Source organism: Passer montanus, unplaced genomic scaffold (assembly GCF_014805655.1).
Source record: "Passer montanus isolate IOZ18808 unplaced genomic scaffold, ASM1480565v1 scaffold36, whole genome shotgun sequence".
In the NCBI taxonomy this organism is placed as follows: domain Eukaryota; kingdom Metazoa; phylum Chordata; class Aves; order Passeriformes; family Passeridae; genus Passer; species Passer montanus.
In genome coordinates, this window is record NW_024368374.1 from 1,146,687 (window position 1) to 1,290,865 (window position 144,179).

Genomic DNA, 144,179 nt, shown 5'->3' on the forward strand with positions numbered 1-144,179 from the left:
TAGTTCTGTACCTCTTCTTGCTAGGAGATAGCCTTGTTGATGAGGCTTTTCCAGGGTTTTCACACCACACTCCATTGCTTGTTGGAGACATGCCTGAAATGTCCTGATTTGCTACTGACTGCTTCATTAGACTGGTCTAAAAACTTACTAGAGTAAGTTTTGCTTCAGAGTAAAATACCACCTGGACTTTTTACTTTTTTTTTTTCTTTTTGCTATTTGTTGGCATAACTGGTACCTTGAGAGTGCCACAAACATAGGTAAAGAGGTGTGAGGTATAGGCTTGCGGGCATGAAAGTACACAGACCAAATTCTCATTACAGTAATGTTACCCTCCTCCCAGTCCATTAATATGTAGTTTAAGGTTTGACACAACTGGAAATTAAACATTATTGGGTAAAAGAAAACAGGCTTTCATTAACGCCTCAACTGTACCCATTGTTTGGTGATAGGATAGGTAAGGTCTTTCTGTATTAACCCTTCAGAATCCATTATAAAAGCATAATCCACAATGTTTAATAATAGCTGAAATAGCAGCAACAATAATATGTTGGGGTTTATTTTTGTAGAGAGGAACCCTTTCAATTATTTTTTATCATTGTGTTATTGATCTGCCTTTCTTTTTGTTTAAAACCTGACAAAGCCTTGGGGACCAGTGTCTGCAACACTGATGGAGAGCTGCAAATACTGTTTCTGTGTATGGAGGTCTTTTTTTTCCTGGTATTTTTGAAAGATAGGCTCTTGATCACACTAGCAGGGATCTATTGATTTATACCTTAGGCTCAGCTCCTGAGGACAAGTCATGCTACATTCTGTAGGCTGTATAAAAAAATGCTATTGTATTCCCCCATGTGTTGATAAATTCTGTGAAAAAGGATACATATTGTTAAGAGAACTTCAGTGATAATACTTGTAAAATCTTAGCATGTAGATGAAGCATGACTTTCGTGCCACATATAGCCCCACCAGTGATCCTGCAGTTATCCAATGCACATTACTGTCCGCACACTCACACACTGTGCCAGTCTATCAATCTCTCCTCTTTGCTTTTAAAGCTCTGAAATTCAGGGTGAAAGGTTCCACAAAAAAGCAGCTACCTTATTCTAGTACTGTGGGGAGACTTAGAAAGAGTCTTTCGATAGCTCACTCATATTCATGATGTTGACCAATGGCTTCTGAATTTTCCTTCCATGATGAAACAGCTAATATTCTGCTAATATTTTTGGTGAAATACTGGAATACCTGGAAACATTATCTGCTGAGTGTCAGTGCTGAGGTGTTCATCAAGTACATACTTGTCTTAAAAACGGGATGGTCAGCAGAGAGTTTCTTCATTCATGTCAGAGTAAAAGTTATGTCTGTGTTACTTCATCTTGAGTAATGTAACTTTCATTACGTGTTGTGAGTACCTGAAAAGTGTAGTGCCTACAAAAGCATTTCCCACTTAAATAAAAAAAAGGGTGAGTATAAAAACTTCACACTGCTTTTTTTTCTTTTAGTTTTGTGGCTAAATCACAACATTGCACAAATTGCATTCTGTTTAATTTTAAGTAGAATGTTTTAAATTCAGTCGGAGTAAAATGAAAGGTTCTGAAAATTTCTTTTCAGAAAAAAAAAATTATATGCTGAAAATGAAGGTATTTCCCTTTTCCAAATATCTCCATTTTACAAGTTCAACTTAACATTTTACATTGCAGTTTTAATTTCAAAATGGAAAAATACACTCAAGTATCTTAGTTTTTCTAAATTCAACATATTCACTTGAGCAATACTTATGTAGTTTAAATTTGCTTATAACTTCATTTTTCATCTTAATTTTTTTGCCTTACAGGGTTTGCTCAGTCATAATTTGTACTTGCAAGTTTCTCTGGAGATATGAAAGTGCTATTGGCAAAACCCAGTTATCCTGTTCATATAGATAGCATGATTTCTTATTTGACTTATTCTGATGAAATTGTTCCCTTGCTGAAAGCATCTAAGCCAAGATGGCAGACAGCATTCCTTATTTCCTTCTTAGGAAAATTGAGAAAGTTTCACCCATTTCATCATCCTGTCTGATGAACAACAATTAATTGGAAAACTATTTAGGTGCAAGAGATGTTATGTGCAAGATTCATTTAACTTTTACATTAATTGTTGGCAGTTTGCCATTCTTATCAGTTCTTTATTTGAATTTGCCCTTGCATCCTTATGCATTTTTTTTTACTATAGGTTTCTTACATGAAAGACAGTTTTGTTTTCATTTTTTTATAATTAATTCTCATAAAAAATAAATTGTCAAGATGTAATGCTTCACTGATGTTATCCTTCAACTTAATTATAAGATGATCAGAGGCTGATTTCACAAGCTTTTTGAATTTGAGCTATATTTTCAGATATTTTCCAACTACCACTGAAAAAACTCTTGTCTAACCTTTTAAAAATAAAGACAGTCAAAAAACAGGAAGTAACACCTTTAGATCTAGACGCTGGAAATTGCTTACCCTCATGTGTATGGGTGCATCTAATTCCTCTGCAAGATTTTTTGTTGTCTGTAACCAAAATTCTCCTGCCCATTTTTAGATGTGACTATGTTAAGCATAGTATGTTTGGCAGGAGTGGGTACAACACACATAACCAGGGAGTCAGCTGCAATATCCATTTGCAAAGCTGGCTCAGGGAAATGAGACTGTAAGTGTAGGAGCAACGAATTTCTTCAGTTAAGAGAAATGAATCTGTGCCTGATTTGTGTTCCCCGTGCCTCTTGTTACAAATATGAATTATTTTTCTAGAATTTCTTTTTGTTCTTGTTGCATGAGGCAAACACTAATATTTACCTTAGAGATGTTGTTTCCAAACATTGTCTTTTGTTTTGGTATGCCTAAATGGCCTTACCGTGTATTATTCAACATTTTTTTTTTCCTCTGTTACCCCGGAGTTCACCATGTGTGGTATATTTAAAGAGCTTCACATGAAACTGAGCGCTCTGGCTTCAGATAAAGCTAGTGACAGGTGATAACCATTCCAATCTTAAGAATTAGGACCACTTTCTGCAGTTCCCCTCCTGAGCAATCATTCTGAGGATCACCATCTCCATGCTTTCTAGGGTACTTGTTATAAATTCAGTTTGATGTACCAGTACACTTTAATCTGTACTATCTCACTCCTGTCAACTGTTCTGGAGAGAGAGTACACCCTCAAATCTTTCTTTACTTGTGTTTGATTTGCAGATCTGATCACCATAATAAAAAAAATAATTATTTTTAGGGAATGGGATCCACTTGTTACAGCTTAGTCGCATTACTGGCAACTGCATTTTAGCAGCTAGTGAACAAGTTTTCTAAAAATGCATGCTTCACTTCCCTAAAGTGACTAAAAGGTAGTAGATGCTTGTGAACACCTCCAGGGGGAGATCCTGTCTGCTGGAGTTTCACATGCCTGTTTTAACAATACATGTCAAAACAAACAATTTGTTTTCAAATGTGGTTGGTGTCTTGCAATTAAAGACGTGAGCCATGCCATATCCTATTACTAAGGCTACACGGAGTGTCCTTCTGTGCTTGACTGTACTGACATGCAGGTTTCATTAAGGATTGTGGCTCATTAGGCGGTTGGGACTAGACTGCTCTTATCGGACTGCATGTGAATCTGGAGACAATTTTCTTTTCACTGTCAAAGCACCTTTGGACTAGGGACTCTTTTCTTAAGACCTTTGAGAGTGTTTACAAAAGCTTGCAAATATCTGTCTTTTACTTTTTTTCCACAGAAGCACGCCTGTTCTCATTACAAATATTCTTTCATACTTTACCGTTTCAAGGACTCCTTGTATTTTTTTCCTGCCATTTTGGGCTGGCATGATGATCACAGACTTAATCACATCAAAAACAAACTCATAACCTTTTATCACTTGCAATGTTTTCCACGTTCATTAGTCCCTGGAATCTGCATGCTTGATTGTTTAATTTGAAATCTGTTACTCTGTTTTTCTCCTAATCTTTCCAGAGATATATTCTCTGTTTTTTTTTTTTCTCCTCTAGATCAAAACATGAGCTTTCTGACTCTTAGAACATTCTGTGAGATTAGAATCAAAAGACAGTAAATGAACTAAGGTAAGCTTTTCCCTAAAAATATCTACCAGAAACCTTTTTTGATATATATAATAAAACGTAATTATTGAGTTGTCTAAATACTTCAGTATTGTTTTCTTTTTACTTTTCTAAAAGACTTACATAGTTCTTTTTAGCTATAGTTCAGTAAAAACTTGTGACCTCTTTTTCTCTTTAATGACCACTGAGTGTACTCACTTAGTGGCCGTTCTAGTGACTGTATGATCTTAGAACAATGAGTTGGATTCATTCTTGATTGACCTTTATTAAATTTGAACTTTTCTTTATTCCTTGAAAGAGAATGTCAAACTTCTAGAATTGTTTTGGTCTCTCCTACCTCTAATAAATGCAGTATTGCCATAATGTTAGAGTTTTGCATGAATAGTTTTAAAGTATACTTTTACATCTGCATCTTTTATTCATTAACCAAAATCCACTTTCAGTTCATTTAAGATAATTATAATCGATAGCTAGGACCTTTTGTGGAACCAGATAGTCAAAACAGTAGCTTCCCCCGCCCCAAATTCAGCCATGTCTCACTATCCAAAGCACTGAGAGCACGTACATGTACCCATATGGATGAAGGAACTTTGCTAGTTACTATTTTTAAAGAAATGTACCTCTGTGAGTGATGCAACTTCAGAGAAGCAGATAGGCAAGGCTGTAAGCAAGGATCAGATGCATTTTGAACAAATCCTGAGAATGCAGCTTGAAGAAAAGGTAAGATTAAAAGCTTTTGAGAAAAATTCTGATTGAAAGTAGCACTAACAACTGTGTCCAAAAGCAATGTTTAATACATTTTAAATTTCTTTGTTTCTTGCTAATTTCCTACTTTGTTATGAAAAACAGAATTCTGAACATTTTCACAAAAAACCATGATTATCAAAGAAAAATATGACTCTATTACCAGTTTCTCTTTGAGATAGAAATCATAGTTACATCTTCTTGTTTAGGTAGAAGGCAGACACAAATATATGTGTACATATGTGCATATCTCTAGCCTTCTAATGCTGATTTTTAAAATGTAAATATAAACATAAATAAATAAACATCAGAAAACTTAGTCTGAATGGAGTGATCTGTATTACCTAAGTCTCTGTGCTTTTTATTTACCGATTACACATTACTTATTCACTCTCTGTTTCTTACTCCATTACAAAATCAGTGTGTCAAAACATTGGTTATTGGTTTGTGCTGTTGCAAAAGAATATGCCAGCTAAAAAACACAGACAGGAGATGTGAATTATGACAACTTATTTTCTTATACAATCTTTTTCCATAATAAACATAAGTAAGCACAGCATTTGGTCTTCATTTGGAATTTTATTTATTACTTATTATTAAGGAGTTGTGGCCTTTGAGTTGGTTTTCATATTAGTTTCTGTATAAGTTTGTGCAGATATTATTTTTATTGTTTTAAAGGAGATGGAAATTGGATTGCTGTTTCAATAAATAGCTGAATACACATTTAGCTTCTGAAGCATTAATTGTCTATTTGTTTAAATATGTATTAGGCCTTTTATGAAATGTATATTACTTACTGGACTGCTAGTTCAAAACATAGCTCTTGAATAACATGCAATTCTGCAATTCTAAAAAGTTTTTGTAATATCAGTAGTCTTTTTCATTTAACACTGCTATTTGGAAGTTTCTGTACTAAACAAAGTCCAGTGTACATTAATATAATGAAATACCTATTAATAGCAAAATGAGGCAGTATTTTATTGATGAAGAAAGACAAAAGTTTGCCATCTAGGTTTCTCTGTTGGCATCTGAATATTGCAAAACTCAGATTTATATCCTTCCTGTTTTTCCCATGGGGTTGCTTTACTGCATTAAAACCTCATAGTAAAAATCCACCTGCTGAGTAGGCTCTTTTCATCTTTCTTAGTTCTGGAGATCTCAGGCTGTTCAGCTGGGATGTTTCCCTTAGGAGGACAGGAACAGTAAAATGGTTCTCCCCTCCTGTTTGTTATCTTCCAGCAGACAGTTCTAGTAAAGTTGCAGAGATATATATTTAATGTTTTGTAATAGAGGACTTGAGATTTATTGTGGTATGCTTGAACAGTTACTCTGACTTGTAGTCACTCTCCACTCTCCAGCCTTTTGTATGCTGAGGGCGTGTTGTTTTCTTCTTACTTTCTTTGCAGATCTTTGTTTGGGATGCTAAAAGTTAACCTAGGGCTTTGAAAAGTGACAACTTGGCCCTGTGCAAATAAGGGTTTTCCTTGCTTTTCTCTAAAAATATAAACATTTTACTGTTAAGCTGAAGGTTTGCACCTCTACTTTCAGCCTAGAGATTCTTAAAGATGTGTTGCTGAAGCCCAGTCAGAAAAGTAAAGCCCAGCGTATAAAAGAAGAACGTGCAATGAGACCTTCAAGTTGGAATGTTGCTTCAGCACAGTCACTAAAGTTTGTGTGGATGGTGCCAGCACCCTTCTCTTCACTCTTCTGCTCACTGATGAAAGACAGTGCCATCCTCCCATGGGTACTGTATGTAGTATGCAAGAACGTGGCCGGAGCTTCCTTTAGCTGGCTTTGCATTTTTGTAAAAATAAATGTGATCTGTGATTCTGCACAGACCTAGAACTGCGGGGCCTTAGGTCCAGTGAAAATTGGATGAATGAAATTTAAATAGATGCAATTTCTGCAAAGATATATTAATATATGATATTGTTGGTATAAAAATATTTTTATTGACTTTCCACTGGGAATTTTTCCTTTTTTTCCTGAATGAGATACTTCTCTACAATTTTATTTTGCATGACAGCATTTCTGCAGAAAACTGAAACTTATGGGATTGCAGTCTTCATAGATCTTTGCATTCAGGCTTCAACAATGATATTCAGCATTTTCAGAGATAAGTAGCACTGACTGGTGTTCACATGGATACCATTGCTTCTGATGGGAGAATATCATTGACAATTGTGTGTGGTTGATTTGCAAAAGCTGTCATTAGTAACAGCATCTTATTTTTCTGTCCCAAATCTGCTAACAAACATCCTGCTTGTGGAATTTAAGATATGAATAGTGCTGGCTTGTGAGGGAAGGATCTGGATCTTGCTGTACACACGTATACACTTCCCTACTTGTCTCTGCCAATACACCACAATCTTGATTAGTGATACAGCCTAATATTCCAATCCTTCACATCTCCTGGGTCCAGATTTCCACCCATGCAGAACTGTGCCATATTTGGAGGTTCAGTGGGGTGTGATAAACAACTCATTTGAGACTAAAAGCAGTTTTTGAATTTGGATCTCCTGAGGTAAAAGGCTAGTTCACTTATAATTTATGTTATCTAGCTCATTCATGACAAAGATTTTCTGCACCAGAAACACCTTGACAGGTGTTAGTACAAGACACTATAGTTACAATTAATGCAACAGCTTTATTAAATTTGACATTGACAAGTGTATTAATAATCCTTGGACTGGCATAAGAAAATCACTCAGCTATAATTTGAAAGTTTGCTTATACATGTGCATATTTGTGCTTGGTGTACCACACCTAAAGCCCTTTTTCCTTGTCTAATGCCTTCTGTCACATCAGTATTATAAAGCAGATGTTTATTATAAATTATACCTCTTTAACATACGAGTATGTAAGGATGCAAAGTGGGTTTATGACTTTTCAAGATTGTGCCTAACAAAATAAACTACATATTAACATCAATCCTACAGATTCATTTACAAATAAGATTACCTGAAGTGCAGTATTGCATAACTGAATACTAAAATTCTTAGAGAAAGAAAGTGTTTACCAACAATTGAAGTATCGAAAATATGAAGTCTAAAAGAGACAAAAGACTGCAAAGAAAAAAAAAGTAGTCTCTTTCACTTAGGGAGTGAAAGATTTCTGCATGGTTTATTTTCTTAATATTTTTTCCACTCTCTGTTGTTTGAATTTCTTCCTATTCTGAAAAAAAAGACGAAAAATAATATTTTTTCAAAAATTGTTGAGTTTGTATGACATGATAATTTGAAAATTAAAAAAACTCTAAATAATTGTAATTAATCGATAAATCTCTTAATTGCACTTTAACCCTTGCTTAGTTGATGGCTTTGAGTCCAGCTATACCAGTAGTGCATAAAATTTTAACCCCTTTTCTTTTATCTAGAATTAGTGTTTGTGGGTACATTAACATGCATGAAAATAAATAGAATTGTTTAGAATTGTTTTGAATGAGTCAGAAGGAAATGGAGACAAACTAGGAAAAAGAATGCTCAGAGTAATTTTGAAAATAAAGAAACCTCTGAAGATGCATTTAAAAATGGTTTGTTTTTCCTTTAGCATAAAGCAAAATTCCTCAAGTTCATACATTTTGAAATTTATTTTTTATGAGGACACTAACAGATGTACCACACAGAACAAGCTTGTAGTGCTGGTGAGTTAGGTGATCTTTTAGTCTAAAATTAAGGGGAAAAGATAACATGCTTCTGACCCACTTTGTGCAGATGAATTGAGACATTTAAGATATTTTTGAGATTCTGTTTGACTTTTTATATTTTTTATATTTTAAACTTTAATATTTTTACTTAGCTTTTGAATTTTAGGTTACATCACATACTAGGAACTCCAGCATTATTTGTTCTCTTAGTCCTTTTTCCTCTTTTTCTCTCTTGGTCTTGTTTTATTTTTTGTCTGGGATTTATATGACAAATTGCAGATATCTCCAGTGAGGGTGTGCAATGTAGATGTTCATGTCTGAACTCCTATGGCTCACCCTAAAGAAAGACAGTACTGAAGTACAGCTTATCTCATTCTAATGCAAACATTTAAAATGGGTCAGAAGAAACACTTTAAAAATGGCTGTTCCTCCCTCCTGACTGCAAAAGGTGACAAGGGGGAACAACAGAAAGGGACGTGTGTAATAGCAGGAGTCTAGAAGTAATATAGGCATCTAAAAGGAAGAGTTATGAAACACATTTTCTTATCTACTCTCTTATATAGTATTAATTTTCATGAGTGATGCTGATGTAAGCTCAATCTCTGCCAGAGGGAAGGCTGCTCCTTGCAAGTCTCACTCTGCTGTCCAGTGGTTGGATTTTTAGAGGAGTCACTGCATCTCCCTTTTATTGGGGTGCAGGAAGAAATATCAGTATTGCCCAGTGATGAAGGAAAAGAGCAAATACAGCTCATTACATATTTTTCATCCAGTTTATGATAGAACAAATGTATTTCAACTAAACAAATTTTGATGAAAATTGTTTATTTTTTGGCTTTGGCTCTCCACTTAGAAAGAAATAATTTTTACATTCTAACCACTTTTGTACTAAAACTCAAGTAAGTTTGGAGCAATAAGGGAGAGTAAAACTGAGCTAGGATTTCTTTTAATTTTTAAATCAATTTTCCTTACACTACTTTTATATTTTTCTTATCAAAATGGTTACAAGCCAACACTTAAAAAATTTTTCTTACCATTTAAAGACAATACTGTGGTTAGGTTGGAGGTCTAAGCAATGTTATTTCTGACAGTACCTTTCCATGTCTTCATAAGCTAGATTTCTTTTCCATCCTAGCAAAAGTGATCTTCTGATTTATTATTTAAGACTATTTCTAACCAGTCCTCTCTTGGAGCTTAGCTTGTGGCTGTACTTTTTTCGATCAGAATTCCCAGTGTACAACACTTGTTCATGAAATGTTCAAAGTTGGTTATGCCTTCTGTTTTCATTTAGGAATGCAAACAGCACTGTTTTATTTGGGATGAAGGTGGGACCCTGTGAAAATACCCCAGTGGAACCAGATAATCAAAACAATAGCAGTCACCAGCAGGACATTTGAAACACATACCAGTGTGGAGATATTTTCTCACGTTTTGTGTTTCTAAGGGAATGGGATCTTATGACAGAGAAGAAAAGTTTAGAGAAAGGAGGAAAGAAACAGGCTAGTAAGGAAGGAAAAGGACAAGTTTTCAGTCGCCAGATAACAAACTAAAGTCTGAATGGGTTATTTTTAAGCTGAATGTTACCGAGTGTTGGGAGGAGAGGAGGGAATAGTTTTAATCAAAGTGACCTTGCAGCTGTGAATGTTAAAAACGTCACTGTGGGAAAACCTATTTTTTATGCTTAATGTTGTCTAACCTCTCCCTGTTTTGAGAAGTAGAAAGTAGAATTCCTGCAGAGAGAACATACTCTCACAGCTATGACTGCAGCTTTTGTTATAGTGAGGTGCAGAGTGCTCCTCATCCACCTCTGCTGTGCTCCAGGACAAGCTGACTCTAGCTGAGCCAGTGTGTCCCTGTGTGTCTCTGCTGCCTGGAGCTGTCAGAGAGGTAATGAAATAAATCTGCTCTTTGTGTTTCAGCTGGGGTTTGATGGTTGCCTTTGGTTACCCGTGTTTGTCGATACACACACCTTCCAAGAGCTGGAGGCTCTTAGCAAGGGATATGCCTTGTCTGATTCCAGTTGAGCTCAAGAAAACCAGTATGCCAAATTTGTTGCAGATAAAGAAGGTTGAATCAAATATGTCTGAAACATCAATATGTTCCTCTAGTTGATTTTCTCTTCCCCAAAGCAGTGTAAAATTAGATTAATTGATCAAGTCAAATAATCTAATGGTATGCAGAGGAGTAGAATAGTTGGCCTTGGCTTAAAAGCACAGATGAAAACAATAGTTTCCAGCAAATACTGACTTTTTGCCTCTTTCTTTGGTCTCTTTTGCGCTTGAGAGGCCTGTGGGTTCTATTGTCATTCCACTGTCTAACCACTCACTAGTTGCACTGGTGGCAATATATTTTTGTAGGTCAGTGATCCTCTACATGTGTTTTACTGCACTAAACCTGAGGGATTACATTTGTTCTTTTGTTCTTTTTTTTTTTTTTCCCCCTAGCTGCTATTATCTTTCTTAGATTATCCCTGTGCTTCTTATCAGCACAAAACTTGGGCACTTGGGCATTCTTCCTCATGGTATACCCTGATGACGGCAATAGATGCAAAGATTTCAAATGTCAAACTCTTCATTATTAAAACACTTGAAAAGCCTCATTAGTAATAAACAAAACAGAAACACCTACATCCATTTTACTTATCTGTGTCATCAGTGACAGTTCAGAAAGACAAACATGTTTCCTCTCTACTACTGGCATCATTCAAATCATAAAGCTTGAAGGAAAACAAATGCAAATAAATACATGAAACCTACTGAAAAATATTTAATTATGGCTTTAGCCTAACATGCCAGCTGAATTTGAGCCAGCAGCATGCCCTGGAGGCCAAGAATGCCAGCGGCATCCTAGATGGTATCAGAAATAGTGCAGCCAGCCGGACCAGGACAGTGATTGTCCCCCTGTACTTGGCAGTGGCGAGTCCACACCTTGAGTCCCATGTTCAGTTTTTGGCTCCCCACTGCAAAAAAGGCATCCAGGAGCTGGAGTGAGTCCAGAGAAGGGCAATGCAGCTGGGAAAGGGTCTGGAACATGAGTCCTGTAAGGAGCAGCTGAGGGAGCTGAGGGTGTTTAGCCTGGAGAAAAGGGGAGGCCTTTTTGCTCTCTACAAATATCTGAAAAGAGGTTGTAGCCAGGTGGGAGTAGATCTCTTCTCCTGGGTAAAAAGTGAGAGGACCAGAGGAAATGGACACAAGTTGCTCCAGAGGAGGTTTAGACTGGATATTAAGAAAACATTTTTTCAGTGAAAGGGATGTCAAGTACTGGAACAGACTTCCCAGGAAGATGGTTACATCAAGAATCCCTGAAGATGTTTGAAGGATATGTAGATGTGCCACTTAGGGACATGATTTAGTGGTGGACTTGACAATATTAGGTTAATGGTTGAAACTGAAGATCTTAAAGGTCTTCTCCAGTCTAAAAATTTCTATGATTCTGTGATTCTATGTCTTGCAATATTATTCAGTATTAAGTAATGCCAGGAAATATTTGGCAACACCCTATTTTATTTTCAATGACTTCCAGTGCTCCTTGAAATCTGAAGCAAAATATCTGTATTATTTCCATAGGAGCTAAGATAAATAATCTTTCAAGAGCATTTCAAAAGAAGGAAGATTTAATTAATCCTTTTTGATCTAAAACCAGAAAACAATTTGTCTAAAACTGAGTCACTGAGGAGTACACATATGAAACCCTCGCAGATCATCTTCTGTGTAGTGCATGTGCAAAAACTACTTCTAGGTTATTAAAACCTTTAATTACTCTGGTTGTGTTTTTGTTTTGGTGTTTTTTTTTTTTTTCAGCAAAGTGCTACCTACAAGCTATTGGGTAAACAGTTGTCTGCAACATGTGAAAAATACAGCTGGTAAACAATAAATACAATGGCACAGATATCTGTATTATGAGATGAAAGAAAGTACTGTGAGCGCAGAACTGCTACCACACTCCCCACAGTCTCATTCTCACTTGTTTCTCTAGAATACATGTGTGGTTGGCTGGCAAGTCACTTGATTGCAATGTGGGAAGTGTCTAAGTTCAAAGTTAGTATTGCATCTCTATTTTCCCTTTGGAGATTTTTTTCTTCCTTACCAGTCTTTTTCTTGTTTCTACTTTTTATTTTTTGACATGAAACGTTATAGCTCTTTATTTCAAATAAACTTTTTCATTTCACATTTTGCTGTACATTTTTCCCCCAGAGGATTAGAAGATGGCTGAAATAACTTGAAAATAAAGCCAAATATTAAGCTGAATTTTTGTTGTTGGTTTCTCAACTGAATTAAAAAAAACCAAAACAACAAAACATCCATGGTTCACACAATTCTACTTGAAAGGCTTTTGTAGTGATTGTAAAGACGCATATGAATAAGCATATAGCACATAACTCATGCAGCAAACATTTAACTTCCCAGATGAAATGCCAATAGCATTCGGGTTAATGCAGCTCATTGTGCCTGTGTGCTGTCAAGGTCTTCAGAGATCTTGTGTCATGCTTTTCATTTGCTCCACCTGGGCTCATGACTTACTTTCCAGTTATTCTGTCATTTGCATCACTCTTTTTTTTATTCTGCATAGCTGCTAGTAAGTGAAACCACTTGTGCCTCTGAGGAGACACATTTATTCTTTTATTGAAATGCGTCCCATTTTATGTTTTAGCACTAGAAATATGACATGGTTTCTGTTTATTTTTATGTTAATGTTTTAGGTGCAAGTGTTTTATTATTTATTTTGTTGCCTCTTGAGCTCTACATGCTAATAGCAAATCAGTTCTTTCTCATAGCTTTCTTTTATTCAGATGTTTATTCAGGGTTTCTATTGCAATGGAATAGTTAGAGGATGCTTAATTTTTTTTACACTGCGTAGTTTAAGTGCAAATTCTTCAAAGTGAATGTTTCTACTACAGTAGTAAAGTCTGATTGTGAGATGTGTTTGGAAAATTAATTCTTGCACCTGCATTTGCTATAGGTAACCCCAGTCTGATGTATCAGCTTAGCTAATGGAGAGCACGCTGAGGAATGAAAATAGGCTGAAGAAGGTATGGGACAAAATAGATTAGAAAATGCAGCATTTTGTTGAGTCTGACTGTACTCAAAGGAAATGTGTGTTCTGTCCATCTGTAAAGCTAATCAAGTAAGATGACACAGCATTAGTTTTATACAGGAATATTATAATTACAATAGCATCAACAGCAACAACATCATCATCAGCAATAATAATAATAATAATAATAATAATAATAATAATAATAATAATAATGGATGTAATTAAATTCTTTGCAAAGCCTATGCTGGACAAAAAAAAATCACAGATTTAAACTGACTACATTTATTTGCAATATTTTCTTTCACATTCTCCTCTATGTTTAATATCACATAACCTCAATTCTTTTAGTGGGATGTTGCTACTGCTGCTTTATTTTGGGCTTTTCAAAGGATTTGTTATTGAAAATTAATTTCAGAAAGGAAATGCAGCTCCTTTCTAGCTATAAAAACTACCTTTATGAAATTAAGCAACAAATAAGAATAAACTTTTGACTAAACATATAATAAAAAGTCTGTTCCTCTTATATTAACATCTTATATTTTACTTTTAATGTTGTCTGCCTTTCTAACTTGGTTTTAATCTGCTTTTCAGGGTTGTTCTCAGTAACATCACTGTGTTAGAACTTGTGAAGACAGCTATGACAAAACCCTGATAACTGGTCTCTTTTCATACTTGACAACTGGTACTGATTCCTGATGCATCTTCTACTAGGACAGTAGAGTCCATTGACTTCAGCTCAGCTCAGTTAGGCTGAGCTGCTAGTGGCCAGTCATATCAGCCACTGATTCATTGTTACTCTGTACAATAAATTTCTTTTCAGATGCAGCTTAGGTTAGATCATCCAAATGTATCCTAGACTGGATGTGTTGGCTAAAGTCCTTTGGAGCACTCACAGAAACCCTCTGGATGGGAATGCACTTACAGGTATATCAGGGGGTTGGTGCCTTTGCACTGTGGAAGGTTTCAATGTTTAATTTGTATCGTTGCTTAGTTGACTCATAGTGAGTCTGAGAATCCTTAACTATTTATCCTTACAGCATCTCTGAGAGCTAGGGAATTGCTTTTCTCACTGTTTTACAGCTAGAGAGCCAAAATCTGCTGCTAACCAGCTTTCCCAAGGTCACATCAGAAATCTGCAGTGCAGAAGGAAGCTGGCTACAGCCCTAACCTCTACCAGTGTGATCCTCCCTCTACCAGATACAAAGCAAGAACAAACTAAAACCTAAGCCTCAGAGGGAGATTTTCAGGATGTTTGGCAGAATGTTATATTTCTAACTATTTATATTAGTTAAAGTTTTTCCTTTACACTTAACCTAGATGTTCTCTGCTGCAGCATAAGCCCTTTAGTTCTGTCCTCATTGACTAAGGAGAATTATTTGTCCCTATCCTCTTTATAGTAATTCAGTGTATTTGTAGTATTTGTAGACATGTCATGCCTCCCTTCAGTGTTCTTTTGTTTAGTCTGAACATGCCCAGTTCACTTAACCTTTTCCCACAGATCTTATTTTATCTTTTTTGTTGCTCTCCTCTGAACTCTTTCCAATTTGTCTGCCTTTTTGAAAATGTTGTGCCCAAAACTAAACGCAGTAACCCAACAGAGGCTTAATCAGTGTCAAAAAAACTGCAATCCCCAGCAATCCCTAGGAACAATAAATCAGGTAAGGAAGGCAAGAGACTGGCATGCCTGGTTAGGGAACTGCAGGTCAAACTAAAGGAAAAGAACAAATGCACAGGCAGTGGAAACAAGGACAGGTAACCTGGAAAGAAGAAGACTAGAGAGATGCAATTTGGTTGGGTAGGGATGGGGTGAGGAAGTCCAAGGTGAAGCTGGAACTGAACCTGGCAAAGGAAAGAAGAAAAACTATAAGGGTTTCAACAGTATGTGAGCCCAAAAGGGAAGGTCAAAGAAGGTCTACTGCCCCTGATAAACAGTGTTAGTGAACAGGTAATAACAGATGAGGAGAAGGCTGCAGAACTCAACTGGGGGAGCACAGGCCCTCCCACTGTAAGTAAAGATCATGTTCATGGCCATGTAGAGAACCTGAATAAGTTTATGGAACCCAATGAAATGCATTCCAGGGCTCTGAAGGAAATGGCTGATGTAGTTGCCAACCTTCATCCCATGATATTTAAAAAGTCATGGTAGTCAGGGGAAGTCCCAGGTGACTGGAAAAATTGAAACATTATACCTATCTTTAAAAAGGATTGAAATGAGGACTCTAGGAACTACTGACCTGTCAGCTTCCCAGCTGTCCCTGGGAAGACCATGGGACAGATCCTCCTAGAGGCTTTGCTGAGGCACATGGAGGACAGGGAGGTGATTCAGGATAGTCAGCCGGCAGGTCAAGTCCTGCCTGACCAACTCAGTGACCTTCTGAGATTGGGAGACTGCATCAGTGGACAAGGGAAGGTGGCTACAGGTGTAATTTATCTGGTCTTCTGTAAGCCTTTGGCAGAATCCCTGACAATATCCTTCTCTCTAAATTGGAGAGAGATTGGTTCAATGGGTGGACTATTAGATGGAAAGTTGTTACCCAGAATGGTTAACCAGAGCCACATCGTCTACTACGGTTACATACAGGGGATAGCAGTCAACAACTCAGAGTCCCAATGGCACCAGTGACAAGTGGTGTCTCTCAGGGACCAGTGCTATTAAATAACTTCAGTAATGACATAGATGAAGGGATCAAGTACACCCTCAACAAATTTTCAGATGACACCTAGCTGAGCACTGAAATTGACACACCTGAAGGACAGAATTCCATCCAGAGGGACCTGGACAAGCTCAAGAACAGTGCCAAAAGGAATCTCCAGTGTTAGCACAGGCTGGGGGATGCACAGATTGAGAGCAGCCCCACTAAGAAGGACTTGGAGGTCCTGGTGGATGAGAGGCTGGACGTGATGCAGCCATGAGCACTCACAGCTCGAAACAGAAAGCCAAATGTGTCCTGGGCTGCATCCAAAGCAGTGTGAGCAGCAGGGTGAGGGAAAGGCTTGTGACCCTCTGCTCTGCTCTGGTGAGACCCCACCTGGAACACTGCATTCAGCTCTGGGGTCCTCAGCACAGGACCTGCTAGACTGAGTCCAATAGAGGGCCACCAAGTTGATTTGAAGGCTGGAGTACCTCTCCTATGAGGAAAGGCTGGGAGAATTTTGTTTGCTCAGCCTGGAAAAGAGAAGACTTCTGTATGATCTGTTTGTGGCTTTCAGTACCTGAAGGGAGCCTACAAGAAAGATGGAGAGAGAATATTTACAATAGTATGTAGTGATAGGACAAGGGAGAAAAGTTTTTACTGAGAAAGAGGTGGTGAGGCACTAGAACAGTGCAGAGAACTTGTGGGTGCACCATGCCTAGCAGTGTTCAAAGCCAGTCTGGATGGTACAATGAGCAACTTGGTCAAGTGAAAAGTGTCCCAGCCCATGACAGAGGGGATTGGAATTGGATGATCTTTGAGGTTCCTTCCAACCAAAGCCATTCTATCTTTATATAACTATATAAAACCCCAAAATAATTACCTTGCTTGTTTTACATGTGATATGTCTATTATCACAATTCAATATAAAACTTGTCTTTGTTTAAAATGTGCTATTTTGATTGTGTTTAGTCTTTAATTTACAACAAAGTCAATACTTTTCATGTAGCATTATTCTTGCTAACATGCTATTCTTTTCCATACACACTGACTTGGTAAATATACTTCACTTATCCTTATTACTGTTACTTACTCTGATTCAGATTAGTCCTTGACTAATCTGAATCAGAGTAAGTCTTGTAAATTAAGGTGGGCAGTGTCCATTGAGATTTGAGTGGACTACAAGGCACCTGAGAGTGGATGGAAAAGAGAAATTTGGTGGAATTTGTTGAATTACTGCTGTTATACTAGCATATTACTGAGTTGTGGTCTCTGCTTTTAAATCCATACTCATGTTCTTCTTTCAAATGCCCCTGCTAAAGAGCTAACAATTCCTTGATTTTCCTAAACAAGACCCATGACTGTAAGAAGCTTTGACAAAAATGTCTTTGTCTTTTTTTTCTTCTTGACCAGTAGCAGCCTTTCTGCCAAGAAATGCAGGGATAAGAAAGAAACATCAAAACAATGTTCTTTTAGATTGGGGAATTTTGGTGTGAATCTCTCAAGGGTCACTGATACCAGCCTACAGTGGACTTGTCTTTATTGAACCACATTTAATTTATTTTCAACAAAGGTAATCTCTTAAACACATCGGGGTCATTTATGGTAAATATGCCATTCCATGTCTATTTTACATATATATAATAGTTATAAAATCTTTGCCCAGTTTTAATTACTTTGGTAGCTTAATTTGTGTCATATGCTTGTCTTTTAACCTGTGGTTAGTCATTACACAGCTGCCAGTTCTCTGTCTTCTAAACATTTGTGTTTTTCTATGATGTGCCACTCCAGAATAGTTCAGTCTTGAAAGCTGCTGCATGAATTACTAGTTCCCCCTGGTGACAGCTGGTATACAGTGATTTACATTTCTCAGAATTAACCCAGACTTTAATTTATTTTCTCAAAATATTGAAGATTAATATTTCAGTTATTAACCTAAATATGAAAGGACAGTCTGCATAATGCTGAATGTAAATATCTTGAACCCATATCAGCTATTATGGAAAAAAGTCCTAGTTAGATATCAGAAAACTAAGCTTCATGAGAGCTGCTGAGACGATGTAAACCAAACATCTTTGAGTGACATATTTGCCTCCATTGTTCACAAAAGGCCACAGCCTCAGCCAGTTTCTAATCACACTGTACTTCAACATGAGGCACTGTAACTCACAGTAGAGGGAGAAGGCAGTTTGTTAAGAACTATAAATCAAAACACTCTGTATCACACTACAGTTGATTTGGCATTCTTTTATTCAAGGCTGCTAACTGACACGAGTCTAGCTGGGCCCTCATGAAAAGAGAATGTGTAACTGTGTTAATTATATTCCAGTTATTGCCTACTGACCTTTAACATCGTGTGAAAAACAGAGAAGTAATGTTTCCTTCATCTTCAGTTAAAGTTTGCTTTGCCATCACAATGTCTCCAGTAATTACCTTGTGTTTTAGTGTTTTGGAAACTCAGCAGACAGTGTGGCGTATTTGTAGAGTTGGATCCAGTGCTAAGGAAGAGCAGCTAGAACATTTGCAGAGATCTAGGTGATAAGGAGCACATAAGGCTGATTTAGATAGCATTTTGAGTAATTTATGATGTAAGAAAAGAAGGCCCATAACAGGGTGTTGGCATGGGCCCCCTTCATTGGCATGGCCGAAGTTTTGCTCCTAGTCCAGTTTATTCCTTTTTGTCTTTATCACCGGATTCAGTAGAAAGCACAGACACCTTTAGCTGCCTGGACTGACCAAGGCTATTGAAAGTAGTATATCACTGCATATAGTCTTGCCCAACAACAGTGTATAGTGTTGGAGTTTCTCAATGCTGCAGCACAGTCCAGGACTTATCTGGAGAAAATTCCATGTGAGATGCTGTGTCTGTTTCTTCTGTGCATAATTTACTGGGGAACTGAAACTATGGACCTGTTTAACTCTCCTAACATCAGAGTTTCTAGTCCAGCAACTAAATCAGTTGCAGTGTTTGCAGTGCTCTGCATTGCAGGCAGGCCTTATGATTTACAAAATTTACAATGTTTTATTCAAAGACATAGCTTTTATAACGGTTGTCAAGAATGTTGTCAAAGATTACAATTACAATTACTCCTTGGTATAATAAAAACTTTTTTTTTTTTCCTTTCTTATTTCTTTGGAAGATGTATAAACCTTTCAAAATGTTGCTAATTCATTAACAGTGAAAATTCTAGAGCTGCTCTGGCTGGCCAAGGTAATACATTAGTGACTTTTCCAGCACTGCTCTGTGGCAGTGATATTTCTTGGGTAGCAGTGTGGTGAGCTGCTGGCAGCAGGAGAGCAGCAACAGGAAGGGAGGACTTACACTGTCTCACTTGTAGCCCACTTTTTTTAAAAATCAGGATTGCCTGGAACAAAGTTCCCTGTTTCACCCAGCTGATAATTTTAAGTGCTAAGTTCCCACTATATTTTTAAGAAAATTATATTTTTATCCTAGTATTTTGGTGTCTATTCAAAGTATCAGAACAAATTCCAAGTTCTCTAATTAAAAAGACAGATATACATCAAACACCCAAGGTAATTTTTAAAGATGACAGATTTTGTTTATGTAGTCTAGTCAACCATTCTAGTCTTTAAATATTGCTGTTAGGTAGAAAGAAAGAATACAAATTTTAATTTCCGTTGGACTTTGAAAAGATAATAAAAGAAACTTCTTCAGTAACTGCAGCATTTTATGCCATAAAATTTCATTAAATATAATTAAACCTGTTATGTTTAAAAATTCTGTGCCCAACTTCAGAGACCTTTGCTCTCTCATTCTTCCTCCATTGATGTTTCTTCCTCTTATTTCTTGCTTAATATCTAGGGCACAATGTCCCAAAATTTACTACTCAGTGTTTGCATCAGGAACACAGTACTTGCTTACAGTATGATTTCTCAGTATAATACTTACTGACCTGCATATCAAATAGTTGCTACAAAACCAGTGGAGTAAAAATACTTTGATGAAATTATTCTATCCTTTTTTGTTGTAATACAATTAGATTATTTAAGGATCCTTCAGAGGAAATTGCTTTCCAGCCTGCTTAAATCCAAGAAATTATTCCTTCCTAATAAAGGTGTGAATATTCGCAAAATAATGAAGCTATTTTTCCTGAAATTTAGATTTAAAAAATAAGAAAAAGAAAATATTTTTCACTGGAAATGATTTGTGTTTTGAAAAACTCTACAGACCCTGTAGTCCTACTTTTTTTCTGAGCTCAATACTGGTTATTTATGTTTGTGTTACTCAGTGTAGTTGTCATCCAAGCTTGTGTTGCCTGTGTAATAAGTATTAGAGAAATGTGAAAAAAAGTCCAATCTCTCTGATTTCCTCCTAATGTAGAAAAGTCCAGTTTTCCACTTGAACTTGAAAAACTACAGAAAAATAGTGTTTGCTTCTCCAGCAACTCCAAGACATGAAACTTCCTGTGGCCTTAACCCAGAGGCGCTTGACTTTCATTGCAGGGTGCTACTCTTCCTGTTGAGGCTGCTTCTATTTTTTTGTCAGTCACTGTTTAAAACTTAATCACTCTTCCTCTTTAAGACAGTTACCCTAGTGCAAAAATAACCAGTCATTCCAAGTCTTAAAAAAAACCATTTTGTTTCTTGAACTATATTTAATGTCTTCCATTGTTCCATCCCTTCGCTTCCCCACATCCACCTCCTCCAGCTTTCCCCAATACATGAATCACTTTCATGTAAATTATCACTGCTGTTTGTCACTCAGCCTAACCCTGAGAGAATATTACTCCTATTAGAAATGTATGCATTTTACAAAGCTATTTGGGAAGAATGTGATAAATAAAAGAAAATAGATGTTTTTACCATAACCTCTCTGCAGAATTCTCCATTGCAGGATATATGGCAAAACACATTACAATCAATAGATTTTTTCAGTCTAGTTATTCATTGCAAGTGACAGGTATTATTATTATTATTATTATTATTATTATTATTATTGTTATTGTTATTGTTATTATCATTGTTGTTATTACTATTAATGTTATTAGGAAAAACAGTTTTAATGTTTTTCTATGCAATTTAAGTAACAAAGCAAAAGTGTCTTGTTTCTTGTCACAGAATAAATCTCCTTTTTGTTGTACTGTTTTACTGTTATACATTATAAATATACCATAAACAGCTTTTAAGGTCAAGCAGAAAGGAAGATTTTCTTTTCCAAACATCTGTCAGCAACCACATGGAAGAGAAGACAATACCAGCATAATTTAGTATGCTTTTGCTTGGTGAAAAATGTTCCTTGGACGCTATGTCAGGACACATACTTTAACTAAAACTTTTTCCAAGTGCTTTATCTTAACACTGTATGGCTTTGCTTCTCTTACACTAATATTTTTCATTTTCCTTATTGTATGAGGCTACAAATATGTCAGAAAAGGATCATAAATGTTATTTATTCTTCTGGCATCCAGGCCTCATTGAGATAAGAGTGAGCAGTTGCCACTCTGCAGATGGCAAGAAAACTGGTTCCAGGTTTTTGTGTACCTGGATGTCATTGATGGCTGTGCTGGAACACAACAAGCTAGTGAGGAAGCATTAGGTTTGGCAGGCAGACTGTGGTTGACACGTGTCCTTTTCTGTCAGGGGCTGCCACAGGGCAGTAATAACCACACGTATCCAAGGGACTAGAAAATTATTTTCAGTTCCCTCCTCCCATCCCCCACTTTGTATTTAGCATAAACATACAATGAAGCTGTTGGTTCTGTTGTGTCAGAAAAAGAAAAATTATTGAAGAATATTAAATCTGAACTGATTCAGTATAAATGCTCTTGGATCCTTCAGCAAAATATGCCTAAGCTGTGCTGGAATTATCTCCTTGGTTAGGAAATACATGCAAATATAATATATAAAATCATAAAATCCTATTCATTGAAAAACAATGTATCTGAAAGGAAGCAAATTTCTGCAAAGAAAGTAGGATTTAAGCTCAATAGGAAAACTCTGACACTAACTACAATCTGCATATCTGCAAATCCATAACCCTGTCACCTGGCCAACACAATGAGGAACCCAGGAACCCAGTGAAAACTGAAAGCATTGTGAAACTGAAATCCTGTCAGATAACATCAAGGTCTGTAAAGGCACAACACACGTAAAGTGGGACCTCTTCTCAGTTCAGTGGTGAAAGACAACATAGGTAGATTTCAGTGCACAAAGTCCACTTACTGGGTAAGTTATGCCTTTTCCAACTTCATTGGAAGATATGAGATATATGGCTTCTTCCAATTAGCCTTTTAAAAGAATTCTTTCTCTTCTGATAAGAATTTTATAGTTAGATTACCATATCTGCATAAGCCTGCTTAATTGCATTTGTAAAAGCAAACAACTCCAAAGGGGAATTTGGAGCCTTTTAGGGTAGGTCAGAGGAGTTACTTCTGAAGGCCTTTTTTTATCTTTAACTGGGAAGAAACCTGGCTAAAGACTTAAATGTTTACATTCTGTATGTTAAAATGCATGAATCCCAACCCTGGTGTCTCTTGCACGCTGAAACCATCATAGCTGAAATACTGTTGCTTATAATTTTATTGTAAATAGGGCATATAAAAAGATTTTGTGGGATCTACAGAAGCCACTTCTGTTGTCTGCTTATACAGCAGGTTGCATATATAGCAGTGTGGTTATATTGCCAATTTTTTTTTTATTGGAAAATAATTATATTATTATATTGCTTCATATTTCTGCTTGTCTTCTGAAAGAAAATAGTGGATTGTGGTGCCAAAGGAACCTTCTACTGATGCAGAAAATTGTGAGATATCACCACCATGCAAATGGTAGGTCAGGACAAGCTCAAATTAATAAATAAGAAATCGCTTGTGAGGTAAAGAAGACTTGTATTTTTCTGTAGAGACATGCTGGTGTATTATCTCTCCATAAAAAATTGGACTTTCCTGGAACTGATTACAACAAATACATTTATTCTATAACAAAAAAGAAGTGATGAGAAAACTACATTTTCAGAGCTGAATGAGAACTCTATGCAGACAACTTGCAATAGAAGCACACAGTATGCACAGTAATTTAGAGAACTGGTTCTGATATTTAACTGACTTTACACCTTCTAGAGAGTGTCAGCTTTATCCCCTTTTTTCAGTCATGGGGCTGCTGGCTATAGCTTTATAGCAAGGTCTGATTATCTAGAGTTGCTATATATCTAATAAAGAAAAGAAGTTCAGGATTTTTTAGCAATGTGTCTTCAATCTGAAGTGATTTCAGAATCTTGTTTTGCTGTAAATAAAAGCTTGTGTGAAAGTAAGTAGTTTTAAATTATTTTGCTTTTAAAATTTATAGGATATGGGGGGAAATTTATGCCATGGGAGAGAATTTTCTGAATCGTCTGCAGCTCAATGCCTGTGGATTTCACTTGAACCATACAAGAGTCAGCTGCAGACTAAATCTGTTGCTAGACTTGGCTTCTCCTGCAAATATTGTTTGTGTGAATAAGGAAGTGTTCAGGGAACCAGTCTGGTCCAGATTTCACTTGTTCTTGATTTTTGGTGCTTGACCAAAATGTCTACACCACCAATTTCTTATTTAGTGGTTATTTAGTGGTCCTTTATTTTCACATTTTTTCTATTTTGATGTAAAGATCCACTACAGAATATTCAGTTCTCTAAAAGTTCATATTTCTTTCTGGAAATCATCTGCTCATTGTTGAGTAGCTAGATAGGTAGGATGGATTTGTGTTTACACAAAAATAAGCTGAATGTATTTATGAATGTACAACTCAATAGCAACTTGTCAACTAGACCATGGCACTAAGTGACACATCCAGTCTCTCCTTAAACATCTCCAGAGACTGTGACTCTACCATCTCCCAGGGCAACCCATTCTAATATGTAATCACTCTTTCTGTGAAGAAAATCTTCCTAATGTCCAGCCTAGACCAGCCCTGGTGCAGTTCGGGGCTGTGTCCTCTCCTGTCACTACTTGCTTGTGAGAAGAGACTGACCCCTGTGTGGCTACAATCTCCTTTCAGGCAGTTGTAGAGAGAGAGATAAGAGAAACAATGGAGAAAATGAGCCTCATTTTCTCCAGGCTAAACAACCCCAGCTCCCTCAGCTGCTCCTTACAGGACTCCCTCTCTAGACCCTTTACCAGCTTCATGTCCCTTCTCTTGACTTGCTCCAGCAACTCAATGTCCTTCCTGAATTGAGGGTCCAGAACTGACCACAAGACTTGAGCGGCAGCATCATCAGTGCTGAGAACAGGGGACAGTCACTGCCCTGCTTCTGTGGCCACACTATTGCTGACACAGGCCAGGATGCCATTGGCCTTCTTGGCCACCTGGGCACACTGCTGGTTCATGTCCAGCTGAGTGTTGACCAGCACCCTCAGGTCCTTTTCTGCTGGGCAGCATTCCAGCCACTTTTCTGTATGTTTTGTGACTTTGTTAAGTTCCAGTTCCTTCCTAAAGCACAGCAAAAAGTAAGTAGTTGAACATCAGCATTTTTCATAAAAACTTATTTTTTAGGCTTGTCAACAGTTTATATTGAGTTCTGTACTGTTATTTAGTTTCCTAGCCTTCTACATAAGATTGGAAGCAACGAAAAGCACAAGTTCTGATACTTTTTTTTTTATTATGGTATGTAAGAAGTGCTTTTTAAAGCAAACTCATCTTTTATTTATCTCACCAAAAAAATAGCCAGATTTCTGAAGAGTTCAGCAGTGAATATGCTGAGCTTTGGGAAAAAATATGTACATCTTGCAGCTCTGGACAAAAAGTTACAATAAGAGTCACCCACTCACTTCAAAATATGGCCAATAATATGTTGTAGTAGACATTTAATCAGTTTGGTTAGATCAGTGTCTGTTGTAATGTATTAGTTTTGCCACTGAATTCACCTGGTTGAGGATTGTACTTTGATTGGTACTGTTTTACTATACTTGAATTTAAAAAAATCCTTGTTTAATACTTGATGATGAAGAAATATTTAGTCAGTGAGATACTGAGGTTTTTCTTCCAGCACACTGATTACAGATCTTTAGTAGAGGTGGTGGGTAAATGCCCCACAGTCTTTCATGCAGCAGACACACATGCTCTTAACTTGTTTTGATGTCATCCTCTTTGGAGGAAGTTCCTGGAAAAACATTGATGCAAAAGATATGTTAAAAATCAATGACAAAATGTCACTGAGAATCGAACTCGTGTAAAGATTCTTAGAGTGGTGGAATATAAAGTGAAAGAGATGCTGTCACTCTGCTTTTATCTCTTTGATCCCATGTTCAAGACTAGTATAGGTCTGCAGCAGTGCTTAAATTATAGCACAAGAGCAGCTATTGACCATAGCACTATTGTGAACCTAATACCATTTACTGGATTTAGCTTTTACTGATTTTGAACAGTGACAAGATTTCTGTAAAGATAGATCTAGTAAAGGTTTCATTTGTATTTTTCAGAAAATTCCCCTAATTCTCAAAACAACACCAATAACGACAACTGCAACAATAACAGCAACAATAACAACAACAAAACCAATCAACCCACCAACTAACCACACAAATTAAAATAAAATCTCACCCATAAATGTTGAAGAGTATATACAGGAGTTTGTAATAGACATGACAGAAAAGGGGAAAATTTATTTACATTTTCAATTTATTTCCATAACATGAGTGGAAATAGCAAAGATGAGTGATAGTAATTCACCTTCTGATGCATGGAGATATTACTAGTATTATACTGCCTGCAAATGTGGATTTTAAAATAAAATATTCTGTTTTAAAAATGTATGGATTTTATTTTTCCCAAAACTCATTAAAAAGAAAAGAGACTAATTGTAGAATACATAGATTGGCCTTTCCAAAGAGCTACTTTGGTCTCTGTTCTGTGATGATAAATTATGTCTATGGTTTGGTTTCTAGGTCAGCTTCAAGTCAGTGGTAACACTTGAGTATTAACATGATTCTGTATCTTAAGTTCAGGAGAAACAAGCTGTCAACTTTTCATTTACAGGTTTCATTCCTTAAGTGAAATTAACTCGAAGTGAACATATCATGGTGAAATGGTCTTGCCAAGGCATAATGAAGCATCAGAATAACACATACTGGAGCCAGGTTTTGCCTTATGCAGTACTGGAATCTTAAGCCATGGGGGGAACCCAGAAAAATTTTGGACTTCTTTTCCTAACCTATTTGAAATGAAGTTTCCAGCTAAGGATTTGTGAGTTAAAATGAGTGAAGAGGCATGAATTATTTCCTGCCACATTTTTCTGTTACTTGTTTATAATCAAATCGTGATTTTATGAACTTCAAATTGCACTGAATAAGCAGTGTAAAAGAATAAGTCTCTTCCCATTCATAAGTACAGCTTTCCAAATTGGGGGTATATGTCTGCTGGTAGTGCATAGTGGGGGTAAGTTGGTGACTTGTTTTTTATGTATAAAATATCTTTTATGTATAAAATGTAAACATAAAAATTGAGTGACTAAGCATGTGTTAGCTATGAGACATGGATGATCCTTGAAAAATATATGTTTGGCTAATTTTCTGCTCTGTACTGAGTTTGCTTTTCCTACTTTCTGTGCTTTACATTGTTAGATTATAAAATTCAGTGATACTGATAAAGACTAGAACAGTGTGGTCTTGACTGAGGCAATGAAAACTTAAAGGCTTGTCTTATATCTCAAGTGTTTCCTCCTTTTGATTCAATTTAACATGGGAAAAGACACATGGCTTGAGCATACTTACCTTTAAAAATAGATATTTTTTCTATATAGCATCAAAAGAAATAGTAGCATGGACTGCATTCTACACAGAGATGTGTATGTATTCCAGTCTGCAGTTCATACAAGTGTACTGTAAAAAGCACAGCTGAAAATCACCAGTCACTTAAAATGTCATAGTCTAGAGTATGCCTGAGTTGTGCTGTCAGTATGGGAAATGAATTCAAATAATAGGTGCCATTACTGTAGCATGAAACTATTAGTTAAAGTTCACGGTGCTTGACTAGATCACTTAAACCTTTATTAGGAAAAAAAATGAAATTTTGAATGTTCTTCTTTTCTTCCTTAATTTGAGCAGGGGCTCAAAGTTTAACCAAAAGCATCTGGAAATAAGTTCCAGTGCTGTGCTCCTGGTTCAAGTTTGAAAGAACAGAAGGCAAAACTCCCTGAGCATGGTGCTAACTAGTATCGCGGGGGTGTCAAACTTGATTTGAGGTAGATTGACGTGTCATTATTCCTCACATTCCCGCTTCCTTTTTAATGATCTGCACCTGAGCTCTAGTGTGTATTTTGTGACACTTATTAGCAATCTACAGGTCTGAGAGAACTGTTGTTTATCCATCTCTCACCTGTTAAAATGTTAACAAGACGAGACGTGCCACAGTGTCTGGTGCCAGCTGAAGGTCATGGATGGAGTGAAGAAGCCTCTGACATCTGTCTCTCGCAGTGGGCTTTGCACTGTGCTTCACTGAGAACAGCAGGCTGAGCGATTTCTCACCATTAATATCAATGGTCCTGAATGCTGGCTACCGGCACGCATTCCTTGGCTCCAGGAGTGGAAGTGTGCAGCTATTAACACACCTCATTCACATCTGAATTAAGAATGTTGAAACAGTTCCACATGGCAGACAAACCAAAGAAGTCATTAGGCTTATTCTTGTCCACATGCGCTCCAGTGCCTGATGGCAACTGCCCCCCATTCTTTCAAATCAAGACTGAGACTCAAGGCTCCTGAGTATCAATCAACATGGACCAATCTTCTCTTGCTCTTATTTTTCTGCTTCAGTACAACTAGGTCTCATTGAGTAAATAATTTATTTTTATTTCCATGCTGCAAGATACTCATTATTTTCTAGTATTAATGGCATTTGCATTTTGGAAAATGGTCATACCATTTCAATTAGAAGGTTTTTAGGATGGAATAAATTATGCTCGTGTAAAACAGTTTTAAATCATAGAATCAGATTTTGTGTTTAAAGGAACCTTAAAGATAATCTAGTCCTGAATCTGCTGCCATAGGCAGACATGAATCTGTCCACTCCCCTTCTCTTCCTTTTCTTCTCTCTTATTTCACTTCTTGTTCTTCCTTTATTTTAATATTTTCTTTGTAGTGGCTTCCTTTTCTGTGTTTTTATTTTGCCTTTTTTTGTTGTTTGTTTGGTTGGTTTGGGTTTTTTGGTTGTTGTTTTTTCTTTATTTTTTTTCCTTTTTTCTGATAGTAACATTTTCTTTCTTCTGAAAATCATTCAGACATTTTAGTGCATGCTGGGCTGTCACAGACACTAACAGCTTGTTGAAAAACCCTTCCATTTCTTGTGGAGCACATGAAACGATGCTGTTCAGCAGAGACAGTGGAAACAAGGTGTGCAGTCCTTTCAGTTTTTATTTATGGCAATGGGGAGTGTATTGCTGGAGGTACTAAGAACAGATTTACTTTTTGAAAGAATCAAATTTGTCTCAATTGTCTCTGGATGGAAACCCATCTATCCCAATAGCCATGGAAACAGCTCTTCTGATCCCCTGCTACTTTGTGTTCTGAAATATTCGTCAGTTTCATGAATGGTTAAACAACTTCATTCTTAATCTCATTAGTAGAAGGCTCTCATGCAACACCCACTGAAAACAGCTGAATGGCATTCCCGAATTCGAGTAGATTTTAGTTCTGACACTAACAAATGTCCCACTGGCTTAGCCTTTCAAAAGGCAGACAAATGAAAAATAACTTTAAGCACTTCTATCAAAAATAAATATAACTTTTTTTCAGAGATCTGATTCTCAGAGGTTCCCATTGATGTAGGCTATAGCAGGCTTTGGAATATGACATATTTTTATAGGGTTGTTTATTTTAAAGCCAACTTCAAAACATTGGGGGTTTTTTGGGTGTTTTTTTGTTTGTTTGTTTTTGGTTTTGTTTGTTTTTGTTTTAGGGGCTCATGGCTATTTAGAACAAACTCCCAATATCTTGCAAGTTACAGCTGCAGTCCTAAGTACAGTAGTGGGCAATAAATAGGAAAGATAAAGTATTCTGTAGCTGGGTTAGAGCAGAACAACAGAAATAGACTGCTGCATTCTTTCAAAACAAACAAAAAACATAATTGGAAAAAATCATTTATATATTCTCTTACATTAGATGGGGCCACTGAGTGAAACATTCACTGATGAATTACTCCTCTAATCTGTGGAGGGAAACCAGCCACTGGTGAATTAGAGTCCTGGAACAGAGCCATGAGAACTAAATGGCTAAAAATGAAAACAGGCAAACATTTGAAGAGTATTCTAGAGAACACAGATCTTTCAACACCTCCCCCTTTCCATGGCTAATTCATTGTCATGGAAACTGAATTTATCAAAATGTTCGTGTTCACTCCTAGTGACCCAGTGAGTCGACTTACAGAGCTGGTGAATGGTAACTCAGGCTGAAGCAATTTTTACAAATGATATGCAGCAGTTCATAAGTCAGTAAATTTTGAATGGCATCATTGTACTTCCCAAGTAGTTTTCCCTAGTCTCAAAAGACTCTTTCTGTCTCAAGCTGGAGGTGTCTGAAACACCTACTAATAAATTAGCATGGGTGGTATGTATGATTCTAGCTCCTTTTTTCCCCTCCTCTGCTCTCCTTTAATGTTTTTCTTCTTACCCTGTGAATTTATGCTAAAATTTTGTTATGTTATTTCTTTACTTGATACATTTTCCACAGCATTTTCCTGTGTTGACATGTAGCCCAAGGATGCAAAAATCCTTCATCACCTCATGACAAACATCTCTTCTTATCTGTTACTGAAGATAGGTGTTGACTACCAAGTGTAATGCACAATGACTACTGTATGTAGCCAGCTCTGCCAAATCCAAAATAACCCTGGAACTCTGTGTTTTCACCATGTCTCAGAAGGTGGGGTTGCTTGTATTTCTTCATCACACATGAAAATTGTCATATAACTATTTGGAAGGTTTTTCACCTGCCATGTCACTTCCAAATTCTGTCAAGGTTGATTTTCCTTTTATTTTTCTGTTAGCAATTAGTGAATTGTTGTCATGGAAACCATACTTCACATGATTCTTGAACTTAAATGGCTGAATGCGATCAGCACCCTTCATTCTTTAGCCTTAGTAGTTAAAGACTTCTTTGTGTGTGTGTGATCTTGATTACAGAATCACATAAAATATCTATAAACACACAAAATAATAGCAGAAGGCTACATCAATTAAAATGGAGTATTCAATAATTCATTCTTTAATTAAAGCTCTTCCTTTTCCTATTGCTGTAACCTTTCAAGTGTTAAAGCAGATATAAAAGCTAATAATTTGTATGAAGTATCTTTCCTAATTAGCAGTTTGTGAAACAGTAATGAAGAAAAACAAAAAATGGATATTTAAATACTTTTGCTTTTACTCTTAATGCAATGAATGGAAATAAATATACTTTAGAGAAAATATTTTCTAGAGGATAAGTCTGTGTCTGTTTGTGGACAGCATGCATTAATGTACACAAAAAGGGATACACTTGTTTCAGCTTTTTTGTTTATTAATAGATGAAATTACTTTGGGAAAGGGGAAGGATATGTCCCAAAGCAATAAAAGATACATTCGAATTTGTTAATCCACTAATTTTTTTTTATCTCCAAATCAAAGTCTTAAAACTTTATCTCAGTGGCTGTATTTTTCAATAGAAACTGCACCAGAGGATTAATATATTGCATTTTTTTTTCATATGAGTGGGGTTTCCATAATTTAGAAATATTCCAGAAATATTGCTTCATCATAAAGATCTGTGTTCACTGAAGACTTTCTAGATATATTGTTCTAATAGTAGTGGCAGAGCAAGCTAAAGCAGGTCAATATAAAGACTTGTGTGAAGTCTCCTATTCCAGATCCTAATCCCATTCCAAGTTATCTAGATGTTGCTATTTTTGTGTGCACGTGTGTGTGTGTGTATGTATGCACATGTATAAACACATTTTATTCAGAAAAACAGTTCTACATATAAGAGTTATGCAGACATAACTACAATATTTTAAATTCACTATTTGCACTGGTTCAATTTCTTTGTCTAGATAAATGGTTCATGTGGTTGCATGTTCGTGTCCTTGTCTGACTTGAAAAATGCTGAATGGTCTGTAATCAATAAGAGTTCAAGTTATTTGAACTTTGTAGGAAATTATAATAATCAGACCTGGGCATGTGAAATTGTAAATGCCACTAATGAATGCTAACCAGTAGACAGTGATTTTTGAAGACTTTTCTGGTGCTTGATGCATGGGAAGAGTCAGTCTTGAAAGGACACTGTACTTATTAAGCTTTTCAAATGCCTCTTTGAAAAACTAGAACTAAACTAAACTATTGGTTAATGTAGCTGTCAGAGAAAAATATATTCCAAAAGCATGATAAGACAATTTATTCCCCGTGGAATAAATCTGCATTCAATGTTATTCAGTGTTATTTCACGCTATATCTCCTCCCATGTACCGAAGACTCATTACTTGCATTCAATAATTTTGCACAGTAAAGATATCTATTTGCTTTCAGTGATACAAAGCCAAATAGAAATTATTTTAGCATGAATTTGCTGTGTTCAGGGGTTACTTAAAAAGAAGAAATTGTGAAGTGTTTTAGTGCAAAAGTGTGCAAGCATTTATATAGCATGCTATAATAACATCAAGCATTTAACTGAAAACTTTTTTCTTTGTGAAAAAGGGAGAAAAAATAGGCTAAAGTTCTTATACTTGGGATAGCAAATATATCTGCCATAAAGCACCATAGTTATAAAATTTAACCTGTTTGCTGAATATTTTTGTTCAACTTTGAGAGAACAGGTAAATATTTCATATTTACCTCTGTCTACCTCATATTTACTCTCTGTCTCTGTGCTCACTCAAGTTCTTGGAAATCAAAGCAATTATTCTGAAAACCAGGTCAAAAGCAGTGTGAAGCCACAATTTATCTCATATTAAGACTGAATTCCATTGAATCCCATGTAATCACACCAAGCATGGAATTTCCTAGTAAATCGTAAATGTAGGCTTTAAGCTCTTTTTAAACTGTTCTCCTGTGATAATGCGTCAGATTGCTTTTAATTCTTATTTCTCTAGAATATGTCTTTCAATTACAACCTTGACCTATAATGTGTTAGAAATACAATCTATACTTTAAACTTTTAAAATAAAAAAACTAGTATCAATAATTGTATTAGCCATGTGGTACCTACAATACATACACGTTCTTTCCTGAACAACTCCAGTACATATTGGTTTTCTAAAGATTTGAGTTTAACAAACACTTATTGTTAGTTGCACAATGTATTTGTTTTCATAAATGTGTGAAATTCTATCTGGTTTTTTTTCCCCCCCATTAAAAATGTACAGAACAAAACCATCAAATTACTAGTTCAAGTTTGTACTGGAGTGAAACATTTGACCTTGCATTTGTACAGGGTCAAATAGTTCTACAGAACTGTTGTTATTATTAAAGCAATATTTTAAAGAGCATATTATAGAAATAAAAAATACTGAGCATGATTCTTCAATATGTACAATCAGGAAAAAAGTTACTCCTTAAAATCAGAAGTAAATGTAATTTAAAATTATGAAGTTAAAAGCAGCTGATTTTCTTTGTTGCCCAGGATTCCTGTGGGGTATTATTTCAGTCTTGTATTCTTTTTAACTTTTTTATACTTGGAAAGACAATGGAATATGACAGGTTCTTTGACAGTTTGCTAACACAAATTAACCTCATTTATGGGAAAACTGGTTGTGCGTGAACATCTACTTTTGCAGTGCTTTTCAAGACTATCTCTAAATTGCTGAATTTCTGGGAGGTCTGCTGCCTAAATTTTAAGCATTCTGCTGAGTAACAGCATTTATAATGTAACATGCATCTTATGATAGGCCTGCATATTGATGATTCTATAATATTTGCAGAGGAAAAGGAGGAAATAAAACATGCTTGATATGTTCTTTCAAACTAATGAAAATTCATTGCTGCTTGGCTTATGATTTCATCAGGTAAGAGAGTGGGGTATTTGACAATGGTTTATTCTTTAATTCATAAAGAACCAAATCTTAAGAGATTTGTGGTGGGAATTTGTCACATAGAAATAATATTAGTCTAAGGGAAATATGTAAGGTAGTATTTTTTTTTTCTAGCCTGAAAAATGAATAAATTATTGTTCCCCGGAACAAGGAGAATACAGGAGATTCTGACCTAAATGTCACCTCCTTACAAATATTGGTAACCAAAATAACTATTAGGCTATTATTATTTTGCTAAATTTAATTCTTTGTGGATGGAACCTATTTTATAATTAGGTGAGAGGTACTATATAAACTGGGTGAAGATGATGAATAATATCTAAGAAATCCAATGCTAGTGGGCTTTAAAAAGCCCATACATTTATTTGAAAATAAAATTATAAACAAAACAGCCCAAGCATCCTGTCTATCCACCTTCTAATATCATTTGTATTTCTCAATTTGCTTTAAGATATACTGTTGAACTGTTGAAAAAAGACACAACTATACATCAGAAAATAATACAAAATGTTATACAAATGCCTATGTTTCTTCATCAATAGTTTTGGATTTTTTTTTTTTTTTTTGTGCAGAACTACTGGTGCTGAAGTAAGGACCACTAAAGTTTCATGGAGGGTGGGGACAAATGCCATGTTATAGTTTCTACAGTTTCTCTGCAATGAAAAATTTGCAGGTGTAAAGAGAAATATTAGCTCTGTGGTAAACAAACAAACAAACCAACAAAAAATGCTGACTTGTTCTTGAGTACTCTAAGCTTGGACTGAAAATTTTCACTTTAGGCTACCTTTTGTGAAAAATTTTTCTATCAGTTTTATTTGTTCTGGATGACCTACATTTATGGTGGTAAAACCTTTAATGTATAATCATATAATCATATTTTCTGTACATGCCACATATGTTAGAAATAAACTATTTTAGGCGCATATCAAAGCATTAAAGTATGTTTATGGATTATCTCATACTGTTAAGGTAAAGTTAGATTCCCTGTTTACTGTGGGTCCACTTGCGTGAAGGTTACAGAGGGAGCCTTTGAAATCTCTAAATATAGCTTAAAAGAGTTTCTCTACATCTAAAATGTCATGACATTAACATCCAGTATCTTGGGATGCTCCAAAGTTAGAAACTGGGAAACTGATCCTTTCCAGTTGCATAGAGCTCTAATTTCTAGCCTTACAACTATTCAAAGAAATGGACCTACCTTCTGACATTTTAGATTAAAAAAAGGATTTTTTCTGAGTCCAGCTCATTCTGTATATTAGGAAGACATATTTTCTGAGGAAGAATTACTAATTTAAGAAGGGTTAGAATGAATGACTTGGTGTTGTATTTAATTAAAAATAATAATAAGAAAGGTCCCTACTGGTTCTTTACAGGTATTCTATAGTTCTGACTTTTATAAGAGGGTGTGTAGGTCATAAAAATTATATCAATTACTCAAAAATATATAAAAAATTATATTATAATCAACTTCATATTTAAGAAAAATGGACCTACTTATGTAGTCCTTAGTGAAACTAGGGTTTGAAGATGCAGACATAAATGCTTTTTATGAGCAGAGAAAGGAGATTTTATTTGTTGCTATTAAGAAATAAGGTGTAGTGTGTGCTTAGTTTTCTTTGACCCAGTGCTCATCAGTTGTGATTGTCTGTTCTGGGTTTTTTTTGGTGGTGAGATTGAATGTGTAATTAATTGCAGATATGAATATAAAAAGAAATTTACTTTCTCAGTACTCTTCAGCAAAGCATTTCATTGAACTGGATGACAAATCAGTGTCTGAAGTTGTGTGTCACAGCCTGACTGCTTTTCCATTTAGGGCCTATTTCACACTGACTGAAAAATGGTAGAGTGGTTCAGCTCCATTTGCTGAATAACCTGGAGGTCCTTAGGGGGAAAGGGGAAAAATCTGCTGTGTTTCAGAGAGTGTTGGATCTAACTTGAATTCTTGGCATGCAAGTAGCCTATTTCTCTTGCTTGCAATAACTTACATTAAGCCTGGCTTTGACTAGTGTGATGGGAATATCAGACATCTCCCCAGAGTAACATTTTGCAGTACAGCAGGAAAAAAATGCAGTTGTCTATATGTTTGCACAGAAAATTACATATACATTTCTGAGTTGGATCAATAATGCTTCTTGACATTGCACATGCCAGTTTATGGAATAGAATTCAAAATCAAAAATTTAAGAATTTTCAGATGTACTACCATTTTTCTGCCTGAATATTTTGGAAAGGCCTTGTTTTTGAAATCTGAATTTTCACAGCATTATGACCACCATGTCATGGATGACTATGGGACAAAATGGAGAAAACCAAGATCTTTAGTTTATATTAATACAGTCCAACATAACTTCAGAAACTTATCTACCAAAGTTCATTTTAATTTATACCAACTTCACTATTTCCTAGATAATGTCTGCAAAAAAAAGAATAGTATATCTGAATATATAGGCATGTTAAAAAATTGCACATAAAAGACTTAGAAATAGACACATATATCAACTGCTTTAATGTACAGCAGTTTTAAGAAATTCTATGTTATATCTATAGTTGATTATGTAGCAAAATAGACTTCAATATTTTGTTTACATGAAATCTAATTTAATAATGATCTATAAAAATAATCATCACTAACAATGATGTCTCTGGAAAGACCAACATTTGAACCGCAGAAAAACTGGAATATTTAGAGCTAGAAAAATCAAGAAACATTTGAATTTAAGTGAGTATGAAATGCTTACTAGATAGTGAAAGCATGCCTGGTTCAATAAAACTCAGATGTCAGTTGAGCTGTTTTATTTTCCTTTTGCACTGTTCTCTTCCTCCCTCTATTACCTTATTTCATATTGTCTTCCTTCTAAATGTGAGGTTCTAAATCAGTTATTCTTAGTCATCTAGCAGTTCCACAAGACTCTTAGAGAGGCAAGAATGGATAAAATTGGATAGACTTTTTTTTTCTCCAGCTTTTGCTTCTTGCTGACAGATGTTGAACATGATCTGAAGTGAATTTTAACCCTAAAGAAGCTTTATAGAGAAATTCTGAGATAACCTTCTTATAATGAGTTCATTGTTAACAATTCTAAGCTGTACTTTCACATTATCTATCATGGCTTACAGACAAAGAATCCCTATAATTCTCTCCAGCCAATTCAGCAGATCTGACAGTGTTTTAGCTGTGGTGATGTGTTTTTCCATGTAATTGGGACATGGAAGCATTCTTCACTGATATTTTTTGCTCCTGGGAGGCCTTGCATAAAAAGAGGATTGATCAAATGGTCTCCTAGAGGGGTGCCATTGCTTCAGGCTGGTCATTTAGGGTGGCCAACTGAAATATAAGGCAAATATGAGGCAGATAAAAATAAAAAAGAACAAACGAAGGTAGCTAGAGGCAGAAAAACAGTCAGTCCATTCTTTTGTTATAGCTGTGCTTCAAGCATCAGTGCTTGTAAGATGCTCCAAAGTGGCCCTAGGATGAAGTTCTGTAATTGCAGGCAAGCAAGGCACAGATGTTAACTTTTATTAAATATCAACAGAATTTAATACTGGCAACAGCCCATTGCTGAAGGAGAAAGGAGGATGGGAAGGAAATTCCTTCTCTGAGATGATTTCATGCTTACTGTCCTTCAGACCTGCTCATCAGACCTGTCATTATGCTCTGTGTGCCTGACAGAGTCAGGCTAGATATGAATACCTTGATAGCTTTATGCACTTGAGTTCTGTATATAAGCTTTTGCTCATGAGAGGCAGTAGGCTATCCTGCCTGGCTCCCAGCTGTTGTTACTGAAGGTACAATTCCCTCTTAAGTCCGGTGTGGTATCTGTCGTCATTATGGATATGTCTTTACTTCCTTGGAGTGTCTCAAAAGTCATTAGACACTAACATTTAGGTAACTGAATCCTTCTCAAAATCCTAAATGGATTCCTTGAGTGGATGAAGGCATATATTAGAGATGCTGATAACAGTGCAGCAAAATGGTCCTTTCTCCTTTGCCCTCACACTGAAATGAAGAAGGTTTAAAGAAGGAGGCAAAATCTTCTTTCTGCTCATTAGCACTTTGTAGGTTTGGTGGCTTTTTAAATGAAAAACAAGTTTTTAATTTAATTTAGAGAGAGACATTATTGGGTTCTGGTAATTTACCATGACACGGCTTTATCCAGCTGCAGTACGGTTTTGTTAAGGCAGATTTACTGATGCACTTGGACTTTTCTATATTTTACTCAGTGGGTACAAGTGAGGTTTAAGAATATCTCTAAGATCTCAGATCTTCTGCCCCTTCACTGGACCAAACTAGTAATTTAGATATACGAGTCTTGTTCGTTTAGGTTATCCCTCTCTTCAGATTATTTGAATAGCACTGTGTTCAGAACTTTCCCTAAGATCATGCAAAAAGGAATTTTATATAAAGTTATTTTACTTTGTCTAATTCAGAACATTACAATATTGAATTGCAAAGCGTTGATGACAACTTAATTGGTTTTAACTTGTCAATGCACCCACACAGTTCTTTGTTTTTTCAGATTGACCATATGCAAGCTGCCTTTATGCTGAAGGATCCCACCCGGAAGTGACTACTCAAGAGCCATTACTCAAAGGTAAATGTAGAGTTGAAAGGTATTCAGTGCTAACAACACAATCCCTCCCACCTTTGCCTCTGCTCCAGTCCCCCACGGTGCTACAGGAAATGCTAGCAGTAGAGATTGTCCCAGGAGACATTGCTTTGCTTTGCAATGTTCATGCCAAAAGACAGCATTATTTTCGCCTGAAGTTCTCTTTTATGACATGTACAGATCAGCATAAAGTACTCTGCAAAATTAATTGAATTCTCCAATAATTGTTCTAAAGCCAAATACCATACAGAGCCTTAAGATATATATGCATTTTCAAATGTCTTTGTAGCCTGATTTGGGCCATTTACCTCACGAAATCTCAGCTAAAGGCTGAGTGCATTAATGAAACTGCAATTCAATGTACATATTTTTTCTTTTCTGCTTTTCTTTTTTTGATGTGGATGCTTTTGTTTTCTGCTACAGTGAACGTGTTTCTGAGGTTTACTTGATTTGTCCACCTGTTGGTGACAATATGAGCAAGGATGAGGAATAACAGTGAATGGATATGAAGAGAAAGAGAATTGTGTCAAAGAAGATTAGAGAGAAGTATACAGACACAGCAAATCCAGCTTGATAGTTCTAGGAGATTTAATAGAGCAAGGAAATCAAAGTTTAGTCTTACAAAGCTGTCTAAACTGGGGGCAGTATTCCTCTGCTGTGTTCTGGCTCCTACTGCGCAGGTTCTCTGATTCCATCCCACACTGAGGGGTCTGCTGTCAAGGATGTTGTGTCAAAATTAATGAACGAATTCACTTTCATTTAGTATGAAAAACGGATATATCTTCTAGAACATACTGAGAGATGAGACTGGTCAAAACCAGTTTGGACCAATGACGATACGTTGAGTTAAACACTGGAGCACTCAGAGGATCACAAAGACTTCAGCGCCTGCTGACACAAAAAGATCGAGAGATGTGTTTCTTCAGAGATAAATTCTAGAGTGGATCAGAGATATTAAACAGTTGATTTAGTGGCAAAAGAAATAAGGGTAATTTGTGCATAGTAAGAATTTTATTTGGAACAATCCTTGTTATATAAAACCCATAAATGGCAGGAATTTGAATGTAAAGTACCAGAAATTATGGACTATATGTACATTAGTAAATAATTCAATACAGTAGGGAAGGATCAGCAGATCAAAGCAGGACATGTTGGAATTTATGTCATACATGAAGTCTGGAGTTTCAGTTCTACACTGGATTTAACATGATTTCCCTGACTAAACATATCAGCTCTGTGTATGGCTCAAAGCAGCCAAAAGGACCAGTCACTGTGTCACATCCTTCTGTGAGTCATGACATGAAGATACATTTGGTGCATACATCAAGCCACCATTTTTATTTAGATTTCTGTTAAAGAAATCAGCTTTGCAGTGAGTGAAGTTACTCTGAGCTGAATTGCATGTTTTGCTCTAGAACAACAAGCAATAGAAAAATTTCTTAATAAATTAATAAAAATATATCTGTTCATATACCTCAAGGTGTGTCTAGTTATAACTCCAACTTCAATGAATTTATATTCAGTATTTGATTTTTCTCCATGTGTCTATTCTCCCCCAAATGAAATATAAAGGACTTAATAGGTATTACATAAATGCAAACATTTATAGACTCATAGGATCATGGGCTGGAAGTGACCTTAATTTTTTTTTATTTTCCACCTCCCTGCTGAGGGCAGAGATGCCACCCTGATACATAAGCATTTTATAAAAGTAAACTTTAACTGGAGTTATGTTGAACAAATTTTTTTAATTTTCCTTGCTTCATCTCTTTGTATGTATGCATATAGTGTTTTTACACACTTTTTAAAATTAAGAATTGATGAAATTTTTCATTTGAAAGAAAAACTGTACTATGTGTTGCTAGTACTGTTAAGCTACAGATGTAGCAGAAGAGTAAATGGTAATATTATAGGTTCATGCTTTTAATTTATTAATTTAGAAATTTTATTTTTCAGTGCTGTATGTTTCTCTCATATTTTGCATTCTAGATGTTTTACTATGCTGTTTTCCCCTTCTTTTTAAAGCACCACTAATTCATCTCAGTGCAGCAATAATCAGTAACTGGGAAGGAGTTTGGAAGGAGAGGGAGGGAAAGAGAGAGCTTTTGAAGTAAATGAAGCATTACCTATGACTGCTGCACATGCCAGTGCCTGTTTCTCTACTAGCATCATATCCCCTCTTCTGAGCATTTGAATGAGAACTCATTTCCCAGATCATTCCATGCTCAAGGGCAATAGTTACCTTCACCACAGAGAGAATTAGCACTGACTGTTATAATTTTGGAAATACATAGCAATCACTTATGACAGAAACTCAGACCTCAGAATCCATTAATGAAGAATGACAGAGCTGAGCTCAGAGATGGTGGCCCAGAGCTGCTAGATTTGCTGTTCTACACAATTGGTTCATGGAATCCCTATGTAGATCATCTTCCATTTTCTTTTTCTGTCTTTTTCCTACTTTCCACTAGTCTTTATGATTTGATCCACTTAGCCTCTCAGCTGTATTACCGTTTTTGTTCATTGCATTGCTTTCCTTACCATTCTGTTTGGATACTTTTTTGGATTAATCATATCTTAAAAAGAAAATGCTTAAATGAACTATGTTTTACAGTTGCTTTGCATCAGCATGAACTCCTTGTTTTTCTTGTATGTTGTCCAGATAGCTGCTTTTGTTTTATTTCACAGAATCATATTCATAGAACAGCCTGGGTTTGAAGGCACCTAAAGATCGTCTAGCTCCAACCTCCCTGCTGTGGACACAGTAATATTTCAATTGACCAAGTTACTCAGAGCTCTATCTTTGATCCTCTGTATTTCAAAATTAAACTTTATTTTACTTTGCAGGTCTTAAGGATGCATGAAAGCCATGTGTAGGTGTAACTAACACTATTTACACTAACTAACTAACTATTTACACTGTTGGGGGTAACATAATGTTCATAAAACTTCTTTTGGGATTCTGCAATTTGTGGTAAACCAAAAAAATATAACGTTAAAGCTCACTTCTAAGTACACATGCTCTCTAATAACATTTATTTTCAAATGGAATTACAGAAAATCTAAAGTCTGAGCCTGATGTCTCTCTCTCTGAGTAAGTTTCATTTTCACATACTATTAGATAGATATTTGTAACTGGAAAAAAAAGGCTTGAAGCAATGTCTGAGAAATACCATAGATAAAGATCTACATTGTTTTGAATTAATGTTTACTTGGCACTAGTACTTTTCTTTCTGAAGGAATCTCGGAGACACTTGTGTTTAAAACACTTATGATTAGAGATTATTTTATCATAAATATGCCAGTCTCATGCATACAAATTTTGTTGAGCTAGGGACACCCTGCAGAATGATTTACAGCTGGACTTCGTGGCACTGACCACAGCCCTCGGAGACTAGTGGTTCCACCAGTTTTCAATGCACACTACTTATCTCTTCCATACTTCCTCATTTTGTCCATGAAGGTGATATGGGAGAGTCTTGAAAACCTTACTAAAGTTGGAATAAACATCAGCCACTTCTCTCACTGCCCCCTGCTACCCCTTTGCCACCCTGAGTTGAGCTAATCCTTTTGTTGTGAAGGCTACAAGGTTATCAGGCATGACTTCCCCATTGTAAATCCATGCTGACCAATCTTATCACTTTCTTTCCTTTAACACATTTGGAAAAGGTTTCCAGGGCTATTTGCTCCATTGCATTCTCCAAGACTTAGGTGCAGCTGACTGAATTGTAGTTCTCTGAACCCTACTTACCTTTCTTGAAGGCAGGGGTGACCTTTGCTTTCTTCCAGCCCCTAAGGAACCTCCACTGATCATCATGACCCTTCAAAAGTAATTGATATTGGCATCACAATGACATCAGTTTCCTCAGAATTTGTAGACGCATCCTACAAAAGCAAGGCCTCAGTGACTGGAAAATGAAATATCACACCCATTTAAAAAAAGGGTTAAAAGGAGGATGCTGGCTGTCAGTGTAATCACAATATGTAGTAAGATAATGGAACAGAATCTCCTGGAAGTTATGTCAAAACATATGGAAGATGAAGAAGTGATTAGAAACAGCCAGTATGATTTCATCGAGGGCAAATGCTGCCTGATGAATCTAGTGGTCTTCTAAAATGAAGTAACTGCTTTTGTAGACAAGGGAAGTCATTAACAAATATTTTCTATCTGGACATTAGTAAGACCTTTGGTATGGTCTCCCACAATAATCTTGCCACTAAATTGAAGATAAGCGTTTGATAGATGAACTGTCACCTGCATAAGGAATTGGCTGGATGGTCACATGCAAAGAGTTGCACTCACATGTTCAATGTTTAAGTGAAAACCAGAAATGAGTGGTCTCCCTCATAAGTCTGCATACTGGGACAAAATCCATTTAATATCTTCATCAATATATAGAGGAGTCAAGTGCAACCTCAACAAGCTTACAGATGACAGTTAGTGGTACAGTTGATACATGAGGAATGCCATCCAGAAGGACCTTGACAATATTGAGGACTGGGCCCAGGCGACTCTCATGGTGCTCAACACGGCCAAGTGAAAGGTCCGGTATCTGGATCAGGATAATCCCCATTACCAGCATAAACTGGAGATGAATGGATTGAGAGCAGTCCTGAGGAGGTCTGGTGGATGAAAAATTGGTTATGAGTTGGCAATCTGCACTTACAGCCCAGAGAACCAACCCTGTCCTGGAGTGCACAAAAGCAGTATGGCCATCAGGGAAAGGAAGGGGATTCTGCCCCACTGTTCCTGTTCTTGTGAAACTCCACTTGGAGAGCTGCATCCACCTCTGGAGTCCTAACAAGATGAAAGACAAGGATCTCAGAGTGGGTCCAGGGGGAAGAGGGTAGACTTAGATTGGACACAGGGAAGAAATTTTTTTATGAAGAGCATGGGCCCAGTTCTGCAGAGCAGCCTCCATCCTGAGGACCTCCAACCAGGCTGAGGTCTCCTTTGAGCTGGAGTAGCTGATCCAGATTTTCTTGTTCACATCTGTACAAAATGCTTACCCTTTGTGATCCATTCTAGTACTTACCCTTTGTGATCCATTCTAGTAAGTACTTCTAGATCCAGTACTTACATTAGTATCTCCATCTCCCTGTTGCAACTTTGTGTGACCTTCACCAGTCAAGTCGGCTGAGGCAAGAGCTCAACACCCTGCGATCAAGTTTCTGAAGAAACTGAAATCTGCTTTCTAAGGAGGGTGTGAAATTACCAAAACTGTCTTGAATAAGAAGAAAAGTGACATATTTTATCCTTGACCCAACACTTTATCTTGGCGTAAGAGCACTTGATGTTTACCTACAACAAACTAAGAGAGAAATGAAAGAGAGAAAAAAAAACCAGGGCTGATCCACAGAAATTGTAATTGGTTTAAAAGGCTGATTTAATTGCTAATGAAAAGTAATCCCATGGTGCAGAAACACTAATGTTTACAAATTTCGCCACTTACGTTTGAATTTTGAAAACTTCCTATCCTTTGTATTATTAGTTGTCTTACATGATAATAATCTTCAAGAAACTATTAAAAAAAATTAGGCTGACTTTGAATGCAGTTAAATAATGCTTATTTGGTGTTCCCTCCTTACACATATGCTCTTCTGGTTCTTTAATGTTTGTGGAGCAAATGAAGAATTTCTAAACAGTGCCAGAGGGACATTGTGCTAATTCTTTGAGAAAGAAAAGCCTTACAATTTTACTATGCCTTAAGCACTGCTGGTTTATGATAAGGTCTTTGTAGAGGTGCAATAAAGATAATGGCTTATTTAAAATACTATCAATATACTTGGTTAGGAAACAAAAACCCCAGTTCTTCATGCATTGTATTTAAATGAGTGAATCTTCTTATTCTTCCTTTTAAGGATTGCCATGCACTCATGGGTACTCTGTTATGATTGTTATGGTGGGGTTTTTTTGTTGTTGTTGGGTTTTTTTGTTTGTTTTTGTTTTGATTTTTTTTTGTTTGTTTGTTTTTTTGGTGTAACTGTGTTTAAATATAGAAATATGTCTTGGATTAAGTGCCACCCTCTCTGAAAGAGTTTTTTTTCTGAGAGGAGGGTGAACATGCCTTGGGGTGACCAAACACCACTGCACATATCTTTTTTAAATTCAAGTGTGAATACAAATGCATGAATACACATATAACATGTAAAAGTATGTTGTAGTAAGTATATTAATTATTTTAAAGGGAGTTAATAATACCTAGAGCTGAACAGATTATTTAAAAAAAATCAAGATAAGTAACCTAAGATTTTTGGTGCAGATTTTGTGTTCTATTGCATGTTCTTTGTCTATCAGTTTCAGAAAAAGGTGTTAATGGTATGTGGCATAGAGAAGGGACTAAACAGTTTACTTTCCAGTGGCTGCTTTTGACTGCAGTAAACCATTCGAAATGTATTCAGGTAGTAACTGAAAAGGGAGTGCAGGGATTTATTTGACTGTCCTGGGAAGAGGAGTTCAATTATCCTGTGGATCTCTCATCACATGTGTAAAATATGGGTGTAAAGTAATGTGATCAAAGCTGACCAACAACACCCCAGCAGCACCGTGACAAGAGCTTCAGATATAACAATAAGCTATGTATCATCATTTTTTTTCCCCACTAAAACCTAATGGGATGGTATAGCTTTTGATCTCTGCTGATAAGGCCTTGTACGCATCCTGTATGACAATGTGTATTTTGAGCGTGTTGTCCTTCTGGCCTATATAAATAAATATTTTGAAGGCAGATAGGAGTGCCCTCATTTCAAAAGTTTCCTTTTTTTCAACCAGAACATTTTTTCAGGCAGTAAGGTCCAGGGTTTCTGGTAGAGATTATATGTTGAATTGGAATGTTTTCCTTACCTCTGCTAATTTCAATATAGTAAATTTGAGCTATATTTGAGTGCTTTTTAAAAATGCTACTTTTGATACATCTGATATATAGGTTGTTATAAATTCTGCCATGCATCCCTACAATATTTTTTAAAGTCACTTAAGTCACCAGCTAAAATATGAGTTGCTTATATCCTGATGTTTTCCACAAATGATGGCTCACAGTAATCAATTTATAAGTCCATTGAGCCTTCAGCCAGATGTTATGTTGCTAACAGTTCCACTGGCTCCTCCAAATGCTGTTATCATTTTCCTGACCTTTCTGGTGCAACACCTTTGACCTCCTATTGATTTGGTATATTATAATGATTCTACACTTGTGAGGCAACAGTTACTGCTGTTCTTGGATATTTTCAGGCAGAGTGTTTTCCCACATGACTGTGTGAACAGTATTTTCCTGTGGTGAAATAATTTTTTTCTCCTCTTATTCAAGGGCTTTTTGTGAGCCAGAATGACAAAATTAACATCTGAAGGGCTGGTATTTTTTATAATGTCTCATTAATCTTATGGAATAAATGCTTGGCAAATTCCAAAGACAGAATATGTTAAAACAGAGACAGTTGTAATATGACATTAATATAAAATGTAGTAAGAATTTAATTTTTTTGAACATATATGCTAATGCTATACTGAAAAAAGCAAGTGCTATTAGACTCAGAGAATCAGTGCAGAGAAACAGATTGGATAAGTAGTGGAACTGCCCAATTTTTTGCATGATGTTTTAAGGAGCCCAATTCACTTTCCTAATTTCCCATGAAAAAGATGGCTTGATGCTTAACTAGCTCTGTCACACAATTGCAGAATTTCTGAGGTGGGAAGGGAACTCGGGAGTTCAGATGGTCCATCCCCCTGCTCAATCTGGATCAGCTGCAGCAGTTTGCCCAAGAAGTTTAAACTCACTAGTCATTCTTTGAGGCTAATTAGATCTTCCTATCTGCAATTCAGTACTTCAAAGATTAGACTCCGCTGTTAACAATAATTTGTACTATGCCACCTCTTCCTATTGTAGTTAGATATGGGTAGTTTTAATATTTCTTCTGTGTTTGTCATATAGGAAAACTCAATGAGTACAGTAGCAATCAATTTAAAGTAAATAGGTACCTCTGACAGTTTAAAGGAGTCCCAAAGAGGATGACAAGAGATTGGTACAAGACAATAAATAATTTATAGCTGGAGAAAATTAATCAAGAACCCCCAATTCCCTCTGTCCCCACACGCAGGTGCTCAATTACAGTACCTCTAAGAAGAGGCAGGAGACCAATAACCAAACATCTGTGACATAAATGAATTTAACTATTAGGGAAGAAAGTCTTGAAGCATATAAACACACTAAAGTAACCAAACCAAATTACAATACAATGTACGTTTGCTTTGTATAATGCCTTTCATTATACTATTTCCCAGAACCCTTCACATAATTAAATAATATAAATGTTATGGAGTGTAAGTGAAATACAGCAGCAATAGAGAGATTTTCTAATGGAGGCAGAGAACATAATTATAAGCTATTGCAAAGAGTAAAAAAAAAAAATTGGAAAAAGAGAAGAATTCAGACAAAGATGACTGTGAGACTCAGTTTCAGAAATCTGGTGTATTGGGGACAGATGGGCTCCATTTGTTAGCAAACAGCATCTTCAGTCATAAATTTGTCAAGCTGGTGAAGACAACTTCAAACTAGAATTACTGTGGGATGGGAATATCAATCTATCCCACTCATACCAGTTTGATGCCAGGGCCAGCAAAAGATGTCCAGAGCCTGGAGAGGGATCACAGGTCAGCAGGCGAGCACACGAAAGGTAGCAAATAGTAGTTGAAGCCACTCCAGCCAGTGAGTCATCTTCATCAGAATCCAATGTAAAAGTCTCTAAAAATATGCATAGAGCATGGGGAATAAGCAAATAAGTGATGAATGTGCACACACTTACAGGGCACAGTGGCATGGCTCCTACGACTGGAGTGTAAGGATACAGTCTCTTTAGGAAGGAAGGGAGGAGCACAAGGAAGGGGTGTTGTCCGCTGCATCAACAACCAGCTGGAGTGCATGGAGTTCTACCTGGGGATGGATGAGGAGCTAACTGAGAGTTTATGAACCAGGAATAAAGGGAAGGCAGGGACGGGTGACATTACAGTGGGGATCTGCTACAGGCTGCCTTATAAGGAAGACTGAGTAGATGAGACTTAATGGACAAATAGGACCAGCCTCACGTTCACAAATCCTGGCTCTCATGGGGGACTTCAGCCACCCTGATATCTGTTGAAGGAACAGCACAGCCAGGCCTAAGAAACCCATGGGGTTAGTGGAATGCATTGATGATAACTTTTTTCTCCAAGTGATAGAGAATACAGTGTGGTGTTACGCCAGACCTTGTTCTTTTCCAAAAAGTAGGGGCTGATGGGGAATATTAATTTTGATGGCAGCCTAGGCTGCAATGACCACAAAGTAGTGGAGTTTAAGACCCTTTGGGCAGTGAAAAGGGTGTGCAGCAAGCTCACTTCCCTGGACTTCAGGAGAGCATACTTTGGCCTCTTCAGTGGTCTACTTGATCTACCATGGGATAAAGCCTAGAGGAAAGAGAAGCCCAAGAAAGCTAGTTAATATTCACAGGTCACCTCCTCCAAGCTCATGAGAGATGCATCCCAACAATAAGGAAGTTGGGCAAAACTAACAGGAGGCCAGCATGAGTGAACATGGACCTTTTAGAGCAGGTCCAGAGGAGAGCCACTAAGTTGATCACAGAGGTGGAGCACCTCTCCTACATAGACAGGTTCAAAGAGTTGGGGCTCAGGGACACCTTATAGCAGCCTTCCAGGTAACTAGAGAGATCCTACAAGAAATTGAAAGAGAGACTTTCTACAAATGTATGTAGCAAAAGGATGATGTGTAATGGCTTTAAACTGACAGATGGTAGCTTTATATGAGGTATTGGGAAGAAAATCTTTACTGTGAGGGGGGTGAAGCACTGGAACTGTGGTAGATGTCAGATCCCTGGAATATTTCAAGACCAGGCTGGATGGGCATCTGAACAATCTGCTCTAGAGGAAGGTGTCCCCAGAATGGGGACTTGGAATAAGATGATCTTTAATGTCCCCTCCAAAACAAACCATTCTATGAGTTTAGTAGAGGAAACAGGAAGAGGAGTAAAAAGATATGTGATATCCCTGAGGAGTTTTGGAAATAGTTGCCTTTCTCATTACTAGTTTTCTTCATTTTGATGCCTGCACAATGCATATGAAATAAGTGAATTTAACTAACAAACCTACTCCAGTTTAAAGGACAGACGAGACTAAACAGTGCAGTTCAAAATGGTTTCTAAAATGATTGTTGATCCCTACATATGTAGGAACAGTCCCTTCTATTCCATATTTACCTCTTTTGTTTTATAAACCAGTAGTGCATGAATCCTACTGGAACATTGCTTGTGAGTTTTGAGACTCCCAGGGCTCATTCAGTGTGTTGCTCATCTGATTGCTTCAACATTAAACACACAGTTTGGCTTGCTGCTACTGCTGTAGAAGATCATTTCTGTTTAACTCCTGACAAATGAGATAGGTAATAGCTTATGTAACATAGTTGGATTTACTCACCTTTTTTGATTTTTTTTTCAATTGACTAAAGAATAAGCTAGTCAGAGCTATGTTTTTTGATGTATCTTGACTTTATACAGATATATATATATGTAATTAAAGTCAAAGTTTATTTCCTAATTTCTATCAATGATGCTATTTATGATTCTATTTTGCCAAATAATACTTTGGCAGGTTCTTCAGAAACATTCCATAAGACTGAATGATATATCATTTTTCTTTGCATGGGTATTTCTCTGTCCAAAATACTTTCTCCTACTCTTCTCTTTTTTTATCTTGTAACTACATGGAGGTGGGCAATTCCCTTGTCTAGTGAGATACAATTTTTTTCATTTCTTTCAGGATGCCAGAATGAATCATCACACTTGCTTCTCATTATAGCTTATAGAACTATTATTTTCTTTTTATGCAAAATGGGACTTTAGTTGTCATCGAAATCTTGTTATTGTAGTGATGTAGTCAAAAGATTTATTTTTATATTATTCCGTTTCTGAATGTAAATAATAGATTCATTTGAATGAAAAAGGATTCAAACTAGTAGCTGAGGGTACAAGACCCAATTCCTTATATTTGACAGAAATGATAGTCAAATAAAAATCATACAGAAAAAGGATAAACTACTATCAGAACAGATTATTTCTGAGGAGTGCATTTGACCATCAAGGATGAGATTCAGCAGACAAGGGTCTCCTATATTAATAGATTTCATGTCCACAGGAGATTCCAGATGACTATTAACAATGTTTACTTAAATGTACTTTCACTATGTTTCTGATTATTTTGTAATGGTGTTTTAAAATGTATTTTATTTATAATAGGAATTCCAGAATGGAACTTAGCAGCCTCCATATCTCCTTTAATTTTTCAGGATAATTTATTTTTACCTGTTTTAGTAATGTCAATAATGTTTATTTTTCTGAATGATACATACCTCTTACCATTCACAATGTGGACCTGCTTATGCTGCACTTGTTTAATTTAATTTTTTTTAGTCTTTCTGTTGCTCTGTGTAAATTTGCCACACGTTGAAGAGTATGTAATTTCCTAATTTAACCTTTTTAATCCAGTTACCAATAAATCAATTTTGCTGATTTCACATAAATATAAGAAAAATAATCTTTTAATTTTATTTGGCTTTTTCAAGCAATGTTTCAATGCCTTTTGTGTATGAACTTAAGAATCTATTGTGGCTGATATGTATTTGGAGATTCTAAATGGTTGTTTAGCTACAGAATTTTTTTACATGTGAGAACCTTTCAAAATTAGTCCTCAAAATTTAGTTTCAAGGGGTACTAGTCACCAGAAAAAAGACTCAGGAAGTGTAAAAAAAATGTATATAGTTTTAAGTGTAGGTCCAGACACATTTTCCAAATGGGGCTGGTTTTGAGTGATTTTGACATGCACTAGAAGGTGATGTCATGGTCCTGAATTTGTCCATTTCAAGTCTGTCTTATATATATATATATATTCCAAAAGGTCCTTGGGTGATGCCATATGGAGTATGAAACAGATAATTTGGGCTATTTTGTACAGCTGGATACCAGATGCTGAATGTGGCTCTGTTACATACAGAACCGAACAATAGGTATTTTAGGACTCAATTTAAGTCATATAGAGTGTAATAGATTTAAACTCTATGGAGTGCTTGCCAAGGACCATGCATTCTCCTTCCTCTCTCTCTGCTGAACACTGCAAATGTACACTACAGCCGCTTTTATTATATAAAGAAATTGTTGCTTAGTGCTTATGTAAAAATGTTGAAAATTCAATCTTCAAGTCCAGCCTTCAAAGTCCTTACTGTTATAATTTCTTCTTTTTGTGCATACTCAGACCTGCTCAGGCTAAGATCACCTACCTACACCTTCTTGGGATCTAGGACATAGGAACTGAACAAAGTTGAATTAAGCATATAATAAAATGCTGGTAAATCCTCTTTCTTTTTGAAATCTGACCCGAATAATTTTTTTCCTTCCCTTCTCATTCTCTCCTCTGGTCAGAAGTGCAATCACTTACAGAAACAAAAGATCTTAGTCCTTATGATTTTTTTAGTACAAAGAATATGAATCCTAGCATTGTCATATGCCAGGAAGGCCACTTAAAACCTCAATTTATAGATTGTGCAACAAAGGGTGAGTCAGGTGGAGTTATGTGGAGACATGGATCCATGCTCCTGTTGATACTGTAACACTGCAGTACTGTAGGTGATGTGCGGGATCAGGAAGAGGATTCTAAGGAAGAGTAATTCCATACTAAGTTATTGAAGTCTTCCCCTACCAGGGGATCAGAATATATTATTTTCTGACAGTTTTTGTTCATGTGTGGAGGTGGTATAACCCCAGGCAGCAGTCAAGCCCCATGCAACCTCTTGCTCATTCCCTCACCAGTGGGATGGGGCAGGGAATTGGAGGAATGGAAAAGGTAGAAAACTTGTGGGTTGAAATGAAGAGAGGGGAAAGCAAAAGCAGCACACACAAGCAAAGCAAAACAAGGAAATAAGTCACCTCTTCCCATGGGCAGCCAAGATGTTCAGCCATCTCCAGGAGAGCAGGGACCCATCACACATAACTGTGACTTGGGAAGACAAACATCATCACTCCAAATGTCCTCAATTTCCTCCTTTTACCCCTCTCAGCTTTATGTACTAAGCATGATGCCATATGGTCTGGAACATCCCTCTGGTCAGCTGGGATCAGCTGTTACTTCCCAACCTCTGTTACACCCCCAACTTCCTTACCAGCATGGTAGAAAAGGCCTTGGCTCTGTGTAAGCCCTGGTCAGTGAGTCTACCCTGCTCAAAAGCTGCACAGTGGAATAGTCATTGGGAAAGCATACAAAAAATTACGAATGAAGAAAATAGAATTCTTTAGGGTAAAAGAGTTTAACCCTTTGTTTTTTTCCACAACAACCACTGTTCCTTCTTCCAAAGTGTAAATATACCTTAAGCCCTATCCAAGACATGTCATTCTTTGAAAAAAAACAATAATTGCAGTTTAGATCCAGGAATGAATCCAGACATGAATCCAAAATGAAAAAGGGTGCCTAGGTTTTTGAGTCTCAAGTCCAGACACAGCATTTAATTCCAGGCAAGTTTAGTGATCAGCATTTCCTTGGGTCTTATTTTTTGGCTTCTTATTCATCATATGAGTTTATTTTCATTATCCTTCTGAGATGATCTTCATTCCTCCTATATAGGTTATATGTGTTTACCTAGTTCTAAGATTCAAATTTCATTATGGGAACCAGGCCTAAATTTACCTGCAATAGTGTATCTAGGTTAGTTAGGCACTATTATTGCATCTGGTCTTCAATGGCATGGCTTATGACACAAAAGAAGCAGTATAGAAAAGATTGTCCTCACAATGATTTGTGGAGGTGGACAATACCCTTCTGTTTTGCAAGGGCGATTAATAATATCTAGCTTGTGTTTTTGAAGTTATTGAACTACAGTTTGACTCATCTCCTTGATGGAGTATGTGTTTCTGATCTGATTAGGACACAGGTTCTATTCTGAGAGATATTCTGCCACCTCTTCAACATTTCTCATCAGCTAATAAATTTCATTTCTTGATTAAATTGCATGATTCAAGAAGGCATATACATATTAATGATCTCCCCATCAAATTTCTAGAATTAGTACCAGCTATAGTTTGTTCCATTTACTTGGTATCTTTGAATTGTCCCATATTATTGACTTACTCTTTACATCCTTGAGAAAGTATAAATTTTCTTTCTTTAGTGGATAATTTCTCTACTTTTTATAATTTTTTTTAGACTACAATCAAATTGCTTAGATTAACCCAAAGTTTCTTTTGTATTTGCTTTAAGTATCTGGACAAAGAGCTTACAAAAATGGTAGTGCTATCCCAGGCAGCCAAGGCCATGGAGTGCAACTGGTCCATTCTTTCTTTAGAGGATACTAAACATAGCATAATCAATCCTTATATCCTTCCATTTTTAAAGCTGTGTTTTGTCAGAAATAGAACAAACTAAAATCGCCAAAAAGAAATCACAATGGATAAAAGGGTCTTGCTTTTCAGCCAGCAAAATTTAAATTGAGCAGTTTCTGTACAGTCTGGATCCTACTCATTTACCTTCTCTGTAAGTTCTTTCATTGTTTTTCTTGTAAGTCTCTTGGATGTACTTGTATTTAAAATCACCAATTTTCTGTTTTTTCTGTCTGTTTCTGCCTTGCATGGCGAGCTTTTGATTGTGGAGGGAAGCTATGGGTGTGTCCTCTGTGAGAAGCTACCAGAAGTTCCTCCCATGTCCAGCAGAGCCAATGGCAACCATGCCTAGGATGGACCCATCAAAGTCAAACCAATCGGGAATGATGGCAATGTCTCTGTGAAAACATATTTAGGAAGTGAAACAAAGTTATTGCACAGATGTAATTGGGTCAGAGAGGAACGACTCTGCAGACGCCAAGGTCAGTGGAGAAGGAGATAGAGGAGGTGCTCCACGTGCTGGAGCTGAGATTCACCTGCAGGCCATGGTGAAGACCATGATTAGTCAGGTTGTGCCCCTGGAGCTCATGGAGGTCAACAGGACTGCAGAGATTCATCTACAGCACTAGAAGGCATGACGGAAAACGTTCCCCCCCCTAGTCTCCAGCTACCTGTATTTTCAAAATGAGTAGCTATTTGGATATCTTCTTCTTTCCTGCTTAAGAAAATGAAAACTGAATGTTTAAAATAGCTTCACTCCAATCTTCTTAGAAATGGTATTTCTTTAAAACACATAATCTAAAGGACAATGTCACTTAGCAGAAACCAAAACTTTTGAAAGTCTTAGCCATGTTGACCAAACCATGGAGTAAGGGACAAATTTAGAAATATTTTTTTTTTGTCTGTACTAGTTGCAGAAGCAATTTTCTGCTTTTTCCCCCACTCTGTTTATATTTGAAAATATACCAGCCCAAGCGTAACAGTAAGAGAGTGTTCTGGATATAGTCTAACCACCCAGACACAACACAAAGTTGATATTAAGCAAGTAGGCATTATCACCTTATATTGAAGAAAAATGACTGTGTTATAGATTTGTAGTGAAAAGGACTGAGTAGTGTGCTCTACTCTGTGATCTAGAGAAACCAGGGTATCTGCCAATCTGGGCATTGTAGCACAGTTTCTGAACTATACGTATATACAGACTATTTCAGCATTAACAAGAGCTGAATAGCATTTATAGACTTCTCATCCTGTTGCTTCTTCCAGTGTTCATTTCTTCTTATCACCAACTTCTATGTGTCCTAGCCTCTCTATAATGCAGATAAATAAATTATCATTACCTATGGCAGATTTTAGCTGTTCAAGGAGATACATTTTCTGCCATCAAGACAGCATCTCCCTTAGACGAAACAAACACACCATAATCTTCCAGCATAAAACTACAGCTGGAAACTCTTTAAAGAAACTATGGACCTGGATTAATTTTTCCTCCCTCTAAATAAGATAAACCTCACCAAGGAGGTTATTATCTTTGAGAGATGTCTCTAAAACCAAGTTTTATTACCTCACCTTGCAGATTCACACCACGTCTGCCATAAATGTGATAGATCACTGATGTTTTGTCTAGATTTTTTGTCTTCTAATGGTTTGATTGAAGCTCCAAAAGTTTGTTTCGATGAAGGGAAAAGCAAAGGACAATTTTATGGAGTTTTGGATAAGGCTAGAATCCAAAATGTCCCAGTTAAAACATATGGATAGGCAAGATGTCAAAATGTGCTCCTTAGCATCCTATATTTATGCAAATAAAAATATGAGGCTCTTGACATGAATTAAGAAGTAGGGATTTTAGAATCTAAATACACTTCCAGCTTTGCAGATGGACTCCAAACTATGATGGGACTAGCTCAAATCCCCAGAATATCTTGTATGAACTTTGTAAGAGGAACTATGCCCATATCTGGATTTTGGTTTAGCAGGCGGAGCACATCTGCATTTTGAAATCACATTACCATGAGTGTAGAGGGTGTGTGTGAGAGCAGAATGCTTGATGAGGGCTGCCCTCACTCTGAAACAAAATGCATTTTACAAACCTGTGTGCTCAAAGAAAAACTTGGCAGGTGGCACCCTAATAGGAGTTTGAACCTGCACAAATTTGCCACCTCTAACTTTCACACTGTTTGCAAAAACAAACTGACAGACATGGCTGACTTTTCTTGACATAGCTTTAAAGCAGAGCATTGTTTCAGTGTGAATTAGCATACCCATGCAATGGCAAGACGCACTTGATTTAAGTATTTTTTGTTCCTAGATTTTTGGGTTTTGTTTTTGAGAAATTTTTTTCTCCTTTTATTTTGTCACCGATGGAGCAGAACCTGCTTCTGCTCATCATTCTTTTTTAATCTAGCCCAGCGATGAAACACACAACTGGGGCAAGCTTGGCAGTTGAAGGATCCAGATGCTAAATTCCAGGATTAATTTCTCTAGCAGAGGCAACTGGGAGTCAGATCCTCTCTCTGGCTTTCCTAGCAGCTTGGTTTAACCCCCAGCAATCCAAAACGCTCATTTTTGTGTTAGACTGGGAGTTCAGTTTTCCTGGAAGGTAAAGAGCTGCCAGATTGGCTTTGTCAAATTAAGGATTCTGTATTTAAATATCAGTGCCTTGATTTTCCCAGCGATGGGAACTCAGTCATTGAAGACTTATGTATGTGCTAATGATGCTTTCATTTGGCATTGTCCTCAGAATGTGAGGAAAGAAGGAAGTTGACATTAGCAAGTGAAAACAATGAAGGGTAAAAATAAACAGTGATACAGCTATATTAAAACAAGGATGGCAATTTTGATACATGAAGAGAGAAAATCGAAGCAGCTTAATTAATGTAGAAATGTAAAATCAGTTTAAATGCCATTAGATTATTATCATTTAACCTGCTTTTTTTTCCCCATTGGTTGCCTTTTTTGTTGTTTTGTTTGCTTAGTTACTTAGTTTGTTTTGTTTTAAAATGACCTTCTTTTATTCTTGATGTCAGGGAAATGAATTGTGACAGAACTGTAAAACAAAGAAATCTTGCATTCTTCCAGTAAATTTTTTTACCCTTGTTGCAGTACTTAATTAAAAGTAAACCTTAAATATTAAACTTAACTCAACCTCTAAATTGTGTGTACTGTGGTTGCCGGGACTATCAGCCATCAGAAGACAAAAAGCAATATAAAGACAGTTTGGATTTCCAGTAATGAGTTATGCATTGTGTGTGTTTTTAAAATAAGTTAATTCTGTATTTACCAAACAATACATGTTGAAGGTGCACTATATACTAAATGGCAAGCATGTCATTTCACAAAGATATTACCAGGGAAAAAAAATTAAGATGGAAGAGAATTAAAGTGCAGCTACTACAGGAAAATACTTAACAATGCAGTGAATTCTCAGTTCCACATTTGAAAATAGATCTTTGGTATGACCATATGTAAATTAATAGCATACACTTTTGTAATATCACACCAAATACTAGTTAAAAAGAAAGCCTCAAATACAGCATGCATCTCAAGACCAGATAGATTTATGTTTAAATAATTTTTCTTCTTCCTGCTATTGTGTCTTTTAAACCCACTTTACAATAGGTATGGATCACTTTAAAAGAGGAAATTTGGCAAGACCCATAGAACAGTGGGAAAAATTGGAAGTGAAAAATGAAAACTAAACTCCACAATGTAGATTTTCAGCATGAAGCCAGAAGGTGATTGTAAAGGTTACCTTTATTTTTAAAGATTTATTCTTATGCTATTAGATTTATTCCTGCATCTAATAAAATTCCTGACCAAATGCGCACCAGAAGTGCTCTGGGGGAGAGGACCTGGAATACAGCTCTGCAGAGTAGGGAAAAGGCTATCTTTTAGAATTTCTCCTTTGCTTTTCTGGATGAACACCTTCTACCCAGAGTATTGAAATAAATCTATTATCCTGAAGGCAATAAATGAGTTTATGCTCATTGTTTCTATGTTTGTGCTGTGTGCATACTTCAGCTAGCACACAATCAAGGTCAGATGGATTTTCTTTAACAGATGAACTAAGTGTATGCAGTATAAGTAGTGTGTCTGCTTATGTGTTGATCTGAAAAGTAATCTGAGAATTTTTGGCTGCAGTCAAACTCTAATATGATGCCAAGATTCATGACCTATGGTTCATAGGTGGGAGCACAGGTCATAGAGTTGTTTGTGAGCAATAAATTACAAGCTCCTGATTAGAGAATTTTGGAGTATGGCTTTGGTCAGGGCCTTGTCAAGTGAAGAAGTGATGGATAAGCCGAGGGATTAAAGTCTGGTCTAAAGAAATGCATTGGGACATCTCTGGGGATAATCAGACCTTTACTCCAATAAAGGAAAAGTGAGAAGTATTATATATGTGAAAAAAATGTATGTAGTCTCTATAACCTGTGTTCATGTCACCTTACAGCGTTTTCTTGCCTGGAGGAGGATACTTTATAGTAGGTAGGCAGCAAAGAATAAGTCACTTGGCTGAATTTCTTGTGCCTCCCCTACCAGCACTATTTATGAGATCCTGACACCATTAAAAACAAAGATAAAATTCCCACTGGGTCTCTTGGGGCCATGATTACAGAAGGTTACTTTATAAAGAAAATTTTTTTTTGTGGTACTGGATGTGAGTCTTTTCAGATTGGGATGACTAGAGGGTCCGGATGACCTCACTTGTCCTGCTGGCAATGCTCTTCCTGATGCTGCCCAGGCTGCCAATTGCCTTCTTGGCCAGGGAGCACTGCTGGCTAATGGACAGCTTGTTGTCCACCAGGACCCCCGGTTCCTTCTCCTTGAAAGAGCTGCTTTCCAGGAGGTCAAGGCCCAGCCTGTGCTGGTGAGTTATTCTTACCCAGGAGCAGGACTCTGCACTTGCCTCTGCTGAATTTTGGATGGTTCTTTGCCCCTCTCCAGCCTGTTGAGGTCATTCTGAAGGGCTGCACAGCTCTTAGGTATATTGCCTGCTCTTCACAACTTTGTGTCATCAGCAGAATAGCTGAGGAGGTATCTTCCCCTTCATCCAAGTCATCGGTGGATAAGTTGAACAATTCTGGGCCCAGTATTGGACTTTGGGGATACCACTAGAGACAGTCATCCAACATCCATCCCTGTGCCACTGATTACAATCCTCTCGATCTGCTGTTCAGCCACTTCTCAATCCACTTGCTGTCTTTCCTGAGTTTATCTACAAGGGTGTTGTGAGAGTCAGTGTTGAAACCCTGCTGAAGTTGACGTGGACAATATCCACTGCTCTCTCCCCTCATCCATCCAGATAGTTGTTTCATCATACAAGGTCATTTGGTTATTCAAACATGATTTCCTTTTAGTCAATCCATGCTGACTGCTCCTAATCACCTTCTTGTGATCCAAGATCACCTCCAGAATGAGGTGGTCCATCGTTTTTCTGGGGATTGAGGTGAGGCTGACTGGCTAGTAGTTCCCTGGGTCCTCCTTCTTGCCCTTTCAGAAAGACTGGGGTGATATTTGCCTTCTCCCAGTCCTCAAGCACCTGAACTTATACCCATGATCTTTCAGAGATGATTGTGAGTGTCCTGGTTATGGTGTCTGCCAGATCTCTCAGCAGTCAGGGATTCATCCCATCAAGGACCATGGACTCAAGGATGACAAGATTGCCTAGGTATTCTCTGGCCCAGCCCATCATGTAGTTTTGCATAAACTGTAGTTTTAGTAACTCACACCCAGTCTTAGGTACAGGAAAAACAGAAATAGCCAGTTACAAGGTTTTGGTAGGAAAGAAGAAACAAGGTTTGTAATTCTTAGGATATTTTTGGCCTTTCTTTCAAAACTGTTGCAATTCTTAAAGTACCAGCTTTGGAGGTTGTAAGAAGAGGCATGAAGGTACTGTGAATAGTTCATCATGTCAGAATGGCTATAGCTTTATTCCAGGAATTTATTTCATTTGAATCACCAAAATAACTATTTAACAGCAAAGTTCTTAAAAAGAGACATAGGTGAAGATAACACAAGGCAATGATTAATTTACTCAGATAATTTTTAGTATAAGGATTTGAAGGTGTGTTCATTTATCATGTTGTTAGGGTATATAATAGCATTGTTCAATTTAGAGCTAGAAATAGCATGCTGTCTCTAAACAATGTTGATATTATGCTTTTATTCATTTATATGGGTACTACTGATATCCTTGTTTGTCAAATTGCTGCTGTGAGAGACTCTGTAGATCAGTTTAATTTTCAGTAAACCTTACTACAAAAAAGATCTACCATGTGATTAATCCATGGAAGCCTACAAAAGCTGTAGGAATCTTGAGAGGCATAAATTACTGTAAATCAAATACATTAAAAAATAGTTTTGAATAAAGGAACATGAAGAACAGCAGAAGACATTCATTCATTTTTCATTGAAATACTATAAAATTCTATACAAGACTGATATTTATCATATCTGATTCATGTCTGTTCTTAAAATATTTGGGGATGTAAAGGTTTTGAATTTGATTGTTGCAAATATGGAGCTGTGCCTGATTTTCCTGAAAGGAAACTTCACATGGCATTTCTGTGGGTTTTTTTTTCCAATTGGTTCTTCTAAGGTTTTGTAATAATCTGTGCAGAACACCAAATAATCTTTCCTTTTAAAAGTTTTACCAAAGTTATTTCTAGCCAATAAAATGATATATTCAAGTGTGCCCTTGGCATCAAGAAACTACAGGCAACAGCCTAAGAGATGAAAAAATTGGAAGCTTTAGCATTTTTTTTTCAGCTTTGTATTCAGTAATTGAAAAGGCTTTTGGGTATAAGTTTTAACAGAATGCTCCTTATTGAGTTGCACCTGAGAGGAACAGTCAGTGAAAAATGTTAACTTGTGAATTATTTCTCAGGAGATAGTTACACTAGAACTCCCTCTGGATAAATGGTTTTATTTGGATTTTGGTAGACTGTGTCTCCCTTTTGGTCAGTCAAGTACGGTTAAACCCTGTTTATAATTCCGTAAGCTCTAAAAATTAATTTCTTCCCTAATTCTCTAGAAATATAGGATCAGACATGGAATGTGAAAGTAGAAGTACATAAGATAGATATGGCGTATTTTGTCTTGGGAAAGAAACATAAGGCAAACAGATGCAACAGCAGTCAATGTGTTTTTTTTATCTGTTCAGTCTTGACACCACCTTTCTGCACAACACACTTCTGTAAATTTTAAATTGAATCTTGAGTTGAAAACTTCTGCAGAGGTTGTGTTTCATGGCTGGCTTTTTTTTTTCCAGAAATCCAATCTGAAGTGATGAGGATAATCAAATTATTCTTTATAGTGTGTTGCTATGTTTCATATTCTATAGAAATAATAATTTATGGGAAATAGTGAATCAAGTCTACTCAGAAAAAAACCCGCATCAATCCCAGACACATATGCACTCAAACATTGCCAAAATATTATTTTGATTTCTGTGTATATGTTTATGTCATTATATTTTTTTGTGTATGTCTTTATTATGGTATCTGTAGTACAATTGAGGAACAGTAAATATGTACTTGAAAAATCTGTATCGTTATTCTTCTTTTTAACAAAGTGCATCTAATATTCTACTTTTTCATTTGATTAAAAAATACATAGTTTTATTAAATGTCACTTTAAATTAGTATACGTTAGGAGTATGTGCCCTAAAATCCAAAGGTAAACCTTTCAACTGACAGAGACAGCTTTGTCCCAGTGAAAGAATTCATGTGTGAATCTGTTAAAAAAGGTGTCTTCCCCTTACTCCCCTTACTTCCTTATCCCTGTTTGCAACCATTTCACTTCCATGGCCCATAATTATCCTGCTGTCAAATGAATTAAGTTCTTTCCATTTTGTTCTTTCACAATGATAGAATCCTAGTTGATAGCTAAAAGTATTGTTATTCTCAAAATGCAGGACTTTCTGCTCTATAAATTTTTTTTTGTATGATTTATGGTAACAAATTCTTCATTGAGGTCTTCATTGGTTATTTCCCCCTCATTTAATTGACCTGTGATTAATTTAAAATCATATGTGAAGAACATCTAGAGAGTCAATTATCCTGGCCAGTGCAATTTTTATGGCTTTGTAGGGTTTTTAATCTTATTTTTTGTTTACTTTTAAGTCTTAAATAATTCTTTCCTTCAAATTACTTTTAAGTCATTAGGTAACAATAGCTGCCCAAATAATACTTCTATTTTCAAAACTGCAGTGGTACTATATGGACTAAACCCAGGATCTACACTCATCTGAAAGAATTACCAAAGAGATCATATAATCTTTCTGATAAGGATTATAATGTCTTCAGACCTGAGTATATTGAATATCTACTGAGATTTTTTGCACCCTACTTACAGTAATTTACATTTGTAGACCTTGATTTCTATAAGGCAGCTTGCCTCTTTTAATATGCCTAATGCCATCAACTTCACTTAAAACTGAGGCAAAATATTAATTCAAGTTTTGGGGCTATATCTAGATTATATTTAATCTTTTTCCTTGATCTATTTTTAATTATGTGGATAAGAAACTTTTCAGTATTTGTTTAATATCCTTTGCAAGATCTAATTTATCTTGACTTCTGCAGTTCTCACTTCTTCTCTAAACATATTGACCTGTAACACATAACTTTCACTACTGATTAAACCCTTTTTTCCTTTCTTGCAGGTCTTCTGTTTTTCTCACTTTTGATGACACTATTTTCATCCATTTAGATTTGAGGCTCTTTTTTTCAAGTTTCCTCTACTTTGTATTGAAAATCGAAGAAAATTCCCATGCTTATGGCTTAGGGAGACTCTAAATCTCTGGTACATTCAATTCAACTCCCACAAGTTTGCTCTTCTGAATTTAAAACCTCCATATATTTGGTTCCCCTTCATTTCAGCTGAGTCACTCACAACCACTTGAGCCGGAGTTATGCCACTAAAAACAACTTGATAAAGAGTTTTTAATTTTCATGCCTCATATGAGGCTCTAGTCTCATAGAATTATTAAGAAATAAAATTCTTACAAATCCACATGAATTTATCTGAAATAGCCAGTCAGTACTTTTATATATAGCAATAACTTTGATCAGGATGCATTTCTACCCCCAATGCAAAATTGATCTATTTCCTCTTTGTAGAAATTACTGGAGGAAAAACCAAATAGCAACCAAGAAAACTCCAAAAGAAAACCAAATGAATCCCCATGGGAAATAAGCACTGTTAAGTTGGGGAGAATACAGTAATTGAAGGAAAGGAGACATGTAATAGTGAAGAGAATGGATTACTGCTTCTACAATACCTCAATTGTCCACCCAGATTGGCACAAAAAAAATAGCATGTATTTTGTTATGGTTTAATGTAATATTTAGAAAATAATAACACAATTATAAAAACAAAGAAAATGTACATGAAAGAAGAGACTGAATTACTTAGTATCTAGGATCAGATCTTATTTTGAATGCTCTGTTTCAAAACTGACAGAGGTAAAGGGTCATTCTGGGTGCTGCTATAACCCAATGATAATTATTCTGTAAAAAATTGGAACAACTTCAACATGAAAGAGAGACATGAAATATATGCAGGGGATGGATTTACAGGATGTAACTTTCATACATAATGAAAGCTCAAAAAATTGACCTGTTATTAAAAGTGTAGAGATATTTCCTTCTCCAGTGGCTGAATTTTCCAAGGTAAGAAGGACTTGGAAATGTAACAGCAGGATACAGTCATGCTGCTGAATACCTTATTTAGAGGTACAGTTTTTACTGAAGGAGTTCATGAAAGCTTCTCTCAGATAGAAGTGAGAGGAGTAGTCTAGAGGTAATCTTGTTTCAAATATAAGAAAATAGAAATCATATAGCCCATCATCTTTCCAGTCAGCCTTTTCCAGTCAGGTAAAAATACCATTCTCAGCAATACAATAGACTACACCATTAGCAATAAGAATTCCTCATAGTAGTAGAAGTTCAATTAATAAATGATACACGGACAATTAATGTTTTTCTGACAGTGTTTCTGAATTTGAAAATATAAGTCCCACGCAGTTTTTCTGGGGGAACTGATATTATAGGAGTCCCAGCTGACTGCAAGTTAGAAAACCTACAAGAAGGATCCGAAGAATGATCCAGGGAACTACAGGGCTGTCAGACTGACCTTGATTCTGGGAAAGGTCATGGAGCAGATCATCTTGAGTGTCATTATGCAATGTACAGGACCACCAGGGAATTTTTCCTAGCCAGCATGGGTTTATGAGAAGCACATCCTACTTGAGCAGCCTCAAGTCCTCTGATGGCAGAGCCATCAGCCCAGTGAATGAGGGAAAGGTTGTGGTTGTTTTCTATCTGGACTGTAGTAAAGCCTTCAGCCCTGTTTCCCACAGCATTCTCCTGGCAGCTGTCTGGATGGCCAGTCCCAGAGAGTAGTGGTGAATGGAGTTACATCTAGTAATGGCCAGTCACAGTGGGGCTTGCCAGGACTCAGTGCTGGGCCCAGTCCTGTTTATTATCTTTATCATAGGGGACAAGGTGATCAAGTGCACGCTCAATCAGTGCGCAGACAACACCAGGTTGGGTGGGAATGTTGATCTGCTGGAGGGTAGCAAGGCTCTGCAGAGGGATCTGGACAGGCTGAATTAATGGACCCAGTCCATGGAAGTTCAACAAGGCCAAGTTGCACTTGGGTCACTGTGGGAATCCATGGGATTAGAGGATTTTAGGAAAGGTGGGAAAAAGAAAGGCCGCAGAGATAGTGAGGATAGTGAAATGCTTAAGCAGCAGAAAAGAGATATCAGCAGTAGCGAAGACATGAGAAATAGAACAATAGAGCTATGTAGTTTGACTTTCTAAGTTGCAAAAAGGTATATTTTAGTAAATATTTAGAAGGTTAAATATGAATAGGGCTCTGTGCTTTATCTTTTATAAATGAACTATTGTATGAGAGAAAAAGTTACTATTGTTTTAACCAAAGCTACGTGTGCTTCATGTGGTTGGATAGAACGACTGTCAATATGCTTTTGCTCTATGTAATTGGCTGAAACTAGGTCTGAAACTATCTTATACTATGTTGCAACATTAAGTTTCCTCGGCCTTCTGTCTGGATAGCGAGCTGCTCGCATTGATCCATTGCCATAGCCATGTAATGAGACTGATGCTTCTTAAATAAACAGCTCACGATGCTGTTCAGGTGTGGTCTCGTTCCGTTTGTGTCTGTAAATAGTTGCCGGCGTCAGGTCACAACAATCCCCTGCAGTGTTACAGGCTGGGGGAAGAAAGTCTGGAAAGCTGCCCTGCAGAAAAGGGCCTGGGGGTGCTGGTCAGCAGCTGGCTGAACCCAAAGAAATATGCACAGGTGGTCAAAAAGCTCAATGACATCCTGGCCTGTATCAGCAATAGAGTGGCCAGCAGGACCAAGGGAGTGATTGTCCTTCTGTAGTCAACACTGGTGAGGCCACACCTCAAGTCCTGTGTGCAGTTTTGGGCCCCTCACTGCAAGAAAGACAATGAGGCGCTGGAGCACATTCAGAGAAGGATAGCAAAGCTAGGGAAGTGTCTGGAGCACAAGTCTGGTGAGGATTGTCTGAGGGAGCTGGGGTTGCTTATCTTGGACAAAACCAGGCTCTGGGGAGCATTATCACTCTCTATGACTACCTGAAAGGAGGTTGTAGCAAAGCAGAGCTGGTCTCCTCCCAGAAAACAAGCAGTAGGGCAAGAGGAAATGACATCAAGTTGCTCCAGGAGGTGTTTAAGTTGGATATTGAGAAAAAGGGTGAAAAGGTGGTTAAGCATTGGAGAAGGCTGCCCAGGGAAGAGGTTGAGTAATTACCCCATGAGATATTTAAAAGATGTTTAGATGTGACGCTAAGGGATGTGGTTTAGTGGTGAACTGGGAAATGTTAGGATTATGGTTGGACTTCATGATCTTTGAATTCTTTTTCAACCTAAGCAAGTCTATGATTCTATGATTTTACTTAATCAAATATGTAAATAGGAAGTCTAGAAAAACAATCTTTGCCAGGATCCTATTATGTTATACCAGCTGTATGTAAGACTCTTGTCCCCATCTGCCAGTTTCATCTTAGATATGAAAACATCATATTAATTGTGACTATCATATTAATTATATCTGATTGTTTAGGATGTGAGTTACTTGAATGCATCTCTCTCGGTGCAGGTGGCACAGTTTTCAATGTGATGAACTGCAGCAATCATGGAAAGCTAGATAATTTATTTCTAATTTACACTGAAAGAATAAAATTTAGTTTTTAGGGAAAATATGTAGATCTTTCAGTCATTAAGGAAATTACAGTCACTTTTGTTGTAGTAATTTCTCTTTTTATAAAAATCTGGCTTAAGGAAGAAAAATTACTTGACTGTAATTGATTTCTACTGTATTTTATTCTTTTATGCTACACCTGTCATGTTATCTACATGTGTCTCAGATTTAAGACTACAGAAATGACTGTAGAAGAAGGTAGTATTTGTGATATGCTATGGATTGTATTGAAATCTTTTGAACTCATTTAGGCTATGGCATTCTCTGGCAGATTAATTAAAATAATTCACAGTTCCTTCAGCCTGGGACAGGGAAAGGAAAGACTCAGATGTAAAATGCACTCATCAGGTTCACTCACTGCTTGATTACTCTTGTGTCCATCACATTTGTTCTGAAGTGAGTCATCAATATTTTGGCCATGAAAAAAAAGGGCAGATGAACACTCTGGAGTCTTAAGTCTTAAAATCTTTTCCTGCTGGAGACAAAAATAATCTTTCTGTGTGCCCCCAAAAGTCACAGTGGACAGTGGAAAATACCCCCCTGCTTCAAAACTTTATCAAAAGTTCTGTGTGATTCCCCTCCATGATCTATCTGAGCCTCTGTTTGATGAAGAAGCCAAAACACTGAGTCTGGCTCTGTCTTTGTCCCACACTCTCAGGGCAGATGCTTCAGCCCATCTACAAGGCTGACCACAAACTGCTTCAGGTGATGACAAGAGTTTTATTTTTCTGGATGTTTAAAATTCACCACAGGAGGTTAAAAGTCATTCAGCTACCTTACTTCACTTAATTGTGTCCTCCATAAAATGTCCAAATTAAAAGAGTTTTTTGCAATTACCAACAGTTAGCAATCTTTTTAGCTTACTGCCAACTGTCTCAGGAATTTTTTCATTTTGCTTTTTAATTTTTTTTAAGAAGGAACATCCTTATGTGAACAATTAAAAATTAAAAATGCATCTATTGAAGCTGATTTTGACTGTCTTGATATTAGGAAATAAATGTTTTCTCTGTGCTTAATAGTGTCATATGGCTCAGCTGAAGCTTAAATTGATCTTTGTGCTCATTTTCTCATTTTCCAGCTGAAATCTTGGGCTGGGACATGTTGCTACTGTGTTTACCTTCAATGCCTCCTGCTGTTCTTCCAGAGATCTATGATGACATGTCTTCATCTTTTCATTCCTAGTGTGGTCTGTCATATAGCCAGAATTAAAATCTATGTTTTGTGCATTTCAGATCCTTGAATGTGATAATGGCCTTCAGGTTTGAAAAGAGTACTGAAATGTCAGAAGCAAGATGTGATGTCTTACATCTGCCATCTGATTCGTGGGGATATATGGGAAAATTTCTTAGGAAAAATAAGAAATTAAAAAAATTAATGTTTTACAAACACAAATAAGTTGTCTGAGCAAGTCAAATTCATGAACCTAGGATATGCCTAATTGAATGCAGCAGAGAAAGATGTTAGTGTGACATCTATTTGTCCTGTCTGGTACCTTGTGCAATTTCTGTGAAGTAGTAAGCCCAAGGGCTGAATTGTGTTCAAAGGTGACAGTGAACTTCATAGCTCCTTAAAAAAGCATTTTCTCTGTGTTACATTCTGATTCTATTTCTTTTAGTAAGTCTAATTCATGTTTTACGTATCCATGGTAGTGTTAAAATGTGAATCATTCTAAGTAACTCTTTATGACAGCCTGGCTGTGGAGTGGGAAGACACCATAGTAAAAAAAACAAACCATAAAAGAACACTGTGCTAGAAATTGTAGTACAATTCAGCTTTCTTAGATATTTGCTAGAGATATGAGCCCACATTTGTTTTGAGACAAAGAAGCTAATAGAGTTTTGGTATCCTAGCCCAGAGTACTCCTTAAAAAGTACTTATGGCCTTTTCTAATGTTCCACTGGAGTTTTAATTCTCCATTTTAAAATTAAGATGAAAGAGGAATTTTTTTTTATTTTTTTTTTTTTTTTTTTACTGTGACAGCACCTAAATTCTTGTCAAAATCATATCTCTATTAGGGAATTCAGTGGAAATATGCAAGCAGGTGGCAATTTGGTTTGACACACTGAACACTAATATAGCAGAGGTAGGGACAATAATTAGGTGTTCATGCCTTTTGGCACAAATATGTGATTCCATTATATTAAAAAACCTCCATATTAAGGATGACATGGTCTTCCCATTAGGAGGAGAAGTTCCTGACAGACAGGTATTTATTTGTTTCCACACTTACTATTTACAAAAATGTTTGCTTTTCAATGAGAAGAATCAGGTACAACAACAGGCAATTTCTTTGCTCAGTTGCTGGCAAGTCTTTCCCTGCTCTGTGCTTCTCACCAAACAATGCTCTCCACAGAACTGCTGAGATACTTGGTTCCTTCTCCAGGTATGTGTAAAAGAAGTTTGGCATAATGAGGACTTCTACCTTTAGTCTCTGATAGCTATGGTGTTTTGTAAAAAATATTCCTCAGCCATTAAAATCCAGAATGGACTTAAGTGCTCCTTACTTCTTTCCCCAGTGACACAAAGGGGTTTGTTCAAGCTGTGCAATTAGCTAAGCTGTGTTACTAGGTGACTGTATTAGTGAAGGTATATATTTCTTAACCTGGGTGTGAAAACATTTTAAAGTTTTAACGCTTAAATATTTTTAAGCTTCAAAATGACCTTTTTCTTCTTAATCACATTATGGATATTTTACACACTGTGATATTTTTGTCCCCAAGTGTGACTGGATTGCTCTTTTAGGCCCTGATTCAGCAAAGCACTAGGGTATTTCCTGCTTTAAAAATCAGCAAAACACTAATATATTTCCTACTTTAAAAAAAAGATTAAAGGCCTTAAAGTAATCCTTGGAAATTCTGCCCCAGTTTATTGGAAATTTTATTTAAAAATTCAAACAGAGACTGTTATTCTTCAGAATGTCTAATATCTTAAACACTTCTGATGAAGGGATAGAAAACATTTCTTGCTCACTTCTTTTTTTTTTTTTCTATGGGAAAATTCATAAGGCTGTGAGGGCTAATTTGTTTTAATTGTATTGTTTATTTCTAAGAGACAGTGAGACCTTTACATCGCAAGATATTCTCCAGTAAGTTAAATACACAAAACTATGTGGATGATGTTGAAGAAATGATTAATAATAATTGCTTATCCCTGTTAATTACTTTATTTTTCTGAATAAAAAAAATGAAAATACTGTAAATACAAATCTCAGAAAAGAAACTAATGGTCTCGTGGTTTTTCACAAACTGTAGCTTTCGGGGTATGTATTTTCCCAAAATATTAGTAATTGGAAAAGTTCTGCCCTGTAAAAGAGTTGTCCTATAGAATTGATGCCACCCTTGATCACAGTGCTCCCTATTGAAAAGCATATAAAGGTATTTCATAAAGCAAATTATTGTATCGCGAGTTTTAACATTGGCACAATAAAGTGGTTACCAAACCAGCTGTATGAGTCCCTGCAGAAAATATTCCTCTTCTGGGCAACATTCAACTGATGTGCATCTGGCACAGTAAGTGCAAAAAATGCATGCAGTCTGAAGTAAGCTTTAAGGGATTGTCCTTTTGCTGTTCCCAGCTTGCTCTTTCTATCAAAGGCCTACTGCAGTAACTGGTCAGATTTGAATAGCAAAACTCCACTTGGGTGCTTGATAGAAAAGCATCATGTTCAGGCACTGGAACAGCATCACAAGCGTTACAGCAGCACAATGGGGATCAAGAGCTGGATAATAAGGAGGTTTCACACAGGCAAAGCAGCACACACGACAGAGAAATACAGCTAGATAAAGTGGATCAGTATTCTTCTTCCAGCCAAAACTCTCACACTTCAGTAGAATTAGTTCACATTTAACACTGCTTCAAATTAGAATCCTCCAGCTCTGTTTAACAAATGAATATATAAAATGATTCTATGATTCTTTTATTTTGGATTGTATGCATAACAGCAAAGTGAACAGACCTGAGACTTCTGAAGACAAAATAAGCACTGAAACAATAGTGTCATGATTCTTTCCTTTGTAAAGCCACAAATGAGACATTTGGGAACAGAAAACTGTTTTGAGGGAACATTAAATTGGCCAAGAACAAATTGCTACAGAAAATGACATCCTTTTCTGAACATCCATTAGTTTCTGATAATCAGGAATTCTCGGATGCTTGAACATTCCATTAGTATGAAGCAGTGAGTTAATTGTAATAATTATCAGCAGTTTTAATTGTTTTGTTATAATGTATTTTGCAGTTTGTTTGACAGTATGAAATCAATATGCACCTCTAGGAAAATTATCTTGTATAATAAAATTAGACTCCATTATGCCTCCCAACCTTGGAATTAAAATTTGCACATAAATATGTATTTTTGTTTGTGTACGTAGAAGAATTATACTGAATGAGTGGAGATGCATAAATAAATTGGACTTTGTTTTTGAAGTGGAAGATGGAGTCTCCTATTAAGAATTTTTTGTAACTTTGAAGCCTTTAGTTTTCAGACATGCAATCAGAGAACCACTGTTATGTCTCTTCAACTTTACTGATTATTTTTTCATGCTTTTAAGAAATATAGGATGTTATAGAGATTTTAACAGTGGTTTTTAGAATATCTGTATTTATGTGGTGAGGTATGTGAATGTTATTTGTAATGATGATTTCCAGATGGGGATGCCAAAGAACATAGAAGCAATAAAGAATTAAATGTTTCAACAACTGAGAGAAGGTTCTACTTGCAGTTATTACATCTGGTCTAACAAAATCTGAAAATTTTGCAAAATAGTTATTCAAATTTACATAACAGTCTTCAATATGATGAAAACTAAACCCCAGACATTTAAATTCATGCATTGCATTTAACAGCCAAATAACATTGACTCTTTCCTTACACTATTGAAGTCATTATTCATAATTCCTCAATGTCCAATAGGCTTTATACTATTCCTCAATATTGTACTAGGGCATCTGGTGCTGTAGAAGGATTCTGTTTATTGTATTTTGAATAAGATGTTAAGAAATTAGAGTGGAGCAGAAAGAAGCCACAGGAAAAATTTAAGGAGTGTGGAGAGATGTAATTCATTAGGATATTCTCACAATTTTATCTGTCAAAAGGAAGATCTACATGCAGTTTGATTACAGTGTTTAAATATTGTTTTGTGAGAACACCCTCTATACTTAAGGGGTTTTAATTTCATTTAAAAAAAACAACAAAACTAAAACCAAGAAACCCTCTGTAGTTTTAATAAGAACCAATAGCAAGATGCTGCAGATAGAAAAAAACCTAATCAACCCTGGAAATAAACCTTTGGGTTTAGTAGTGATTTTAATGGGTGATTAACTAGTGGAACAAACTACCAAAAGAAATGAGAAATTCTGCATTTCTATATTTTTTCCAGATACCTACTGATAATATTTGTTCTAATCAAATGAAAGTTACTGACTTTTGTAAAGGCATAAACAAGACAAGGTGTAGCGGTCTAAGTTAGAAGTTTTATGGCACATGAGATGTCAGACAAAATATGATTCCTTTTGGTTTTATGCTCTGATTATTACCCACACAATTTGCATCCTCCACAATGAAGTCTCTTAAGAAGAAATGTCAGTTCCTCTCACTGTCTTGCAAGAGTTAAAAACTTCATTATGTTTGTTCTTTTTTTTATTTGCCTGTGGAAAAAGACAGAAGATGCTCTGAGTCCTGGAGATAATTGAGAGGGTCAGAAGCTTAGCTGGATTCCAAAGGAAGATAGGAAGTCTTCTCTCATTCCTCTATGAAGACAGAAATTGGGGAAGAGAAGAAATTAGTGAGGGGAAAAGATGACAGATGGGATGGGTGTGGGAAGCAGTGATACCAACCTGAAAAGATTTTGATCGCTACACTAGGCAATAGATGAAATTTTGGAGCTAATTTCCTTCAGTCGCATTTACATGCTGAAGCCTGAGGTAAGGGTCAGTGCATAATCTAGCAAGGAACAATATAAAAATGTTTTCTGATAACCTGGACCAGATCTCTATAAAGAGCATATTCAGAAAAGATTTGTTATATAGTTAACTTATTTGTACTGAAGAGGGTTTTTTTGCTTTGTTTTCTGGTTGGTTTTTTTTTTTTTTTTTGTTTGTTTGATTAGGTTTTTTGGGATTTGGATGAATTTGGATTTTTTTGTTTATTTTTTGATTTTTTTTGGTCTGTGTGTACTGTTTTGTTGCCATTTAATTTGTTTGGTTTGTGTTCTGTTGGTGGTGTTTTATTTGTTTCATTTTTGCCTCCTGCAGGCAAATCTGTTTCTGCTTTTGTAGATATACAGGATTGCTCCAGAGCTGGAGGGAATGGTCCTCTCTCTCTGCTGTGCATGGAGCAGAGCAGCTGAGAATATGTTCAGGACACCTTTGCAGAGTTGCCACAATGGGTGCATACTAGCAGCATCCTTGGCTAAATGCCTGTTTCACAGTTCAATTTTTAGGGGCACAATTTCAAGAAATGAATGTGAATGCTGCCTCTCATTGCTTCTCTGGTTTGCGATCTGTAAATAACAAGAACTTTAACCTTTTGTAAGCTCAACGATAAGTTATTTGTTGGAGCAGCAATGTGTCAGCCCCTAGCTGATTCAAAAACAACAACTAAGGAGCAAGCAGACTATGCTTCATGTAAAATCCAATTGTAGTGCCATCATTATAAGGAAGACTTGAGAGCTCTGCTGTCTTTTCAGTAGCTGTCACTGCCTCTGTCAAGGGCTTCATCTGAATTCAGAACATATGACTTTATTTCCTTATAATGTCTAATGATGATTCATGGTTTTTGCTTTCCACTGTCTTCAATTCCAACAATGCCTGTTTTTATACCTGCTGTCTTAAATCCCACTATTCACTGTACAGGAAAACCTCTAAAGCAAGCACACTCAGCCTTCCAAAGGGAATTCAATAGCTCCTGAGGATTTTTCCTTTTTTTAATACTGCCCCATGCTGTTTCAGCTATTCTGCCATCTTTGAGATTATAATTACTATTGTCATTGCTGGAGCTAGACATCTACTTGGGGAGTGCTCCAGAGAGAAGTGAGCTGCACCTCCTCCCTCCCCTGAGTCCAGAAGGACAGATCCTTCTCATCTCTGCTGGTCCCAAAGGCAGGAGGCTTCTGGCTGTTCTTTAACCCTGACCTCTTGCTTTGCAGTAGATAAAGCTGAAGTCAAGTCACTGAGCTGACAGTTTATAAAATGTATTAACTTCTATTACCAAAATTTAAAAGCCTGAAGCAACTTTTTGAATTTTAGCACTGATGTTAGTTTTTGTTGTAACTTTTTTTTTTCTTTTTTAACAGTAGCTCCTGATGGTTATTTCAAATGACTTAACACATTTATTTTTATAACGGCAACTGCTACTATCTGCTTTCTCTGTCTCTCTCTTCCAGAGAACTGAGTTAGAGCTTACTTTTAACTGTGTTGGCTTTTGCTGAAATTATTTAAGACCCTCTTCCCTTTTTAATTTTTGAAGCTACTAGGATGACACATCTAATATAGTCTGTTTATGTTTCTGAAAATAAATTTATTTATTCTAAGGCTGTGGTCTTGATTTTATTTCAAGGTGTTGCTGCTTTCCTCTGATAGGGAAAACCCAAACTGATGCTGCATTGTTTGGAGGAAATGGCAAAAATGCCTACAGAAGGATGGTCAGAAGAAGGAGAGCTACGTAAATGACACATCAGCAGTTGTACTCAGAGACTGGCTTTGCCTCATGCATACAAGGTACACACCAGTGGGTACAAAAGGAGGGTGTGCTTTGGGGGAAAACCAGTATTTTTCACTGAATGGTTTTTGTTCCACTGATTTGTAGGGATGAATTGATTATATATTCCTTCACAAGCTAGGTCTTTGCAGGAATATCCTGTGCTGGCAGCACGCGATGACAGAACTACTGCAGATTTGAAAGGACCTTCCATGCCTTTTATTGCGTGGTTAACAAGAACAGACAAGTTTCCTCCCCATTCTCAAGAAATAGGCTACTACTTCAAAACCTTTCTCTGCAACTACACGGGAGCTGGGCGGATCTTCTTTGGTCTAGACCCGATGAACTAGTGTAGCTCACTGAGGAGCAAGAATGAGCACCACAGGAGTTTAACAGTCTCACCAGGCTGCAGCATATCCATTTATTTTTAGACTTCCGTGGCACAGCTGGAGCTGACAACTCCAGGAGTAGTAGTTCTGTCCAGGAAAAGTAGTGAGAGTTGTGTTCACAACCCATGCTCTGAAAGCCATTAATAATAAAAAAATAGAGCACTGTAGGAAAAAAGATAAAATTGAAGGGATTCTTTCAAGATGGCTTGTGTACTGCCAGACTGGATGCAGAGTAAAATGTGTGAGCAAGTTTCACTAACAAGGTATAAAATGTTCAGAATGTCATGTGAGTAATATCCAACCCGCTATTTCCAAGGGGGGCTTAAGTAAGAGAAAAACAAAATGCAGATGTGCCTTTCCAATTTCTTTTTGCTGTATTAAGAGTCCCTGTGGTATTTTAAAGTGCGTTTTCTGCATATTTTTGCATTAAAAATATTAGGTTATCACATCCTTGTGTATGCTTAAAGATGAACAATTTAGGAGACTTCACAGGAGACTGAAATTTTGTACTTTTAATAAATCATCTGGGAGGGAAAAAGAACTCTTTCTGTGTGAAAGAAAAAAGATCTTTATACTTTCATAAAAGGGAGAGGCGGTTCTCAGTCTTCTTACCTAGGAGATCCTAAATAAAACTGAGACTGCTGTATCTCAAAGTTAAAAGGATCATTCAAACCACTTCATCTTAATTGGGAAAACTACAGCTTTTTGCTGCATCTCCACAATCAGACATAATATTCCTTTCCTTGATTTTATCTTTTTAGCATTTTTCCTTTTTTACCTTTCTCACCTTTCTCCTTTATATCACTATCAAGTATTGTATGAACACACTATAGAGCAGAATTTGGAAATGGCCATAAACATTACTTACATGTCTATAAACAATAACAGAGATTCTAACTCAAATCACAGGCTAATTCTCCTTATCACGACTTTAATCCTGCTATGTAAAATCGCTTCATTAGTGTTGTTAGAAAGTTAAAAGGCTTTTCTACAGGTTTTGTCTGCTGGATGAAGTTCTCCCATACGCAGTAATTAAGTTGTGACCAATATGATAATGCATTAAAAAAATTGTCAGAATTTTAGTTTTCAAGCGACATGTTGTGGAATAAAAGAAATGTGCGAAATTGGAGACTGAGGCTACTGATTTCATAATTTCTGACTAGTTACAGATATACTCCTAGTTTGCTAGAAGTGAGGCACACAAAATACTGAAATATCATTCATTGCACATGTGAAATTGGTATTTTTTTCTTTTTATTCTCTGATAAGAAGATATAAGATGAAAAGTTTAAGGTAGTTTTTTAAAATTTATTTATAAAGGAACATACTGATACCATCTTAGAAAGACATCTTAGAAACTAATGCAATATTTTCCTAAATTACATTTTTAAAGATAATTTCAACTCAAATAACTAAAATCCTCCTTTTTTTTTTTCCCTAAAACACTTAGAACTTTACAAACTACAAAGTTTTACCATAATATAATTACATTATAAAAGAAGTGTATTTTTGAAGTGTCTGTCTAATTTGTAGTTTGGTGTTTCTCTCTTCTTGTTTTGAAACAAAGAAAGGAGGATTGTGGGTGGATAAAAGAAAAGTGGAAGTATATGGAAGAAGATTTCATTGTTGTGAACTAATCTCAAGAATTATATTTTTAAGATACACTAATTATGTATGAAGTTCTTGCTAAAAGGTTAAGAATATGTTAGTATTCCTGATGTTTCACGTTTGTAATGAGCTGCAGCTGTTTTCCCACTGTAGCTTGTGTATTCTGTACTCCTGTAAAATGAAAATAAGAGAAACATAATGTATTTTAATGCATATGTCTCAAATTGTTTTTCTTTTATAGAGATTTTACAAGCTCATTGCTGTTACTGTGGTGTTTTACTACTTCTCAAGATTCAAAAAAAAAGTCAACTACAGCATTTGCTATCAGTACAGATTCTTCTCCCAGTTTGCCAGGAAAGAATATGGTATATACAAATCTTTATATGTCTGTTTTCCACAAATGTTAAATTTATGTCTTTAAAACCAAAGTTAAAAAAACCCCAAAAAACAAAAACAAACCAAACAAAAAAATGTGGGGTTTGCCTCAGACCCTTACATCTGTACGTTCTGTGATTTTTCTTGGCTTTTCTAGAAATTAATTCCAAAGGCAATAATATCTTGCTGAGTAAGCACAGCAGTCACCCTTGAGGTAAATTAGCTTCTACATCCACAGGAAGCAAGCAAGAAAAAATAAGATTCTCAAGAAAACCAGTGAGACGATCAAAAGAAAACTACTTACATGGTGAGCTTAAACAAAGCCTAACAAGTCAAGTTTCAGCATCAGTACAAAGTAATGAAACCAACATTCTAGTAGCGCAGTAGTGTTTAAATCAAGGTGTGCATAGTAGCAGGAATTTCATCCCAAAACCAGCCATCAATGTTTTCAGATTCATAAAAGAAAAAGTTGATTAGCAGAGAAAGAGGGGGTAGGAAAGAAGAGACAGAGGAAGAGAGAGAGAAGACCCCTGCTGTTAGCAGGTTACTGACTTCTTCCAGATCATCCATGTGATGTGTGATGCTTCATGCTGCTTTAAACCTGCAAATGTTATTGTTGTTGTAAAATGAGTGGCTTCTTGGAGTTGAATTTTTCTATGTTCAATCTAAACTTGCTGATCTTGTAGCTTCCTTGGACAAACCATGGTGCTTGCAAACATTTTGAAGCCGAGAGGGAGAACAGAGCTGAGTTTGTTTCAACAGAGGCAAATTGGAGGACTTTGAGTAACAGGACTATTGAAGGACCAAGAGCAATAAGTAAATGGAGTCAGGGAGAGGATTTTTAGTTTTCTTTAGACTTCTGTCTTCCATATACTAGCTAAAGTACAAACTGATCTATCTTGCAAGGAAAATAGATTCTATATTTTACAGAGAATATAGAACTAAGTCTGTGAAAAGAGGTTTTCCCAGCTTTCCAGTATGTTTAGTTAATCTTTACAGCTAGCAGTAGTAGAGAAATACAAGGTGGTGTTGGGTTTTGGAGCAGATAAAGAAAAAATGCACTATCTCTTTCCAATAATTTAATTACCATTTCAAAGCTGTTGTTTTGCATATGCCTGAACTTCTAAAATAGGCATAAATATGTTTTGTTGAAACCAGTGATGTGTACTTTTTTCAACAGGTTACTTGACTGGAAAAGATGTCTCTGAAAAGATGACTCTACTTTTTCCCCTACAAAAACCCTCATCAGTCATATCAATTTCTCTTTATTTCTTTCTGGTACATAATGCAGTTGTTGGCCAAAATTAATCAAAAGTACAATTTTGGAGCATAAGTCCATTAATGTATGTAGAAGTAAAGAACCCAGACTGTAGGTGGAACTAACTGATGTATAAAAAATTCCCATGATCTCTTCAGCTTTTGAGATTGCACCAATACCACAGGTACTTTGATGGCAAACACATTGCTGAGATTTCTTTTTTTTTGGTTCTTCCTAGGTAAGCATATTGTCAGTCAGAGCTTCCATGTCAGCCTCCTTGGGAAGCAAGGAGCAGCAACAGATACACTGAAAAGACCCTTCTTTTCTGGTAAGAAAACTTTAGTTCTACTACTATTCCCTGCCATAAATTTTCTCTCTGTCTTTGAAACTAGAGAGAATGCTTGAGACCAACAGCAATCTTCAAAATGTGCCTGCTGGAGAAACATATCAACTGCTGGCTCTTCAGAACCAGCACAGCTGGAATAAAAAAGGTATGCAGCTGTGTTTGTGGCAGCACTTAAGACAGCATAACAAGTAATAGTGAAATAAATAAATGAGTAAATAAACATTAAAATAAAAAAAAGCTCTTAATAGGAGAGAAATAGAAACAGAGCATGAAAACTGTCATTAGAAGACACCAGATATATCTGACAAAATATTAACTTGTGTTAACAATCTCTCCTGGAGACCGGATGCTAGGAATAGACGGATCACCATCTCATCTAGTGCAACACTTCCTCTGCTCCTTTTTGAAATGCTATTTTTAAAACAAAGATAAACTGTATTAAAATACAGGAAGTAGGCAGTGGAGAAACAGTCTGTTACAAGAGATTCACAAATTTCCTTTTTTTTTTTTTCCAATGAATATGTCTTTTCCTGTTCAAGAAGAGTCCTTTGGTCCTTCCAAGTTGAATCTTGACTCTGCTCTAGTGAACTTTAAAAACTGTAATTTATTATGATTTGTTGATGTCATCAGGATATTTTCCATTGAGAAGGAATATTTGACAAATAATTTTGTCAAATAAATTAAATAAAAAATTGTTTTCCCTCAAGGTGTAGGCTTATGCCTGCATTTCTGCTTGCTTCAGATAGTCTGTATTTTCTATTGCAGTCTAAAGGTACTTTTACTGCCACCATGGCTGCACAGGTCTTTGGACATGCCTAACAATCAAATTCCTTTTAGATCTTCTGCAGGCAATGTCAGAAGAAAAATACTGGGCACTGAGGGTGCTATAACTTGTTTGCATTTTGTCTATGCTGAGACACTTGTAATTGAATCATAGGTGACATTGACTATTGTACATCATGATTTAGGATTCAGGTTATTGGTCAAATTACAATTCTTTGAAAGGGGAGCTCTGTAATGAAGTCACAATTAAAATCCAACTTCTTTTGTAAGTCAGTGGGAATTACACACCCAAATGTCTTTTGTGCCTTTGAAAATCTCTGCATAAGTTTATAAATTTGATCACAACAGTCCCTTCTGGCCCTCTAATCTATGAATCTCTTAAACTTCCTACCATGGGAATTAAACTAATTTTCAGCTCATAGATTGGTTATGCTGAGATCCACTTCATTTACTTACTGATGGGATTTATTTTTCCCTGTTTTATGCTGAAGGAAATATAAAACCCTCTCATAATTCATGGTAGCTATTGCTGAATTTGTTTGTTTGCCAGTTTATTTTGGGAGGTAGATGACCATTTTGTATATGTCATTTAAAGCAAACAACATGGTTTAAAATAAATAGTTACATCTTTTATTATGTGTTTTTAATATTATTTCAACAGTAAAGACAGCATGCAATCAACAAAAAGGGAAAGTAAGCACACTGCAGGGCTGGAAGAAAAACCTCACTTTGATTTTTCCTTCCCCAGTGTTGCATGGATGAGAAGACATTATGGATTCATACACAATTTCTATATCCCATGAGGACTGCAAAGTGACCTTCTTCTTTCTGTGTAAGATTTTCTCATGAAACAACAATGTGAGACAAAAAACAGGTAGCTCAAAATTTTTATGTACATCTCTTCCTTTGTCCTTTAAAAGAACCTTGAAAAATATTGGGTTTTTTTCTGAAAGCTTAGGGTCCCCACGAAGAATGAATCTTACTTCTCAATGTAGTATAGAAAACTGTTTTCCAACAGCATGGGTTGGACTAACAAAACTAATCCCTAAAAATCCTGTACTGCTCATATGTTTGGTACACCCCATTGTTGCAATATCATGGTGATAAAAAAAGTTGGATGTATCTGAAATATAAGCAGTTGTTTATTTGTTTTTAATTCTTAACTCTGCTTCCTTCTAACCCCTCCTGCTTTAAACATTTGTACATCATGAGAATAATATATTCTGAGATGCCTGTGAGTTCACTCATTTAGTGATATTGATATTGCCATCCTTTTATTGATAATCACTTCTTGCTCCAAATTAATCTTTGCAGGAATCATTGCAATTCACAAGTACATATTTTTACTCATGAAAGGAAAAGCTTTACTGTGTTTTGGAAACCTACTTCCCTGTAAATCTAAACAACAGTAAGTCTATTAGAAAACATTCATTGTTTTCAGAATTTCACTGTTACAAAAGTTTAGTGTAAAGTCCTATGCAGCTTGTTTGTCAGCTGCATACTTTTATAATATATTGAGAGCTAACTGGACTGACAAAAGATATACAGTTTTATTTAGAATCAACCATAATAATCATGGGACAAAAATCTAGACTCTTCTCTGCCTGGAAAGATCTGGCAATATTTTTAGTCCCAGCTTCTCAGAAAGGGCCCAAGTTGCCTAAACAAATACCTCTAGGGCCAGCTGAGATGCCTTATGGTGCCTTGCCTGCCCTCCAGCAGGCACAGACTTTGAGTGTTGTGTTTTGTATGAGCTCTCAGATATTCTGGTTGTTTCAGTGGACTTAAACATCTGTGTGTCAGCAGCTGAAAGAAGAATTCTGTTCCAGGCTGTGTCTAAGACTGCTCAGCCTGCCCAGTAGCTTGGTGTTCATCTCCCATTATGGAAATTGTTCGGTACAGTCAGTGGGGAGCAAGTCATTTCATGCTAAAGTCGTCACCTACACTTTCACTCACCATGTTAAAGTCTGAGAAGGCAGGAAAATAGAGAAAGATGATTTAGAGGCAGGTAGAAACAAATTAATTTTTTTAGTAACAAATTTAGAAAAAATATTATAAATTAATTCCCATGAAAATTAAAATTGAGACCTGTTAGTATCTCTTCCTTCAGATTTTCAATTTCCTGTTTTCTTTAGCTAAGGCATTGCTACTTAAAAGAAAGCCTGGTTGAATGACAAGTTCACAGAATCTAAGAATGCTTAAGTCATGTTAAAAAAAAGTATATAAAATTGTATTGATTTTCATCTTCCATATCACGTATATGTAACTCCCAAGTAAAGAATTGCTTTGGGTACAATTCAGTGGCCTTAACACATGCATGTGGTGCTGTTTCAGGTTTTCTGTATTTCATACATTCATGTGGGGCTGACAGATCTGACACGGTGGGGTTCAGTGCCTTTCTTCTGGAGTGACAGATGATCTGGTGCATTGTGAAAGCATGCCAAAAGTGATATTGTTTAACTCCAGTTAGGCAACCAAATCACACCTTTTTAGGATGGAGATAATGTGTGAAGTCAGGAGAAAAACTTCCACTGAATTCCATGATACAGGATTTTTTTTATCATAAGCCTGTGGTTATGATAGCTGCAAAATATTAATCACAACCTCTTGTCAGAGGTCTGGAAGAGTGCCATTGGTATGGAAATTTTCCTCTGCCAAATATTAGCAACACAAGATATTTTGCTGACTTTTAAGGAAGTTGAAGAAAGACATACATGTCAGTCTAAGGAATATCTGTTACCTGTGAAAGACATAACTGAGATTTATTAAGATCCTTGTGTACTCACAAAAGATGTGCTGTAACTCTGCTTGCATGACAAAAGCAATCAAGTTTACCTGCAGAAAAATATAGTGGCATCTGTATTTCTTCAAGTTTGTTTTGTTGTCTTGGGAAGTTTTCTATTTCAATAATTTTCATGGTAGTAAAACAGTTGCTAGTAAAATCACATCATTATTTAAGCAGAATTATCTTTTTGATCATTTAAACACTAATTAAAGTTACTACTTTAATTATTCATAAAACTTTCTTAAGAAATGGCACACTTAAGAATGACTGCCTATGAACATAATTGTTTTTGTGAATTGTTCCACTTCTTGTGCATGACAGCTTGGCAAAAGGAATTCATACTATCACACCACAATTTACTTTGCTTTGATGTGATAGCAGTTTGAGCATAATTTTGCTTATATGAAGTGACATTTGATTCAGTCTGCCCTGGCATAGTCCAGCAGCACTCTAGTTAAAAGTTAATATATATGACAACTTCAAGTGGATGACTTGATACGAGTAAGTATTTTGTAGTACTAGAAGTTTTCCTGATGGATAAGCTGGGAAATGTGGCACAGTATGTACAATGATGTAGATTGTTTGCTTCCTTAAAAAATAAAGTCAAAGAGGCATTGCATTGCTGCCTGCCAATCAGCTATGGATTTCTTTTAAGGAATTACTGTGCTAATAAAATGGCAATCAGTTCTGAGAATTAATTTCACCATAGGCATTAGGAAGTCCTAAAAACCTTTTAAAGTTCCTTAGAAAACATCACTGAGGCAGCTACCAAAGAAGTATACTGCAGTGGTTAGGATGGCATCAAATAAAAGAGAAGGGTGAAAAGAGAAAACACATGAACTTTCAGTACAGAATTGTGATGCTGAGAACAAAATTAATCAAGACACCAAAGGACGATGAGAGAAGAAATTCTTTAATCTTTAATTGCCTATACACCAATGATAGGAGCTTGGGTAATAAACAAGCATAATTGGAATTGCTTATTTATGAGCATAAACACAACCTCGTTGGTATAACAGAAACCTGAGGGGATGGTTCACATGACTGGAATTTTAAAATCACCATTTATGCATCTTTTAGGAAATATAATTGAGGCAAAATAGTAAGGGGAGGAGCACTTTTTCTTATAAAACCCCAAAAGACAGTTCTTATTTGTAACTCTTTCTGAGTCAGACATAACTTTGGGAGGGGAAAAAAAGGAAGTATAGTAACCAGTGTTTATATTAACAAACTTGGGAAAGAGTAGCATCTACAAATCCGTGCTCCTCAGCAGTTATGCAAAGAGAACTAATTTACAAACTCCAGATTGTCAAATTACACAGTAAAATGGATATCTGGTTCCTTAACTATTATAAATTCAGGAAAAATTGAAAGTCAGAAATGGTTCTCCGTAGTCTAGGGTAGTTCATACAAAATAGAAACCAGGACTACCATTGATAAAATACGTCTACTGTTTCTTGTTATTATGTAAGTCAATTCTCAAATGTCCTCTCAAAGAAGTCTCGAAGATAAACAAGTGGGGAGTCAGGGAAGTACCACTGGACTGAATAAACACAGCTAAAGGCCATTGCAAAGTGAAAAACTCCTGATATTAAGGTTATTTATCTTACCAAAAGAAAGATTAAGAATGATTCTCTGATGGTTTATTAAAAAAAAAAATATTAAAAGACAGTTTATCAACACATAAGGAGAGTTTATGTTCCAGTGTTCAATGCTTGTTTTGGGTGAAATATGTTTTATCTATACTATGTGTAAGTAGTTCCTGAAAGATCATAGCACAGATTCCTCTGCTACCAGCTAAGTAGTTGTGAATCTAGTTTTTCGCCAGTGGAAGGAAGACAGTGACACCAGAAATGGAGCAGCTGGGAAACTGCTGTGTTACATTTCCTGCACTTTGTCACAGTGCCATGACAGCACTGGTCATTGCTCTATTTGATTTGTAAAATTTTTCTGTCTTTGTCAGAATTGTTTGTCTTAGAAAAGCAAATCACACAAAATGCTGTGTAATGAATATAATCTCTGGATAATTTTAACTAGGGTACAAAACAATGGGTGTGATATAATTTGATAAGGAAGATAGTAAAGTCCTCATCCAACTGCTTGAAAATTAGGTTGTTAAAATTTCAATTAATCTGAATTATGTATATTATACCGAATTCACACTTTTTGTATATGAGGCAATTTTTTTGTCATCTGTGGTAAATTTTAGTGACAGAAGGGTAATGAGACAAAGTGCCAAGCTGTTTGAAAATCAAATTGCTGCACCTTGTGTAAAGAGTCTGTAAACTGTTACTGCTCAAAGATTTTCAAGAATTCAAACCAATTGTGTCCTTAAGCTGTAGTATTAAATACTGGAGCCTCAATTCAGGATAGGCAAGGAGATCTGGGCTACACATCTGTTAACACAAAAAGTTTTCTTCTAAGTTATATTATGGTTGGGAAAAAAAGTCTCTGCAATCTTTTCTTCAAAAAGAAAACTCTTGAGATATTTCTCATTATTTACATTTTTTTCCCTTCTCCTATGATTATAAAAGGCTACTGTGTATATTAAATTACAATGGTAATGTAGTAAAAGGGATTATGACTCCTGAGAACTGCTCATATACAATAGAAATATATGAAATATAATCAAGAATAATTAGCAACTAGACATGAAAGTTCTGTCTAATTGATCCAATAACCTAGTTGTAGACACAAGGAAGTGTGACTCAGTATCTGAATATATGTGGGAGGAAGAAAACCTTCTAAACCTAACAAAGTTTAATTCTAAATTATTTTAAAATTTATCACAGATATATAAAATCGTAATCATACAGTATTTTTAATAAACATTCATTCTATAATCTCAAGTATTCATTCATGTGACTCTTAAATTTGACCAGTATAAAATTCCTTTATTTATCCAAATTATTTCATTGTGTCTAATTGAGGTTCCTTCCTGGGTGTGATGTCAGACTACAGATTGCAGGGAAGCTGGTGCATCACAAAATGAGTACATTATTCTGGTTTCCAAGTGACCTGTGCTACACAGACACAAAAGAAATTAAATCATTTAAGTGAGGATTGTTCCTGTTACTCTTGTTATTTGGAAAATTCAGTGCACAAAAAGCATTTTAGTTGCTTAAAATAAACTGCATGTTGCCTTTAGCTCACATCTTGGTTTCATTTGTAAAAACATAAACTGGTTTTTATATACAAAGCACTAAAAGGCACAGAATGATACCTGCAAAAGTTTGAATGTTTCTCCAGAACAAATACAAACATAATGCAGCCTTTGTCACATAAAATGAATGTAGCCTATCTAATCACAGCTGTACATCAAAAGGACAAAAAAATATGGTGACTCGTTCTCCTTGGGATAGCGTCTCTAAGTTTTGGTTGTGTGCTCTACATCTGTTACATGGCAGGTTGTCAATGCTGTGTGTGTTCATTAAAGGTAAAGTGCCTCCTGTGTGTTGTCCTTCAATCTGTCTCAAAAATCCCTATTTGAGCACCCATGATACATTTTACCAGATTAGGTCCTCTGGAAAGTCCAAAGAATGACTAGTAGTTGTTCTGTTCTCAATCAATTTTTCTATCAATGGCAACCATTGTTAATTTATTTTAAGTAACATAAAATTATTCATTGTAGAGTTATTCAAACAAAAGACAGTAGAACAACCAGTCGTGATACAAGTAATTAAACATTATCCAATACAGCCTCACAGATTTCTGTCATCATCTTTGCTTTAACAGAATTTAGTCATACTCATAATGTAAAAGAATATTCTTTATTTTATTTCCTATTGTATTGGTCTATCTGCCTACAGATCGAATTGCATTATCGTGGGAAATTAGTTGTGTGCAGAACATGAATAATCTAGCTTTCTCCTTCAGCTTTTTCCTTCATCTTTTCCAAAGGAATTTCACCTTTATCCATTCCATTGACTGAAGTCACTGGTAGCTTGGTAAAGGAAGTGCTCAAATATTTTCTTCTTCCTTTTGATCTTGATGGTTTCTATCAACTATGCTTTTGCACTTGTCTGTGCTCATCAGCTCTTCCCTCAGGGGTTACTGGTTTTGGGCTCCAAGGTGTCGAATACTACTGCCATGAAACTCCCCCAACTCTGGAATCACTGTTTCTTAGTTTGAACTTCTGCTAAAACTGTGAAAAGTGAAAACCAAAAAGGCCAACCAAATTCTAGAGCAATGGACATCCTTGTAATAAAAGGGACTCACTTAGCTAGGAAAGAAAAAAAATTGCATAGAATTGCTCAAAAGATGCACAGTTTAGCTGTGGTAAAATTGGATTTTTACAAAGCATCCAAATTAAATTTCATTAAATTTTACTTAACAAACTTAGATTGATAAGAATATTTCTTTAAAAGCTGAGGAAAAAGGAATTACAAACAAGAGAGAGTAAGGATGAACAGTTCAAGGATTTCCATTCTTTCAGTCACAGTTATAAGTGCAGAAAAAATGAGGGCTTTGGCAGAAAGGAAGTTTATAAGAAAGGAAGTTTCTAAGTCCTCCCCTTTGTATGGGAACTTCAAAATCGTTGAACAAGTTTGTTTTGACTAAGCAAAACCAAATGCAATGGATAAAAATAGTACTTAGAAGTTAAAATAGTACAATAGAAGTCAAAAATAGTACAATAGAAGTTTTGTCATGGGTGTTAGTGCGGCTAAGATGACACCAAGGAAAGGAAAATTTTGTTATAGTTTTAAGGCATGTGGTTGCACTCAGAGCAGGTTCCCAGGCAGGGGAAGTGGGGGCTGCAGGGTGGTCTTTGTGGGTGGTGGCTGGGGCTGCCCTGTATTGGACACAGCCAGTTCCAGACCTCCCTAGCTCACTAACCACAGGGCATGGCTGACGCTGCAGCCAAGGCAGAGTCCCAAAAATGCACTCTGTGGAACAAGGCTGGATCAACTTACACAAATATTGGTTAGAGTATTTTTATTTTTTTTTCACATCTAATTAGGGTGTTTCATAAGAACAGTTGTATTGGATGCCTTTTGCTTTGTCATTGGCAGAGAGCAGTGAGAATGCAATTGGGATAAAATGCTCATGGTACTATGTGCTATACACAGCCTAAATCAAACATTCGGTTTTTATCTGCTGGAGTGGAAAGAAAACAGAGTTTTCACTTTGTTACAAATGAATTTCCAACACTAAGGTCTCTGTCATGGAGAGGTGGGGTTATTACTGTTACAGTGCTGTCAAAATTCGTGAATTGTCACAGTCTCATGTAGAGCATGAAATAATCAAAAGGGGAAATCATGTAAAAGCAGAATTACTTGGATTTTTTATTTTATTGAACTTACCCACCAAATCCTGCCTTGGGGAAGCCAAAATTTTTATTTAAATCTCTTTGATTAAGGAAAAGTCACTTTTAAGTGACAGGTTTCCAAAACTTGTTAAAAAGGTTTTCTTCCTCCCAAAATTTAAAGTTTGCATACATATAGATATACAACATTACTATAAAATTGCATCTTAGTATATTAATATTACTTTAATTATTGTTTATTACTGATGGCTGAGGTCAAAACAATAGAAATACTTGATGTTTCAGATTATAAAAATTGATATGTAGAAATAAGTCAAGACAACTGCTGCAGATACCATTATTTGAGCATATGCTTTAGATCAGCTTATGTCTGTGTTATGATGAAACAGTCCAACCTTAGGGGTATAAATGTGAAGACTGTCTATGTCCTGGGTTGCTAATGTCCCCAAGTTCAAGGTGTTCAATAGGGAGAGATGGGTTCCCCGGAGGGCAAGGAAAAATCTAAAATTAGACTCAGTATTATTCCTCTTCTGAGGATTATTGAATCCTCTTCTGAATTGCCTGTGGAGATGCTTCCATCTCTCCATCAGCTGTAGAAAGAGACTTGGGAGATTAATTCTTCTGTGCTAAAGTTCATTTTTTGAAGCACCGCTCTCCTGTGATTGGTTCAGATCATCCCAATAGGAACTGCAAGACTTCTGCCCATTTCTGTGGATGTTGGACACATCCATTTCTTGTCATGGAAAGAGGGCATTCATCTAGAAATTGAGATGTTTCGATTTTTTCTAGGACAAAATTTAAATTTTATTTGTCCTAATATTTTAAAACTTGAAAACAGAATATTAAAGGAATAATATGCAGTAGTGGACAGTATTGCATTGCTGCTCTTGACCTATAACAGAATAATGTTCAGATTAAAAGTGAACAGAAATAAAGGAAATGAAATACAAATTTTCCCCTACATAAAAGATTCCAAATCAATGCATAAATTTATTTATATCATTTAATAAGAGAAGCCAAATAGTTTATTGTTTTTTATGAATCAAATGTTGAAAACAGACTTCCAAAAATTTTGCAACAGAAGTGTCTTGAAACCAAGCTAATCATATTTGGCTTTTAAAAAGAAAAAAGCTTATGCTGGTTAGCCGTAGTTGTCCAATTCGTCAAAAGACCTCTGGTGGATCTCTAAGATTTAATAATTATTTCTACACTGCTAAATACATGGTTACCAGGGAATTAAATTTAGCTCTGGGACATGATGTGAATATATTAAAACTATGCTACTAAGAGTAGCTCTCTCAGTAGAGAAGCAGCCACCCTACATAGCACCTGGCTGTCAGTCTCCTCTCTGTATATTTGATTGTCCTTTACAATTATTATTTAATGATATAATATTTAGGGTACATGTAGCCTGCCAAGTTTTTAGAGTGCCCTCCACTGGTCAGTTTGTTGAGACAAGACCTACATGGGAAAAAATTGTGGAAGAATATTTATAAAAACCTGGAGGTATGCATAACAGAGGACAGGTAACATTGTGGATGGTGTAAGGAACTTAAGCTGTCTGAAGCTCAGACATAGCATGGCCTCAGTCCTTCTCCTGCAATATTCATTAAACCATTATACCTTTGTTTCTGTAAAACTAGGTTTTATTATGACACAAACAGACAGGTATGAGGTAGCTAATAGCAAAAGTCAGATCTGTTAAAAATGAGAAATTAAAAGATGAATTGCAAACAAATCTCCTTCCTGACCCTCCCTGCAGGGTAGATTATTTCCTTAAGGTTTGCTTTTTAATCCAGTTTCTGCTTTACAAGAAAGTGTACGGAATGCCTAATATTACTTTGTTTCTATCACCTCTAAGTGTGTCCCAGGTCATTCCATAATTCTACTGGTGGCTTGGAAGATCTCCACTGCCCCTCCACCTCCTCCGTGGAAGGGCACTGTGTCCCTCAGAAAAAAATCTGTGAGGCAAAGAAAAGTTTTTTCTTTGCTGAGGTTGAATAATACTAGCTTGTGAATAACTATTATTTCATACAATTTTTGTCAGAATGTTAAAAAAAGGAAAGTGGTATCATTATAAGCAAAACCTGTGATAAATAATTGAATCTTACTGAGATATTCATTTTAATAACATTTGTTCTGACTGCCCATGAAAAGCATAATGACTTCCAATGAGCTAAGCCTTTAAAACTTTCTTCAAGACCTGGGGTATAATTCAAACAGAATAAGTCTAGAATATTCTTTGATACTTAAAACTTATATAGTTACTTTTATCGTAAGTCTGCTTGAAGTCAAAATTAGCACCAAGATGATTTAGAGAACAGCAGAGGATAATGCCTGTGCTTTTTCAAATTTGGTTAACACCCAGACATTCCCTTCACATTTAAAAATAATACCAGATTGGGGGCAGACAACATATATTTGATCATATTAGGAAGTAGTGTAGTTAGCATAAAAATATGTGCTAAAATCTGAACTCAACTAGTACATGATAAATTTAAATGGGAGCACTGTTTTCCTTTTATAGAAGGAAAATTATAATTTCACATTTTTTGAAGGGGAGACATTCACCTAATCAGTACAATATGAATGCAGAACTCTTCACTTTCCCAGTCTTTATTGATTAGAAACAAATCAATAATTAAAAATTTAAGTATAATCAGGCATTATCATCTATTGGCTTCATTTTATTAAGAAGACAGGCTAACAAAAGAGTAACAATTTTGAAACAGGTTGTTCATCTTGCCAGAAAGCCTAGAATCTAAATATATAGAACTATACAAGCATAAACTCTTTCATTTATCTCTGCCATTAACAGGAGATATAGTGCCAGATCACTTGCCAAAATGTCTAATTATTTAATTAACTAATGAGTATTTATCACTGAAAGAAGTGTATCTGAGGGAAGTCCTTTAATGTTCATTGGTTTATACAGTTATGTCTTGGATTCATTGTAGGTAGTCACACTCAATGAGTCTTGAAGAAAGGATATTTCAAATAGCAGTCACTTGAACATTTGATATACTGATGAAAAAATACTGATAAAACAAGTTTCATGTTTCAGTAGCTGCTTTGCTGAATGTGTTTCTACACTGGTAAACAAGGCATATCAGCCTCATTTTCCCTGCTGTAGCATTTTGGTGTAATTAATTTTTTCTGTTAGTTCTCTTCAAGAAGATTATTACATTTCTCTGTCAACTGTTATTTTTTTGAAAATATAATTAGACCTAAACCTTTCTGGGATCATTTTATCAAATTTCATAGTTTAAATGAGAGACATTGTCCTTTGCAAATTCATATGTTTTCATTAGATTAAATGGCTTCCCATTAGAACTTTTCATTTAAATTTATATGAGATTTCTGATGTGTAATTCCATGCTTCACAATATTTGATTTCTTCTGCAATATTATCCAAACACTGATGCTTTTTCATTACTTTTAGTGTTACATTTCCCTTCTTCGGTGTTCTTATGATAGAGGAGATGATAATTAAAACTACACAACTTTAGTTGTTTTTTTTCCACAAAAAAAGATATTTTTACAGGCACCAGAAAAATAACCGCTAATAGCTTCACTAAACCTTTAAATGTAGTTCTAATGAGACAAATTCTGTACTGAATTCGATGCTGGTTAGCATGATGCAATTTCTTTTTCTTTAATATATGAAAGTTAGGGTAGCAGATAATACTATTAACCCTAACAGAAAAAACAGCAGCAATTGTTTCTGTTTGTTTGCAGTTTTTATTTGTTTTGTTTTGATCAAAGACAAAAGATTCAGATTTGAATATGAATCTGAATGTACTAGGAAATAATTTGCTGGCTGCAGTGCAGTTCTGGTGAGCCTGGTTATGGGAGGGACACACGTTAAGGGTTTGCTGCACAGAGAAACCCACCCTTGGGCAAGGAAATGTCACTCTTGAAACACTGTCTTTGCCTCTGTTACATGGAAATGAAACACCTGCACTGTACACCTAACTGGATATCCTTTTAAGTTCATCCTTGTGATTGAAGCCTTCTGCTTGTTCTTTAAACTCGAAGTGAGGGAGCTGGCCACAGCCTCCCTGCTGTGCTCTTGGGAGAGGCAAATCCCTCTTCTGAAACAGACTGCTGACTTCTGCCAAGTGTTGAAGTACATTTCACTGATAACATTAAAATATGGCCTTGTGCTTTGAGGGTAAGATTGTCAATCAGAAGGAACAAAATGGGAGCTATTTAGATTATCTTAATTTATTTTGGAAAATAAATTGTTTATTATAGTTAAGTACAGAGCCACAACTCCACAATTTCAATAGGTTCTTTTGAAAAATATGCTGCATCCTCCCCATTCCTGCAGCTCCCCAAGCATTTTCTGCCTACAATGACGAGAGATAATCTTAAAAAAAAGTAGATAAGCAGGATTCAGCTGCTTGAGCAGGCTAGTTACTTTGAGAATCTGAAAATAGAGAGGGGACCTTAGCTCTCAAGAGTTGAACATGGTCAGACATCATATTCCAGAACACAGGGAGGCAGTGATTTCCCATTGGAAATCCCTCTGATATCAGATTGTCAGCTATGAACTTTCTAGAATTAAGTACTTATGGCCAGCCCCTCTCCTGGGAGGCAGGCACAGACTTCCCTGACATCTATGGATAGTCAATACAGTAGTCACTGGGACAAGGCTGTGCCTTATCTTGTAGTCCCAGTGGCATAGCTTTGAACAGAAACATAAATCCAGGTTTCCTACAGTCCAGGTTAAAAACCCAAAATGCCAGAAAGCAACAGTTGACAGAGAAATGTAATAATCTTCTAATTCTATTCATTTAGTCTATCTAAAAAAAAATAAAAATTGCATATACAAAAAGACCACACAGACCACCAAACCCCACAACACATAAAAGAATCTGATTTCCCATATCCCATATGAGAGCCTGACCCACCAAGTGAAAAATCAATCATTTCTTTTTCTCTTTTCGGCCCAACTGATTCATTAGATTCAATGCACTATTCCCCCAGGGAATTGATGAGAAGTCTTCCTAAGTGTAGGAGACACCAAGGGCTCTGAAGCACTCAGCAAGATCTGTGTCTGGTCAAATACATATGACAATTTATAGATGCCTACAGAGGTGTACCTGTGACTGTCTCATAAATGTAGATACTCTAGAGATATGAGGCATTTCCAACACAAGAGAGCATCTGAGTGTGGAATGTGTAGTTCAGTAACTCTAGGCACTCTAATTAGATACATTAAGTCACAATTAGACACTCAAATTTCTGTGTGAATTTATCTGGGAGGATCAGGAGTTTCAGATATAGCTAGGTGGAAAAGAAACATAGGTTTAAATGGTTCAATTCAACTCTGATCTGAAGTCACTTTTTGAAAATTTCATCTGATCAAATCAGCCAACTGTCTGGAAAGAGAAAGGTAGCCTTAGCTGCTCCTAAAGTGCTTGTGTACCTTAAAAATGGGAAGCACATTCATTTCATACTTGGCTACTGCTTGGCAGCATGGTCAGATTGCAAATAGACTTAAGGGATGTACCTCCCTTCAGGATTCAGTGAATGTAGCTGATATGCTCAGGGACACTGTGATGATTGTACTTGCCTGGTATCTTTCCCATATAGTGACAGTGAAGGAAAAAAGTATGTCTTGTCAGGATCATCTGGGGTTTTTGGCATGTGTAGCCCTCTATAGAGATGTAAATGATGGTACAAGTTGCATGGTTTTATAGAGACATAAACTGTGTCTAAAAACCAAAGCCAATATGAAAGTGGCAGGCTGTAGTGAGAAATGGTTCCTGCTCTAAGGGACAATCTCAGGACCTGAAATAATGAAATAGTTCTGATAAGGTCTGACACAGTCATTACAGTCCTATACAGTAAAATCACTGTCAGTACCAGCTGTTCAGCTGCAGTTAAGGCTGAAATTTTCTGCATTTCTCATCTTCTCCCTGCTCCAAGAGAAATGTTTATATAAATACTGCTTCCTCTTCAAACCTACAGAATGAAAATTCTTGCCTCAAAGTTCTTTTATTTATCTCACTATTGTATTGCTCCAGGATGCTCTTCAGAGCATTTCTTTCTTCCTTTTAAGAAATTTTTATGTTGTGCTTGCAGAGCAGAATCAGCTGCCAGGAAGTGAACTCTTTTATTTTCACAACCATGAACAGCAACAACCCACGACTGCCACTCCCCTTTATCTTTTTGGCCAATGCTGCAGGAGTGAAGGCAAGGAGGAGCAGGACATGACATGAATTCTCTATGCACTAACCAGGACCAGTATGCTGGCATGATATCTTGTGCCTCTCCTCTATAAAGCTGCAGTGCTCTCTTGTGCACACAGAGTAGGCAGTTCTGGTCTGCCTGGAAAAAGTGGTCTATTGCTTTCCCTTTTTTTCATTTCTACCCACCCCTCCCTCTTCAGAACATGCCTATCAACTACTATCTGTTATTATCAAAACACATTTTGTGTTTTATAGCAAAAATCACATTTTGTGTTTATATATGTATATTTTACCTTATCTATTTACTTCGTTATATCCATTAATTCCAATTAACTGAACACTATTTACACTTATCTGTTATAATTGTCCTTGTGGAATTATGTCACTGGTGAATCTGGGGCATGCTTCCTAATTTGCATGCAATTTTTCAAGTTAAAAGCTATTAAAAATCAATTGAATCTTTCCTGTACGTTAAAATTCCTTAGATTCTATGGTTTCTCCATTTTCCTTTCTCAGTTTCTCCATTTTCCTTTCTCATTCTTTTTTACTGTTCTTCCAGGATTCCTGTTTGGTTTTTGTTGTTGTTGTTATTGTTGTTTTTGTTTGTTTGTTTTTCCCATCATGTTTATTCTCCCTATTTTTCTTTTTTTTTGGCAACATTTTACCTTCAGCTTTATTTTATGGTCTACATAAAATTTCAGCACCAAAAAACATAGTTCCTTCCTTGCTTCTGCTTTGTTTTTTGGACCTCACAGAACTAGCAGGGCACCCATAAAATGCCCATAAATTTCTAAAGAAAACAAAATAATTTCAAAATTTGAAACGCTTATAAGTCAAGTGGCTGTATCTAGAGAGTATAATATTTTTGAAACATGGAGCACTGCATACTTACTGAAATCCAGTATTCAGAATAACTGTTTTAGTATTTCAAGGTCTGGACAGTATTACTTCAAATAAGAAGTAATAAATATTTTAACAAACATTGCAAAATCTGTGTGACATGCAAGAAGTAATTTTCTCTTTTCAGGTTCTCTGGAGCTTCCAGTGCCAACACAGACTAAAACTACAAAGGGTGTGGAGACATATAAACATCCACCTTATTGAGATTGAAGAGAAATGGAAACTTTTTGTGGGAGAACTGTTCTATGTATTGTCTAAAATATATTGGCAGAAATTCAGAAAAGGTGATTTACAATGTTATTTGCTTTTGGGCAAGTGAATGAAGCAGTTTTGCTGAGGTGACCAGATGATTGGAAGCATGGTATGGTAGCAATTTAAGAACAGCAGACACAGAAGCAAGAAAATATCCAGAAAATGTGATTTTAGAAGTAAATAAGATTTCTGAAAAACACATAGAAGACTCTGGTGTGACAAATTATTACCCTGCTTTTCAAATAACCAAAGGGTTACCAAAGGGATTGAGATAGATTTAGAAGTGAGATTCAAATAGAGTTAGGCATTTAAGCTCTGAAAGTCTAATATCTTGTCCCCATAAGCAAGCAAAATATTTTTAAGAAATTGCCTATTGACATAAGCATGTCTGAAGAGCAGGTTTGTGCACAAGGGTAGACCTCTTATGCCGTACACATTCCAGGAGACCTTAACTTGGTTTTAACACATTGTCTGTATCCAAACTGGTATTTACCTGCAGCGAAACATTTGCAAAATTTGGGCTGGTCCAGAAGTGTATGGGGAGTGAATTTTAGTCTGTCCAGGTGACTAGCTGGCTTCTAAGTTTCTTGACACTTCTAAAAATTCTTGCAAAGGATGGCATTTTTCAGGACTCAAGTGTATTGATTTAGTTTTTCCTTGTGAAGTGTTAAATCCCATTTGCCAGTTTGTCTTTGCCCTGATTGCAGCACACCTCTCGGTGGTCAAAGCAGAAAAGCAGTCTGTTAGTGAGAAGCATTCACACACACTCATTGTGTGTGCTCATCTTTTGATCCCTTCCTTAAAACCCTGCACGACTCATGAGAATGTGTTTATAGCTGAATAGCCCTGAAATGTTATGTCGCTGATGCATATTGACCTCCATAAATAGCATGTCCTCTATACCAAGATCCATTTTCTCCACTCTCTACTGCTCCTTTGAGATGATTTTTACTGTTGTTCCTAGCTCTGGGGGTTTTTGTTGAGAGCCTGTTTGCAGAACACATACCACACATACCTTTCAAGGCTCTCTGACTCTTATTACTGATATTACTTTTAAAAATGATTTAGTGAAGGCTGCAGATGTGCTAAATGGTTTGGCAAAAAAGCATGGAATGCCTCTGGAGAGGGGCACCCACCTGCTGACTCATGAGTCAGTGTTTCTTTGGTTTTACAGTGCTGAATGTAAAATAAATAGCAGATGATGAGAAATTTTGTACACTACAATAAAACATAGAGAATGCACAGTTCGTGACAGAAAAGTAAATCACTGCTGAACATTTTGTTACAAAATATAACTCTACTGTTCTGTTTCTCGAAATGCTTCAAGTGAAAATGCAAAAACCTCCTGTTGCAAAGAATTTTAATTTCAGATCACTCTTGCAATCCCCTGGCCTCTCTGTTTTCTCCCACAGGAAGCAGCACCTTCTTTAAGTCCTAAGTCACAAGTGGCAAGTGCCTGACCTGAAGTATTTGGCTGCTATTAAGTTTCTTCAAAAACAAGAGAGAGGGAGAGACAGATTAAATATCACCATCATAAGCTGCTGTTGAGAAGGAAAGTGGTTAAACAAAAAGCATTCAGCACAGACACAGTTCAGTGCCACAAACTGCACTAATGTGATGAGGTAAAGGGTAAAGAAGGAAAAATAAAGGAGTGTTGTTTCATCCTCCCCTGGATTGTGGTTCTGCCCAGTAGTGGGTTTCTTAATGTTTCCATCACATCTCCCTATTTTTAGAAGTTAATAGCTCAACTATAACAATTTGCTTCAGGCTGAAGCTTGGCGTACAAGGTCTCAGTCAGGCAGCACATTTAGTGAAATAGAAGATTACCCATTTTAAAGCCATATTTTTTTTCCTGTCATAAAATCTAAAAATATTCTCATTTTCAGAAATTACATTTGGCATCTGATTTGTCTATAATGTAATATGATATATTTTCTCACTGCATGAGAAACCAATAAAAATTCTCATCAGAAAAAAAAAGGATGTTGTTTTTGCTTGTTTTTGTGTATTAATGTGAGCCTGGTGACCATTGTATTCACACTTTTCAGACTTTAAAAAAATCTGTAGCTATTTGAAATTCAAGGAGATATAGAAGGAATAGATTATATGACATTCACCTTCTGTGTGATTTTTTTTGCTTTGGGGAAAGTCAGAAGAAAATATATAGAATTAGTTGAATTCTGGGTTTAATTTAATATTGCAGTTCTTATTTTTTTATGTGTTTTGCAAACCTTGATTGCTTAGGTACTTCAGCAACACCAACCTGAAAAGATACTTGCTAGAAAGACAAGGTGATTTGTCTGAACAAAACGTAAATCTTACAGCACAATGCCTGTAAGTCTCCTGTAAATTTATTTTTCTGTATTTGGAATTATGCTAAGTATAGCAGAATAGATGGATGAAAGGAGAGCTTTAGAGAGGAAGCAAACACTCAGTCTTTTACACAAATTAAGATTATTGCAGAAGTGATGTAGCGGTAGTTTCAAAAGAAGCATACTCACATTTTAATGGTCTAAAATACTGAAAATAACATTAGATATTTTGTGTTTGTTTAGAAGTTCTTTATACTTTTTGGAGATGTAGTTGTTTTAGTTTGTATTGTGGCTAAGTGAAGATTCATTTCCCAAGGTATTATTGCCTTGTTTTATAATGCTTCTGTGACTTGCTTGGACTGAAAAACTGTAGCAAAACCCCTTTTTTCCCCACATCTCAGTTAATTTTACTCACATAAAATCCTTTTTTTTTTTTTTTTTTTTAAGCACAGATGACACAGTGAAATACATGAACTTCCGTAGAAATAGTGAAAAAGAAAAGGTATCCTGTTTCTCAGGCTTCCAGGGGTGTCTCTGCAGCCCAGTGATTTGGACATTGACCTGCTCTGAACTGGGACTATGACTCTATTGAGCAGTCTGTTCATTTGACATAGCATCATGATAATATGTCTTTTCACTGTAGCATCTACACCAATTCTTGTTATAACTCAGCTAAAAAGCATAGTATCAGGCACTCAGTGCTTTAAAAATTACCTTGCACTTTTTTCATACAATGGAATGCACTTTGTTGTCACAAGTTACTCTATCATCTCACCCCCTTATGTGGGAGATTTTACTTCAGCATCTTTCTCCTTTTTTTCTATTTTCCATTTTAGATGTGAATGACTCAGCAATAGGAACAGCCTTTGTAGGAAGAGGAGTAGTCACCTTCAGGGAACTTTTTTTTTTTTTTTTTTTTGACAGGTGTGGCACTACTTTACAGGGTACTTAGAAATTAACTGAGTTGTAATACTGCTTGGTTGCGTGGCTTGTCATACTGTCTCCAAAGCAGGGAATCCTGGCTGATCTTCTCCTAGTCTGATTCTCCTACCAAACAGTGAGAGCCTACTTCTCAGCTCCTGCAAGCAGCTCCACCAGGCTATTGATATTTAAGCATGTCACAAGTGAAGTGTGCTGGGCAGGTCCTCTAGATGCTTCTGACAGCCCTCTAGAAAGTTATAATTTGTTCAATGCAGACTGGAGAGTGTCTGTGCATTTCTTACACGTTATGACCTCTAGAATATATAAAATATTTTTGGCAAAAATTTCAAAAAACTATCTTCAGTTTAATCAGGCAATGGAAAAATCTGTGTTTGAACAGCAAATGTCTTCTGTGAAATATTGAAGAAAGGAGAGAAAAAAGCCTCAGACAGTCTTTGGAATGGGAATGTTTATCGAACAGCTTTTAACAGACTGACCAGTAAGTTTGGTTGGGTTTTTGGTTTTCATCTTTCTGTCATCTACAGCATATCTAGTGCAGAATCAGACTTGATAGAAAGGCTGAAATTTATTTTTAATTCCCTTTTCCCAAATTTTGTGAATGTCCATGTTACATAAACTAGATTTGCTGAAGAATGATAGATGTTAGATTTCCTTCCTTCCTTCCTTCCTTCCTTCCTTCCTTCCTTCCTGCCTGCCTTCCTGCCTTCCTGCCTTCCTGCAATCTTTCTTTCCCTGCCTTCGTTCCTTCCTGCCTTCCCTTTCTGTCCTTTTACTTCTCTAAACACCAACATTTATCCTTTGAATTTGTAAGTTATTATATATCATACCGAGTTTAAGGTAACCCTCACTTTAAATTCCATGGGTTTTGTTGGTTAAGTCAGTATTTCGACAGCATTATTACAGTTTTCTTTGTGTGAGTATTGTCAGGCAGACACTTAGCACAGGTGAGTATATTGCAGTTCTACTTGGGGCTTAGCGGTGAATGTCACCTATTAGGCCTTTGCAAAATCCTCACAACTGCTCAGAAATTCTACTGTATGAAAAAATTGTCTATTGTTAAGCAGAGCTTTAATTAAAGCCATACTTTGTTTTCAATCCAATTTAAGAACAAATACAAAAAAAGGAAGATGTAAATTTTACAATGCCTGGCAATGTATCCAATTCTGAGCTGAACAAAGAAGCTTATATGCTGAAAATCTTGTAGGAATAAAGCAAGTAAGATAAATAAAAAGCTTCCAGTGCTTAATTCCAATCGTCTCCACAACAACTGGAGCTGCTGATAAGACACCTACTCAGAGTAATGATGCATAATGTGAAGAAGCAATAACCCAGACTGCATAAGTATGAAGGAATGCCATTCTTTTAAAGAAAAGTGTGGCAAATGTGAAGCTCTGTTAATGTTCTGAGCCATTTTCAAAGATATTTTTGTGAAGACAGAAAATTGCAAAGGTTTATTTTTTTTCCAAGTGTAATAGAGAGAACCAGAAACATAACTAATAAGAGGGTATCACACATTTGTCCATGTACTATCATGTAAATATTTATGTTCTGTCAGCTCATTATTAGTGGAGGTTCTAATAGGAATATAAATATTATAAAGTGTGTTTACAACAGATAAATCATAGGGGTACTGAAGTAATTTGCAACATTAAAGCTCATTTTGGATAATTACAGAGCCCCAGAAGATTGTATTTATGTATTACAAAGGAAGGGGATGTTCAGAGGAAAACTGTTCTGGGCTGCTGACATTCTGAGGAGGCTGATCCTGCCTGGAACTGACTTAGGAACATATGCAAATTCTAATGAAGTATTTTGTGAATAGAAGGGTAAGAATCAGCATAGTTTCAATTGCAAGGCTAACCTTATTCATTTAAATTTCATGCAGATGAATTACTCTAACTATTGAAGTAATGTAAGAAAAGATTAGTTAAGATTAAGCTAGCAATAAAGATACTAATGTTTTATTACACACAGAGTTCTATTTTGCATTTTATGTGGGGGTAAATTAGATTGCAATGCTGTTTATCCTTGTTTTATAAAGGCTATTTCATATTCTTATTAAAGCTTATTCTTGCTCTTACCATCCCTTCCCTCCTGATCCCCATACCCATTTTACCTAGACAAACTAAATACAAAACACATCTTTTTCTTTGTGCTTTAAATACAGCTAAGAACAAAAGAAAGCAAAAAAATGTCTCCTCCATCCCAAAAAGGACTAAGTAGAAGAGACTTTGGAAGGTCATATTATAATGAGATTAAAATGTAGCTCTCTGAGTTTAGCAGCAAATAAATGTAGTTCAGCTCTTTTCCATGAATGTTTTATTAATAAGATTAATTTAAAGTGAAATATATATTATTCTACTCTGTGACAGGGTAGCCAATGTCTATCTGGTAGATGATCGCTCAAGTAAAAATCTGTGAGAAGGAAAATTATTTTCTGAACCACAATAAAAGAGCTTAAAATTAGAGCAAAATCTATCTATCTCACTCTTTTTTCATCATGGTTGTAAAAGCTATCAAAGCTTTTGTTGCTTGTAGTTTTATAATTTTTTTCCTAGAATGGTTATTGGGCCTGGATTACCATTAGAGGACAATAGATATTATACCTTTTGGTCCTTTTCTACCCTCCCTAAAATGTGTTCAAAATGGTGGGGTTTGTTTTGTGTTTTTTAGTTTTATTTTTCATAATAGATAAATAAATACATTAATACAGCATACTAAATACAATAATAGGCAGCTAATTTTTTCTGTCAAGGCAAGGGATCAGGGTATCAGCTCTCTGAAGTGGGGATTACACAACTTATGGATTTCTTCATGCAGAGCACTCCTTTAGATAGAGACTGCACATTTGTAGCAGCATTTGTCCTAAAGCCCAGTATGTTAGAAATGACAAGACAGTGCCTTCATGTAATTAAAACTCATTGTCCTGCCCAGTCTGGCTCTCTCAGCTGCTCACTACAAATCACCCAGTCTTCCTCTTGATACAGCTGAGAACTTCACCTGCTAAGGCTTGCATCTCTATCTTGCTCAGTGTGTTAAAGAGCAAAGTTGCCATGCAAAACAAAACTGCGAGTTACTGCTGGGAAGCCCACAGTGCACTAGGCTGCCTCCAGGGATCTCTCACTTGCTCTCTTCCCAAGTATAGTCTCATTTTCTTCACATGCTCCTTTTTGACTTGCCAAGGCCAATATTCATCTTTTCCCTCATGATGTGCTAAATATCCTGTTATGGGATAGGAAACTAAATAGGAACTGATTTGTTAACTAGATTCAAGAATATTATAAGTACTTTCCTGGAGAGAGAACTTCAGATAGTGAGAAACTGAATAGGAACTGATTTGTTAACTAGATTCAAGAATATTATAAGTACTTTCTATTTCTAGTATTCTATCTCCTGTGTGATTCAAAGAATTAATTTAGATAGCATTTAACCAAATGGAAGTTGAAATTTATTTCTGAGAATAGAGTAGGTTTAATAGATTTTTCCATTGTTATTTTTGTATAACCTTTTTACCAGTCTCTTTCATTTCAGATGTCATCTCCTTTCCTGTGTTCTATCTTTGCCTTCAGGTTTTCAGTGGACTTTGCCATCAAACCAGTTTCAAAATTTAACCCTTTAACCCTTACTATTGTTTAGCCAATGTGATATTTTTATACTAACCTTTTGCCTACTAAGAATCATATACAGATATTTTTGTATGTTCAACTAATGAACACTTATTAAAACACTATCAAAGAGAATGCACTGAAAATGTCTTACAAAAAATGGAAAAAGAGAGAAGGAAATTCAGCTTCTTATACAGCTTTCATTGTTCTGAGAGCTGTTAGACACCTAATCTTCTCAAGCAGTGGTTCTATGCTTTTAAGAGGATTATATTATTAGTAGTTTAATTATTCATTATGCACTCTTTTTACAAATGTTCCAAAGTTTATGTAACTTTATTTTTGAAGATACAATATAATTTTTAATTTTTTTTTTCATTATTTGTTTAAGTTTCACCCATATTTTCATGAAAAATTTCATCAAGAAGGACACAAGATGTCTGTAGGAGAAACAGATAGATCCCCTGCCAGTGCAGTGACTCAAGTCACTGGGAGACTAGCATGAACTAGCTGTACAGAGTCTATGGTTTGATTACTGTCACTACCAGTCAGATCATTAATCACAACAGTGGTAGTGACAGCAAGTTTCTTGACCTCATCATGAAAGGCAGGGAGGACATCCACTGGAGCAATTCATCCTCCAGGCATAAGAAAACTGTAGGGAGGATGTCTTTGATTATATAGTGTTTTCTTTTATCCATTAATTTTGTCTATAATCTTGGCAAAAATGTGATAGCTAGAGGAAGGCAAGATCTTGAATTTCATCTCCTCTTGGAGAAACATATTTTGTTTCTGATGACAAGAAATACATGTTCATTTTCTCAAAATTATGCATCCCCAGGGAAGTGGTAGCTTGGCATTGGAAACTGGAATTGTAAGTAAGTTTCTGCAACTGTCTATAACAACAGTGAATGTGACTCTTTTGTTATATTGAGGTTGGCTGCATGGAAAATTGTTTTCGGCCCTCTTCTGAAAACTCGTCATACATACCTTACAGAATACTTTTTCTCTAGTGGCTGAGGAGTATTAACAACCTCTTGCTCCCTAAGGATTTAAATCTGATAACCCAGAGAGACTTATTCAAAACCCTGAAGATTACAAGGCAAAAAAAATCCAGTTGCTGATGACACAGACACAGCATTGCAACCCACCTTACTGTCCATGACACATGTGGTACTCTTTCTTGGTCTTCAAAATCTCTGCCATTTGGCTGACAATATCTGCTATTTGTTGTGCTTTTTCATTTCCTCATAGAAACTTCTCTTATTTTCCCAGTTATTTGAACACAACCAGTCTTCAGAGAAATGAACTTGATCACCTTTGACAATTAATGCCAATTTGGTACTCATTTTCTTATGAGATTATTTGCAAAAACTATTAATTTTGTCAGCAGAGGATATAAAAGTATGTTTTAAATATTTTTTCAATATAATCAAAGTGAAGTTGCAAGGAATTTCTGTTCTGAGAATGGTAGTATCTTCAATGAAAAGCTTCCAAGACATGATCAAATATAGTAACATAGTACTTGCAAGTCCTATGAAGAATTGCAAAGGATCTATGCAAATAAATAGGGAGGGTGATTAACAGGGGTGTGTCAATGAAGTCTCTTTATGGCTTCATTTTTTCTCTTCTTCACCTGCCATACAAAGTAGACAGTGCAATATCGTTGGGTGGTTAACCAGAAACACACACTTTCCAAGACCATAGAAAGCCCTTCATTGGGCTGTTTTCTGCAATTATCTAATTTATATACTGCACTGAGAGCTAATGGGTACCTAAATGGTTTTAAAAGCAGTTTTCAAAATGAAATTTTATCAGAAATAGCCATAATAAAACTTGTAATGAAACCTCCTTTTGCAGAAAGAAGTGTGCCTCATTTGGATGGCAATGTGTGAAGTGAAAAGCATCTCTGATTCATACACGCTTAACTGCAAAGCAGGCACTGGTCATGGCTTCCAGTCATAGCAGAGACCTTGGGAATATTAGCCAAAGCCTATGTGTACAATAGCATTCCTATTTTTTATTTACACTAATAGTGCTAAATTATGACTGAAAGTAATTAATCAAGTGGGTGCACCAACTAAATTGTTTGGTATTTCAAATAAAATATTTCAAATACAACATTTCAAATACGAACTCCAGACAGTGCCATGAAAATGGGCATGAAGCTGTGAGACTTAATTTTCATTGTGTTTACTTAAAATATCAACATTGCACTTCATAGCTTACTATTCAAACTTCCAAACTTCTTTGTAGGAAGAAGTGCCAAAAATATTATTTTACTTCTTGTTTCATCTATATAATTTATACTTATATCTCCAATTGTTGAAATTTCCCCAGGAAATAATCACTTCATGTTAGATTTGTTTGGACTCTTGCTTAAAACCTAAATCCTATCCTTTTGTTTCACACCTGCTGAGACCCAGATATCTTAAATGCTGGTTTACCTTAACCAGCAGGATTCTCACTTATCCAGCTCTGCACAATTCCAGTTTGGATCTACTTATTTCAGGAAATTAGAATTTGCTGCTTTAATTGGGCCTTGCTGTCTTTGACCTGTAATTGGATAGTCAACTGGCACTTTATTTATCACTTTTCTATCTGATTCTTCCATTCACGCTTTTTTTTTTTTTTTTTAATCATATATTTTCACACAAGCAGTTTGCAACATTAACATATAATCATGTAAAATTTTTTGGCAAATTCCAGTACTCATACAAGTAAGCCACAGTTAAATCTCAGCTAGTGCCAAGTGTTAGCACTGTGCAAGCTTCCCAAATAATGCACTAAAACTAAATCTTAGTCTTAACCTCTGTCTCATCTACTAAAGTGATGTGGGCTTAACATTATAGAGAATTTGTAAAGTGAACAAAAGTGACAAGCAGTTATTTATTTTGCTCTTTCTCTTAATATACAGGGAAGGCAACATGCCAGATTTGAAATCAAACCAAATGAAAAAAATTCAACAAGAATAATAGTAATAATTTTAGGAAAATCTTACACCCTGTTTATCAGCCTTGAGGAATCATAGATGAATTCATATTTCAGGTTCAATAGCTGACTACAGTCACCCACCTATAGTTTGGGAGGTTTGCCAGTAATTTGAAAATTTGTAAAAATAAAAAAAATCTGTCTACAAACCCTTATAAATTTTAAGTATAAAAATAAAAGAAAATTTTAAAAATCCAGTGACTATAAATCCCTGTGATTTTCACAAAATTTTCATCTGTTTCAATAAAATTTACCAGTGAATTAATTGCATTAATTAATACAAAATTAATGAAAATGTAAATGTTTGTCAGGATGGAAAGACCCCATCAGCTTTCTTGTCTCTAGTTTCCAGTATGTTTTCAGGTGCATGTAGAGATATGAGGGATTGTGGAGAAGGCATATTGCTGTGGAGTGTTAAAAAGCAAAGGGAAAAAAACCCACCTGCTAAATATAAATGAAGAAAAGGATAGTAAATTGAATTATGACACTTACCTTCCAGGGCAGAAATCTTGCTTTTATGCATTCAACAATTTTGTGATGATAGTGTGGAGTTTGTTCTCCATGCTAAGGGGACTAACTGAAAATCATATTCCATAATGTATTGCTTTGTTTTGCATGTAAAATCCTCCAATGCAACCTACTTTAGACATAGAACTTTTCTAGCAATTATCCTCCAACAATTTAGGAATACGTAACTAGATTGACATTTTGTTTAATTATCCCTATTAAAATGCAAGCTTGTGGTATATTATTGTAGTAAATTCTAGCAATAAATGAAATGTGTTGGTGTTCCTACAAAAAAACCTTTCTTTTCGGGTGACAATTTACATCATAAACGTAAAAAGCCTACATCATTTGGGTCTGTAGTAGTAATAATAATAATAATAATAATTAGTAAATAGTAAATAGTAAATAGTAAATAATAAATAATAAATAATAAATAATAAATAATAAATAATGACAATATGAATTATATGAATTATATATTATATTATTATACTTGGAAAGGGTATGAATTAGCATAGCTTAAAGTGTTATTTTCATCCTTGTTTCCACTAAGCACTCAGAATACAAGGTTAAAGCTGTGTAATTTTCCAAGTTAAGCTACTCCTAGCTGCCAGAAACAGATTGTTCTACATTTTTCTATGGATCCCATTGGGCTTCTCTCTGATCTGAAGGTTACCAATATGGATTGTGTTTTGCAACATGGTCATAGTGGCGTTTTCCAAACACCTTAAAAACTTCAAGAGACTCATCAGCTCCTGCATTCATTTTACCATGTCAGTCCAGGATTTTGCTTGGTTTTACATGTCTTCTGCTATAGGTAAAGCACTGCAAGATGAAGTCTAGAAGCAGCATAATTTGTGGAAGTCCTTAAGTGCTTTTAGGAAATGGACCCATTAAAAAAGAAATTATTCCTGAGGACTTCCTAAAATTATTTTTTGTAAAGGGCTGTGTCTAAAATAATGAATTTCTAGTGCACACAACTTTTTTACTTTGACCCAAAGTGGCTTTGTTCTGGAAGAATGCACCTGGAGATTCTTTTTAAATAGTGATGTACAAAGAGTGATTGCTTCTCTCTTATATCCAACAGCCCCACAGGTATCCAAGGCACTCTTCTAAATGCAGCTGATCAAATTCTGGCCGTTCCCTGACTAGGAGAGTCTGAGGATATCTCTTTTGCCTACTTTTATCGCTGAGTTCATAAGGGCGTTTTTTAGAAAATTCTTCTCATGTCCTGCATTTAAAGTTTTCCCACTTTGCATAGAGTAATTAAGGATTCACAGGGCTAGAGTAAGCAAGAGGGAGTGACTATGTAGCACTACAGGTAGGATTAGTGTGCTTAGACAGGTGAAAATCTAGTTTCTCCTCCAAATAATAGCTCACCATGTGGTTAGGCCTTTTGGACATTTTTGATCTTCAGGTTCCATAATAAATTACATGCTTCCAAAAGCTTTAATCTTTATGTAATATCTATTGCTCTAGATTAAAAGAACAGAAATGGCAGGATTTAAGGTATGAACATTAGGTACGACATAAAAAATGACTGGCTTGAGAGGGTTTCTGATGGATGTTTTTATTTATATTTCAGAAAATGCATAGATTTTGGGGGAAAAAATTACCTTGCTTGCATTTCAATGGCATTTTCTTGCCAGTCATCAGTTGGTTGGATTGGGGTCATAACATTTGGACTGAAGATCTCGATATCTTGCACTTTTAGTAACCCAGAGAAATCTTCATTCTCTGCACACTTTCCTTAACTTGCATTGATTTTAAAACTAAATCAGGTATGACCTCTTTCCTCACACCTGGGCACACAAAATCTCTTGGTCTCTTTCCTTCTACCTGTCAGACTGGTTATGCAATTTCTGTATTCTTTTCAAGCAGCTTGTCTTCCTTCTTTCCCTATCCCATCCCCATCCCTATTCCATGGCATCCTGTCCTGTCTTGTCCCATAGGGTTTTTTTCAGACAAACAAAAAAGCATCTTTCACTTTTAGTCAATTTTCTTTATATTTTCCATGTTTGTTAATTAGTATTTTCTACAGTCTCTAATTTAGAAGGATGCATACTGGGAGCCTTTTTAGGAAGGGTGAACATACCCAGACATTTAATGATATAGTCTAAACCAGAAAATCCACCATGGGCTAATTCCCAAACTCTCATTTCCCTCAGTCTTAATTCCAGTACAGGCAGTTGTAAATCCTACTTTCCTTATAGCAGATGAGTGATGCCCTTAAGGATCAAAAACTCTTTATAGGTATATAAGTGAATTTCCTTCTTTAAAAAAATCTCTGTTTGTTTTGTCCTGCTAACTAGCATTCACATTTTGAAATTTAATAATTTTCAATAATTTCCTGTCACAGATACAAGAGGTGGAAATATCTTTTTAAATAAATGCTGAAATTTTGATATACCCAGCATGTAAACTGTAGTAAAATAAAAAGTTTTTCTTATAGCATACTCTTTTTGCTTGGGTATACTTTTTTGTATCCTTTATTTCGAAGGATCAGCAAAATTAAAGTATTCCTAAAAGAAATCGGCATACTTCTCCATTTCTATTTCTATATATTTTCAGCTTTAAAGATGAGGCCATAGTGCCACTATGCTATCTACTTTGTGAATTCTGTATGGTGATATATGACATGCAAGGAAGTAGGCAGCTGAAGATACAGAAAAAGATTGGGAAATTACTTTCTATATTGAACTATGCTATGCAGTGAACACTGATTTTCTGTTGTATCCTGCAGCTATCTTGTCATAATAATTTTTTTTGTAAGTCCTTTCCTTTTGTTTCTAGATTTTCGGAGACTTAGCAGCCTGCCTGAAAGAAATAAACGGAAAGTCTGAAAATTTTTCAGTACAGTATGAATGCCGATTAATTTTCTGATGTATTTTTAGTCATGTTCCATTAAATATGTAAAATGATGAGTCGCTAGTATTGGTGAGAGTGGGAAGTGGAATATAATTAATAGATGAAAGAATGCCCCTTCAAAATGTAGCTGCTATAAGTACACTTCGCTGATCATGAAATTTCTAATTCCAGCCCTCATATCTATATTTTAGATTGACTATGCCCCAGGGCCTCAGAAGTGAGCTCCATTTACTGAAAAGTCATGGGAAGTCATGTTTATTGTCTCAGCAGGTAGCTACACTTTAGATTTAATACTAAAAAACAAGAGAAAGCAGAGGCCAGTTTATGTTATTTGGTGCATGCTGAAGTGTCCTGACTGATGTGTATGGCAGAAAAGAAAAAAGAATAAAAGAGGTAAAAGAAAAAATAATAGCACATGCATCAGGTTCTACCAAGCTTCAAATATCTCAGTTTTAAATGTGTAAACCTAAGTTCTTCAGTGTTCGCAAACACATTTGCAAGTGAGAACAGTGTAAGCAGTTTCCTCTGTGGAAGGAAATGTGACCAGTTTAACACACAAGAAACTGAGCTTTTGTGCAGGCTGTAAGCATTTCAGCAATATCGTTCAGACTCCTATCAGCTCTCTAACCATGCAAGTGGAAGGATTTGTGTGTTAAAATTGACTACATTAATGAAATACTTTGTCTGAAAAAAAATTCAGGCAGGATACTTATCTCTCCGAGGTTGCAAAGCAAAACATTATGCCAACATATTTAATATATGTAGGCAGCAGCGAGGCAGCCCCAGAGAGTCTGCTCTCTTTTTGTCACATAGTGTTCTGGGTGCCTAATAACATTTTGATGAAGGGGCTGCCCTGTATCTGTGTAGCCATGTTTATTGCCATATGGTGGTTCCCAAATTACACTGCGCTCCCATGTGTCGGGATGGGCCAGAACGGTCTGGCTGGCTCCCAGCACAGAGCACTTGCTGACAGGGCTGGTGAAGCTCGTGGTGCAATATGGTTGGTGATGCTGCATTTTCATCGAGTTACCTTTCCTGACAGCTATTATTTTCTACAGTTACAGAAGGACTTCTCTGGCTTACCTCTATTATTAATTGTTGTACATCCCTAAAACACATCACCAATGCTTCTGCTAATAATGCTTCCCTGGGGTATAATATTAGCTAATTAATCCATTAACTAATTAATCCAAATATTTGAAAAAGTTCATTTGAGGTGTCCCATTAGGACTGTCAGTCATATTAGTTACTCTAACCCTATGACTCCCAGGCCTGTTGCTGGTATTTCTGGAAGAAATAGCATATTTAATTTTTTGAATGCGAGTCTCACAATATTGAGTGGACTGAACCAGGAAAACCTGCTAAACTTGGACCAACACTCCAAATGATGTATGTGTTTGTTATGATTCTTAACCTCCCGACCTAAAATAAACAATGAGCCACACCATAGTTTTTGTGATAGCTCCACAGACTTTACTGGTTTTTTTTGGGCATAACTAAATTGCTGTATCTTTATGTAAATTGGTGTAATCCAGTCCTGAGGTGATCTAACAATTTTTATAAGCCCAAACAGCCCCAGTATGTCAATATGTTCATACTGTATCTGCTTCATAATAGTATCTATATAGCTCTAATAAATTATATTATATACTAGATAGCTGAAAGTTTCTTTAAAGGCTAACCTAAATTAATGAATTTACATTAATTCTTTGATATGTAGATAGTTAAAGCATAATGCAATCAGTGATGGTGACATAACCTCTGCTATGGCACATATCTGTGCTCATCATAAACACTAAATCTATGCGAGTAAGGAATGCCTGTCTGTAAAAAGAATCATTTGCATTTTGCAATTATTGAAGTGTACACAGAAAACCATAATTGCATCTCTTCATATTCTATTATATACTGTTATCCCACAGTGGATTAGCACTAATATAATTCACAAAGTATTTCCAGAACTGAAACGTACTGGGAAAGTCAGAAAGCTTGTATTAGGTCTTGAATTCATGAGGGAATCTTAGTCTGCTATTATACCTAGCACTTCGTAAGCTTTTGTTTCTTAAGACTAGAACTGCAAATCATTTTGTGAAACAGAAAGATGTTAAGATTTTATAGGTGTTGAAATTTATTTAATAGTGTTCATGAAATATCTTTATGTCATAACTAGATCTTTATGAATAACCTATTTTTAGCTGAACATAAAAGTCCAGACAAAAGCATAAGACAATCCTCTCTGTTCTTTGTAGCATTAAAAATCTGAAAAAAAAAAGATTTCTATCTGAACAGGGGATTTTTGTTGGCTTAAGTCAATTTCATTTTTTCTTAGAATTGTCTTTTTTATTTTGAAAGATATACTTAGCAACATTTCTAGATGAATAATTATAAGAAAAAAATAGGGAAAAATGTGATGAAATTTAATTATTTTTCTCTGCAACAATGTGTTCTTGCATTTTCAAGATTAAAAGTATTCATCAAATACAATTTAAATTCATTAAAGATTTCAAGTTCTTCCCAGATTTATGTCTGTTCACACAAAACATCCCCACAATTACATGTTGTTATAAAATGCTTATCATTACAACCAAATCCACTTATTTATTAAGTCCTATTCATAAAATTAAGCCCTCAGCTTCAGAAAGGAATTCACTAGATGGAATGCACATCTTTTCAATAGAATCAATGAAAAACAATGAAAAGTCTTGTTGTGTCTGCAATGATTTTTTTTCAACTATGAGCTGTCATAGACATTATTCTACAAATGCTCAGCACTGCTTTTATTTTCTCTAGCTTTGTGCATCCTCTTGAAACTGACACAAACACCTGATCCATCCTTAGAATCCCTTATAGCCTTCATTTGTTCCTAACCCATTAAATTAAGTGTTAGAGGTAATGTGTATTTTTGCAGAAGATATTTAAAAGGAAGTAATGATATGGTGCAGCTCTGACCTTGAGTCACACTGTCAGGAAAAAAGCTGAGTCTTGGCTTCTCTTCGCTCGGGGGGATCCTAAACCTCAGTCTTTCCATGAGTTTTTGTACCTGTCATGCGCATCACTGATCCTAGCCCTGACCTGATGACTTGAACTGCTGCCCCCACCCTGGAATCACCTCATCCCTGTGGGCTTGCCTGGCTCCTAGATGCTGGCTAAACTGGCTTTCTGTCATGGGGCTTGCTCTGCTCACCTCATCCAGGGTCTGTGTCCTTTGCCAGCCAGGTCCCTGCCCTGCCATCCTTGCTGCAGCTCCCAGCTCCCAGCTCTCCATCCACAGCAGAGCACAGCCCCAATCCTGTCTCTCTCTGGCAGTGGGGCTCACTTCACAAGACCCTACGTCTGTATTGCTGCTCTCTGTCAATTAACATGACTGTATCAAAAGATATACACTTTGCAGAAATAAGTAGCAATAAAGAAAATTACAAAGAAATTTCTATTTAGGGGTGGAGCAGCAAAGAGAACTCTAGACAGATACCTTGGTATGTTCAAATGGCTAACCCTCCTGTGGTCAAGACATCCTTGGCAGAAGTGAGAGATGGTTGCTGTAAAGAGCCTATGGGTTACAACCCTCACAGATACACGTTGCTAAGGGAAATTGAAATACTGGCAGAAAATTACTTGGCATAATGAAAACATCACTTGATTATCATTCAGTCAGTAATATTATTTTCATTAAGTAAATGGAGATTTCAAGAGCTTTCATGCCTCAGTCTCTCAGAAAAGAACACTGAAAAGCTGACCCTCAGCATGAATGTGAGCTAATAAAAGCTTTCCCAAATTGGAGGTAGGCAGTGGTGCCTACCAAGGTGATGTTTGTCACTGTTTGAATCGACCTTTCTGTGAAGCTTGAAAACCAATTCACATGTAATTGCAAATGCTGCCTTTTGGTAATATCCTATTTTATTGACAAAAGGGGATGAGGTCAACTCATTTTCATAACAATCAGCTTGAAGAAATCCTTAAGCACTCTATCATCTATAGTTGTTTTGCCATACAGCCTATAAAAGTATTACTGAGCTTAAAACAGGCAATAAGAAGGGAGAAATGACAAGTTTCATATTAGTTTGGCTGTGGTTTTTTTTAATAACTCTTTTAAAAAGCTGCCTAAAAGCCTAACATTAATGAGCAAGAAAAAAAGCCAAACAGCATATTTTTTTTTCTGTTCATTGATCTAGTCTAGGTTTGAAATATCATTTCCTTTAAAATCAAATAGTTCTTCTTGAATCCTTTAACAAATACAACAAATGGAAAAAGAAAGAAAAATATACAATGCAAAGGAAGGAAGCAGTTTTTAAATTCAAGCACATTTGAAAGGTTCCTCTCTTTTGTAGCAATAGCTACAAACATTAGCAATGGCTAGTGACAACAGATGATAAGTGGTTGTCATGAGACCTGGTTCTGGCTTTGGTTCACAACTTACAAATATGGTTCCAGTGAATTTATTATTTTATCTGATTTTGGATTACCCTAGTTTGAGTCATAGTTTTTACTGATTAGTTAATGCTTGTGAATGAATAATTATCTTGAACAAATTACTGCTTATCAATTGTTCCTAAACAACTCACTACAAGTTATTTGTAATTTTCTCCTTCAGTTGCATGGATGGCTATCTATGTCAGATAACAATTTTTTTAGTCCTTGTTGGAATGCAATAAGCTTTCTGAACTAATGTGCCTGAAAACAGAATGATTCTTGATTCTTGTTATTGAGGCTGGTTACAGTAGATTCTTCTTTGAGCATACAGAACAACAAAGGTAATATGAAGACATAGCATACTTTAGGATATTTTAAATATTTTGGTGACTTCCCTTAGCCCAACACATAACATCTTTTTTATGGATCCCATATTTAGTAAATAGATTATGAAGTTCATAAACAGATTTTCAGTGGCTGTATAAGAGTTTATTCTCCTTTGTCATATTCAAATACCCAGCAAGAATATTTCTCACACAAAAGCAGAACTAGATGTGTTTTCTTCACCTGCTTTTTTCTGTAGCTGTACTGAAAAACCATACAATTTAGGAAGTTGCTGTGTCATTTCTCTCTCTTATAAAGAGTAAATGAATTTTGAATAGCAGCCAAAGAAGGGCATGGATTGAATATTCTGTTCTTTACTTAGTGCCATGCTGTCACCAGTTACTCTCTATTCTTAGCAGCAAAAATGTGTACAGTGGCCTTTGTCTCTTATCAAATGTGTTAGTGCCAGGTCTCTTCTTTAGGCTTTTAGGGAACATCTCACCCCTCCGTGAAGTATTCCAAGTTGAATATAACCAAAACGTCACCTTATCTGCCTGTGCTTAGTTGTGTTCAGGCAATCGGCAGAACTATCAGATGCATCCTTGGTCCTTAGGGCCTCCAAGGATATTGGGCCCTCTTGAAATCTTGTGGTGGAATCACTTCAATCCACTACTTGTGTCTTCTGCTACTGCTGCTCATTCTTTCCCTTTCCCTTTCCCTTTCCCTTTCCCTTTCCCTTTCCCTTTCCCTTTCCCTTTTCCCTTTCTTCAGTTTCTGAAAGCACAGTACCTGTTGTCATATACTCGCAGATTTGTGCCTGCCCAACTCTTGTCTACATTTTTAGGTTTTGAATTTTGAATAAAATCATACTTTCTTCAGTACTTCCAAAACAAGCCCAGAAACTACAAGCAAAATCAACTGTCCAAGTGTTGTTATTTGTAAACATGATTTGCAAGTTTTCTTTTGCTGTATGTTCCTGGTCCAGTGCAACTCCCTCAATAAACGGGTCATGAGGACTCCAGGGACAGTGCTGCAGAAAAGGAAACTGGCTCTGCTCCAAAGCTGAAAAGTGCTTTATTCCTGCTGAGGATCTAGGCATCTATTTTTAATTACCAGTTTTGTGATTACTCCTTCAATAATGCTACTACCAAAGAGAGTTATTTCATTAAAACAGTGTTAGCCAGTTCAGCTATTTAAAAAATAACCAACACCTCCAAAAATGTTTGTTTTAATTAATTATAAAGAGCAAAACTGAGAAAACAAGTAAATATTAACAAAAGATGGCAGCCTTGAAAAGGGCAAAAGGGAGATGAATATATGTGTGTACTATTGTATAGGGACAAGCACTTTAAATAGAAATGTTTGCAGAGTCAGAGACAACAGAATATCCATTCTTGCAAATTGTTCTTAGTAAATCTATCTAATCTATTTATTTATCCTCAGATCATGCACATTTAGATCTGAGTTCTGCCAGCTGAGTTAATAATTCTTATCTGAAAGTAATTATGTTGGTCCATAAGTTTTCACCACTGTGTTGTTCCACATCGTATCAAACTGCGTGACATCTCATCACATTAGCATAAAATGCATTGTGGTGGTGCACAGCATGGTGCAGTGGCAGACTAGAAATGATGCAGCATTCCTAGCAGTAGTGAATGAGGAAGTGTCACTGGTATTTAGAAACTTGTGCCTACTGCAGTTTGATTACTCGCTGGAGGATTTGGGTTTTTCGTCTTTCATTTATATTTGAAGGGCTTGAACTGGATATTAACTTTTATGACCCAGATTTGGTGCTCAGGAGAAGCACTGTTAGAACCCCAAAAGCCTTCAAACCTACCTTTTAGTTACAAAAATGTGTCAGTTTTGAATTTATTGACCATCTGTCAGACTTCACTCACTATGAGCTAGCTGTCAATGTTTGTTATTTGATGCACTTCTATAATGGCTCACTGCAGGAAGCTACCAGCATCTCCATCACAGCAATTAATGAGGTCACTATCTATCTGCAAACATCTCAGCCTATAATTATTTTTAGTTGCTATTAGCTAGTGTGCCAGATCAGATGAAAGTAATGTGTCTATAAATAATATTTAGCACTATTAATAATATTTACCTGTTGTGGACACATTTGGCAGATTGCATCTATTAGGTTTTTTCTTTAATTTTATATAAGATGTCCCCATTTAAACCTATCCTCATTTAAAATCATGCGCAGTAAAAACAACTGGTTTTCCTGTCCTAAAAAATATGATGAAATTTCCCTAATGTTTTTAGAACAGTAGTTCCCCAGGAACACCATGAATATTTCCACTCCATTGTGCAATGGATTTAGTGTACAAGGAGATATAATTCCCATCCTGAGGAGCTTAAAATCAAAAGAGGCAAACTTAATTGTGTATGGGGCCGAAAAGAAGGATAAATGTTTCAGCAGAATTGAAGAAGGATTTTCCTGTTGTTCAGATATCATAGCAAGAGGAACCTACTTCAGGGTTTATCTCCATAAAATTATTTCAAACTGTGCAAAATGTCCTTTCTGAACTTATAGATTTATTTTAGGTCCCCTTTTTGTGGAAGCTAAGACAAAAATTGTCCAGATTCAGAAAGGGTTCCTGGGTTTTTCCCTACCTAGTGCACTTTTCCTGTGGTAACACAGCAAAGAGGGGACTTATCCAATACACAGGAACTGTCAGGTTCAACTTTCTTCTATTCTAAAGTGATTTAAGACAACCCTACAAAAGTAGAATGATAAAAAGTATTTTTAAGATATGTCAGACCACCTTTTTATCATGACAGATTTGTGTAAATTATCAGAAAAATCTGAGTAAAACTGCAAATAATTTTGCCTGTCTTAATTTCCACACTTGTTGGACTCACACAAGAGTTGCCAATTTACACTCTTAATTGAATCATTGAGCCTCTATTCAGTATTCAGAAAATAATTTCTGAGGATAACTGTGGCACATTGTGACACAATAAAATACTACAATGGCATAGATGATGTACATAAATGGAGGCAATTATAATCTTATAGATGACATGAAGGAATGTTTTAATGTTTTGTGTCAAACTGACAGAGTTTTTAATTGATAATCTGATTATTATTCCACTTATCATCGTAAAATGCTACCAAAGAGAAGTAAATAGATGCAAATATATGTTTTACCACTTTTTTTTTTACATCTTGAAAATAAAATTCCTCTTCAACTGCTTCCTTTAATGATGACCATTGTCTTCTACTCTAATTTATTCTTTTACCAGAATACTTTGCTGTAACTATTATTTATTATTAAACTACTCAGTTTTTCTATTAAGATATAATAATCAAATTCCTTTCTTTCTAAAGCCCAGTACAGGTCCACACTAAAACCCAGACCATTTTACTGGGGTTATAAATTCTTTTCTTTCCACCAGTTCTGTTAATTTACCCTTTCTGTGGTGAAAAACCTTCACTGCGCTGAGTAAACTGTTTGCCCAAGGAGCCCAAGGAGTGAAGGAGTGAAATCCCTGCTAAGATACGGGATACAGCAAGATTTCTGGGCAGAACTGAAAATACGAGCAGAGGTGCTTGCCTATAGACCTAGCAGAGATAAAGATGGTAATAGCTAGGCAAACAGCACACTTCCCATGATATGTGGTAGCAGATAAGGAATAGGAAAAGGGGTGGGGGTAGCAGAGCAGCAGAAACCTTTCAGGGTTTAATCTGAAAAGAAGGAGTGAAAGCTAAGACAACAGTCTTATGTGCTGGTTACTCAACACTGGAGACACAAGGGTGGAGACCCCAGAAAGATATTTGAAAAACAAAAGCTTTTCAAATGACAAGAAAGTGAGGGGGTATTGGCAGTTAGCAAGCCTGATGAAAGGAGATGATGATTGTGGAAAGTGTCTGAGGAAGTCTTGCTCAAAGATCTCCAGAGAAAGGCCTGAGAAGTTAGTTTAGTTAATCACAGATTAACTATATTGTCTGTGTAACATTGTACCTGGGACTTCTAAAATCTGATTCTTCACTTGACAGAAAGTTTTTATCGTGATATTTTGAATGGTGATCATTTCATGTACTGCTAGAGGAAATTCTCCATATAGAAGTCATTCTAAGGCTGCAAAGAGCAGTTTATTGTCAGGAATCACTATTTTTAGGTAAGCACAATACTTCTTGGTTGCTTCCACACCTTGATGGGAAGAGTAGTCAAGATTTTTTACTTTCTTCCTTAGCTTTTGAGCTGTAACTTTGGAAAATAGAAGAGAGACATAAATTACTTTTCCTTCAAAATGGAAAAAAGGACCAGAGAAAACTTGATGGAAGTAATGTGTTTTCTTTGTCCTCTTTCTCTGAAATCCTGCTTTGGGAGAGATGGATGAATAACTTCCAGAGGAAAAGTTAAAAAAGAAAGAAGTGAAAATAGAAAAATTGAATGTACATATTTAATTGCTCAGGTGGGTAGAGCTGATTATTTGAATGGATATTGGTTCTTCAGTATTATAATTCATATGTGTAGGCTGGGCAGGATGTAATCTTGTGGATCCTTTTGATGGCTTGGTTGATGCTTCAAAATACAATGCAATGAAACATACCTCGTCCAAAGAATGTTTAACTCTCCTTAGTATTTTTCTTATCATTGTCCAAAATTGGGAGAGTGAGCAAGATGATCTGGTTTCCAGATGTTTTGGTGATGGCTCAGGCTTATGTTGAAAAAGCTAGTCAGAAAAAGGTGTACTTAAGAAAAGCCTTAAGAAAAACGTTAACTGGGATGGTGGCAGCATGTTTCATTCCACCTTGTTGTACTTAGAAAACCTCCAAACAGTTCTAGTAGATTGTGAAATAAATGGGCAGGAGATCTTTCTCCTGTTTAATGCCTTTATTAAGAAGAATCAGCTCAGGTGGGGAGAAATCAACGGGTCGCGCCCACGCCGTCGCTGCTTCCAGGTGTGTCAAGGAGGAGGAGGGTGATGCAGCTTTGTCCGCTGGTCTGCAGGCAGAGCTGGGGATTCCGTCCTCACGGGAGACTAGCAGATTCCTGGTTTTTTGTCTAACACCCCGGGGCGTCTCTTTAATCAACATCTTTTCAGGTAAGGGTGAGAAGCAAAAAGGATCCAAGCAGGTACAGGACTACGCTCCCATCCTTAGACGTCACTTAGGTCACTTGTTGGCTCGTAATTTTAGGGGTTTTCCTGGGAAAACTGTAAAAATTCGGGGCGCAATGCATTTCTCATCTGCATACTGGCTCTGATGTCACTGCTATTTTCCTGGTACTTGGAAGGTCTGTCCCGTATCCCTCCCTGGCAAGCGGCCAGCATCAGGGGGACAATGGTTAATCACCAGCCATTAACAGGTAATTGAAGAACTTTTCTTTGGCAGTGAAACTGACTTACAACAACTGGTCTGACTTGTTTTTAACTCTGCAACCAAAAAAAAATAGATAGCTTTCTATTCATAACAGATTGTACATTCTCACTTAGCTAAAATGATTTTAGAAGGTAGCATATATAATACTGAATCAGTCAAAGGCAAATTTCAATCTCAAATACTACTCCTTTTCTTAATTCTTTTTATTTAGCAGTCTATTTGCTAGTGCAATGTCATTTGTTTAGGTTCATAATACCATAGCATTAGTATTTTTGTTGTAAAGAATAAAATTCTTTTTTCATCAAAAGCTTTACTGTAGGAAAGCTGTAGAGCTGTATGAAAATTGTACAATCTTTTTCTCACATTTGCTATTTTTATTTGTCTTTTAGTTTGGTATTGTTTTCCGCCACACAGCTTTGTCTCCTGCAGACTGTCAAATTTGTCAGGATTCCTTATTTGTTGAAAACTTTTCAAGCAGAAGGGTTATTCTTTTACTAGCAGCTCTAAAAATATATCCCCAGAAGGTATGACTTGTATGATGATAACCTAGGCTGCAAGAAGGGACACAATTGAATAACAGAATACTAAATAAATAAAACTGACTTTTCTTTCATCTGCACAATTCAGCTGGGAGTACTTCCTTTATATGAGCTGTTGAATTTGAGTAGATCCAGTCATTTACTATGACAGGTTGCAATTAGTCAGCACGCTGCTTATGTTTGCTTCAGATTGTGCTTGCTGGAGCACTGAAAATGTTTGAACAAAAGAAAGCCATAGGACCTTTGGCAAACTAACCTAACCACTGGTTTGGCTGGAGATATTAGTTGGTTCAATGTTTACATGAACAACCATTTTCAGGCAAAATGCTCTAAAACACAGCTTTGCTCTGCGTTCTGTCCCTTCCATTACTTTATTTATGTAATTTTTGAAATCTAATTTTATAAAAAAAGATTATTTGGGGTGTTTTTTACAAATATTATATAGCCTACAATTTCTAGCACAAGGGGAGCCTGAAATGGAAACTTGTATCTATCTCTACTATGACACAAATAATAACAACATTTAACAGCCTTCTGTCTCTGAGGTATTAAGACAGCAAATTGACCTGCATTAACAACTAATTAGTGTTTGCAACATCTTCCCTGTGCATAACTCAAGGAAAAGGTGGTTTTCTTGACTTTTAAAAATTTAATCTGCCTAAATATTTTCTTTAATCAAGTTATCTTCATATTCTGAATGGGAAAATGTAAAATTTTATTTTAAAATTTGAGAACACATCGCATTTAACCTGAGAAATTTCCAGCTATGGAAAGCTGTGATTTCTTTTCTCTCTATTGTGGAAAATCTGTTGTTATGACAAATATGCTGATATAAAGCATACAATGAAGAAAAGAGGGATAGACATTTTTAATATCATTTTCCATAGATGGAAACAGGACATATTGCATTACCTATATCTAGTCATGATAGGGTCCATGCAGCTTTAAACATGTAAATTTTCAAGTGATTGTTCTGAACTCCAGCAGGCTAGCTTTTGAGGTTTATAGCAAGATACAATTGAAAGAGAAGTTTGATTCAATTTGGTGAAGAAAATTTAAAAGCAGAAAGGGGTCTGGAGGATATAATGAAGCCGTCTGAATTATTTGGAAGAGATGGGTGAATTGCTTCCGGAGTAAAAAAATCCCCATTGCATCATGGGTATTTTTATGTGCTTGAATTTTTTAAAAATAATTTCAGTCCACTGTCTTCTTGACCATGAAATGAAGAGTTTTTTTTTCCCCCAGATTGTAATCATATTAATTAACTTCAGAATAAACAAACTACAGAATGCTCTTAATAGTATATTAAAATTATTAAAACAAAAGGGTTATTATGAAGTGAAAGAATCCCTTTTCTTCCTCAGATTCATTACAGGTTTCTTCCTCTATCCTGCCTGCTCTGGAAAGTTGTTCTCAAAGCTTTGTTGCTCTTCTTAACAGCTATGGATCACATACAGTCACCTAGAGGTTTAAAGATCAAATTTAGATTAAATTTTTTTCTCAAAAATAAGAAAGAGGCACCTATGGAGTTTATTTAAGCAGAGGGATAGCTCTTGTTGACGGATCAGAAATATTATAAAGGACAGCAATATTTTTAATAATGTTTCCAGAGGAAGAATGCACTGCTTTTGCTTTCCTGTATTGCAGATAAACTTAAGCCATTCATGTACTGCAAAAAAATTGATAGGAAAATATTTTTATATTTAAGTACTAATTTTTACTTAAATCTCAAACTCCTGACAGGAGAAAATTGAACTCTCTCCAGGCTGCAGGTCTGCTGTCATTTTAAAATAACAAAATTTTTTTGCCACTTATTTCCTACATGCCTTTTTAAATCTTGCATAAAGTCTGCATTTTTCTGTCTTCCTGAGGGCTTGCTATCACTGGTCCTCAAATAAACAAACATTATATAGTAATTTTTTTTTTAAACGTTCAGTGCTCCATCAAATATCGGTGGTCAAACTCTGCTCAGTTTCAGTGGATATTGGATATTCTAACAAATTTCATTATAAATATGAACCTCTGCTTTTTATTTTTTTTATTATATAATTTTTTTACTTTTCCTGAGTTCCACATATTTTTGTGCTCTTGCTCTGGGGAGACCATCAATTATTAGTGTTTAAATAAATAACATAATTTTGATGTGTCTGTCTCTAACATGGCTTCAAGAAAAATGTGAGATAAAACATCTGGTATGGCTCTTCTCCTGTTGATCAGGACACTTTCTATAGATCCCGGTTACATCCAGTTTAAATTGCCTAATGCTGAGCAGGATGACGAACCTGAATTTTCCACCTACTACAGTGTTCTATCTACTAGGCTATAAAAGAAAATGTAGATATAACTTGATCTTTCTAATTAAAATTGGCAATATTTCATGAGATGTTTCTCCAAATATTTGTGAATTATGGGAATACAGATTGGATTTGTTCTCTATGAGGAATGAAGCATTTGTAATCGGACTGAAGGGCAGAAAGGGGCAGTTCTGAGATAAGCAGAATCAAAGCCATGAGTTCAGATAGCTTTTCATTCAAATTGAATTACCTTTAATTTAACATTTTGCAGTAGCAGGATAGGGGTGTTGAACTGAAGTCTTATACTTACCACAGTCTTGCTTATGTTCCACCTTGTGATGTTCTCTCTCCTCTTTTTCTCTGCTTTTAAATCCATTGAGATAACAGTGATTTACTGCTGCTCTGACTCATAAAGATGCACTAAGAGTCTAATCCAGGAAGTCAGTAGGATTTTTGCCACAATGAATCAGTATAACCCATGTTGCATAAAATGAGCAGATATAAAGTGCATTTCAGGATATGATATGGCCTTGCACTGTCTCCTGTGATGGTGCATGGAATTCCTCTGAAGAAAGCAGTGATAGTCTTGTTTCTACACTATGCAGAAGAAACACTCTTACCTGGAAACTGTAATTTTTCCTTCTATTTCTACTTCTGATTCTCCATATCTACTGGACTCTGTGAGGTCAGTATATGCCTCATCATTGCCAGAGTTAGTCTTTTTGAAGCCATATCAACTAAGCCTGTAAATCTGTCTGCCTTTTGAATGTCTATCTTTGAGAACTACCAAATGCCACACAGCTTGCAGATTTGTAGATTACTGATTTCTCAGGTGTATCATTCTAGGTAACTGTACCCCAAAAGACACAGAGAAAGGAAAAAGGAAGAGACAATACAATATAAGATAATCAGTGAGAACTTATAAAATCAGGAGCAGATGTAGCCCAATTAAACTCAACATTTTCACAGGTGTTCATAGGAATGACTTTAACATAAACCACACTTCTCTTCAGTGCTCCTTAATTTTTTTTCGTAGAGCTCTTCAAATTTTATGTACTTCACCAAACTAAACTAGAAAATGTATACAGGAAAGACAATTGGATCTCAGTTTGATATAATTGACTTAAAATTCAACATGCTGTTTGATTTTGGAATCATGATGAGTCACATTTATTGAGGAGATGAGGGTTAGGTGATATCACATATTCATTTGGTTTTGAGCTCCTGGCAAAAGGCATCCACAATTAAAATTGTCATATGCAAGGTGTGAAGTTTGCTAGAAAATGCTGGAACTCTAGTCCTAATTGGCTTCAACATGTACAATTCATTCTCAGCAACATGTTCTGGAATTTGTCATTGTCTCACTACCTGAACATTGTGCTATCAGCCAGAAACACAGCATATATGCCATTCATTCTTTTCAAGCTGGTGCTTTCATGACTGCAGTTTTAGGAGTTTATTGAAGGGAATAGGCAGAGTGACAATGCAAATATTTTTCATGCATATCTGTTGTTATGGAATTAGCATTAATCCTTTGACTTCCTATCATATTGCAGAATGAAAAGGTTTTCTTCTGATCAGGTGCTGTAACATCTGAAAGACAGAATCCACCTATTTTTTTATGATATATAATATTTATGATATATAAAATTTATTTTTCCTGGAAATTGTATAGCCCATATTCTTCCATGGCACAGCTCCTTAGATGATGTGCACTTTCTTGGTAAGTTACACCTTTCTGAAGTCCTTCCTTGCATTCAGGGGGAGGTGCACCTGCAAGTTCAAAGTGCAGATTGGAAAGTATGCATGACATTACCATCTTGAACTACCTTTGCAATGCGAACTTTATATTATTTGGCTTTATTTAACCTGCTCTTCAGTGCCATTTTTTTATTTCACCAGTGCACAATTTACTTATGAAAATGAGTTCTACCTGCCAGAATTTCATAGGTGTGGTGTGGGCTCCTCCATGCGCTGCAAGTGGATCTCTGCTCACCCATGGACCTCCATGAGCTGCAGAGGGACATCTGCTTCACCAAGATCTGCACCACAGGCTGCAGAGGAATCTCTGCTCTGGTGTCTGGAACACCTTCTCCTTCTTCTTTTTCACCCAGAATGGGTGTCTGCGGGGCTGAAGCTCTGGCATATTCTCACTTCCAAGAATCACAGGATCAATCAGGTTGGAAAAGACCTCTGAGGTCACCAAGTCCAATCTGTGACCCAACACCACCCTGTCAACTAGACCATGGCACCATCTGCCAGGTTAAATCTTTCCTTAAACATCTCTAGGGACTCCACCACTTCCCTGAGTAGCCCATTCCAATGTCTAATGACACTTTGTGTGAAAAAATTCCTCCTAATATCCAACCTAAACCTCCCTTGTCATAGCTTAAGACTGTGTCTATTTGTCTTGTTACTTGTTGCCTGGGAGAAGGGACCAACCCCTACCACCTCCTTTCAGGTCTCCTTCTCTCTGAGCTAAACAGCCCCAGCTCCGTCAGCTGTTACTCACAGGACTTAGTGTCTAAATTGTCTCTCTCACTGTGCAGCAGTTTTCACTATTTTGTGTAACCCAACGCTCCAGCCCTTGCCTGTGGGACCCTCGTGTGGGTCAGGTGGAGAGAGCTGGAACCAGCTGTGCCCAGCATGGAACAGCCCAAACTGTGCTTCTCACAGAGGCCCCTGCAGCTCTCCCCACCCCTTCAGTATTCACGTCCTCCGTGCCGTCTATGATTGTATCATTAGCATTTACATCCCCCTTATTTAGTCCATCTTCCAAGATGAAAAAACCCACTTACCTCATTTTGTCCCAAGAAGCAAGAGGATGACATTGATCATCCTTGTTTCCTTTCACTGTAGGTTTCCCAGGACCCTGCCTTTGCAGTGGGAGCTCAGCAGTGTGCATGAAGAGGGTGGCTGAATGCGGGCTGGGGCTCCAAATGACATTCAAGGCACCAAACTTTCCCATGGAAAGAAGACAAAGTTTCTACTGGCTTTTTCTTTGTTCTTGCCAGTAGGCAACCTTCAGTCCTGTGTGTTTCTAGGGCTGATGCTCTCACATATTCTCACTTCACAGAGTCATGGAATCAATTAGCTTGGAAAAGACCTCTGAGATCATTGAGTTCAACTTATAAAGAGTTGGACTGAATACAAAGTTAAGAGTTCTACTCTCTAATTTTCCAGGGTAAGGATATCTATTCAAGGTAACTTGACATCTCCATGTTAGTTTTTACCATCTGTAGTAAAATAAACTGTAATTTAATTAGGATACTATACGAGAAAATATTTGATATTTGAACAATGATTAAAATTTGAGGTTTATGGAGAAATACGTATTTTTGTACATATGTTATGACTCTCTGCTTTGATGAGTTCATGACAGCTGACTTTAAGTTTTAACATTTAACATTTAAACATCTCTGAACTACGGGTGGTTTTTAAAAAAACTTAAAAGCTATTTCACAGCATGAAACAACAGTGAGTTTCTTATACTTTTTGAAATGCAAAGTAAAACAATTACTCAGTTAAGGAATTAAATTATTTAAGTAGCAAGTCGAATTTGTTACTCTTTCAAGTAATTTTTTAAAATTAATAAAACATTACTTAAGTAAATTTAGTGCTTATGTCTCAAATACAATGTAATAAATTTCACGTGAATGAATAAGTCATTATTTAATTTAAGTGTTAATGCTAGATCTTTTGAAAATGAGATAATTTTTGCCCTGAGAGTCTGTGGCTCATTGTGCTTTAGATGGTGAGTGTAGGATGAAACCAGCCTCATCAGTGGGCTTCCTGAGGTAGTCTGGGTGGCAAGAGGGCAGGGGCTGGTACCATTAATATGTGTAGGGCTTAGTCAAGAAGAATGAGTTGATGGAACGGAGGGATCTCATCAGTCTGCTTCACTGTACTTCCAATTTTAGGCACAGCACTGTCTTTGCTGGAGCTATGCATCTTGCAGAATTGTCTTTGGGCTATGTTGTTTAAAATGAGTTCTCTTAGAACAGTGGTCACACTGCAGTGTAGAAACACTCTGCAGATCACATCAGGAAACCATTTTGCTGTTTGACAGGCCCCTGCAATCCATCCGCATCCCAGCTGGATCCCAGAAACCTGACCTTGGGCCAACCTGGGAGGACGTAGGTGAGATTGCAGAACTGAAAAGGGACATGCTTCTGAGATTAGCATCCTCTCTAATGTGTGAGCTGCCTGATGCAAGCCTGGTGAACTCTGCAAGCCAAAAGAGCAATGTGATACGTCATGAACTCTAAGGCAGAATTTTGACCACCTGTTTTTTAAAAAACTCCCTTTCATGCAGCTTCTGATACATCAATTTACACTTCCAAGTAGGTGATTTTCCAAATTGCTTTTCTACCCCATTGTCCCTCTGTGTTCTACTCCCCTAACATACTGGCTTGATGATAGTTACAAATACTTTGTTCTTTCCTCCTACTCTGTAGCTTTAGACATTTCCTCTGGAAGGTCCAGCTTGAGCTGTCAATCTTGGCTCTTCAGCTCTTTCAGAGCAGGCAAGGAGTCTAATCATTATAGAATTCTTTAAAGTCAAAGGCTTCTGTACATGGAGACTGAAGAACAACTACCTTAATTCTAAATACTCTTAATCAAAGCACTGCAATTAATGTAAAAACCGTTATTTTTTCTTTTTTTTTTTTTCCTAGTGCCCTCTGTGTAGTCAGTTAATAGCTGAGTTTTACAAGGGATGCTTAAATTATATTTAATACAGTAGGTTTTTAAATTACATTAATAAATACTATTTAGTAGGATATGATGTGCTAATAATTTCTATGAAAAGCAATTGAGAGTTTCCAAAAATTGGTAATTAAACTCAACTTAAATTCACTCTGTCTGCTGACATACAAACTGACTGTCACAAACCATAGGCACCTCCACTCTGGTTTTGTGTTCCTGTCTACATTTAATTACATAAATGATTGCATTTTATTTCACCTTTCAAAACTCCGTATGTAACAAGGCTATGCTGTATTATGCATGACAAGCGATACAGGGTATTTTCATCTAATCCAACAATACTCATTCATAATTACATTTTAATTGTGTAAATGACTTAATAGCATTAGATGACAGTAATGTTGTATCTTCCTGCTGAAAAACACTTTATGGGTAAGAAAATGTTCAAGTGAGTGAGAACTTAAGGATCTCTTGACTCTTACTTCTCCAAGGGCTCAGAGTTTTGCAATTCCAGTAAAGGAGTAGTGTCAAAGCTCATCAGTTCCTTAGAGACAGAAAGCCAGAAGGAAATTAAATTATTAATCTGTGACTAGTACACTAGGTCTAACAAAAGCCTTCAGCTGTGCTGCTTGCTCATTTCCATCCATCTCTAAGTAAGCCAAGTCATGACCGATTCTCACCTTCAGGTGGTTAATTGACAGAGTTTGGTGAGCTAGCCAGCAGTCTTTCCTTTATATGGATTTTTTATTAGGACTGGGCAGTCCACCAAATCTTGAATATTTACTAAATCTCTTACATTTTACCTTTCAGCACCAAAATAGGCACATTTCCATTGGAAGCTTTAACTTTGGGGCTTTTTTGGAGACCTCAGGCCATGAATGATCCCTAGCTGCAGGCCAGTGTCACTGTGCAGTGTGCCCTACAGCGTAGAAACTGCTGAATTTGGGGACCTACATCTTGACGTATTTCTTTGTGCTTTCATTTTCAAGCTCCTTTGATAAGGAACTTTTTCTGACATTTATGGACTCCTAGGTACATAAGGAGACCTTCCTCCAGACCTCAGGAGTTTTTTTATTGTATTACAGAAATGAAGTAACTATTTCATTTTACAATCAAATTTTTTTACATAGCTATTGTATTTTTCCTTGCCTGTGTTTAGTAGTGTTTTATCTGTGCAAGATGATGACTTTTGTAATTAACCTTTGAAATCAAGAAATCTTCTTCCCAATTTTTCAATTTCATACAGCAAAAATGTCCAGGATTTTTATTATTGATGATCACAGGGTGGGAGCATCTCTTCTATGAAGACAGGCTGGGAATTGGGGTTATTCAATCTGTAGAAGAGAAGGCTCCTGGAAGACCTTGCAGCACCTTTCAGTACCTAAAGAGGTTCCAAAAGAGCAGGGTAAGGACTTTTAAAAAGGTCACACAGTGCTAAGACAAGGAGGAATGGCTTTAAACTGAAAGAGGGTGAGTTTACATTAGAAATTAGGAAGAAATTCAGAATATTGTGAGGGTGATGAGGCACTGGAACTGGTTGCCCAGAGAAGTAGTGGATGTTCCATCCCTGTGCTCAAGGCCAGACTGGATGTGGCTTTGAGTAATCTGGTCTACTAGAGGATGTCCCTGACTGTTGGAAATAGATGATCTTTAAAATTCCTCCAAAACAAGCCATTCTATGATTACCTGCAGATGTCTTTGCCCAAGGTAGTATACAGAGGCCTTGATTCAGTGTGCATTTCTTGAATGACTTGAATTAAAAATTTAACAATTCATGTAAACACATTTTGTTTTTTGAAAGAATTTCATTAAAGTGTAAAAGAGCTCCACTTCAATTAAATTAAGAATTGTATTTCAAAGAGACAAATAATTATTTTTCTAAAACTGACTTTATTTTGATTTTTTTTTCTGCCTATGCCATATGTCAATAAATCCCACCTTGAGAACATTAAGAATTATGACTGGGGGAAAAGATCTCAAAAAATAAACACTTCTTCTGAGTTATAAACCTGTAGTGCCAATGACTGTTTTTGCATTGAATTTTCTGAAGCAGAAGAACTGTGAACAGTATCAAAAAAGTGAGCATCCATGGGCTAATAATAAAACAGTACAATATTGCTGGAAATTCCAGCAGAGATCATGGACCAAAGGAGTCACTTCGAAGGTCAACTGTTGGGCAAGGAATTATGTCAGCTTATATTTTTTAATAATGAAGATACTTCACATTACTTAAAGAGAAAGGATAGAATTGAAATGAAAGTTTAAAAAAACTATTATATTTGACCCACCAACTCCCAAAATGTCTAAGGTTTTGTCGTCATTTTGTCTGTGACTTTATTTCAGAATCTCAACAACTTTTACTGAATGGAACTTCCATTTTTAAAAAGGAAGTTCTCATTTCTGACTGCTTTTCCCAGTCTGCTGTGTCTTAGATCTGTGACTTGAGTGTCCTTTAAATCAGCGCACATATTGTGGCTAAACACTCACTGTTTTATTATGAATGTAGCAATCCCTTCGACAAGTGACTGTTATAAATATTATTAAATGATTTATATAAATATATATAGATATAGATAAAGATATACAAATAACATTTTTCTACTCTCTTATTTCCTGAATATGAAAAAAAAACCTGTGAAATCTGAATGCTCAAGACTACTTCCCTGAAAACAACTACCTAATTTTCTGGCAGGTGAAGCTTTGGGAAGAAATCTTACTTAGAAGGGACAAAATCATGAATTCTCTCCCACTTTACTGAGATTAATAATAAATACTTATTATCCTTTGGGGCAAAAAAACCCCATTAAACAATAGGGTGAGTTCATGTTATTGATCAAGCTGAGTCTGAATGGAAAACAGGTAGAAGAAAGTGGAAGAACATGAAGAAAAAAATCAGAAAGACAGAACAGAAGGAACAGAGGTGAAGGGGAAGTAATCTTACAATGAGCTGCCACGAATAATTGTACTTCTTACTTCTTCATTCAGAGAATCATAAAATGGCTTGGGTTCAAAGGGACCTTGAAGACCATCAAGTTACCTCTTCCCCAATCTGACAGCAACATCTAGGGCCAGAGTAAGAGACTGTCTACATTTTGCTTGTCACCAGCTGAGCAGTGTGGCACAGGACATTATACTTAATCTCATTCTTCTTGTGATGGCTCAGGAGATGAAGGAAGTAGGTTAGCATCAAACATGTAAAGGGATATTTGGGACTGGAATTCTTTCATGGTTTAGAGACACTACCTCTAAGTAAAGTTCTAAAGTAGCTCCTTTTCTTGGATAGTAATTTGTCTTAAACCTGTACTATCAGAAAGCCAGTGGCATGTGGAAAGCATTATTAACATTTGTAAAATAAGCCAGAGGAACTGCTAAAACTGGAAGCATTACAAATATTTTGCACTGACTTATGAAATCAAGGCTAGGCAGTCTCAGGAGAACTCACAGATCTCATGGTTTCAATTTTGTTGAGTTCTTATTTTTGTACCAGTGAGAAGTTACCGTGGACACACTTGTCATGACATTTTGTCCATTTCTCCAGATAATGTAAGGATTTTCTCAACTGTTCTTTGCCATCATGAGAAACTCTAAAAGCTTAGCTGTATGAGACACATTAAATCATCTTTTTTATTTTTTTTTGTGAGATCCTTTCCAGAATGACTGGAATCTCTTTCTGGCTTTCTCTCTTCTTTCAGGGTTTAGCATCCCTCTGCTTACTCAAAACCACTTATGCTCTGCTGTCAATTGGTTGGGGTCCAAGGCCTGAGGCACAAAAGTTGCCCATTTCTGAGGCTTGGAAGATACTTGAGGTTAGCACCTTTGGCAATGCATCTTTTTTAGGAATAATCTGTATTAAACTATTAAAAGAAGTTTATAATTTTTTTACTACACTGCTTTTGCAGCTACCAATTCCTTTTCTGTATAGACAAGGGATTACTTATTATGTAATGAATTGTGAGCAAATTTTGTATTCTTTTTTTTTCTGAGGTGATGGGATAAATCCAACACCATTTTTGACTGAAATTTGGAAGGATGTTTACTTTTTTCTAAATTGGCCATGGAACCAGAGGCACCACAGAAGATTAGCCTGGGCTCTATCACTGATCTTGTCTCCAGGCAGCTTTACACATCAGTGTTAATGCCATAGAAAATATTTGTGAGTTGTAATGTTTTACAAAAGGGTTTGCTTTGCTGAAGATCTCTATCTATTGGGAAGTTTCAGGAGATTATAAAAAGAGCAATGGGATTTTTTTTCTTACTAGTGAAGGAGATCAGCATAGGTAAGCATAAATCAGGAGAAGTTTTAACATACTATATTTTAAGTAATTAGAGTTTTCCCCTTACTAGCGAATAATCATTTATGATTTGTGAAACCCCATATTTCTAAGCTGTTGTATTCTTTGTCCTTGATATTCTTAAATATCAAATGCAAAAACTATTTTCAAGAAGAAAATGCATATTCAAAACGTACACCAAGAAGAAGTATGATATACATACTAGTGAGACCTATTTTATGCTCCTGTACTCCAGATATGGAATATAGATTTTGGTACATCATCATCTAGTAATGTCAAGGTATTTTGTTAAGTATTCAAAGACATGGAAAAAGTAATTTTATAACTTGCCTTTTGCCATATCACATGCATATCATGCAAGTAAAATAGGTACTCATAATAGGTAAGACAACAGCCTGGCATAAAACTTCCTGAACTGTAATTTGATATAGAAGTTTTATTTAATATTTTGGTTTAAAAACATTCATTGCTATAATTTGCCTTTTAAAATGCTCTAAAAGCAGGAGTCACAGATTTGATGGTACATTTTTGAAGTTCTTTAATCTGGCAGAAATCGTGTCAAATGAAGATCAGTTCAGATATTTGGCTTAATTTTTTTTTTTTTGTTTCACCTGTAAGGCTGAAATCTTCTTCTCACACAAGTGTCTTTTCCTGTTGCTTGCTGCTTTTATAAAAATTGATCAAATCGTTAACTGCAGTCTACATAATTTTGATTAAATATTGGTCATTAGTCTTACAGTAAGTGCTCACATTTTCCTTGTAAAACTACTTTGATTTAATAGATTCCAACAGCATTAGAATCATTACCTAAACATGAACTTCCATAAGCATAAAAATTTAACATGTCAAACCATGTTGACATGAAAAAGGCAGATGTTAGTTTTATTGTGTAAATCACCTTTAAAATGTATGTTCCTTGATTTGAAATGTAAGGTATTTCAAAAGTATTGTGAAGCTGGAGAAATAATACATTATTATATGCAGAGCTCAACTCTGGAGGCTTAAGATTTGTTATTCTTTACCCCACTGAGCTTTGTGTAATAAGTAATGGAAAATGCCTTTTCATTTGTGCAGTAAATAAAGTTAAAACTTCTTGATTAATACTCTTTTGCAGAAATCAGGTACTGCTAAGACTATGTCTTGGTGTTTGTAATTTCTTTTGCAATAACAATACAGCTGATAAGGATTTTATTGAATGAAGGTAATTGCAGTTGAAGGGTCTGGCTCTTTAATATTCCTTAGGTATCTGTACTGACAAATCTAAAAAATATGAGAATGTCTGATACTTGACAATGACCTTCAGTGTCAGAATTTATGCAAGCCTTATTCAGGTAAATGGTGCAGGGAATACAGTTATTCATTTTTCTCCTGTTGATATAACATATAAAATAAGGCCTGTAGTTGGTGGGTACAGTGGGCAGCTGAATCTCAGTTTTCTTTTTGGCTCTGCTAATAATTATTACAGTTTTGAAATGGCACCCTTTAAAATCCGTATAAATCATACTTCAAAGTATACTGGAGGCATTTCATTATTCTGACTATATCCCAAGTCAATTTGGAATAATCAGTTAATTGTCCTACCACTTTAATGCAACAGTAACAAGCACTGCACATGCATCAGCTGCAGGATGTACTGACGGTATCAATACAAGTTAAACATAACTGTGAACTTTCCTGGGCACTGAGATCAGCTGGTAAGAAATGGCACCACCAGTCTTAGCTTGCAGAAGGGAGAATGAATGCAGCCTGTCTTCTGGGAACAGTCCTCAGAACACATTAAATGTCAATCCATGTTCAGGATTTATTTGGGAAATACCAGAATCCCAGCCTAGAATTGTGGCAGGATCTTATAAAAAAACCCAAAAAACAAAACAAAACAAAACAAAACAAAACAAAACAAAAACAAAAAGAAAAAAACACCCTCCTCCCCACCAAAAAAACAACTCAAAAAGCCAAAAAATCCCCAGATATATAGTCTCCCAGTAGCAGGAGATGTTCTACAATACTGTCTGTAATTTTTCAAAGTATGTGGCCTTGCTTTTCCAATCTTCTTGGACAGATTGCTGTTTGCAGTGGGACTTCTATGATTATTAGTGAGAGAAGAAACATGCAAGATGTTCTAAAAAGGAAAAGAAAACAAAGGTAGGAGTTGGTCTCTTCTCCCATGTAACAAGCCATATGACAAGAGGAAATGGCCACAAGTTGCTCCAGGGGAGATTTAGATTTTATTAGGAAAAATTTGTTACCCAGAAGTGTTATCAAGCACTGAAGAGGCTACCCAGGGAAGTGGTGGAGTTGCTATCACTGGAGGTATTCATTTAAAAGACATATAGGTTTAGGGGACGTGTCTTTGAGATAGACTTGACAGTGTTTGTCTTAAGGTTGGAGTTGATGATGTTAGAGGTCTTTTCCAACCTAAACAATTCTGCTCTTCTATGATTAATAAAATTCAAGAACTCAGGAGGAGAGAATAGAGTGACAAAGGAGGAAGAGGTCAGTCAGAGGATATAGATCTGCACTTACACAAGTACATAAATATGCGAACACACTGTTTCTGAGTACTGGAGGACAGCAGTACTGGTGAGGTGATGCAAAGATCTTCAACTCAGTAATTCCCTTGTCGTTAAGCATTTCAGTAGCTTCACTAGCTTCAGAATGTAGGATCTAAAGACCAGATGTTCTCTGTTGGGGATTGATTCCTTCACTGGAGGAGGTGACAAATTATTCACAAGGGCATGGAATATTTAAAAAATATGAAGACATTTTAATACTCACAGAGACCCTATGCATTCTGTTGAGTTTACATGCTACATAAAAAGCCAGCTGTGTCTTGTGTGTTGGCTTTCTCATACAAGGCAGGAAGAAGGAATCCTTGTGCATGAACCATCAATGACAAAGTTAATGGAAAATACACATTTCCTCTGAAAATTTTTCTTATCTATTTTCTCAAATGGATATGAAATATCCACAGGGTGTGGTTGTGCAGCTACTGTAAGATGTTGAAAAACAATTGAAATCAAGGGGAAATTTAAAGCCTGAAGAATTAGCTGAAGATTTTTGTGCTATTTCCACAAGCAAATGTAAGACACAGGACTTTAAAGGTTGGCACTTAACACTATACATATTCATTAGATTGTTTGTTCCTCTCCCCTCCCTCCACCCCTCTCAGTGTCTTTCTCATGGATATCTGAACTCTTTAGGTACTGTTTTGTATTCAGGGACTCTAATTTTATTTTAATTCCACAGTGGTCATGTCCTCCACTAAATTTATGCTTAGCTTTTTTTTTCTCTCCAGGTGTCATTTCATTGATGAGTAAAATTTAGTTAATGGTAGCAGTGAGATGCCTTAGCTGATTGAGGGACATATTTCTATTTTGCTAAAAATTTTTTTTAAAAAAAATTCTTTCTAATATTTAAGACAGAGAAATCCATTGTGGGCTGATCAGAACTTTGATCCTGGTCTAATCCCTGATCACTTTGGCATTGATTTAACATTATTTTTGCCTTAGTAGGCCAACTAGGATAAAACTTGTCGTGTGCATTCATCTTTGTTAAAAGATGAATGAGTAAGACAGGCTTTAAAAGCATTTTAAAGAGCAAGGTGCTGGAACTGCATTCTTAATCCGCATTCCTTCCTGCTGTCTTATGGGATGTTCTGGAAATGTGCTTTTTAGAGGTCAGATCACTTTCCTCAGGTTTGTAAAAGGGATGAAAGCCATAAATTAAATTGTGTATGGGATAAGTTCTAGTGCTTGTCCATTTCAGCTACAAACACCCTATTCTGTTGAAAAATTATGACTCATCAAGAACAAGAATTATATCTCATTTCTAGAACTCCAGCTAGTTTAACTCCTATACATTTGTGGATTGAACTTGGCCGTTTATAATTAAAAACAAAACAAACAACCAAACGAATAAACAAAAAAAACCAACAAACAACAAACCCCAACAGAAAATTTCAACCCTCTCCTGCAACCCCTTTTTTTTTTCCATTAGTTCAGGACAGACAAGTACAATCTGCTGAAATAGAAAATTCTTAAAGGAGGTCTTGATTGTGTTATCTACTGGGCCTTTGTGATATACCGTCATTTTTTATTCTACTCTAAATTAGGAGTCAAGGAATCCTTGACATAGTGTGTGACATATTGTAATTAGCTGTCCAGAGTCATCTCTAAGTGAGAAAAAAAAGAGGAAAGTAATGAATTCCTTTGAAGTGCTGTGAAAAATACACAATAACAGGGAAGAATTCTCAACATGGTCAAGCAAGCTTGTCCAGAATGACAAAAATAGAAGTGCTCATTGAAATACTAGGTCTGAAAATTGCCTGGCTTTGTGGAGAAACTACCTCTTTGTCAGTATTCTTGTTCTCAGGTGAAGAAAAGAGATCCAAGGATATGTGCTTCACACTCAATTTTCTTTGTAAGTGTCAGTCAGAGTATATTTTTCTAAATGCATTAAAAATGTTGCTGAGTTTTGTCATTAAAATTAAACTAAGAGAAACAGATATGTAATGTTTAAAATCACTTCTTTGTGGACATTAAGTAATGCTAGACAAACAGTGAGATTATGCTGAATAACATTGTCTAAGCAGCCTGTCACTGTCTTTCCCTTCTGCTACACAAGCTGTTTTTCCAGCAGACAGTCTTGTACAATAGATGTAGAATGGGGATTTGAGTTACAGTGTAATGTAAGATTACATTTGGCACTTGGATTAGGGCCCTTACTTCCAATTCTCCTCTGGTTTGCTGTAAAAAACTAATAAGTATGTGTCAGATCCTTTTCTCTTTTGCAGAGGCTTGTGACAGGGATAAACCATAGTCTCCTGTTATTCTTGTTAGCTGAAGGCTCAGCGATCAGGTGCTGTACTGTTTCGCTCATTTATTCAGCATGGTGTTACCTTCAGTTGTGAGCTGATTTGAAGTTACTTTAACATTTGTACTCCACAGAGAAGGTTAGAACATTTCCATCCTTTGAAGAATTTCACTTAAGATTTTGAGTATGGCAGGATAGTCATGGCATTCCAGATCTGGAAGAAAAGTCAGTGACTGACTCATTAAATAGAACTTTTCCAAAAACAGAACCCAGAAACCAGATTCAGGAAACTCATGGTCAGCTATTGCCTGGGAATTGTGACATGTAAATTTTATATATACATGGCTTTATTATCTTTGATATTGAGCAGACACTGAGCCCATGCCTCTGTATGTGCCTAGCAGTTCATACTACCACCTGAATGGGATTTAGAAAACATAAAAAAGTTTGTGTTCAATTACCTTTAGTTATCTCTAGTGCAGAGTCAGCTAGTCTCCACATGTAGATGAGTAGAATAAACTAGGCATTTCTAGGGTGGGATTCATCTCATCCTAACCTAAACTGAACAAAAATAGAACACATGAATCATACCATAGAAGTGTTTCTTTCTCTTCATTAACTGTAAAGGGAATCTAAGCAAATATGTCAGATGATGACATCAAAAGTTTATTGTTCTTCCTTCTAGCTCTCTGGGGGGTTAAACATGGGATGTCTTCTTAAAGCACGTATAACAGACTGAAGAGGTTGGCCATTGCATAAATATAACTTTATTTACAAGAAAAGTCTTGTTAGTGTCTGTGTCACATTTAATAACAAAGTAATAGCCATGGTAATCAACAGTGGACAGTCAGTTGGTTTACACAACCACAGTGATGCCTGGATGGTTGGTGACCCCAGTATGCCCTCCTAATGTGCCTCTGTGCAGCATCAAGAAGCAAGAAAGAAATTGACAGAGAAGACAGCAAGACTGTCTCATACCGGGGAAAGAGGGATATTTGCAGCATGTCTGTGGTATAAGACCTCTCTTTCCCTCTGCTGACACCTGATATATGATACTCTCAGTTGTGAATTACTTATGATTTTCATGGCTGATGGATTTAATTTGAAATCCATCATTGGCTATTTTAATGAATGTTTGCAATTCATCAGCTCCAGATATGCTGATACAATTCTTTTGCACTACTGAAAACTAGAATTGTTTCATTCTTATTATTTATATTAAGCTTAAAAAGGTGTTTCTAACTACTTATGGCATACAGTGAATCAAATTTTCTCTTTGTTGCATTATGAAAAACTCATTTCCTACAAGAAACAGGTGATGTTTTTAGAGTTAAAATGTGAATAATTAAGGCTTGAATGACATGATGCTGACTGCTTTGGGGTGTCCCACTTGCAGTTAAGAAGAACTTGAGGTAGTTTAACTTCATGGTTTGTGCTATCATCACACATCTCTTTTTTTGCTCTTCTGCTACTATGTGTCAGTGGAACCTTGCTCTGTTCTCTTTTCCCTGAGTAACTACACACTGAAAGTGGGATAGCATATAATAATTAGTTTCATGGTGCCAGTACAGCCTCCTGAAGTATTTTTTATTATCGTGTTATTAGAGAAGTTTACAGTTTTGACAAAGAAGTCTCTTATGATATTACCCTTTCCATACCAAATTTTTATATCAACATTTTCATAGACAGTGGAGAGGATTGCTGATCCATGGTTTTACCTGAAGAAATCTCATGCAAAGTAAAGGAAGACATATCAGAGATGTTTTAGGAATAAATAAAGGACAGGAACCCCTTTCATCCATTGGTTTTGATTTGCTGTTTTGTGTGCTAGCAGTTTGATTCTAAGACCAGCGGCAGTTTGCAGTGACACGCTCAGCAGTATAAGGTACCTATTGGTAAGTCAGCATTAATGGGTGTAACCTGGTGTCCTTTACATCTCCCAGGTTGCAAAGTGACAACTTCTGCTTTATGGCCTGTTTTTGAATATTCTGTTGCTGATAATGTTTTCTGCTTTTTCAGCCCTGATTCTGGATTTGGTTAAACTCACATGTGGTGACAAGTAGATCAATATCACAAACTGTTACTCATTCTCAGGAGTCATATTAATCTAAGACTGCTCTTAATTTTACAGACACCTACCTTTGAGCCTATCACTACTTGACACCAAGCTCTGTTGTTGTGTCAACGCAGGCTTGAGAGGTGGGCCTGTGCAAACCTCATAAAGTTCAAGGAATCCAAGTACAGATCCCTGCATCTGGATCAGGGAAATCCCAGCTACAAGTATAGGCAGGTATTTCATTTTCCTCCTCAAACCAGGTCTAATAAGCTCTCGGAGGAATATAATACACCCAAGATAGCTCAGCTACCTTTGGAGGCATAGAAATAAGCAGGATGGCTTCTGCTGCAGTGTTAGAAACAAAAAGGTTTAATAAAAGGCAAAATAACAAACAGAAAAAGCCGAGCCAGGTGCAAGAGATCTTGCTCCTGGAAAAACACCTCACAAAAGCCCTTAGTTCTTTTGTTCTCTTCTTTTTCTACCCAATTGTTCAAGTAGGACTTTTTGGCTCCTATCCAATTAGCTGCCCTTAAGACTGAAGTGAAGTTTCTAAGGTGCTATGAGGCGGGTTTTCATCTAATTGATGAGAGAAACTTCTGGGCTTCTTTCCTTTTTAGGGGGGACAAAGGATAGTTTTGTCGCTCTGTCAACAGTGGGCACACTCCTACAGGTGGGGTGGGGAATGAATTGACAGCAGCCCTGAGAAGGACTTGTGAGTGTTGGCTGAAGAGAAGATCAACATGAGATGGCAATGAGCACTTGCAGCCCTGAAAGCCAACTGTATCCCAGGTCACATCAAAAAGAAATGTGGCCAACAGGCCATGCTATGATTCTGTGATTCTGAAGCTTTCCGGAAACTTATCTCCAGTTTTTCTGTACTGTGGAAGCATTCAGTATTCACTCAAAATACAATTATTTGATTATTCCTTGTACTTGTCTGTCCTTTGCCTGATACCCAAACTGCTAATAGTTTTTCCTGTGCACACTGAAGAGAAAAACAAATACATATCAAAATTAACACTGATTTGTGATGAATACAAGCAGAAAGCAGTTGTGTTTCTCTGACTACATGGGGTTTCTTCTATGTTGTAGCATGAGCTACAGTTTCTGCTACTCCACACCATTGTTTTGCACAGGCTGGTTTCTGAGCCACTCATGCCATAGAGTCTCTCTTTAACAAAAAGGGAATCTGAGTTCTTTGCATTCACAAACCTGTCAAAATTCATTACCATTGAACCTATGAAACTACAGCATCTGGGACATTATTTAAAAAAAAAAAATGAGAAAGAAGTTTCATAACATTTGGCAGTATCCAATCACAAATAAGATTCAATGTCATGCTGCACATTTACATAACATAGAAATCTCTCAGGTAACGCTCATTCGAGAGAAATAGGGCTTCTGTGAGCAATTATTGGTGACCCTTTCTTGAATACACCATTCAGATTAGCCTTTCTCAGGACAAAAAAGTACATTTTTTTTAACATTAAAAAGAAAAAGAAAGTAGTCTCAGAATGGAAAACCATAATGAGTGTCAGTAATTCTTCCAGTCGGAATTATTCATGATTATGTCAACATTTCTTAGACAAATTCTAGTTCTGAGAGAGAAGAATGAGACCCACAGAACAAGGATTCTAATTCTGATTCTAATTCTAATTCTCTGTGTGTGAGAGAGAGAGAGAGAAAGAGAGCCACAGAACTAGGAGCAGAAATTTTCCAGCCCTTTTCTTAAAAATAAATGTATTGTATTGGTCTGACAATAAAGTTGCAAGATTTGACCTAGGAGTGATAGACAGCTCTTTCTAATGTCTAATTATATGCAATGACAAATCTACCAGGATAAAACCCCAAAGGAGGTGGGTGAAGCATTAAACATCTAGTATTGAAAATGATGAACCCATTACCTTTCTGAAATACATTGGTTTTATTCTGCTTCAGAATTTAGTGTATGCTTATAATTTTTATACTCTTACTTTGTTAGTCTTCACCCAGTTAAATGGCAGAGTAAGGAGAGCAGAACTTAATCCTTGTTGGAGTCTCCCTGTCATTCAGAAGTCTTCTTATAATTAAGGATAGTTTTTTTTAACAGATTTCATACTCTCAGTGTGAATGCTACAAATCCCAGCACTGGCTGCAGTTGTACCTTCTGCATTAAATACACATAGGTTAAAATACAGACCTAGTTCAGGGAGCAAGGATTAGAACCCATAACTCTCCTCCCAGCTTAGTGCACTAATAACAAACTGAAGTCTGTAACTCCCTCTTTGTAGAACAGCTTCAATAATCAGAGCATAAAATTAATTTCCTCACCGCAAGCAATCTGTGAACTTGTGGAAAGGCAAAAGATACCAGTGTGTACTCTACCAAGGCAAAAAGGGCACACAACCAGTCTCACATTATTAGAAAATATTTTATGTAGAAAAGAACCATGTACTGTGGCTGCCTCTTTTATTTTTATTTTGTTAGTCTTTTGCTTGCATCTGTCTATTTGGTTTTTAATAGCATGACCAAAACAAGTATACCAAAATGCAAATTATGAGTAGACAGAGGTGTTCTGTGTTCTCCAGACCCTTTCTTGGTTACTGACACTTCAGAAAATGGATTTGATTTGTATATACACTTCTCATGTTGTTAAAACCATAATTTTTTCTGTGCTTACAGGTTATGGTTTTCATAGATTCATAAAATTGTTTGAGTAGGAAGGGATCTTAAAAGTTACCAATCCCAACCCTCCTGTCATGGTTAGGGGCACCTTCTGCTGGACTAGGTTTCTTATAGCTCCATCCAGCCTGTTCCTAAACACTTACAGGCATGAGCCATCCCCAAGTTCTCTGGGCAATCTGTTCCAGTGACTCATCACCCTCACAGTAAAGAATTTCTTCCTAACATCTAAATCTCTCCTCTTAGTTTAGAAATCTTTTACCTTGTTGTATAACTTAATGCTCTTGTAAAAAGATGCCCTCCCTCTTTTCTATAAACTCCTTTTAAGTACCTAAATGTCTCAATGAGGTCTCCCCTGAGCCTTCTCCAGGCTGTATAACCCCAGCTCTCTCAGTATGTCTTCACAGGAGACATCCTCTGATCATCTTTGTGGCCCTCCCCTGAAAGATATGGCACATCTTTCTTGTGCTGAGGATGACAGATTTGGAAGGAGTACTCCAGGTGGGGTCCCATGAGGGTTTCCTGTCTCAGAGTAGAGCAGCACAATCACCTCCCTCACCCTTCTAGCCATTGTCTCATGTTCTCTGGGCGGCAAATACACACTATTGGCTCATGTTCAGCTTTTCATCCACGAGAATGCTTAAGTCATTCCCTTCAGAACTGCTATTAATGACTTCTCAGTACTTCTGTCTGGGCTTGCCCTGATCCACATGCATTTGTTAAACCTCATGAGATTCCCATAGGGGTCCTTCTTATCCAGTTCCCCCTGAAAGGCATCCCTTCCTTCTGTTGTGTCAATTGCACTGCTCAGCTTGGTACCATCTGCAAATCTGCTGAGAGTGCACTAGATCCCATTGTCTGTGTCATTGATGAAGACATTGAAGAGCACCAGTCTGAAGACAGAACCCAGAGGGACACCACTCATCTGCCTTCACCTGGACAGAGAGGCATTGACCACAACTGTCTGAATGTATCCATCCATCCATCCATCCATCCATCCATCCATCCATCCATGCAATCTCTTGTTCACTTAATAGTCTACCCCTGCTTGTGACTGTGTTGAAGTCCTTAAAGAAGTCTACATGGATGATTCCAGTTGATCATCCCTTGTCACTCTATTGTAAAAGACCACCTGCTTGGTCAGGCACAATTATCCCTTAGCAAAGCCACTCTGGCTTTATTTCATCATCTTCTTGTCTTGCATATACGTGCCTTAACCTTGCTTCCATAGGGATCTGTTCCATGATCTTCCCAGACACAGAGGTAAGGCTTGTAGTTCCTTGGACTTTCTTTTCTCCCCTTTTTTTAAAAAATAGAGATGTTTCAATTTTTCAAGTCAATGGGTTCTCCTGACTTTTCAAATATAATAGAATGCAACTGGGTGACTACATCAGCCAGCTCCTTCAGGTCCCTGGCATGTTTTTCATCAGGCCCCACAGACCTGTGCTTGTTCAAATTAAGCAGTTCATCTCAAATCTGCTCTTTGCTGACAGTAGATAGGAATTTTCTCTCCCAGTGCCCACCTGGAGTTTCAGGAAACACAGAGATGTAGGAAACATGACTGCCAGTGTAGACTGAGTCAAAAAACTTGAGTACCTCAGAATTCTCCATATATATCACCAGTTCTTACTTCTTGTTTGTTAGAAGGCTACACTCTTCTTGGCCTTTCTTTTCTGTCCTATGTATTCATAGAATAAATTCTTGTTTCTTTTTTGTTCATTCCAGTATAAGGTGCCTAATTTTTCTTTTGAATTTGATTAGAAGGCAACATGTGGCAATGTTCATTATCATGTTGCATGCCACTTGCTTTGTATCACTATGAATCCTTTTTCTCTAATAAGAACAATGCCAGAGGTAGATGACTCAGAGTATTGATGTTTCAATATGATTCTATGTTTGTTTTTAACACTAAAAAGATGGTTCTAATTTTAATTATTTTTTTAATTTCACATTAATTTAATTTTTCATTGACTGAAGTTGTAAGAATGTTGAGGTTTGTTACATTAATCAGCATAATTTTGATCCTTTTTCTGTTAGCAAAAATCAAATGTTGTGAGATATAATCCCTCCTTCCTGCTATTTCTGTGGGCAAGGGAGGGCTTGTACTTAGAAGAGAACCGGTGTAACAGTTCTGGGCTTTGTCTCAGTATGGAGTCACTGCTGACATGGTGAAGATAATAAGATTACAGGATATGATCACTAGTGTGACAGCAACACATACAGACAAGATAGCCTTTTTACAGCCTAGCTCTCGCCCATGCTGCCAGTGGGATAACTGTGATAATGCAGAACTCAGAAAAAGGATGCAGAGCACAGATGGTGCATAGGACAAGTGATTGGGTATCCCTTGAACTGTCTGGCCACAGCTAGACATTAATATTGACTGTAGAAAATGTAAACAAAAATTAAATGCATCTATGTAATATACAGCCATATTTGTGCTTAATTTGTAGACAGTTTTTAATCAGAATATGAATATTTATTGTTCTATGTTCAGTTCTCAGTCTTAACATCCAGCATTGTAATATGACTGCCTACCTCTGTTATTAATTTTTCCAAGTTTATAGCAACCTCATTGCCCTAAGCCTTGCCCCCAGTCTTAAAGAAATCAAATGACATGGTGATGTTGATTAGGATCATTCAAGAAAGAGAGGGAAGAAATACGTGGCTATCAGGAATTTGAAGGATGAGGAAAACAGTATTCTGTGCTGTGTCTTACCTCTCTGCCTCTCTAGGTCTGCAAAAGTACTTCACAGAGATAATGTGTGATATAGTTTGATAATGCCTTTAGTGTTTAGTATAGTGCACCCAAGGAGATATGGGAATAGTCAAAAACCAGACACAAGGGTAAGACAGGTGTCATAAGTCTTAATATGAACCTTGTCAAAGTGTCTAGATAAATTTTTTTGTGTGTATTAATGATTTTTATTATTTTTTCCACATGTATTCTTATCAGTAGTGCTAAAACTGATTTTTGGTATCCAAGTAGTTTAGCACTATATAAATTGTGTTGTTTTTGTCCATCTCTTCTGGCTCTTCAATTGTCTCAGTTCTTTTAATCTCACTTTTCCAAAACTGGCAAAAGTACCATCCATCATAATGGAGCTTGAAGAGACTGTCCAAGGGACTAAGCACTTGATTGGACAAATTTATTTAACACACTTGAAGTGCATTAATATGGTCTGAAAGCAAAGGGATTCCTTCCTCTCAGTTTGCTGATATTTCTTTTTCTCTTTGTGGGCAGAACCAAATGCCTCTGAATGATGTGTCAATTAAAAAAGAAAACAACCTAAGCAAAGGCCACAGATACTCAGTTCCCAGTCAGTTTGAGTAAAGCCTTTTCTATTGTTCTGACCTGTTTCTCAGGAGAATTGAACAGATGGATATATCCCAAAATAGAGACAAGTATAGAAGGTTCTTATGCAAAGAATATGATGCTATACACATTCTAAGAATTTAAAATGTCTGATAGTGCTGAGAAGAGAAAATGAAGGGTACAAAGCTAGGCAGAAAAGAAATCACAAATGTAATACAGAAAGATAAAATGCATCTTAAAATTAAGAGGGTGAAAAGGGATGTGTAAAAGGCAGGGAAAAAAAAGGAAAAATATTAAGGGACAGCAGCCCTTCTTGATGTGAAAGAAAATGCTTTTCTGGAGATTCATACAGTCTCTGAAAGGCAGAAATTGCATAAGTGGTATACACTGAACAAGAAATGTGAATGGGGAAGTGAAAACGTTGTCTGCAATGACTTGGGACAATGAACACAAGGCAAGTAAATCCTGCTGATATGTATCACAGAAGTGCATGGAATTTCACAGGCTTGAAGAAGACTGCTCAGCAGTGTGACCTGTTGTAGCACGTAGATCAAAGTGTAATTAGCTTAATTCACTTTTTTGTTAGTTTAAAATATAAGTAAGAGCTTGTTCTTTCATTGTTTTAACTTCTGTTCTTGGGCAGTTTTTCGAAGGAAACACATGGATGTAAAGAACAGTGACTGGCCTATAAGATGAAGTTTAGGTAGGATACAGATCCAAATATCGACTGGGGGTCTTTGCTAATCCATTTTAGCATTTCAGCTGAAACACAGTTTGCTTTAATCCTCCACAGACTTCCTTCCTTCCACCACAATATGTGTTTTTTCCCAAGGTTATGTTTTCATTTCCAAGTTCCTCTGTGAACAGGGTAACTGCATCAAGAACTTTCAAGTCTCTGGATTCTCATGTTCATGTCTGAACATCCAAGCATGTTTGTAGTATCCCTTAAAATAAATAAATTTTGAATATACATGTATATACACACATACATACAAACAAACACATTTTGTGGTCTTATAAAAGGCTGGATAAAGGCTTTTATATTACCTTGGGTACCTTAAAATTATATTGACATTTACCATTTTTTGAAGTGTCTAACACAGTCTATAAATGCTATCCATACTTTTTTTCTTGAAAATCTTAAGCACTATTTCTTGGATTCATGAGATAGAGAAGAATGAGAAGATTTTTTTGTGTGTGTTTCCTTACTGAACCTTGTAGGATCAATCTTTTTTGCATGAGGGAAGGGAGAGGAATGAAATGATAGGACAAGAAGGTAATATCTATTTTGTTCTAAATCCTTATGAGTCTCTTAGCCTGTTTTGGACAGACTTTAGGTGAAGAAAAGGCAACATTTTCACAAACAATGGAATTCAAGAAAGAGCCTCTAATTAGGCTGTTCCTGACTGAAGAAATATTTCATCTCCCTTTAAAACACATTTAGCCCAATGAGAGAGACACTATATGCATATAACTGTCCTAATCTATAGGAAACTAGTTAATCAATAATTGTGAATTAATAAGCATAAAAATTCAACTTTTTGATCAAAATTTCTCTGGCAAAGAAGTCTGATAAGACTAGCAAAGATCAGGTTTAGACCCTCTAGCTGTAACAGAAGTTAAAAATTTAAAGGGAAATCAAGACACAAATTCATTGAAGGCCAGGGCTCCTTAGATCTTCTAATTAGGAAACTACTTGTTGTCTCAATAAAGCAGCTGGTGATGGATTAGATCTTACCACATCACATTTTGCTCTATATTAGGAAAGCTGTGAGAAGTTCAATTCTCAAAACTTTGATTATGGATCATAATCTTTGTGACAGTATTTTTTAAAAATATCCAACACTGATCTAACTCTCTGCTTATTAAAACTGAAAATTAATATCAGTTTAATAAACTTGTTTATTCTTGGTGCTTATCACTTAGCAATTCAGTGTAGGACCGTGGTTTGAATTTGGACTAGTAGTGAATTAGACTAATTTCCATCTGATACACAATTTTTAGATTGCTTTGATAAACTAAGATTTATTTTCAGAAAAAAGAGGGCAGAAGTCCACCTGCTGCTAGGAATCCTGTCTCACTGTGATAGCAGGAAGCCCAAGAAGAGACATGGCCTAAAACAACAATATTAAATCCCTTAGTCTCAGGGAATGAGAGTCCTCGACTAAATGGTGCTCAGTGATGCATCCACTCTGCTCACACCTCACCTTTTCTTGAGCAGACTGATGTGCCTTTTTTATGAAGTAGGTGGTCCTTGGCTTCTTTGAACCTCAGATAAAAATTACTTGTGTATGTGTGTGTGCACAGGTAAGTAGGAGGCATAGTGGTGATGCTTCAGCTTGCAGAAAGTGTTTTTATATCATGAAACTGATGCAAGTTATGCATAACCTATCATATGACACATGAAAGATGAGATTATTTAAGGGCATAAACCTTCCAGCATTGTGACAGATGACTCTTTGGTGGGGAGTAATTCAAAGCTTTCAGGAAGATGTTCCTGGAAGTCTCTCAGATCCCATCCCAATCCAGCTCCAAAGGGAAGTAGATGATTTGGTAAGTAGTGAGTGGATGAATTAACATTTGTGTAGTGGAGATGACAGGAGGATAGGGGATCAGTATTTGCTTTTGGCAGTGTGGGAGCATTTATTGCCTCTTCGTAAAACGGGCTGAATGACAAGGCATTGCTTATGCTAATTAGATCCACAAGGCAAAACAGAGATCCTATCCAGATCCATAAAGAATCCCACTACTGGTATGAGCTGTTCCTTTTCTTTACCTGAACAGTGACTGGGAGAGTCAGCATCATCAGGAGGATGCTTAGAGTTAAAGAATAAAATGATCTGAAGGTCACTGTTTGATCTAATGCACTGACACAGTTTTTCTTACTAAAATGGGCACAGCCAACAATCCCATGTTTTTTACAACTCCTTATTCAGCATTTCTAGTAAGAGAGGGGTTTTGTTGGCTTTTTTTAAGGAATAAATATTTAGGAAATACATAATTTTAATCTAAACAGGTGCATCAAAATCAATTACATGGGTAAACATCATCTAAATGCTTAAAACTGTAACTATTGAACATTTATCTTTGGTAACCATTTCAAAATTAAAATAATTTCATTTCCTTTCAAATGCCTTTCCATTTAATTCTTCTAATTAAAAACAGTAAGTAGATTGCCCATACCAACTCATTTTTTGGGGGTAAAAATAACAAAGCTGTACCTCAAAGGTCAAGTGTAGGATGCAGGGTACAGATACAACAGCATAGTTTAAAACCCTTTTAAATTTAAGTTAATTAAAATAAAGAAAAAGGAATGAGAAAAAAAAAGAAGAGGAAGGTCTCTCACATTCAATTAATCAGAAAGATTCTAGAGACACAGTTTCTGGATACACAAATATTTTTTATTAAAACCACTTTTCTAGTGGTTATTTCCAGCAGGTTTTTACGTATCCAAGCACTTTAGGAGTTGTTCTCTTTCAGCATGTCAGTTTGTTTCTTTTCAAACATTTACTGTTTGAACAGAAAAATTCCTAGTCTCTGATGAGACCGGTCTTAGTTATGCTACGTGCTCTCTGAACACAGAGCAGTGTCTTCAGTCTCCCTGGTTTAGGATATGGCAGGCATTAATGCTGCCTGGAATAAAAGCTGTTGGTTTTATATGTCAAGACAGTTGTTCTAAAAAAGAAAAAAAAAGTGCAACAGAAAGGGGACAATCTTATGTCAAGCCACAGCCTCCTTCAAAAATACACAACCAACTAGTTGCCTCAGGTTAAATATCCAGCTGAGTGGAAGCTAATAAATCTTTAGATTAGGTTTATTATTTTTCTCCCTGAAGTTACTGTTAGTACTTGTCAGAGAAAAAAAAAAAAAAAAGCCTGTGTTTTTGTGTTTTTCAGCCTTGTGTTCCCTGGGTTATCTTCTATCCTATCTAGCAGTTTTGACAGGTGTATGTGGATCATAGTGTT

The 144,179-nt window shown here is 36.3% G+C and overlaps 1 long non-coding RNA gene across 23 annotated transcripts; it reads left to right on the forward strand.

Moving 5' to 3' along the window:
* Positions 1 to 4,667: 4,667 nt before the first annotated feature.
* On the forward strand, positions 4,668 to 92,442 carry LOC120505787. Of its 23 annotated transcripts, none has more exons than XR_005628317.1 (15): positions 4,668 to 4,802; positions 6,375 to 6,570; positions 13,429 to 13,498; positions 14,098 to 14,188; positions 14,327 to 14,430; positions 17,556 to 17,712; positions 22,853 to 22,927; positions 26,110 to 26,508; positions 28,349 to 29,987; positions 33,013 to 33,096; positions 37,638 to 37,712; positions 71,941 to 72,101; positions 75,950 to 76,039; positions 77,589 to 77,714; positions 92,119 to 92,442. It is a non-coding gene; the product is annotated as an uncharacterized LOC120505787 (long non-coding RNA). The 23 variants fall into 23 exon arrangements; XR_005628313.1 differs by lacking the exon at positions 22,853 to 22,927 and adding an exon at positions 74,320 to 74,443; XR_005628308.1 differs by lacking the exons at positions 22,853 to 22,927; positions 75,950 to 76,039 and adding exons at positions 74,320 to 74,443; positions 76,104 to 76,202.
* Positions 92,443 to 144,179: the final 51,737 nt, after the last annotated feature.